This window comes from Elgaria multicarinata, chromosome 8 (genome assembly GCF_023053635.1).
Source record: "Elgaria multicarinata webbii isolate HBS135686 ecotype San Diego chromosome 8, rElgMul1.1.pri, whole genome shotgun sequence".
Lineage (NCBI taxonomy): Eukaryota > Metazoa > Chordata > Lepidosauria > Squamata > Anguidae > Elgaria > Elgaria multicarinata.
Window position 1 is genome coordinate 82,540,243 of NC_086178.1, and position 117,797 is coordinate 82,658,039.

The following is a 117,797-nucleotide window of genomic DNA, read 5'->3' on the forward strand; positions in this document are numbered from 1 at the left end:
AAAGGGATTGAGGGGAGAGATATAGCGAGGCTGGAGAGGGAGAGAACAAAGGTCTATGTGGGCTGAAGAAGATTGTTTTTCAATGGCTTATTATTATTATTTTTGAAAGGGGCAGGAAGTGGAGCGCTTTGCAGGCACAGCATTGGGGACGAATGATCTAGAGCAACCTTCCCTTAAATCGCATTGCTGGAAAGGCCATTGGCCACGCAAGACAGGAATGATAATAGTTGCAGTCCAACACAGCTAGAGGGCGCCAGACTGGAGATGATGGCAAGAGCGACTCCATCCAGACCGAGAACAAACTGTACGGAAGGCCTGGAATCAAATGACATCCCAATTCACTGTTTCTTCCTCAAACCCTTTCCTTGCTACAGCCTTTCATGTAGGATATTTGCTACAATTTGGATAAATAAAAACTATTTCTGTCCTTTCTTGCTATTTCTGAGTATTCGGCAGATGTAGGAATGATCAACACTTTTATAAGAAACTCTGCTTGACAGTTCTACATAGGAGCCTCTTTCCCCCTCTGGAACTTGCCCGAAGTGGATCAGTCGCATGGGTTGGATCTCCATCTCTCTATGTGTGTGTCAGAGCATTTCGAAATCTGTATAAACTACTTTGCTACCAGGTCATGGTTCCATATGTTGTCCTTAATAACAAGGAAACTGTTTATCATCCTACCTATGTCTGCCGAGCCCTGACCTCAGAGCAGAACCTATTGGGAGTAATTGCCTGAGTAACTCCTCTACTTATGGCACTCACAGCCGAAGAGGAAATATTTCCTTGCTAATGATAGGAGTCTCTAAGGGAGCATTCCCCAACCTGGTGGCCTCCAAATGTGTCAGACTACAACTCCCATTACCTCACGATGGCTGGGGGATGATGGGAGTTGTAGTCCAACACTTTTTTTGCACACACTGGGTTGGAGAAGGCTATCTGAAGATATTGAGCCTTTCAGATTGTAGCAATGGCAAGTTGGATTTATAGACCAACCAGAAGTTCTGCTAAGGATATAAGAACAGATCGGTGTAGAAATTCTATTTGAGGCCTCATTGTATGTGTGTGTTTTAAAAAAGAAATTAGCCATACTGTGTTTGCAATATTACTCAATTCATTGTAACTTAATTGGGTAAGGCTTAAATTTAACCTGAGATATATATTTATATTCTATTTGTATCTTGTGATCTTTCCTTGAATGGGAACTTTCCTCCAAGGAACCTAAGGTGGTTTACGAAATTCTCCTCATTTTATCCTCACAACAACCCCCTTGAGGGAGGTTAGGTTAAGCTTCATGGTTGTGTCAGGATTAGAATCCAGATCTCCAGTCCAAAACACTAACCACTACACCACATTGGCTACACTGGTTATTTCTCCCAATAACCAATGTAGCAACCTTGCTCACGCTAAACAGGTCTGGTCCTAGTCAGCACGTCTATGGAAAACGGCCTGGGAACTCTACACATACCCTTGAGTTTCATTGTGAAGAAGTCAAGATTTGAATCTTAATGGAGACTTTACTGAGCTAGGAGAGAATTGGCTTTTATGCAATCAGATTTTGTGAAATTATGGGCAATCCAAAGTTTTTTGTTTTCCAGTATTTTCAAATAAGATGTTTTAAAACCAGGTGAGATGTTATCTAGTAAACAGGACACTTACGCTTTTTGAAAAGCCTAAGATTGAATTTTAAAACAAACAAGAGGTATTTTATCTAAATTGCATAATATATTAATTCAGGTTGAAGTGAAAGGAGAACTAAAGATAAAAAGGTCAAAGAAAATGAAATGAATATTACAGAGAAATCTGTTTAGACATGTTAGCGCAATATTTATCAATGATATTGAACACACTATTGCCACTAATTGAGGGGAAAACATTAAGGTTTTGTATAATTGGTATTTTATAGTTTAATCTCTTAATCTTGAACACACGTTTAGGATTGAGGTTTACTTGAATGGGAATAAATCTAGCTGCACTCGGGTGGAATGGCTCCCCAAGTAAAGTTGTGATTTAACTGTTACCAGGAAATAAATCCCACTGATTTCAGTCTTATTTTGCTTCTTCAACCAGTAGTTTTGTGTCTACTGATCAACTTGATTATCAGGTGATAAGGGAAGCAGAACCTCAAATCAGCCACTGAAGGCAGAGGGAAAGGAAAGGCTCAACATCTAAGGTCCTCTTCCGAGTGCCTACTCAGAGGGAAGCTCGGAGGATAGCAACAAAGGAGAGGGTCTTTTCAGTGGTGGCTCCCTGACTGTGGAATGATCTCCCTGATGAGGCTCGCCTGGCGCCAACCCTGTTATCGTTCAGGCGCCAGGTCAAGACTTTTCTCTTCTCCCAGGCATTTAACAGCATTTATCAATGCTAAGATTGTTTTTTAACGGACCCCAGAACTTTTGTTTTTAGATGGATACTGTTGTTTTTGGACTGTTTTTATGCTTTTGATAGTTTTTAATTTTGTATACTTTTTTAATGTTTACTTTTTTTAACTTTTGTGAACTGCCCAGAGAGCTTCGGCTGGGGGCGGTATATAAACGTAATAAATAAATTCAAAAGGATAATGGACAAGGGGCATAGGGTTTCCCTCTAGCTTCCACATAAGTTGGAGCTCATACCAGTAGGGTTGAGTTTAAGTTGGGGTGGTGGTGGCGGTGATTGCTGCCAAAAGGTTGTAAAAGGTTTGGTACCTAAAGGTTTATAAAAACAAAAATATGATTTAAAGATTTAAAGAAAACAGAGACATCCTTGGTATAAATTAGGACTGGAGCAGCAAATCGAAGCAGACCATTTCTAAGTGAAACAAAAGTACTGCATCTTAAGCAATGTTTCAAGGATAAAGCTTTAAAAAATACCTAAAATAAGGCAGCTGTTAACTCCTTCCCGAGGTTATTTAGAAAACCAAGAAGTTAAGTTTGTTAACTTCATCATTAAAAACTATCATTTATATTCCTAAAGGGATAGCCTGAGCCCAGCTACACCAGCTGCTGGCTGACAAGTGCATTATTATCAGTAAATGACAAGTTAAATACAAAACAATTTAAGAGACAGACATTTTTGTCTGTCTCTTCCGCCAAGACGCTTGTTCATGCACTGGTTATTTCACGGTTGGACTACTGCAACCTTCTTCTCTCTGGCCTTCCTTCTTCTCACATCAGTCCGTTGGTTTCTGTTCACCACTCTGCCGCAAAGATCATCTTCTTGGCTCGCCGCTCTGACCATGTTACCCCGCTTCTGAAATCTCTTCACTGGCTTCCAATTCACTTCAGAATCCAATATAAACTTCTGTTAACCTTCAAAGCTTTTCAAGGTCTAGCTCCTTCCTATCTCTCCTCTCTCATCTCACACTATTGCCCCGCTCGTGCTCTTCGCTCCTCTGATGCCATGTTTCTCGCCTGCCCAAGGGCCTCTACTTCCCTTGTTCGGCTCCGTCTATTTTCTTTTGCTGCCCCTTACGCCTGGAATGCTCTTCCAGAACATTTGAGAACTACAAGTTCAATCGCAGCTTTTAAAGCTCAACTAAAAACTTTTCTTTTTCCTAAAGCTTTTAAAACTTGATGTTGTGCAGACTCTATACTGTTAGTTTTACCCTACCCTGTGCCTGCTTACCCTACCCTGTGCCTGTTTGCATTCTCTTCCCCTCCTTATTGTTTTACTATGATTTTATTAGATTGTAAGCCTATGCGGCAGAGTCTTGCTATTTACTGTTTTACTCTGTACAGCACCATGTACATTGATGGTGCTATATAAATAAATAAATAATAATAATAAGAAGTCCAGAGGTTATATTCAGATTGTTTATTGTCAAGAGTATGACAAGCACTCCGCCATACTGTGTCAACATGCACCCAATTCCACATCAACTGCTCAAAATAGCACTTGCAAAAATTACAGTAATCTAGTTATAATTTATGGTTTGTTACATAAATTTTTGTTAACGAACGCTAAAACTGAATTACAGTGTAGTCTAGGTAGTCTGTTATTGCTTGTCGACACTGCAGCTTTGGATCTACTGGAGAGAATCCACTGATACGCCTGAGTTGTCAAACTGCATTGTTCTACAAACTCAAACTATAAAATGCTGGAGAACACTTTAAAAAAATCACAGTACAGTCCTATGCATACTTACTCAGTAGTAAGTCACACTGAGTTCAATAGTACTTACCAGGTAAGAAGGCAAAGGACTTCAGCCTTAATATTGGAAGTGGACACATTGTGTTCATATCATGTGGACATGCTAATTTCATGATATTTTAAATAAGGCTTATTGCACTATTGATGTTTCAATGATATATTTGCTAACTGCATTATCCGTTCCTAAAAGTGTAGAATATAAACCCAATAAATAAATTTAGGCCAGGATCCAAGGGGTCACAGGTCTACTGCATGCACAAAGGGGCTTTTCAGCATCCCCAGTGCAGGACAGCTCCTCAGCTCCTTCCCCCAAAGGCCTCTCTTGATGGTTGATGGGGACCTTTGGGTGTGGCCTTAAATTAGGCACAAAGGGCTGCTGCTGGAAGGGGAGATAAGCAGACCACCCCTAAGTCCTTTGCATGTGTCAATGGGCCTCTCTGGAGCCCAGCCAAAGGTTCCAGGTTCACCAGTCCAGACCCTGACCAATTCTGAAGACTTGGTGCATGCTATGCCAAGGTCATGTCACAAAAAAGGATGTTTGTACATATCCTAAACCCAGCACCATTTTAAAGTGTTAGGGTGGCAAACATTCAACTCAGCAATCAAGAAATCACTTAGGAATGCCAATAACTGACTTGCATAAAACCAGTTACCTGCGAAGTGGTTTCATGTTTGCAATATAAATATGTGCTCTACTGTAAAAGGAGCAATTTCTGTAAGTTATAATAGACGTTTAATATTTTTTAAATATTTTGATACATTAGGAATTATCCTCTATTTCATAAATTGATTTCCTATGCCAAGAGCCATCAATAGTTCTTGACCACTATCTATGTTAAAATACCAAGTCTCAAAATAGATAATTTTGTATTGTGCATTCCAATTCTCTTTTTAAAAAATATTATACAAATAATTTTAATCAGAGGGAGTGGAAAGGCAAAACATACGGAAATGGAGTTTGGGTGAACTAAAATCTAAAAGCTGTTAAAACATTTGTGGGGAAATGTAGTAAAGATAACCATGAGAAGACTTCATAGATGAATGAAGAAATGCAAGTAATATATATTTTTTTTTTTTGCTGATAGCTGGGAACAGACTGTAAAGTAGAACAATTTTCGGCATGTTTTCTCTGCTCTTCCAACATTTCAGGCAAAGTGTTTCCCTACTACTGAGGAAAAAGCAGGAGAAGAAGGATTAAGACAACTGCATAATTCTGTCATTCTTGGGACACAGCTGATGTTATTCATGCCCAAAATTCTATCACAGGAAATCAAGCATAGGAATCCCAAACAATTTTCTCCCAGCAAAAAAACATCAGCAGCACAGAGATTTGACACAAAATGGGAATCACTATAGATATGCTAACACTTAAAGACAGCCTTGCCTGACCAGGCACACTCCAGATGAGTTGGCTTACAACTCCCATCATACTCCAGCCAGCATCCACACATCTGGAGAGTGTTAGGTTGGGGAATGCTGCCTTAAGGTGTGACTCGCACAAACCACCAACCCAGGGATCTTGTGCAGGTCTGTACCAGTGTTTCCCCTAAAACAAGAGTGGAGGGCAACTTGTGGCCCTCCAGATGTTTTGGCTTACAACTCCTGACATCTCTCATTACGGCTATGCCAGAAGTGTTGGTCAAAACATCTGGAGGTCCACAAATTGCCCAGCTCTGCCCTAAAGAGAGACATATTTGTATGGTTTAATGTGTAATTTTAATGTGTAATCTTATAAGCTTTGCTCCTGTGCAGCCCTTCAACATAGTTTATCCTCAACACCAACCCTTTGATTCCACTCATGAACAATACCTGCGTGATTAACAGATGTCCCTGTTTTAACTTGCATCCTGTAAACAACACTACATGTATATTTAAGTATCAAGGCATATCGATAAGACAATGTACAAGTTCAAAATACATATCCACTGAGTGTGTGGCAAGTTCAACACAGAATGCCACCTATTACATGGTGAAGAGGTCATCCAATTGCTCATCATGCTGTCAAATCTGTTTTCAGAGTGTTATGAGGTAAGAGGAAGAACTGCAATCCTTAATACATGTCGAAAAAGATACCTTTTTGTGTGAGATAACAATCAGGTAACCTCTTTACCATGTAACCAGCTATACCGGATGCATGAAGGGCGGGACCTCTGGTAACACGAACACACCCTGAGAGGTTCACTGCTCTTGCCAAAGGAAGTGGGAGGGGTTTTCAACATTGCATACTTATAAAGTAAGACAAACTAATTCTATGACCTATGATTAAATTTTATCTTCAACTGCGACGTAAACAACAGCTCTGCTATTTACTATGTCTGCAGGAAGATGCAACATACGATTTTATTCTGCCAATCAGCAAGGCAATCAGTGCCCTTTGGGATTAGTCAAAATAAAAAATAACACCACTGTGGGAGGGATGCCTGAGATACCCAGATTCCTGACCCTGCAATGCCTTTAAGCAATGCTCTTAATATGATGAGTTCTGCGCAGGTCAGATTTGTGAAGTAAGAAGCACATTTTCTATTGGAAAACTAGCTAAGACTAGAAATCCATTGGGATCGTTGTGAAACTTCCTAACAAATTGTGTGCAGTGTCAGGTGCTCGCATTGTAGAAGTTTAGTCATTTGACTTCATATAATGAACTTAAAAACACCATGGGTTGAATTCAGATTTAGGTGTCTGAAACTAGATTGGTGGAAGCCAACTTCCTTGAACCCTTCTCGCCATAGCATCCCCTCCAGCCTTCCTGTAAATGTTGTACAGAGTCGGGGGACCCTGATGAATGGTGTGAACTGTGGTGCAGGGTGGATTCCCGAAAATTGGGTGGAAGTGCCTTCTGTGAACAGAGCCCTTCCTTTCATGATAGGCAGATCCTGGATCCAACTACTTAGATAACTACAATTGACTTTTTACTTCAAAGTTGGGATTAAACAAGTTTTCAGCACCTGATGTGTTTGTCCGTCTCTCTTTGTGCTTTTAGTGGCATAACCCCAACTAAAAATTAGTAGGCTGAAGACCAAATATTAAATCTATTTAATTATCATTCCCATGTTTATATGCATTCCCATGACTACAAATATCTCTGATTTGTGCTGTATTCCTAAATATCAGTTGGTATAAGGTTGTTGTATTGTATCCTTAACCATGTATCATATTGTGCTATTACTGCATTTCAGATGCCTGAAATGCCTAATAAAAGTGACACATGATCACCATTTAGGCTGTAATTAAAAGTATTTGATGTACACTTTTAAGACAGCCTTCACCAACCTGGTGCTCTCCATATGTTTTGGACTTCAACTCCCATCAGATCCAGCCAGCATAGCCAGAGGTGAAGGAGGATACGAGTTTTTTAAAACATCTGAAGGCATCAGGTTGGGGAAGACTATTTTGAGCTCATGGAATTCTGCCTTGGTTAAGTTCAATTTGGCATTGCATCAAACTGAACCTGCATTAGCTGCTTGCATGGATTAAGTAAATGCTAGCCTAATATTGTAAGTGTATAATGTTCTTTCTATTTCAAACATCTATTCCAGGGAGAGATTTCTGTGTAGGCTGAAAGCTTGCATTAAACATTTTAAAAACAGGAGTCGGTGTAGATTAAGGTATTGTTGTGTCACATGCTTTGTGGAACCACCATAGCAACTGAGATTCTGATGAGCTCCATCACCCAATCCTAGATGTTTACAGTGCATTTGTGGGATCCAGACACATGTTGAGCTGTGTGTTTGCAACACTGACTAAGACCTCAATCGTACTTACATGGGGGTATGTCCCATGCCCACAGTTTAAAAACCTATTAAAAGTCAATGAAATCCTTTTGACAAGACATACACTAAACAAAACAAGGCAAGCCTGACGGGATATCTAAAACAGTACATGAACAACTGGAAGAAAAAAAATGTCAAAATAGTTTTATTTATGCAAAAGAAAGAAAACATTGTCAGAGTAACCCTGAGAAAATGCTAGGGTTATAAACAGAAGGTAACACGCTTGGTAAGAAAAAGATAGCTACCCAAGTGTTTCCAGCATTTTACTAGTCTGAATATAAAATGTCCTCAAACGTGTATAAAGATTAAAACTATCTCAAGATACCTAGCAACTCTTCTTCTGTCGAAGACATTTGTTAACATTTCTTGTTCTTATTTCCACTGATTTTATATAGAACCTAAATAGTTGGTTGAATACGACGACCAGGTTTTTTACTGGTATCATTCCATCCTCTCTCTTTAAAAATATTAGTATGAGCCTTTTAATCATATTTTCCTCCATATCCAATAAATTAAGCTCCCAAAATGTTTAAGCTTAAGGACCTTCCATAAGAAGAACAAGGGCCTTTAAAGTAACACCAGTTAGTTTTGAAAGCTTCTTCATATGCAAACAAAACCTTTAAAGGGCCACACTATTGTAAAATATATCATACCAACACAGACCTTTGAATATACCACTTGATTTTGGTTTCCAAGAGTGGCTCCACAATAAACATGACACATGACTACAGCCTATTTGCCTAATTTGCTGTATCCCTATCACACCATTAATGCTGAATGAACCTAGAAGGAATCAGGGACCCTCATAATGGACAGGATTGCTTGTCCTAACAATGTTTAAGATGTTTGTTCATTATGAAAACCCACTGAAGTCACGCAAGACTGATCCACTTCCAGTTCTTCACCCAGCAAGTCTCTTCACAGTTTTGCAGCCATGAAATTGATATGAGGTTTCACCAGAGGAAAGAGTGGTAGACTGCGCTTGAATTCCGTCATATTTTGAATCACATCTGGCTGCAAGTAAACATTTTAGAAAGAGAGATTGTGAGAACTGAGCACATGGCAAATTCATTTTTAATTATGTCAACAGAAGGATGACAGAATCCTAAATGTGTGTTACAAAATGGATACCAAAAATAGGACTCTGATCCAAACCTTGTTACGCAAGACTTTCTTTTAAAGGTTAATGTTGAGATTTCTAACATAGATGAAGACAGACCTTAAGGTGATTTCTTGCACTTAATCTAAAAATCCAACAGATTATGACAACAATCCATCTTAGAAAAGCAATGTATTATCCCAGGGGAAAAGAAAGAACACCTGTTAATCCAAATCAGGTGGACATTGCACTAAATCATTCCCAAATGATTTAGTACATTGGGAGGTACTACTAAGTCCTGGGACCTAGCTTTATTTAAGCCAGGATTCATCCCTAGAACTTGTTTTTCATGCCACAAATTAGACCTGGAACATGTGAAATAAGGATGCTTTTAAATATATGCAGATTTCCCTCACAAGTAGATAACTGCTGCCAAGGCCTCACATATCTAGAAGGGAGCAGAACTTCCAAGGCAGGATGTCAGCCCAGCATTTTCCAGAGAGAAACCAGCCACTAGTATGTGGGTGGGTCAACAGACAAGCAGTAATCGATTGGGAATAACATGGATGATATTGTTGAAGGATTTGGAAAAATATATACTACCATCTATCAGTATCTAAAGACTGGTTCAGATATTGGTAAAAAGTGGCTCAAGTATAGCAGCTGGAGAGGTCCCAGGAACAAGGTGTCTCCTGGTGATGACTTGCATGACCCTGCTGGCTGAAACATGTGCCACTGAGGTCATGTAAGTTACCATTAGGAGCAGCACCCAGGTACAGATATGGGGCTAGTCTATACTTCCTCCATGTGGAAATGGTCACCCAGGAGTACCACTCTGTACAAGCAATTTACTGACACCTGAAACAGCCCTTTTCCTTTCAAGGGTTTGAATATAAAGTAAAAAGGCCAACTAAGGAATGTTGATGAATTATCAATCATGCAGTTCCGTCTTCAATTTCAATCTTGCTTTTCAGAGGAAGCTATGACCCCTAGGTTGCAATCCTTTACACATGTCCTTGGCAGTAAGTTCCATTTGAACACAGTGAAGGTTATGTCTGAGCAGACAAGCCTTATTGTGTCAAAACCATGTTTTACGCTATCTTGGGCACAGTTAATTCCTTAAAAAATGGTTATGGAAAGGGCTTCTTTTTACCTGTGGCAGTGCTGGTGCTGGTGCCAGATTTACATCATTTTGGCTTGGAAATTCTCCCACAACAGGGCCTATTGGAAATAATAATAATAATAATAATAATAATAATAATAATAATAATAATAATATACCACCACAAATGAGTAGAGAGAGATAATAATAATTTTAAAAGATATCTGATTCTCCTCTAAAACATCTCATTATATCCACACATTCTAAACAGACTATTCAAGGCAAAGAACAGAGCTCCTCTTTGCATTGCCTGGAAATCTGTAAATGCCAGAACTTCTCTCACATGAGCTATTCGCTAGGAATCATAAAGCTGAACATACTCCCACCCATCCACTAGAGGTCATAAAATCCTTCCAAGAACTTAGTTTTGCAGGACAGCTGCCTTACTGTCCTGACTTGAAAGAAAGTTATTTGAAAGAAAATAAATGCACTCAGTACTTACAGGAATCCATTTCCCTTGCTAGTACATGGACTGATACTTTGTGCCTTCTTTGGGCATCTACTGCCAATATCTCCTATGGAAAAAAGATCACATCAGTCCGACAGAGACAAATGCATTTTGAACTGCAATATCACAGCACAAAAATATTGGCCAACGCTGAAGAAAGGTGCCTTATCCAAGCAGTTCATACCACCCACCGAACAATATTGAGTTAAGGCGCAATCCTATGTATGTTTAGACAGGAAAGAAGTCCTACATCTCCCAACATTCCCCAGCTAGCATAGCATAGCACAGCACAGCACAGCACGGCATAGCTGGGGAATGCTGGGAGTTGAAGGGCTTTTTCTCTCTAAACATGCACAGGATTGCGCCCTTAAATTACTCTTTTGCAAAATGAATTGCTTCTCTGATATATATATATATAAACTCCTGTTCCATGACCTGCTTAGACCCCTCCCTGTTCCTTAGTAGTGGTGGCTTGTCAATGCTGCTCTTACTGTATTGCAGCTGCTACATAACACTTGTGGCCTAGCAGAAAAAACTGTGGGTTGTACCAAAGCCCCTTCTAAAGACTTGAAAATAAATGAAATCACCATTCAGAAGATTAAAAGTATGCAATATGATGAAACTAGTATATTTACTAGAGAGGACCCCCCCCCTTTTTTTTTTTTTTTACAAATGGTTAATATAAGAACACCAGCAATGCTTAAGTTCAATATTAAAATGTATGGCAAGAAAAAGTAATTTAAAGTCAATCTAGTTAGTTGCTTGCATTTCATTAGAAGCTTCATTAACTGAATTAGCTAGAATGGAGTAAATTAGAGTCGTCTGCAACTGTAATCAAATAATTTAAGTTCAACACATTTATATCAATAATTATCACTTTCTTAATCTGTTGTAACAACATGTCTACTGAAATCCATGATGTAATGGATTCTATTAGTCAAGTTCTATTAGTACTGCCTTGAATGTAATGAGAATTCATAATTTAAAGAAATTAAAACAGTTCCTGCAAAAGTGCCTCCATTCCAAAGGGAAAAGAAAAGTTAATTGCAAGCTCCTGTTAGTTATTTTGAGAGGTATTTTTTCTATTTACTTGTTGAGATGGCAGAAAGGCAATCCACCCTTCTAATAATCCACATTTAAACAATTGGTCAACTAACACAATTGGCTAAAGGTTACCTAAAAAAGGAAGACAATAAATGCTTGATTCTCAATAAAACATAAAACAAAAGTGAATTGTATTATGAAAACACACTTGTGTGACTACAGTCCTATTTTCCACAGTTTAGGTGCTGTGGAAACATTTGCAAACTCCAGGAAGAAACAAACATGCACAGCGAAATAATCTCCTGGTCACCTACTGATCCCCTGCTACAACACAAAATTATCTTGTCAGGTTCTTCTTTAAAAAATGCACGTTCTGCATATACAGGATGAATTGGTGCATCACTGAGTGGTGATCTTTTTGTTGAATAGCTAAACACCAATCAGCTCCTAACGATTTATTGAAGAAGCCTGCTTTAAGAGTTTCCTCTTTGCCCAGGCATATGGCAGCACATCTTAATCACCCACATGTTTATTTTTAACGGTTTTTAATGCTTTATGTATGTATGTTCTGCGTTTTAGAATTTTAAATTTTGTATATTCGTTTTTATCTCAATTTTAGAATTTCTGTAAATCGCCCAGAGAGCTCTAGCTGTGGGGGCAGTATATAAGTGTAATAAATAAATAAATAATAAATAAACCAGTTCCTTTGGATCCTGTCTTCTAGTTAGAGAACATGGTACCTTCCACAGATTACGATCTTAATTTTGCAAGCAACTCAGGTTGGGAAAGAATGTCTGTTTCCACCTCCAAACAAGACAGGCCAGCTAGCTGACTGGGACATGGCAACATTGATATTTGTCAATGTTCACAGTTATGTGCAATGTAAAAGCAATACTTTATTCAGTTCAGGAAGTTCAGTGTTGCCATCTGCCCTGGCATGTCTCAGCAGAAAATACTGACAGAACTTGAAAACACCTCTGGCAGACTCTAGGGTTAGGTCCAATGTTAGTATAGAAACTGAACTGCAATTTTCTGATTTCAAACATTCAAGTTCAGCTCAGTGGACTGGAAGACTAGTTTTGAAAGCAAGGTTTATTTCAGTCCTAACAATCACATTATGATAAGTTCTTCTCCCCCCACCCCACTTCTGAAAAGTACTTCTGTGGGCAACTTATGGCCTTACAGATGTTTTGGGCTACAACTCCTATCATCACTCACCATTTGCTGTGTGATTTGCCTAGGGCTGATGTGTGCTGTAGGCCAAAACATCTGGAGACACAAATTGCCTACCCTTGATTTGGAAGATAGTGCCACTATTCTAACACATACTGGATATATTATATGATAACTTCCATAAAAAGCCTTTGCTTATTTGAGCAAAAAACAAAGTACTTCTTTTTACTGTGTTTGAATTATGTTTGAACCAAATGAAGTTAACTAGTATTTTGGCTTAAGTAAACCACTCTGACGAGCCACCTGGAAAATATAATTGTGTTGAGTGACTTGTGAAATAACTGGGAAGCAATATTTTTATCCCAGCCAAAAGGATCTGGATTAAAAGGCAGATCACAAGAATGTATTCACAGACTCGATTAACATACTGACAGCTAGGACAGCATGAAGCTGACACTTTTATATTTGGTCTATCTGAACTCAAATAATCGCAAGCGTTATAGTATTGGTATAAATATACTGCCCTAAATTTCACAGAAAAAGCTCCAAATATCAGTAAGTTAATAGAAATATTATTATCAACTTACCTTATAAAAGTGCATAATATCATCCTTAGTGAGAGTTTTGAGATATGCCACTTCTATATTATCTGGATGAAAATGTTTATAAATTAATACAATTATGCAGTTCATACTTTTAAAAATTATAATATCTCAGCACATCTTTGCCACTGAAAATATTGCTATTCTGAAGTATCGGGGGTATTTCTCTGAGTGTGTGCACATGCAACATTCTCAGTGCTGGACCACAGTTAATGGATCAGGAGTATTAGGTCTGCATCAAGTCTGAGGGAAAGTAAGGGATCAGGCAGCACGGGGATTTCTGGAACACACAACCTTCTCTTTCACAAATATAAACTACTATGTAACAGCACCAATAATCAAATAATGGGTTATAAATCTCTCAGAAATAGCTACATGCAACATTCCAGACTTATGACTTTGACACTAATTAATCTTGTAAGACCATCATAAAATGGAATATTACTATTTCAGATGGTCTGAACTGTTACTTTTCTAAGGCTTTCATCCAGAAATTTTACCTTTCAAGTTGGGGAGGGTGGTTCAACTTTTCTTACCTCTGTCAAAGTTATACTGCTGGGAAATTATTTCTCCCCAGTATTTTGCGCACTCAGCAGACAGCTTCTTTGGTTTGTCAAGGCGACGGATTGCTAAAGCCTGGATATGCTTCTGGAAGGCTTCTTCTGACATCTCCTCTATACACTTCTCCATGGTTTTTAAAAAAGCTTCGACCCTGCTCTCCAAGTAGTGTGGAGGCTTTTCTGATTGGATGATAAATCGCAGTCCTTGGATACCATTAGCCCGTCGTGGACCACTGAACACAATGTAACCTTGGGGGGAGAAACCAGCCTATTAACAACTGTAATAATAGAAAGGAAGATTTGCATTTCCTTCCTTGAATTCTGACCTTGAATCTGAAGTTCTATCATCCATCCCTTAATGATCTCACATCAAGTCAATAGACATCATGACAAACATAAGTAACGTCATGTTTTATAGCGCAATCCTATCTTCAGGATGTTTACCTGGTAGAAGGGGTTAGGGTATGGTAAAGAGTTCTGCTGGCGGAAAGTGGGCTCTGACACTGCAGAGGCCTCCCTTCACCTGCTGAGAGCTGTGGGCAGAAAGCTACTACTGGTTGTGTTCCTGCTGGTAGTATCTAGCATAAAGCCACGAAAAAGGGCATTTCAGCGGGTGAGGCTTAGGGGCGAGCTAATCACACACACACACACACACACACACACACACACACACACTGCACTTCATTGGTCACTTTCTTTTAACAATAACATCGGTTCAGCTATGAGTGGGATTCTTGGTGACAAACAGAAACGAGAAGTCATCTTGTCATAATAATGTCTGGTTATGTACTGGTCTACACACACATACACACACAGAGAGAGAGAGAGAAGCAAAAGCTCACCTAACTGTTCCTTAGTGCGTAGGGTATTGAAGCAAGGCTCTGAGATAATTTGACAAAAGAGCTCCAAAAACATATTCTCTGAGGTACTTTGCATATCTGTTTGATAATATATTTCTATGCCACAATTGTTATGAACTTCATTCCTCTGTTGATAGACAAACCAGCCTCCTAAAAAAAAAAAAAAAAACACAAAAGGTGCACAAAAGGACATTTTGAAAGACAGCTAAAGCAGGGAGCCTTTCCTGACAGACAGAATTTGAGCTGAAGAAGGTACATATTCTCTGCTCAAGGCAGTGTAGAGCACTAAATAGACCTCCTTTAGAGTACATGCACAATCCCATTGACTAGGACTAAAGTCTTATTTCTAGCCATGGTTGCTTTATTCCATGACTGAAGGCCTTCAGCTTCTAGCAATCTTAGTTTATTAGGTGCATAAATACCTCAAACAATGCCAACAAAGGCCTTGATATACAGCAGTTCCAGTCTGGACATTAGCAACTACTCCAACCTGCATCTCTGCTAAAATGCTATCAATTTTACTGTCCTGTACTGCATAACACTGTGCACTGTGAATAAATTCTGGATACATATTTCAAATATTGAAAGTTAAATATTTTCATTTGCATAGTTATTCCATGTTGTATTCAACGAGGCAGGGTCTTCTCCTCCAGTGCTTCCACTCAAAGAGATTCACATCACAGACCTAGATTATTTTTGAAAGCAAATCACTTTGGCATTGATTCTTAAAGATTTGCATTACAACACTGAAAACATGTCAGTTTTTAAAAAACTAAATGGAGAAGATTGAAAGGATATTTTTCCTGAGTTATTTCAAGTTTCATGCACCATGAATCTCAGCTTTCAATGGGTTGTTTTATAACTTACATCCAGAAGGACAACTTACTGTCAGGCAGCTGAACTTCTCTGTATCTTACTAGCTGACTAGGAAGCAGAGGCTTTGTGTGAGCATGCTCAATGAGGGTGTCTTCAACCATCTGCATAATTCCAAGTGCAGCCTGAAAGAGAATAAATTCATTGCCTATTTTATTCATCCTCTGAGAATTCCCCATTTGATATAGACGGTTAACAGTGATTCAGGAAATGGCAATATTAGGAATGAAAATAAGGTAATTAATTGTAACAGATCAATTGCAAATATTAAGACTAGGAAGATGAGATAACACATGTGTCTGTAGCACTCAAAACTGTTAGGCAGAATCCCCATGTATTTCTGCATTATATTTAAAGTAACCTAGAGGATCTAAAAACAAAACACATTGCATACTTGATCTCTGCCATCTGCTTCTTAGTACTTGAGACCAAATACTCTTCTGGTTTCTCCCCCTTTTCCTCTACTAGAACTATGCACAGTCACTCCCAAGTCAATCTCCTCTGCCTGGACTGACTTTATGATAGGGCAGAGACCCTGACATTTTTCACTTCTCCCAGTGCCCTGCACACAGGTCTGAGGAAACTTAGCAGAACCAAACATTTCTGCTAATGTGCTTTGTTTTCGTGGTCTTCTGATCCTGTTACTGTGAATGTGCCTATTGTAGGCCCTAGTTGCCTATAGTGCCTTTTGGGAACTCTGTGGTTTAAGGGCACTTAGAAGGATAATAATTCATTATGCAGATAATTATGTTCATTTGAATAGGAATGCTTTTGCTAATATATGGAACAGGAACTGGTTCTTGCAGCAGTGCTAACAAACCCTAGATATTTTATTTCAGTGGGAGAGGAAGTTTTGCTTGCCACTTGCTTGGCATTATCTAATCAAGGAACGGAAAGGAACCTCTCGTGCAAGCACTGAGTCATTGCTGACTCTTGGAGGGACACCAGCTTTTCGCTTACATTTTCTTGGCAGGCCTTATAGCGGGGTGGTTTGCTGTTGCCTTCCCTGGCCGTTATTCCCTTTCCCCCAGCTAACTGGGTACTCATTTTACTGACCTCGGGAGGATGGAAGGCTGAGTCGACCCGAGCCGGCTGTCTGAGAACCAGCTTCCGCTGGGATCGAACTCAGGCCGTGGGGAGAGTTTCAGCTGCAGAAACTGCTGCTTTACCGCTCTGCGCCACACGAGGCTCATTTACCTAATCAAACCTCACCTTATTTTAGAGTTCAGAAATATTGGGTTGGATCCAGACTTACTCATGCTTAGAGTAGGCCCACTGAAATCATTGGGACAAGTTATTCCTGACCAATTGAAGTCCCAATGATTTCAGTGGGTATACTCCCTTTCTGACATTTCTACATAGGACTACTTCTTGTGAAGTTATAAGTGTACAAATGGGAAGGCTCTGGCTCTCTATATTTGCATTTTTAAACAGATTTTAAATGAGATTTTCCTGAATGCAGATTGGTTGATCCATCCTAGTAATCACCATTTGAAGTTGCACAAAAACCTTGAGAGTTTTATATGCCTGTAATCTATGCTAGCTTTTTTTTTGATTGAAGTATTTAATTTTAAATGTAATGGGATGGTCTTTTCTGTTTTTAAAAGATTCTCGCTATGGTTACTTGAGGCGTCTTGTAGATGTTACTTATTATTGTAAGGTTTGATTTGAAGTTGGTTTAATTCAAAGTGACTTTGAGATTGAGTCCACAAAATAAAACTCCTATCAAAGGGTTTTACAAAAACCCTTTACAAAAAAGATATTTTCCCATTTGTGCAGCAGTATTAGCTTATCCCATTCACAATCCTGGCTCTTTAGGTGAGGACTCTCACCTCACTAAGCCAGGTGACTAAAGCTGTGTGTTCCAACACTTATGAAGGTATTGACTTATGGTACTGCATGTAATGGGATGCCTTCTCCCTTTCCTTTTCCCCATAATTCTGCTTTAGGTCTGTATTATCTTGCTCATTCCTCTTTGTTGTAGCGCCTATTCAGGTGGTCACAAATTGGGGTGGCTTTTCAATCTATGCAATATCTTTTGCCCTGCTTGAAACAAAAATGTGCCTGACGAATTCAGGCACCAGGTGAGCTAATTACACATCTCTAACCTGATCCCTGCCAATTGATTCAGATCCCTGCCAACTGATTCATGATTACTTTGTCTATATTGACTCGGGGGAAGTTAAAGCAGTTTTTAACTTGTCCTTAATAACTTACTTGGGCAAATTTTGAGAATCTGCCTTTTACCTTTGTCCTCAGTCAAGTTAATTTACACTTACTATGGCATTCATTTTACAGGGGAGTTATAAGCATATTAGGTTGTTTCAGAATGCTCAGAAGAAACCAGCTGAACACATTTGTTCGTGTTTGTTTCCTAACACAAAGGTGTATCATTTCTGCAGAAATGTAGCTCAAACGTTTTCTATAGATTCAGTACCTGCAGGTTTTTCTACATGCATTGCTGTTGGTTTCTTCCTTTTTTATCTGGCTTCTTCCCTCCAACAGAAATATTCAGTACAGACCTGTTATACTTTGAGCAAATATATAGGGCTAACCTCACTTCATAAGTTCATATGGAAGCAAACTAGCTCTATAATACTATCAAGATTACCATTATCTTGCTGTAGTAAAATGTCCTTGCCAAGTTAATATTCAAATCTCTTACAAAACTGTAGCATACGTATTACCAGCAAATCTTCTTATACAAGAAAAAGTAAATCACAAACTCTATTATTTCCAGACCATATACTGTCATCTAACTTTTGACATTGACTTCACTCTAAAAGTTTTGAATTCCTGCTCTCTGTTCAAATTATATACCATTAATTTGAGAACAAGTGTGTGAATCTAGCATTTTTACAGTCTTACTAAGAACGGATGATAGCCCAAGCAGTTCAAACTGACTCACAGTTCAATCCAATGCATAGAATTTCATGTTAGTCATAAGTCTCACTATATTCAATGCGTCTTACTTTCAAATAAGTTGGGGTTGCATGATGAATTATCCAAAGCAAAAGGGAACTACGACATAGCCAAATAATTCTAGAGCACAAAAGCAAGCATAAGATTCAACACAGAAGTACCTATATTTCCCCGATAAGCACATGCAACAGGAAACAGATACCCATGGCCACTTCTTGACATACCTATTTTGTGCTGATTTTACTTGAGTTACATAATTTTCCTATTTATGCTATAAATGCTTCCCATATTATGTTTTACACATTTTTGCAGATACAGATATTAATAGAGCAAATGAACAAAGAAACATGTAAAAGGGCCTTCAGAAAAACTCATTAACAGTAAACTTAGAAAGATTTACAAAGCAACCCCCTCTGATATAGTCCAATAGATAGGGAAACTTAAATAAACCCTTGATTTTAAGTACAGTTATCAATACAAATCTGCTTCTGCTGAAAAATATCAAAACCAACCTGTTTTGTTATATTGCCATGGAGAAGTGCTTCAATGTGTAACCGTGACAACAGCTGAGATATAAAGGCCTTGAGGCGGGGAAGAGTGACATCTACAACAGATATTTAGACATTTAAAATCAATCACATTTCCATTTAGGGGGGAAAAATCCTACATCATTCTAAAATATAATGCATTTCTTCAAGAAAAATAAAATAGAACTTATAATCATCACCAAAAGGCAGTGGGTGTTTTCTTCACAAATATTCATGTTTGGGAAAGTTTCCAAGTCTAAATTGCTGGGCTCACTGCACAGTTTGCCTTGCTTAGAATTCATATGCCGTTTGACCCAGATTCCAATAGGGGGGGAGAAAGGAAAGGAAAAAAAGTCTACTCTGCACTGCAATCAAGCTAAACACACAACCACCCTCAAAAATAGTAACAGTCATTCAGGTGGTGGCTAAAGATAAAGCTTAAGCTGTTAATTACTTAAAGAACATAAAGGTTTATCATTCTTTTGTAAGACACTTCAATCATCTTGACTGCAATTATTTCTGAAGGGCTGTTTTAAAGGTTGATGGTCAGTTTGAAATTAAACTCTTAAAATATAGGTGCATTAGGATTACCACCTTTGGCTCCAAATGTGCACTGAAATCTACATCCAAGAGTATCCGCACTACTTTGCTTTGAATGGATGTGCATTCTAATGCATACCTAGTACAGTGGTACAACCAGTCACACATAAGTACAGATTTGAGTACAACTTGAGGGAACTGCGGTGATCAACCTAAAACAAAAAAACTGATGCATAATCCAGAGAGAATGGTGTGACACCCAAGGCTGAACATATGGCCAGGGATGGGGTGGGTGGGAAGTGGAGAAAATGGTGGAAAAGAATGAAGAAAAGGTCTTCCTGTCTGCCTGCCATCAGGCATATGGATCAGTAGCAGACAAAAGCCATGTGAGTGGGAGCTGTCATCAGTGACAGCAAGTAGAGTGGAGATAGAGAGGAAGAGGGCATTTTCTGTGGTGGAAATACTTTTTCCATCCAGCATTCATCCTCTAAGACACCTTTTCATTCACAGCTCCTTGTCCTCTACACATGTGGACTCTGTGCCTTTGCCATTTACATGAGGAGGCAAGCTCTGGATCATGCTGCCAGTTTTTTATATCCTCTAATATTTTAAATAAAAAAATAATCAGGGGCCAAGTTACACAGTTTCGCATACTTATTCTGTATTTTTAAAATCTGAATTTAAAATATGTATTTATTTGATGAAGTACATGAATTAACTGTGGTTTCCTGCTGGTGTAGTCATGGAAGTCAGCACAAGACATATCACAACTCCTCATTTTTCTAAAAGTAACTTGAAAATAACTTTCATTATTTTCCGTCAGGGACCAAAGGAAGGCTTATGTGAGACAACGAAGAGGCAACTGATGCTGTTAAGGCAGGGGTGGGCAACTTGTGGCCTTCTAAATATTTTGGTCTACAACTCCCATGATTCCTTGCCATACTAGCTTGGGCTGATGGGAGTTGTAGGCTAAAATATCTGGAGTCGTTCGTCCTTGCTGTTAGATCAAAGTTTCAGATTCAAATTCTGAAGTGGAGACATTCTAACAATGTAGATCACCCTGAGGAAGAGAGATACTGTTGCTGTCTTTAGGGTGAGAGGTTTGTGGGTGGGTGGGTGAGTGTAGGGTGGGTGGGAATGATGATCTCTTGGCCAGGAAAAGATTAGATGCCTTTAGAAAAGGATTAGACAAATCCATGGAGAACAAGTTTATAAGTAGCTATTATCTAAGGGATCCACCAAAGCCCGAAACAATATACTTCTGAATACCAGAGGCGGTATGGCCCCCCTGCAAACAGAGTGCTGCATCAGGCAGACCTTTGGTCTGATCCATCAAGGCTGTTGGCCCACATCTGGACCTGACTGACAGACATAGATGGGGATTGGAAGCAGATTTCCCCTCAGCTTCATCCTCCACTGCTGTCACTTGACTTACTCAGAGCTTGTATTGGCATGGTTCATCTTTCTGATCTCAGTGGAGCTACAAGAGTATGAACCCTGGGTGAGCCAAATGAACAGCAGGAAAGGGTAGCGGAGAAAAAAAAACTGTTCCTTTCTTCCCTAGTTCTTTTTCCTCCCTGATGTTCTCGAACTGAGCTAAACAAGATGAGCATGCCCCAGCTGCGGTGAGGGGGGAATGGAGGTGAGTCAAGTGACAAAAGAGTAGGTAGGTGGAGAGGGGCGAGACATTGTCCTAAGCTCTCTGCTCTCTTCCCAAACCTGGATTTTGCACATGTGAATCTGGGAGAATAGTTACAAACTACTTCTACAAATAGCATTTTACATTTTAACTGGGAATCTTATTGTCATTAAGCTTCCTCAATGACGTATTTCAGATGCTTAAAGCTTTGCTATTTTAATCTTTCTCCTACAACAAATGGCCTTGATCATCATTAAGGATTACCTAAATTCTAAATCTGGAGGCTAAAATCAGAGGAGAAAGGAGCATAAAATCTCTGGTAGGATTTCCAACCATCTCCAAGTAAATCACAATTACTGAAAAACTCAAAACCTTTCATAGAACAGAAACACTAAGAGATTCGATTCAAGATGGAGATGAAATGAAATGCTGCTCTTTAGGTTCAATTTGGACAAAAAGCATTTGACTAATGAAACACAATTCTAATTACAAATTGAGAACAAGTTAGAAAATGCAACATATTTGGCAAAAACCTTTACCGTCTAAAGCTTCTTTCAATTCATCTTTGGTCCAGGCAACTTCGGTCATTAATAGCCGAAGGTAATACATCGCATGCTGGTGTGGCTGTTCAGCTCGGAAGTTGTTAAGTGATCGCATGTACTATCAAGGTTAAAACAAGAATCACACAATAGTTAAAAAATTAAACTTTGCAATGAACAGCATTACTTCAACTTCTATCTATCTATATACAGTACATTCACAGAAAGATCCTCAAGTTGGGAATCCGGGCTCATTCTTAACCAAGATTTGAAACCAGGATTTGGAGCTGGTTAGCAATTCTGATCAAAAGGGCACTATGGTTAGTATTCACCATTCAACACTGGTGAATAAATTAAAATAACACACAGCTGTTATATTAACCAGCTGGTTAATGCTGGCAAAGATAAAGCAATGGGAATCTGACTGTGATCCAGGAAAGATGTCAGCAAAAGGAGGATTGAATGTGTGGTATTACATCTATTCTGAATCTCTGAACCATGGTTAAGTGATAGGGAAACAGTGACCAGGTTCACATGTAACTAGAAGCCATCATGGGTGAATGTCCCCTTGGGGCTTCTCATTGGAGTGGCCATCTTAAATATTAGAGCAATGGTGGGGCGTACTGTAGCTTCCATTACATGTGAACGCGGAGAGGGGGGGTTGTTGACAACCTGCCCAGAACCCTAAAACAGCCCATGGGTTCTGGGTGGCTTATCAACCTCCCCAATGACTCACCCTGACTGGGTTTACACTTAACAGCAAACTATAGAGACACTCCTCACTGCCAGCTCAAATATTTAAAATGGTGGCTGCTGCCACGACAAGAAGCGCCAAAGGAAAATTCACTCACGGTGGTGTCTTGTTATGTGCAAACCGGGACAGTACATTTGCACTCGCCAAATGGAATTTCAGAATATCAGAATCATAGCTGAAAAAGGCCTCATGAACTCTATGTTTATATATAGGGTTGAATCCTAACTTAGCTTTTTTCAAATGGAAGGACTCTTTCCAACTACAGAAAGCTTGGGATCTAGTTGAGAGTCCTATAAAAGGGGGGAATTTCCCCTAATTCCACCCTACAGCCCCCCTCTGGAGTGTCTCCAACCCCATTCCCTCCTCGCCCCTGAGCACATTTTCAGAGGGTTCAAGGAGCTGCAGGGGAAGGGGGAAATGACAAAACCCTTCTCTCCCTTCTACTGGTGGGGGCAAAGTCTGGATTCAAACTAATATTTTTAAACAAGTATGGAAAAGTAAACCAATCTTCTAAGAATGGTTCTCATATAGACAATTTTATTCTTAGCCATTTCTAACACATCAGTGACCACAATCTACTTTGAATTACAAATATGTTTGAAAAATGGCAAGCGTTCAAAACTTAATCCACCTATCCTGTTCATGTTTAAACAGAAAACATCCTACAACTCCCAGCATTCTCCAGCCAGCGTGGTTGTTTGGGGAATGCTAAGAGTTGTAAGAACTTTATGTCTAGATATGCATATGATTGCATTCTTACATTTCAGTCCTGTACATGTCTACTAAGACAAAAGCCTCACTGTTTTAATGGAGCTTGTTATTAGGTGAGTATAGGATTGCAGCCTAAATTTGGTCCTATTCATTACTACTTACAGTCTTGACCATCCTATAGGTATATATTTTTCACACCTTTTTCATAAGGGATTTGAAAGTTTGAGTTCACAACTTTCCAATAGAATCCTGAATGTATCTTTTCTATCTCAACAGGGTAGAATACTTGCCATTCTGATTTATAAAGATCAAAGTAAAGACCCAGATGGCTTACCGCCTCCTTGATAATTTCAAATCGCTTTTCATCTATCTCAAAGGTAGCCATTTTCTCAACAATCTTCTTCAACAGGATATGCTGCTTGTCACTGTAACCTTTTACAGAAAGCTATATAGAGAAAATATGTAAGGTGTTTATGTGTTTAAAGAATTCCATTTTAAAAATATAATTCTAGATCTAGAACAGCTACTTCCTAACACTGGGAAACATTCTCCCACATTTCAACAAAATCCCTGTTTTTCTTCTGCTGTGTGGAAGTCTATGCATGATATTTCTAATGCTTTACTTTTCTTCAGAATGTAAATGTTTACTAAGGCAAGTATTATGGATGCGAAATTACAGTAGAAAACAAGTTCTATGCTGCAAAGCAAAGAAAGAAATGCTCTCCAAATATTAGGTAACAGAGAGGAAGATGACCAAATCTCATAGCTGTTCTCTGGATTTAAAATAGGAAAAGCAGCATGATAACTGGGAATAGAGGTAGAGACAGAAAAGAAGCAAATGAACATACTTCTTCCAGATGAGGAATAGAAGTACATTAAGACATAAAGATCTAGAGCAAATATATCAGGAAGATTTCTATTCCATAGTTTCGAAAGCAGAAGGGTTTATATTATTATTCTTTAGAAAAGTAGAATATTACAAATGTTTAAGACATCAAGATGACAGGCTCAGCGTATTGCATAACTGGGTCAATCCTCATACACATTATGCACTCACACCAAACAACTTTTTATAGATAGGCACACCATTTTAATATTACATTAACCCTGCTTTACGCTATTCTAACTCACTGTACTCGGAGAGAGAATGCTTACATAACATTTAACAGAACATAATCAGAATCTATAATGAATTGGATAGATTTCTAAAATAAAGATTTAACTGTTGACAGAAACAAAACGAAAGTCATCCTGCTACATAACTGAAGAAATTAGAATTGACTTTTACTCATGTTGACTAGATGCTCAGTTGTAGTCTGAAGACAACTGTTTAATTTATTTCTTACATATCTATACTTCCCAATAGCAACTACAGCAATCTTGTCAGGCTAAATAGGTCTGGGTTGGTGATTGGAAGGGAGGCTGCCTGACAACACTATTTACATCACCTTGAATACTATGATGGAAGAATGACAGAATATAAATAATAAACAAAAAAACCTAGCATGCTATTTCATTGAAAATTGTGTTTTCAGTCAATTTGAGCACAAAAAACCTCCAGGTCACCCTACATTAAGTTTTTTAAGAATCATCATATTTTATCTAATGATTAATATATTTCCTATTAAAAGGCTTAGGGAATAGTCCTGTGGCCCCTAGACAGAATCTAGGGCCATAAGATATTTTGGATTCCCTGATCTGAGGTCAGAAACAGTGCTCCGACTTCAGAGGGGAGAATCATAGCCCCAACCTCCTTCCCATCCCCATCAGCACAAGAACTCGACCTCAGAGAATGGGACATTCTGGTGGGCAGGGAGGGGAGGAGACTGGAGAGGCCAGGATATGAGTTATCCTGAGGCCTCTCCAGCCTCCTTTCCTCCTCCTGCAAAGCGCCCCAGCTAAACAGATAAAACAGCCTATCCTGCAAAAAATGCAGGACAGGAGGATGGGAAGGCGAACATCCACTTCTCCTCCTGCTCCATATTGGATGATCCTAAGCTTCAAAGATCTCATAGGACCACGCCCTAAAACACAACTGTGATATTTCATATTTAACATGTCTAGAGAAGGTCGCCATATAATTAGAAATCAGCATTCAATATTTTCTTTAACAAAGAAAGAGTAGACTCAATTTCATAACAATCATCTTGGTTCTGACATGCAACTGTCTCATCGCAACAATGCAATTAGTAATATTTATTAGTGTATGTCGAACAAAGTAGGCTCTACCCTACAAAAGCTCATGCCCCCAAAATGTATTAGTCTCTAATGCCACTAGTCACTCTGGTGGTTGTAAGGTAGTTTTTGTTTTTTAGTATACATCACAATCTAAGTGGTTGACAGCTATTTTAAAATAAACACGGAGTTTTGTAGGCTATTTGTTTCAAAATTACTTTACAAATGAGTAAGAAATGCAAATTAGAAATGTAGTATAAGCACACTATGCAGTCACAAACGCTTTCCAATCATAGCCAAACCATTCAATAAATGGTTATAAAGCTGCATGAGGATTTTTGTCTAGTTATGATAGAGATGCAAGGGAACATGAACCAGTAGCTACTTTGCTTAGATATGAAGAAGCCAAAGGGTTTTTTTCAAGCGGCATTTAACACTCAAGCCATCTCATTTCTTCCTGTTTTTCGCCATCTTACTTACAAGTATTGCATTCATTCCTGATGCAATGGCATAGACCAAACCTGAGAGGCGTGCTGCATATGTATACTCTTTTAAATCATCCTTCAATAACCTGATTAACAGGTATGTCATGTTGCAATGGAGAGGGTCAGCATAAAGGTAGCGACTAACAAAAAGAAAAAAAAGGATGCTTTGATACTTCAAGCAGCGACATGGTAACGGATGAAGAAACATGACTGAAGAGTATGTATATGCAGCCTCATAACCAATATTCTTGAGAATGAAACATTGAAGGTACAGTAAAGAATTTGTTTCTTCGTTGGAAAGTCGTGCAGCAGTAAATCAATTCCAATTAGGTCTGTATTCTTTTTTTAAATAAAAAATCTTGCAACTGATGAATGATTTAAAATGCAGTGAAACATTTCTGGATATGAATAGAAATGTTGAAGACTTAGGAAAAAATGGAACTTAAAATTCAAATTATGAGAACGTATAGATAGAAATCAAGGTTGAAAAAGGAACTAAAAAGATTAGATCCTCAACTGGAAAAGCCATTTAAAAAATGCTTCCAGAAAATCAAGTTTTGTTGTTGCTCTTTGATCAGTGGAAGTAAATTGAAGGCTTTTAAGATTCTCCTTGATCTGGGTACTTACATACATCCCATAGATGGTATTTTGGAGATCATAGTTCAAGCCAGCTAGTTCTGCTGCATATGCATACTCGTTGAGGGAGTCTTTGAGTAGCTCAAGGTACAAATAGGCCATGTTACAATGTAAGGGATCCACGTAAGCAAATGGGCTGGAAGAAAACGTTGAGAGTAAAATACCTGATGTAATTATGTTTCAAATCTGTTCAATCCTCCATACTGGATCTCAAAGATACAATTAAAAATAATTTTGATGCTTCCTATTATGAGTTTATCATGTCAGTATACAAACACACAGGTAAAGGGAAAGCATAGATTAAATAACTCCAGACAGAGATAGACATATATACCTATATTAACTGTGCTGTTTATGTCATTACCTAAGAAAAGGGGTTTAGCCCGTTTTGAGTTTGGTATAGGAAATAATGCTTAAGGACAAGTATGAAACATAGAACAACTAATTCTTAAAAGGTGCGAATTTTGAGTTTATAAAAGCTAGTCCAAAGTAAGTCAGTGCCACATTTAGCTTGTCTTCCATTAGGATGAAGCCTCACTGAACACAACTGATGGGTTTCACAGAGCTTTGTTACCAAACCATTGCCATTTTTTGCATTAGGCAAAAAAAAAATCAAACCAAGTTTCATGTTTATCTGTAGCATGTAAACAAAACCTTGATATATTTTTGCAATCTCCCCAGGAGGCACAGTAGCTTGCACAGATTTATAAAGATAAAGACAACTCAAAGACTCAAGTCATGTTTCAACAATACTGCTTAATAACAGCATATCAAGGGTGACAAAGCAGATTACGTTTAGAATCAATTTATATACAGCATGATGTAATACCTACAGATGTAGGTATATAGAAGTTACAGAAATATAAAATTGTCAGTATTAATTGTTCACAAGAAAGTTCTTACTGAAGTATTCCTCTGTAATTCACACAATATTCGGCATAATCAAGAGGGGGGAAATTCTGAGACATGGTAATGCTTCAAAGAGCAATATGTTATAACACTATATCTCTAGTCTGTTACATAAAATATCTATGCCTCCCTCTCTCATTTTCAAGAAAAATCAGATTATTATTTTTTAAATCAGGTGGAACAACTGGTCCCTCACACAATTATTTCTGATGCGCAAAGGAATCCTATGCATGCACTCAGGGGTAAGTCTCACTATGCTCAATGGGCCTTACTTTCAGGAAAGTGTACATAGGATTAGAACATCAGTGTATGATTTTACTGGACAATTCTGCAGTTCTATTTCATTCAGTTGTTATCGTAGTGTTATCGTATACCTACACCAGAAATGGGATATAGCATTTTCAACCACACATTTTTGGAGTCATCTTCTGGACACAGTCCATCCCCATTCCAAGTATCATGGCAACATATTCATTAGATTAGGGAATAAGCCCCACTGAACACTGTGAGACGTGCTTCTGAGCAAACATATACAGGATTACACTGAAATTCATGTGGGCTCCTAGATAAATCAAAACTAACATTATACAGACCAATAGGCAAAATTATCTATCCGCCACAGCTTTTCTCCTTACCAATGCAGCCCTCTGCTGCTACTATGTGGCGCTTCACCCATTCACTCTATAATCCATGGGAAAAGAGCCTAAAGGCCTTGTGCAATCTAGTCCAATCCTATACAAATTCACCAAGTTATACTATGTCTACTTATATAAAATTTCTTATTTGTTCATATTCAATATCGGTTAGTTTTGCACTGATGTGACTGATGAAGTTGAAAGATGTCACATGCCAGTTTTTCTGACAGCGGGCATGATCCTACCCTGTACATGGAGAAGATAAGGGAAAGAGGTTCCACATGTACAAAAGGATTCTGCCACCATGACAATACATGTGTGGAGTTCACCTATGCCATGATCATGCTATGTGTATATCTATGTAGCAGGCCATTTCCTAACCATAGCAGCCCATCGCTGCCGTGTCAGACCATGTCAAAGGTCCAGCTAAGGCCATTCTGCAGAAGGGGATGATTGCCAGAAGGGCAAACCAAGGTGGAGGTGATACAGTCCTTACAAAGGTTGGGGGTGGGGTTGCCACAACAGGTTGCATCACAGAGGTGGGAACTGGAAGGGGCTTAATAGGCTAAGCATACAATGGCCTCTTGGATCCCGAAGCCATGTGATGATTGCTGGATCCAGATAGCCACTACGTACCAGGCTATGTGACTCCTTTCTTAGATCCAAGTTAAAATGGTGATACCCCTAATCCTCTCCTAGCATATCTTTGCCCCTGCTCAGTTCTAGGTTGCAATGCATGCAGAAATGTGCTCCCTGGGCCCACGAGGAAGACTAGATTTGCCTAAGAAGTTAGTTCTGTTGGGTGGGTGGAAGCATTTTGTTACAGTAAGAACTAGAAGTGTTTTCCCAACTGGGAGTTCATGGATAGGATGGTGTGATTCGGCCGCCTTGAGGCCCAGTACTGGGCAAAAGGTGGGATACAAATAATAATAATAATAATAATAATAATAATAATAATAATAATTTAAAAAATCAACAGTAGAAAACACACTTGCCCACAACATTCACAAGATCCTGTCCCTCACTCCAGAACCATTTCTCTTTAGTCCATACCCATTCTAGTCCATACCCAATCCAACTGGTGTATTTCCTGTAATCCCTGCAGTTTTCCCCTACTTCTTCTCTATTTGTAGCAAACGGACCCAACACAAGCTGAAAACAAAGATGACTCAGCAAAGGATGAGATCTCAATTTATGGAACCTTTTCAACTTAAATACGTAAAGTTCTGAAAAGAATGTATTTCCCTTAACACAGAAAGGATCATTTTACAATATTTTATAATCCAACTGCCCACCCCATATTTCTTTAAAAAACAAACACATTAAAACAAGTAATAAAACTAACTTGCTTACAGACTAAACAGTATCTTGTTCCCATTTTGATTTTATGGAAAGCATGTGAACTAACACGAAATTAGTTTATTAATGAACATTGATATTAAATGCAAACACTGAAGTTACTTATTTTATGCTGAATTCATGTTGAAAGTTGTAAATTGCTATGTATGCTTCTGCATTAACAGGAAATTTGTTTATACTATAGCAACTATAGATTTGCTGAACTTTGTGTTTATCTGATTGATAATACAAATACCTTGAGCTGATAACGCTTATGAGTTAAGAAGTTCTCAAGCTCAGAATGTTAATCAGGCTTCTGGCCATGTACTGCTCAATCTTTGGGATTTGATTTCCAGGGCATCTGACATCTCAGCTGAACACCAAGCTTTGGAAAAACTACATATCCTAGCATTCCTCGTGCCTGTGACATTTCTGTTTCAGCACTCAAAGCACCAGGGAGAATGGAAGCTTTCCAGAGAGGCGTCCTAGCTGTTGTTGACTCTAACACAGAAGGTTCTGGGGCTCATAGATGGTGTGTGTGTGTGTGTGTGTGTGTGTGTGTGTGTGTGTGTGTGTGTGAGAGAGAGAGAGAGAGAGAGAGAGAGAGAGAGAGAGAGAGAGAGAGAGAGAGAGATGTTTGGGCCCGATTGAGTGCCTGACATCAAATGGAGAGCACAATAAGTTTCCAAATTGGGCATGGGGGGAAAGTATTTCCTCATTATTATTATTTTTAAAAGAAAATAGCTTGTACTAGGTAAGCACAATTCTGAATTGAATGTCCCATCACTAGACAAAACAGGAAGATCTTTCTGAAGGTGGATAATTCCACTGCCTCTCTGCATTGGGAATAGCTGTAATGGTCCAATAACAAGCAATGCGGACACACAACAGAATTACATGCCTCAGCAGAGATAAGGAGGCAACACCAGAAAATGCAAACACACAACAGGAATTTGGGGTTGACAGAGACTTCCAAATATTTCATTAATTTAAATCTCATGGCACATTATACAGTTCTTTTGCAGCACATAATTTGTGCCGTTGTAGAAATATTTTCACTCATTCTTTCATGTGCTGTTTTTTTTTTAAAAAAAAACAAGAAATTTAGACACACTTCCAAAGCTGCTACGAACATTGCAGGGAGAGGAGAGTGAAGCACTATCCAGTCTTTCCCCTTCATGCAATTGTAATTGTGTGTATGGGAAGAGTGGGGCCTTCCCATTCGCACAATACCCCTGACTTCCAATGCGTGGACAGCAAGGGCACAAAAGCAGCAGCTGGGGCAGAGGACACTTACAATCAGCTGAAGGAGAATATTCAAATAGGGCTTGAGTTATTTGTCACAGATACTTGAGCTTCTGTATCAGTATTGATACAGGGATTAGTTTTGAATTTTTCAGGATTTGCTGCAAAACCCCCAAAAGAGAGATGCAGCCACCACATAAAATAACTTTAGCAGTTCAAGAAGAAATATAGCAGGAAACTGTCTAAGGACTGCATGGACCAGCTTTTATTGTATCACCAACATGGCATATTGACCTTAACCTAAAGGTACTAAATTTGCACAATAGTGAACTTATCGAACGTCAAAAAGGAAAGTTGGGGCCCAATGAATAAAACAAAACCCGCGGAATAAATCTTTGAGGGTGGAAAAATCCCGAGTGGTAACCAAAGAAAATGTGACTGTCAGAACTGCAGTATGGTAAGTGCTGTGCATGAATAAACCTAATACAAGTACTTCCATCCAGTTACAGCTGTATGGAAGTACTTGTATTAGCTGGATAATCCATGGGCAAAAAAGCTCTAGCCATGCAGTATCACCAATGATCTGTTCAGGGTGGGTGGGAGGAAGAGTAGGGAGGACTGAATCCATCCATCTGCTCCCCATGATCAGCTCTTGAATGATGTTTTTCAGCCAGGAGAAACCTGTACACAAAAAAGCCCATTGATGCACATATAGAATGCAGGGGGCTGACAATCTTGCTTATAAAAATGTAGCAACCTTATGCCTGTCTAAAATGAAGAAAATGTTAAATGAAAAAAAATCAGTTTAGTATGACACATTTTAAAGACAAAAATAATTGCATACCTGAAAAATTCAAAGTTGAGACAAGCTTTAGGTAGGAAAAATTTGTCATCTTGCTTGAACCACAGCTTGCTCATAGCGGTGTCCTGTATTTCAGAAAACATAAATTTTCTGTTATATTGTATTACAAAAGCGTATTTTGATCATCTTAGTCTGATTATACTCTTTAAACATACAGGGCTCACTCCAACAGAGTTTGGGTGCAGCACCCTTGTAAAACTAATCCCAAAGGGGTTATTTTCATTCATTTTTACCATCTATTCTTCAAATATTGTTCAAGTAGTCTTACAAAGAGCTTAGTTTTGGCTAAATAACCTTAATCTTTCAATAGCATTTTCCCATTGCCCCAACTCACATTCATCTTGGAGGTGCAGACCTTAGAGGTAGATGGAGACTTGGGAAGGATGTACAGAACTCCCATTCCTTATAATGTTCCTTCATGTTGCCTACACATATGCTCATGCCCTTACATTGGTGATTATGATGGGGGTGGAGAATTAGGCCTCTGGGCTCTGTGGGACTCTCTTTCACTAAACTCATGCTTAACTTGATTGCACCATTGGCAGGTAGGTTTGGGGACAGGGACAAAAGGAGGGCTAACTGGTAGCAATGCTGTTGATGGGGTGAAGCCCAATGTAAGCCAATGCCCACATTTGGAAGGGGCTGGGCTTGTGGCATATAAGAGTGAGTCATTCTAACAGGGGAAGTTCATATTTCAGCCCCCGCTTAGAACTTCGGCTCCAATGTTACTTAAGATTAAAAGAAAACCGTCAAAACTGCAAATTATTGACAAGAGCTAATTATCTCTTAAAACCACATTTAAATTCTTAGAATCTATTCTTAGAATATTGTTAAAATAGTGTTATAAGAGGTTTACTTTTTGACTAATTAACCTTAACCTTTCAAATCACCTAGGAAAATAATGGTACAAATTGTAGAAATTCCACCCACTGCTATTAAATATAGAAGACATGTACTTACCTTAATAAGAGTAGGGTACTGTGGTGCATCCTTCTCTAATGGTAGAATTTCAAAGTTAGAAGGAATAAATTCATTCTTCATTGGGAGCTTGAATTTCCCATTAAGGTCAGCATTTTTCCATTTCTATGTGAAAAGTGTAAGATTCAGTGGCCGGATTAAAAACCATGTTGCAATTGTGCCTTGCTAAGGATATCTTTCCCAAATACTTATAATCCCACTTCCTCAATATTATGACTTAAAATCATGGTTACTGCATTGATTCCTGCAATGAGCAGGTGGTTGAACTCCATGGCCTTATAGACCCCTTCCAACTCTACTGTTCTATGATACTAATGTACTGGATTGTTTGATACACGTGATATTTTGCAGTCTACATAACACATCTAGGTTTTCCTTTCAACCATGTTACAGAAAATATAGGACATGTGTCAACTAAGGACCAGTTTACATGCTACAGCTACCATGTCAAACTACTATGAAATGCTTCATGCAATATCCAACACCATGTGAGCGGCTGTTTCTCAGTGTTAGTTTTACTTGATGATACATTACACAAATTCTCCAATCCTTCTGGGGCATTGCAAACAGGCTTCTGCATGTGCAATGGTAGCTACATGGGGAATTGCATGCACAACTAGGTGGTGCACACATGGTTTCCTTTTCAGATCCAACAACTGGAGCTGCAAGCATAGAGTCCTCCTTTAAAAACTAAAATCTCAACAACTGGATGTATGGAAGATGAACTGGAGGGTTAAATCCATTCACGCCTGCTTCCCCACCCCCAAACAGCTGATCAGTTAGATATTTATTATTATTTTCTAACAAAGGCTCCGCATGTACAGTGCTGGATGTTCCACTACATCAGTGCTAAGCAAGACAGTGATATTCAAAATGTTCAAATAATCGATAGAATTGTGGTGCAATTTCTATTGTCAGTTTCTTGCACTGGGGTGTATCACATCCAGAGAGGCTTCCTTCCTGTGGCCATCTCATTTATCAGCAAAAAATATTCTTTGTGTTTGATAGAATAAAGTTATTTTAATAGACATTGTCAGATGGCCTAAACATTTAAAGAGTGGAAACGTTAATGAACAAATATTTAGTGTAGCTTTTCAAACATTTACTTAATATGGCCAACCCACTGTAATAAAGCTGTTTACAATCCCATCTATTTGAGTGGAATCTACAATATTTCTGATTACACATTTGGGGATAATTTCCTTTGATGCAATGTAGTTATGCAATCAATACTTAGCAATGGTTGCTGTTTTAAGATGAAAAAGCTTCCTTTGCAACAGTACAGAAATAGAAGGTGACATATTTGGGACTGGTTTCAAAAATGAGACACTACCAATTTTCTTAGCACACCTGAATGACTTCATCAGAAATTGCTTCTTGCTTGTATTGGGTTCCATACCATTGTTCTGTTCTATCAGTTTTTCCTTCAAAAGACTTAGAGACTATTGCAACCCTAAAAATAAAATCAAAACATTCATCATCATCATTTCTATGCTGCCCAATAGACAAAGCTCTCTAGGTGTTTTAATTATGTATGATATGTTTTTAATCAGTTTTTAATGTGTATTTTATTTCATGTTTTTATAATGTGTTTTATACTTTGAATGTTTTTAGTTTTTGTGAACCGCCCAAGGAGCTTTGGCTGTTGGGCGGTATAAAAATGCAATAAATAAATAAAAATAAATAAATAAATAGGCAGTTTACAACAATTAGTATGATAATAAAATGCAGCATAAGATATAAATATACAACATTTAAAACAATTTAGACAGCCAAAAACAGTTTCAATAGAATACTAGTCCTGTTCAGATAACTGGCATAAATGCCCCATCAAATGGCATAACATGCCTGGGAGTAGAGGACGGTCTTAACCTGGCGTCAAAACAATGACAGTGTTGGTGCCAGGCGGGCCTGAATGAGGTGAGGAGAGTTGGGGGGCACCACTGAAAAGGCCCTGTCTCTTGCTGCCACTCTCCGAGCCTCCCTCAGAGGTGGCACTCGGGGGTGGGCACTTAAGTTTATTGTAGTTTCCAGGTATGTTCAGTTTGGGAGAGGTGTTCCATCAGATTTTGTGTCCTGAGCTGTGTAAGGCATTATAGGTTAAAACCAACACTTTGAATTGGGCTCGCAAGAATACAGGCAGCCAAGGCAAGTGGGTCAGAATTGCTCTTATGTAGTTCTGGTCTAAGTTATTAATCTGGCTGCCAATTTTGTACTTCTAGTCCAAGTTATTGATCTGACTGCCACATTTTGTAGAAGCTGCAGCTTCTGAACAGTCTTCAAGGGCAGCCCCATGTAAAATATATTGCAGTAATCTAACTTGGAAGTTACTAGAGCATAGATTACTGATACCAGGTTATCCCATCCAGATAGGGACCACCGGCCAAAGCTGGTAGAAGGCACTCCGAGCCACCGAGGCCACCCGAGCCACAAGTAAAAGAGATGGATTCAAAAGAACCCCCAAGCTACAAACTTGTTCCTTCAAGGGGAATGCAATACCATTCAGAAATATGACTTCATCAATTTTTGTAGGTCTTATTCTGTATTTGCACACTCCTTTTGAACACCTGTTTGTGAAAGAGCAAGTCACCCAATACGTAACTATGTTAAAAGAGTTATGCTAATAGAACCCTTGTTATTCTGATATTTTATTTTATTTTTGCAACATAAGAAAGAATGCTTTGAACTTGCAGTAATATCAAGAAACCATTTTACACTATTTAATACAGGCAGAGAGAATTGATTTCTATCAAACGCCATTAACGCAGAAAAACATTCAAACTACAAATAGTCATTAATTAATTTTTATCCTCTTAAATATATTATAAATGGCATAAATAAAAATAAAAATGCCTAGGAAGACAGCATTGCCAAACTTAGATGCTGCCCTTCCCTTGACATTCTGGCTTCTCAGAATGGGATCTACGGACTTCTGAGTGTGCATGCTTGTTCTCTTTCCCTCCAGGAGAGAAACCACATGTACGTAGCAATCAAAGCACTTTTCTGTGCTTCCTTCACTCTGGGAAAACGCTGGGAAGTGCTATGGCTTCTGCATACACATGCTTCTAGCAAAAAGAGAGCAGCAACGGGTAGCAGGAACAGGTGGAAGGGAAAGTGGAGTAGAGGACCAAACAGGGAACTGTCGACCACACTCACTTTAAAAAGTTGCTGTAATAATTTGCTTTATGATCTAGTTTGTTAAAGAGAAAAAGCCAAAGAGTGTAAGTACTAGTATATACTAAACACTGAAAAAGACCACTGAAGACTGAGTATGGTTTGACAACTCATTTTAAATATTTTGACCATTCCAAAATTTCCTGTTTCCAGAAGTTAGAAGCTTATAATACACTCACACTGCTCCTAGATTCATTTTCTAGCATTTATGAATCAATATTAGATATTTGAAGGAAGGAAAAGATCAGGCCTTACAAAATGTCATCCATGACCGAATAGGACAACACAATTTGCTTTGCTGGTCATGCTCTCTGCAATATTCCAATCCAAACTTTCTAACTGCTTTTAACAGATTTCAAAGTTTCATACTGACTAAAATGTTAAAGAACATTTCCTTAGTAAGGAGCTGCTGTTGATTTCTCCAGTTGATAAAGAGGAAAAATAAATGTAAAATAGCAAGTGTAATTAGCATCTCTATGGCCAATTATACCTGAAGGGAAACATTTACTATCAACACTGTTCTCCATCTCAAAGCCAACTAGTAGTTAATTAGAAGAATACAGGACAGTTAGATCCATGGAACACTTATCAATTTGAACATTTAGCGTAAACAAAACCTTAAAACAATGGCTAAAGCTGAACCAGAGACAGAAAGAACTAGCATTTTTCATTTTAATCTTGTTCTTGGATGCCAAATAATATCTCAACATGGAAGATTCTGTGCTATAAATGAAGCTTCCTACACAGCCTTCTTTCATGTTATGTATGAATACAAGGCACAAAACAATAGTACGAAGGAAGCTTTATTTCTCATTGAAATTAGTTTCTATGGTAACAATTCTGTCACTGGCATTGAGAGAACACTGCTTATCTAAGTGTTTCTAGTATGCACTCCCACAGAATCATGGCTTCAGCAAAAAAAAGTCAATTATTTAGACAAAGGCTGGAAGTCTAGCATTATAACATGAATTGTGGAACTAAAATGACTATGGTATTTACCATAATATCAAGATCAATATAAACTTCATTCCATATATAAATTCACTAATCACTAATTTAAAAAAACAACTTTTCTATTGCCAGTGAACAATTGTGCTTTTCTCTCTGCAACAAGTAGGCATGACATCGTAGTCAAATACAAATCAAGACACTACGTAAGTATGGCTGAGAACAGAGGCGAAAGTGAGGCTCAAGTCTCGTGACATTTTCATCTAAATTTGGGGCAGACTGCGGAGAACCTACAAATGAAACACGAGGAATTGCTTCCTCTAGACTGACTATCAAGAAGAGCAAAACAGTGAAGAATGAGTTCACACATACCCATATTTACCCCGGTAGAAGTGTTGGTCTCAATTCAGATGATCCTCAAAACTACAACACAGATCCTCTTTTCAACTCAAGCACACCTCCCCTCTCATTTTCTTATTCAGCATTAACTATCATTTCCCCAGATTCCCAAATCAGTTAATTATGCCCTCCAAACCAAAATCAGGAACTTACTTCAAATCATGTTTTCTGAGTCTGAATTGGAGGGCAAGCACTAACCATAGTTTGCTGATTCAGAGATCATAACAAACTATCGTTAGCAGGACACAGAGCAAGAAGTCTCATGTGAGAGGGGAGGAGGGTGTGTTTGTTAAGTTTTCTTATTTTGGATTTAATGCAGTTTTGATTCATTAACAGTGTTAAGCAGCACAATGTTTCAATCTCAATTAATATAATACACCATGATACAGCAAAATAGGTCAGCTTACCTGACATTTTCAGGCCTCAATTTATCCAATACCATTTCTATTAAATCAGGTCTAAATTCTTCAAGTAAATATTCAGCTGCAAGAACTTCTTCTATAGGATAGTACTAAAATAAATGAAATGTTATATTTTTAATAAAAATCAAAGGGGATCAAACAGCAAAAGCTTTCTGCATAATATTAAATAGCTAAAAATACTCAGATTGCATAGAAGGAATAACTGTCAAAAATACATTCACCAAGACCGCATAAAAGGAAAACTGTCATTTAGATATGCTATTAACAGTTCAGAGCATAAGCCTTCCATTCTAAGAATACCCACATCCTTAATATAAAGGATAAAAAGCAGCAAATGCTGACCCCTGGAGGATATTTTTGCAGAGAATAGAAGTAAGCGCTCAGTAAACATGCGAATTCTGTAATATGCCAAGAAACCTAGTTTCAGGAACTCTAAGAGCATTCTAAAGTATATTAACTATCTTCTCAAAAGAAAGAAAAGAGTTCAGTATTTATGCATTCTGGAAAGGGAAAAGGGATGTAGAAGCAAGCACATGTCCTCAAGGCTGCTTTGAAATTGGGAGTTTCCTTCATGTCTACATGAGACCTTATTAATCAAGGCCACTATACAGTTCTCCCTAGATGTTTAGATCTTAAACTCTCACTACTGAAGACATTAAAGGATAACGTAAAACCTGATAGGATTATGGTTGGATAAGACAACATATTCTTTAGGATCGGGCCCCAGGTAAGTATGGTAAGTAAAGGAAGCTCGTTAAATAATAAGCATTTCAATTCATTGTAAAAGACATACTAATTAAGCAAGTAAAGATGTAATCACGTCAGCTAGGCTTGGAAAAAAGGAATTGTGTAAATTGTTCCGCCATACCCAGCATAACTCTGGGTTCCAATCCAGACGTTGCAAGTAGCTCCACCAACGTTACTTAACTATTTACAGTATGAGAGCATTATTCAGGAAGCACCATATCATCACCACTCTTTACAGAGGAAATTGTGTGACATATCAATACATTACTAGACATCTTCTGGATTTCATTGACTATCATGGATGGAGTACATAGCTTCATTTGACCACTTCAGGTTCAAAATGAGGGCTTTTCTCCATAAGTGTTATTAATGTTGAAACGTTTCATAAATCTTACGAAATATTCTAACTTTAAATGAAGTCTAACACCATACACTACATTTAGTAATATAAACAGCCAAAAATAAAAACCCATTAACTTACATGCAGCATCCCTGCAAGTTTTGATGTATAACCTCGGGGTCTTTCTTTATCTTTAAACCTGAAGGCTACAGCATTTAGATCCTAAAGAGAAAGAAAAAAAGTTACAGTGCTATACTGCTTATTGTAAATAAAGTATTAAATAATAGGAAATGGAGCTTGGACATAAGATTTAATTTGATCAAATCTGAAAAAATAATTGGAAAACGGCTTAAGTTATTAGAAAATATTTAATGGGCACAGTAAGCAAACATGCGATTCAGAATTATAAAGAAATTCAGAGAACAGATTTAGGACACAATGCTATGCACGTTTAGACAGGAAAAAGTCCTACAATTCCCACCATTCTCCAGCTAGACATACTGGCTGGAGGTGCTGGAAGTTGCAGGACTTTTTTCTGTCTAAACATACATAGGATTGCACCCTTAACTAATTACACTGATAGATAAACAAAGGCCAGGAGCTGCAACTCACAGAATAGAGGGCTGCTATCCTCTGAACAAATTATCATGAAGTCCTTTACAATTAAAATAGAATTATTAGCAGTCTGATGAGCTGTACTTAATGACCCACAACACGTTTTTTCTTGAAGAGATGCGAAGAATATTTTTCCATGTATTAGTGCATTAAGATACAACAATGGGTCAATCCATATTACATTCTTAGTGAGTGACCACATGTAAGACACTGGCTTAGTTCAGACAACACATTAATCAATGGTGGTTTTAGAATGCCATGGTGGAGTTTTACACCACAGTTGAGAAGCACGTTGTCTGGTGGGAAAACTCCACGCAACAGTGGTGTTTTTTTTAAAAAACAACAACACTCCACACAGAATATCCATGCTGTGCAGAGGAGAGTTCCTGCGTGTAGTGCGGCAGGCTCTGTGGAGTTTTCCATTGAGTTGACTTTTCCCACTGGGTACAGAGTTCCCTGGCAAGAGCAGTGAAAGGAGCGAGTGCCGCTCTAGGAGAGCTGGTGGGATTGGGTTTTTTTGCAGCAATGGCTGATGGGATACCATTGGGAGGACCAGGGGAAGAGAGAGGGCAGAGGAACGGTCAATCAAATGTCATCATGGATTTTACTCAACTCCACGGTAGCCCAGAGTCACACAATGGTGTAGTTAGAACATGTTGTGTGGGGAGTAACCCCTAGAAACTCAACCGTCAAGTGGAGTTTTCACATTGCGTTGACTAACGTGTTGTTCAAACTGAGCCACTCTATGGGTTATTTAACCCATAGTTAGCTGTTACATGTGAACTGTTGTTTTTGCTGCAACAGACTAACGTGGCTACCCTCCTAGAAATAATTATGTAAAGATTTCATACCTTACATTCTTGAAAAACCCACTCTTGTGGTCCTTCTGTACGCAGTTTTTGTATATACTGAAACATGTGTAAAATAATATCGTCCACATGTACTTTAAAAAAGAAAGAAAGATGGCACGTGTAAGCAATTTCTTAGAGAAACACAAACATAGTATTTTTAGTTTTCTTAGGGCCAAAATAGAAGTGATGCAGGAGATTTGGGCTTAGGCTCTCCTGTGTACGTGGTGTTATTTTGTTTGTTTTTTAATGACAATAACTCTACACAGCGGCTTTGAATGTTAAGTGGGAGAGGGCGTTTAACCTTCTCTTCCCATGCCCTTTCATAATCTAAATAACCCCTTCTGCAACTGTTATTGCCTCATATGCAATATGTAAAACAAGGTTATAAAGTAGCAGGTAAACAATGCACATTATAAAATCTTGATATACAAAGACTCTCAGAGATTTTGACCTGGTTCATAAGTAATGGCAATTCATTTATTCAATTTAATGACAATTTAAAACATGAATTGTTGGGAGCCATGCGAGTCTGGATTACAATGTTTCCATGATTTGCAAAATCCGGAACTCTGGATTGTTCAAGAATTTTAATCCATGGTTTCTCCTTGAAAAAACAAAGTTCTGGCTTCGAATGTCATGAAAATAATGTTCCTGGGTTGTTTTGTAATCCAGATACGAAGTGGAAATGGCAAGTGGGCAGGAGACAGTGTGTTTGCTTGCTCCTGCACAGCCTCAACAGTTCATGGGTTGAACAACCCATGAATTATTGTTATGTGTGAACTGTGTCTTAGAATCACTGGTATGACCTTCAGAATAAAACACTGCTACTGATCAGGAAGGAAAGTAAATCCTGCAACTAGCTATCTGATATTTTCAGAAAAATTAAATGTGCCAGGAACTGTTATAGATGGGTGAATGCTAGCAGTATTTAGAAGCAGGAGAGTAATTTTTAAATGTATAGAATTGGGAAAGATCACATGAGTCATTTGTCTACAATCTCAAAAAAATAAGAACAATCCCACTGCCAAGCCAACTGAAATTCTGAGATTGTATGCAATGAGGAAATTAGTCTGCAGCCAGCTCATTTAACCCTGATATAGCTACCTTAGTACGGGTTTTCTACAGATTATTCCTGGAGATATATGCAGCTGTGTGCTTTAAACTCCAACACATCAAAATGAAAGAATGAATTCACTTACAAAGTCCTTCTTCAGTAAGGTCAACATTAATGATGAAAAACATGAAGCCTCTAGCGCCTTCTTTTTGTCCTCCAACCAGTGTATTCACCCAGCCTGTGAAATAAAGTATACTTAACATTCACAAGGAATAGTTAATTTTTGTTTTTACAAAGTTAACACAAATGTATGTGTACTTGGTTAATATCGATCACATAATAATATAAAAAAAGAAACAGATGGAATCGATAGAATGAGACTGCTTACGCACACAAATTAAGTGTATTAGGGTGCAATCTTATGGGATGCACCCTGGGTACTCGTAAGTAGGGCAGCAGGTGCCTTTTAGCTAGGCTGGCGCTTTTGCCAGTCCAGCAGAAGCTTCAGGGAAGTGGAGCCCTGTCTATGAGCTTGGACCCAAGAAAATGAACAACCTAGGGGACATAGGATTGCTCCCTTAAGGTGACAACGGGATCTTCAGAAGAGGAAGGGCTTTATTTGCGTAACATCCCTCAACTTGATTTTTGGGGATTCCCCCTTCCCATTAAACCACAGCTCACCCCATTGAGCAGGGTCTCCTACTTCTCTGTACAGCATCTTTTGGGGGGCTATAGAGGCTGCTCCCCTGAAGAAGGGGAAGGAGGGTGGGGAAATCCACTTCTGTTATCGCAGTTGCTCCAGCATAAATGCGGTTTTTACCCTACGTTAAATAATAGGTTACTATCCAAGTAAAATTCTAGAGATTTACAGCTTCCATTCAGATGATCCTCCTCTCACCTTCCATTTCCTCTTGATGCTAAATGTGGTTTGAATTGGGTTTCTGATTCTGAGGGGCAAGCATAATTTCCTGATCATCACAACATATTGTGATAGTGCTCAATAAGAAATGGAGAGGAGGGAAGGGAGGAATTTACGAGTCTACAATTCATTTGAGATCCATGGTTTGGAGGACTGTGTTAATCGAACTGCTCTGCTCCAATGCTGTTAGCACACTTCCAAGGAGCTCCTTAATCAAGATATCTGAGCATCTTTGTCTCTCTTAGACACAATCCTGGTAATACAAACAACGGTGGATAACCACAGATTCATATCTTTTAATAACTATTTGATGAACGTATTTTTCAGGGTAGGGAACCTGAATCACCAGGTAGTTTTTATAATTGTAAGGGAGTAACAGGAAGGAAGCAAAACCTTAACAATATCATTTCATGCAAAAACTTATTCCAATCCTTCGGAGAGTATATTTCTCTTTTTAAAGTTAAATTAGTACCATTACCTTGGAACACTAAGGGCTAAGGCGCTATAAATTTGTACAAAACTTACAGTTCAATATCTCCCCCTCTCATCAAGCATGTTCTACTTTTGCTCATTAAAAATTGACACTTTTTATATGGAAGTGTCAAAATAAGATGATAAATTTCTACAATTCTCCCAGGCTTCCTCTCCTCTATGATACGCCATCACAGGAAAGGCTTTGATAATTTCATTGGAAGAATTCCCCATTGTTTCTCTGTGCCTTCAGAAGGGGAACTTATTTACGAGAAAAGATAACCATGAAGAGTTAGGAAAATGTTCACGAAGTGCTGACATTTTTCTGTAAAAGCCTACCAGATCAAATTACCACTTCCACTTCCACAGTAATCCCCAGCAGCATGTAAAGCTGCAATCCTAGGCACACCTACTTGGGAGTGGAGCCTACATCTGTGTAAACATCCATAGGATTGCAGTACATGACTCAGAAAAGTGACAAGACAAATTAAGCTATAATTCTCATTACAATTCTGCAGTATAAAAATACTGGAAAGAAAAAGAGAGTATAGCCGCAGCTCCTCTAAGCATATGTAAATACTTGGATTTATGTTCACATTAGAGATGAGTGAGTCACCTGTGGCTTACATTAGATTTGCTCTGGAATAAAGCAAGCCATTTCCCTCCAAAATTCAGAAATCCCTTGGCTCATATCACAGCTAGTCCAACTTCGAGCGCATCACCCACCACCACATTTGACAGTTAGGGATCACTTGCAAGCATCCAAAATTTCCGGCTGTTAAATGAGAGCTTTGTGCAGCCAGTAGAGACCTCTCCAAGCTGTGCAAAGTACTGAGCTCACAGGTTGCAGCTGCAAAACCACTAATGTGTGGAGAGAAGCCCAAGCCCTGTAGAAAAACTTCTTGCCCTAAGAGTTTACAATTTTCCATGGTATCTGGTTGCCTTTGACACATCTATACCACCAGGGGGGGATCTACACTACTGCTTTAAAGTGCTTTAAAGCGCTTTATAACAGTTTTGAGAACTGTTTGGGCCCAGGACACACTGCATATACAGTTTTCAAAACGTTTTCAAAGTGCTTTAAAGCGCTTTAAAAGCAGTAGTGTAGATCCCCCCCTGGAGAGGTCCAAAGAGGAATTTAGGGCTTTGAGGCAAGCATTACAAGTGCCCAGAGCTTGTACCCGGGTCCAAGCTGGGAAGCTTTGTCTGCATCTCCCATTCTCAGAAGAGAATTGACGTAGTGCTTGATGCCCAAGACTGAAATTGGAAATCATGCCAGATCTTGGTCCGGAAATCAAGAGTGTCCCCACAAATTTCCTCCCTGGTTTTCTTTAAGCATAGCTTGGCATGATCACTGAATTGGTAAACTCTGGTTAATTAGCATCTTACTGTCAAACCAAAATGCACTTCTACCACAAACTCTCCTTTTCTCTTTTAACTCCTTAGTCCACTGGCCCTGACTCTCAGACTTCCCCTTGATTTTAACCCTTCAGACTAGGCTTGCTAGTCTATCACGGCTCTTCCCGCTATGAGCTCTCTTCCAGTGCCATCTTCCATTCCACATGCTTCTTCCATATTTCTCCAGCCTCTATAGAAGATCTTAAGGTTAGGGAAGGCTGGTATGGGAGTCATTCTTTCTATTTTTCAGGGACTGAGTTGTACAGGCATTTGCCCCAAAGCTTCATAATATGTTTGAACGCTTAAATGTCAAATCACTGCAAATCTTACCTTTAGATTTCAGTTCTGATAAAAGACTTCCTGGACCTTCATGTCCAATAAGATGGCCAAGATAATGGCCAGGGTTTGATTTATAGTACTTCTGAAGGTCTGGTATTGGAAAAGTGACATAAAGATTTCTAATGTCTTTAATAGGTACCACTTGGTAAAGTTGCTGTGAAATTAAAAAAGAAAAAGAAAGGAAGATCAGATTATTTTGCTTTTATAGGGGAGTGTTTTAGCTCCCACACACCCAAGACACAGTTCATTGCACAGATAGCATAACATAATGTTAATATTGCTCAAGAGTTTTCCCCATCAAAACAATTACTAAAATTTCAGAATGAAACTGGGTATGCCAGCACATAATAACCTCCACCCATATAATTTACCACACACACATTACATTGTTCGGTTACACAATGAAGGTGCTATCGCAAGGTTTGAAACATACCCGGAGATGTTCTTCTTGGAAAGGATGTTCAGGAAATTCTGGTAATGGAACATTTTTGTTTTCTACTTCAGAGAATAGCTTCATTACTAAACTGGTTAGCTCATCTAGAGATTCTGTATAAAAAGAAGAGGAGAGTTACTCTTGGTCAAGAGGGTCTCTCAGTTTTTTACTTAATTGCTCCTTTAAAAGAAAACTCTATTCAACAGGAATTTAAGAAAAATCACATACCTTAAAAACCAAATGTACTTTTACATATACTTCAAAATACAAATTCTGCGCCTAGAATCAGCTAGGGAACTGGGGACTACTAAAGCCCCATCTAGCCATGCTTCAATTTCTGGAGTATTTAGTTATTTGTTAGTAATATTTATATAACATAATTTGAAATAAATCCCACATCACACATATGTACCTGGTATATTTTCCAATATCAATATGCACATGCATTGCATAGAAGCATTTATTTTATATAAAAACTGGCATTTTCAGTGAGCCAAATTCTGCATCACACTCCAAAGCCTTCACTTCTGGGCCAAAATGCATGTCCCTCACTTTAAAGAACATTCAAACCACCTTGTGAATGCCAACAGAAACGTAAGCCCTCCAGCTCACATTCGAATTCCTCCCCCACTCCTATTTCCTGGTTTGGTGAACTGGAGTTCTGAGTGCCTTAACTAGGATTTGTCGTAGTCAAACCTTAACAATGAACCATGGTAAAAAGAGATGAGAGAATCCAAATGCAAAAGGGGAAGAAGCATACAATTCTGTAGCCTATTCCTGCTCCATAAAGCATAGTTCAGGGGTGGGAGGGGGCACATGACCCATGCCAGCCCTCCATGGGTCAAATGATGTCAAGGGGCATCACCAGACCTCCTGATGTCATTTGGTTCCTGGGCAACACACCATGCGGCCAGCACATTGCACAGGATGTTGCTTTTCTGTGCGTCGGCTTCCCCCATTGGGGGAGGCTGGCATCTAGCAAAGTTGCCGCAACTGAGACAGTAGCTAAAGGAACACTCAAGCCACTGGTTCAGCTGGTGATGCTTTGCCCACACTCCCTGCCGTTATCTCCAATCTGTGATTGGAGAAAACAGTGGGGATTCTTCCAGGGGCAGGGCTTGGAATCCAAGAATCCTCCACAGGCAGGATAAGGAACCTCAATGGAGTGGATTAGGCCCATGGGCCAGAGGTTCCACACGCCTGACATAGATTCACACTATGTTCAGAATGATCCTTGCTGTTTAGAATCCTGAAACCAGTTTAGCACACATCTCAGTGAAATGAGAAAATAAGCACACACAAATGCATGAAGGATTGCTACCACTTCTCAAAGCTAGGGATATTTTTTACCCCAACAATTGTGCTAATCAAGATCTTAACTACACCTTAAAAATAATGTGCAACAACTAAAACTACATTTGTGAAGTTGATTTTTTAAAAAATATAGTAAGAATACATTGTTCATGCACCAAAAATTAAGTTTCAATACAAAAACTATGCTAAATAAGAATCATAACCAAACTACAAAACAACACATACTGCAATATTGAAGGTAATAAACCCCAATAAAATGATCAGATGTTCAGACATCATAAGCTATAAATATATTATATGAGATCCAGAGAACATCATGCACATGTGGAGAAAAAAACACCAACTTTTTTTTGTTCAAGGGCAACTTCTCATTCCTCATAGGCATGTGCAGAATACTACTCGCATTGCTTTGAATGCTTGCCTTAATATTTTAATGTTATCATATAAAGGCACTATTATCATGTGTAAGGTGTTTGTTCTATTTGTGGCTCAAACTTCATGTTTTAATACTTGAAAAAGTAGCTTGCCTTCACTTAATTCCCTACAGAATAAAATCTAGTGCTTTCCATAAAAATGTCAACAAAAAACCTACTTAAAGGCGCTTCCATAATGTCTGACATTCTTACCTCGTCCAAGAACACAGACAGCCATTAAGTTTGACGAATAATAAGTGGAGTGAAACTTCAATAGCTCTTGTCTTACATCTATGCCTTCTTGGTTTGGTCTAGTTTCCAAAGTAAATTTGTTTCCTATAATGCAAGAATAAAAAAAAAGCCGTGTCACAAAATAGTAATGATAGGAAGAGCAGTAAGGTTAGCTCTACCATTAGTTGAGGAAAAACAGGGAAAAAGCACCACGAAAAGGCTATAAGAAAAAGAAGCTATTAGCTCTGGTGCTAAGAAATGTCAAAAGAAATTTCTTTATTTTTATCCGAAATATAAAATTTTAAAAATGTTCAAAACAACTTTCAAACAAACTTGTACAATGCTCAACGTTTCAGATCCAGAGATCCTTCGTCAGGAGCTATAAGTCATTCAAGTAATACTATATATATATATATATATATATATATATATATATATATATAAAGTCATATTACATTGTAAACAAGTTCATCCAACTTCAAATTAAATAAAAGGAACAACACTCATAGTCTAATACAATATATGGACCTTTACACTAAGTTTTTACTGGACTAACCTACTCGTGATATAATCAACTTAACCGTTTGTATTAGAGGAAACGCTCATAGCTTACTGAGTTTGTACTTTTTATTATTACAGCAAGTGTAGTTATTTATATTAACTCGGCACTCTCCTCCACTCCCTAAATCTATTCCCGGCTATATAGTCATACATAACTTTTTATTTATTTTTTAACACTCTACCTCTCATCTTCATTATAGTCTGTTATGTTTTACGACCACATTTCTTATCTAAATCGTTTTTTTGTCTCTACCCCCACATAAGAAAGAACTAACCTGTACAACGAAATAAATTGCTTGTTGAATTATAAATTTAAAAACTGCTGGATATTTTTTACAAAACCGCAGTCATGTTCATTCTGTCTCCATCAGCAATCAAACTGTTCTGTGTTAAGACCTTTGTAACAGGTGTTATTTATCTACCATTAGGCAGAGAAAGGTGGCTATAACAGGTGGCAGTTACTGAGGGTCAAGGGGTGAACAGAGCTGTGTGGCCTGCCCTGTACCTCCTAAGCAATCCTGTTGCCCTGAGGTGCAGTTCAGGAAACTGTACCATCACCAGTGTTGAAATAAGATGCAACTGCCAGTCTGGTCAGCTTTTGTAGAGGGAATGAGGTACGTGCCATATTGTCCTTCACCTCAGGCAGCCAAAACACTTGCACTGGCCCTGGCACTCAGTCTCTTAATAGTAATAATCCCTGTAATTACAATGAAGGCTACGAAACATATTCCTCAGCCAGATCAAAACACAGGAACTGGAAATACTGCTATAAGCAATGTGGTACAATTCCTATTTATGTTCCTTTCAGATGATGGTGCTACTATAGGGTGCAAGGTGTTTATTTCCCACTTTCATGAGTTCAACAAGACCGTTTGCGACTCAACCCAAATAGCTTGGAGATAGGAGAATTAAAGTCTGGAACTGAATAGAACAGTGGTTCACAAAAGTTTGTTTTCATTATTATTATTATTATTATTATTATTATTTATTTATTTATTTATATAGCGCCATCAATGTACATGGTGCTGTACAGAGTAAAACAATAAAATAGCAAGACCCTGCCGCATAGGCTTACATTCTAATAAAATCATAATAAAACAATAAGAAGGAGAAGAGAATGCACCAAACAGGCACAGGGTAGAGTAAAACTAACAGTATAAAAGTCAGAACAAAATCAAGTTTTAAAAGCTTTAGGAAAAAGAAAAGTTTTTAGCTGAGCTTTAAAAGCTGTGATTGAACTTGTAGTTCTCAAATGTTCTGGAAGAGCGTTCCAGGCATAAGGGGCAGCAGAAGAAAATGGACGAAGCCGAGCAAGGGAAGTAGAGACCCTTGGGCAGGCGAGAAACATGGCATCAGAGGAGCGAAGAGCACGAGCGGGGCAATAGTGTGAGATGAGAGAGGAGAGATAGGAAGGAGCTAGACAGTGAAAAGCTTTGTAGGTCAACAGGAGAAGTTTATATTGGATTCTGAAGTGAATTGGGAGCCAATGAAGAGATTTCAGAAGTGGAGTAACATGGTCAGAGCGGCGAGCCAAGATGATGATCTTCGCAGCAGAGTGGTGAACAGAAACCAATGAACTGATGTGAGAAGAAGGAAGGCCAGTGAGAAGAAGGTTGCAGTAGTCCAACCGAGAAATAACCAATGCGTGAACAAGAGTCTTGGCAGAAGAGACAGACAAAAATGATCGAATCCTGGCAATATTATACAGGAAAAAACAACAGGATTTAGCTACTGTCTCAATATGAGGAATAAAGGAGAGCGAGGAATCAAATATAAAGCCAAGACTACGAGCTTCCTTGACTGGAGTAAGCGTAACATCATTGACAGTAAGAGAGAATGAGAGATGAGGAGAAGGTTTAGGAGGAAAAACAAGCAATTCAGTCTTTGCCATATTAAGTTTCAAATGACGATGAAGCAAGCAAGCTGAGATATCTGAGAGACATGCCGAGATACGATCGTGAACATCAGGAGAAAGATCCGGAGATGAAAGATATAATTGTGTATCATCGGCATACAGATGATATTGGAGGCCATGAGATTGAATAAGATTACCCAAGGGTAACATGTATAAAGAAAACAACAACGGGCCAAGCACCGAGCCTTGCGGAACCCCTACTAAAAGGGGAAAAGAAGAAGACGAGCTGCCATTAGCCAACACGCTGAAAGAGTGACCCGCTAGATAGGAGGCAAACCAGTTATAGACGGAGCCACAAAATCCGAGGTCATGAAGGGAATCCAAAAGAAGATCGTGATCAACCATGTCAAAGGCTGCAGTTAGATCAAGGAGAATAAGAACAGAATAAAGGCCTTTAGACTTGGCAATAAGAAGATCATTGGTAATCTTAGTAAGGGCTGTTTCAGTGGAGTGCAAAGGACGGAATCCAGATTGAAAAGGATCCAGAGCAGAGTTACTAGAAAGAAAATCTAGACAAAGAGAGTAGACCACACGCTCCAGGATCTTTGAAACAAAAGGCAACAAAGAGACAGGTCGGTAGTTAGACAGAGAAAGCACATCAAGAGTAGATTTCTTGAGAATAGGAGAGACTGTAGCGTGTTTAAAAGCAGAAGGAAATGAACCAGAGGACAAAGAAAAATCAATAATATGAAGCAAGGAAGGGAGGATAGCAGGGATAAGATTAATAAAGACCAGAGAAGGAATCGGATCACAAGAACAAGTGGAAGGCTTCGAAGAGCGCAGTATTGTAGACAGTTCATCAGCTGAGACCGAAGGAAATGCAGAGAAATTTGCAGGAGGAACTGACAGATGAGGAACAGGAACTGGAAAAGGAGCAGAGCTGGCAAGATCAGAGCGAATAGTTTGGATTTTAGCATTGAAAAAAGAGGCAAAGTTATTAGCAGACAGAGAGGCGGGGAGAGATGGTGGATTAGGCTTCAGAAGAGAATTGAAGGACGCAAAGAGCCGCTGAGGATGCCTAGCATTTGACTGGATCAACATTGAGTAATACTGCTGTTTGGCCAATGAAATAGCAGAAGAGAAAGAGGAGAGAACAAATTTGTAATGGACAAAGTCCGCCCAGTCAAAGGCGTTCAGGTGCCCGGGAACAAGAACGAAGGCAGCGGATGAAAGAGGTGAGCCACGGTTGGGGTTGAGAAGGACAAACTATTGAGTTGTAGATGGAGCAAGATTATCAAGAGTTGAAGATAAGGAGGAATTAAAGAAGGAGACAGCTGAGTCCAAGGAGACAGCAGAAAAGACAGAAGGAAGAGAGGAGGCTAGAGACTGAGAAAAAGCCTCATAATTGATAGATTGCAAATCACGACAAGAGCGAGAAACAGGATGAGAAGGAGGAGGATTATGAGTAATCATGAAAGAAACTAGATGATGATCTGACAAAGGAAAGTCAGCAGTAGAAAAGTCCAAAACAGAGCAATTCCAAGTGAGAACAAGATCCAAACAGTGTCCAAGGGAATGTGTGGGTGCATCAGACCAAAGCTTAAGATCATAAGAGGAAGATAATGAGTGAAATCGTAGAGCTGCAGCATCTTGAGGGTCATCCACATGAATATTGAAATCACCCAAGATAAGAGTAGGACAGTTATCAGAGAGGAAAAAGGACAGCCATGAATCAAAATCAGAGATAAATTTTTGAGGACGAGCCTGGGGGGCGGTACAGAACTGCAATCCGCAGTCGCAATGGAGCGAAAAGCCTCACCACATGTACCTGAAAGGAGGAAAAACAATGTGATGGTGGAATGGAAAGAGGCTGGAACTGGCACAAACTAGATAATAGAAGACCCACACCACCACCACGACCCTCTGGGCGACTAGTGTGAGAGAAAGAGAGTCCTCCAAGAGAGAGGGCAGCAGAGATGGCGGTATCATGAGCAGGAAGCCAGGTTTCAGTAAGAGCAAGGAGGTGAAGAGACCTAGAGATAAACAAGTCCTGAATGACAGGGGCCTTAGAAGCAACAGATCGACAGTTCCATAAGGAACACGAAAAAGGCAGCTGAGAAGAGGGGAGACACCAAATAGGAACTAAGTTAGGAGAAACAAAATTGGAACGAGCCATAAGGAACAGATATGAGGAGAAAAGAATTGAGAGAAGAATGAGGAGAGAGAACTAGCAAGAAGCCAGAGACCCTATTCTGGTCTTCATAATATGAGGTTACGTAGAACAGAAATACAGATACGTCAATTATATAAATCGGATTATGCCCATCAACTAATGAAGTGACCGCCCCCACCTCCCATAGATTACATCTTCATAGTCATGGGCATGTTCAGGAGAGATACGGTCTAGAAAGTAGACTTGAGAATGGATTTTGCAGGTATTGGAGTGGGAAGGGTAGGATAGATTACTACAGTCGTCTCTACAATAACTGTCAATTGATTCGAATCTGTGAGACTAAGGGAGAAGAAAACAAGGACAAATCATTGGCCAGGTTCAGCCACAGCATTCCTGGTTCAACAGAACTGTGGTTTGTTGAAGTGGAAATTAGCAATTAGTGTGAGCGCTTCCTTCCCCCTCCCCCAGCTTCAGATAAGACTTCCTGGTTTTTAGGCCACAGTTCCCTCATGGTGTTTGAACTGAGAAACCAGGATCAAGCTATAGTTTCTGACCCTATTTTGCTGGGAGCACTTAAACTACAGTTTCCCAGTTCTGGCACCATGGGAAAACTCTAGTTTGATAAACCAAGAAATATTCTCTAAAGCCAAGTATGTAAGAAGAGGAAGGAGAGTTCAAACTCATTATACATTCCCGCTGCAGCGAACTACAGTTTGTTCGACTGGGAACATTTTGTCTAAGGCCATAGTTTCAAATAACATCTACTGTTGAGCTCTGAAGTTTTAAACCTATTATATTAATGCAGTGAGGACAATTTCTATGGTATTTTATTTTTCAAATGTTTGAAACAGATCTAATTGGAGTCTGAGTCTTGTCACAATTATAGTTGACAATCCTTTGCTATTTTCTGGCAGTGAAAAAGAAGAATCAAAGCTAGAATGGCTATTTCCAACATGCTGAATGTAGTAATAAAGGTAAGCTTGAGGCAAGAAACCATAAAATAAGTGAGGTGGAGACAATGTACCAAAAAGAATGAGAATGGGAATGTGTAGAATGATCAACTTAATTTACAAACAGTAGCAATAAGCAGACAAGCATGGATAAGAAAAGTAATTAAGGATAAATGAGCAACAGTCTTATTCAATTGTTGATGGATGCACAACTCTCCAATTCTACCAACACTTTTATTGTGAATTACCACTTTTAATGCCCTACTATATAAAATACAGATATCTGATGCCTTTTACAATGCAAGTTTTGGTTTTTATTTTTGAAAACAAAACTTACATTTGAAAATAAAAATAGCTTTCCAAATAATACACATGACAGGGAGCAACTATTCTCTAGTAAATCCTTAATGCTCTCGTTAGTGGTTTAAAAACACACTTGAATAGTTTTTGCCTGCATTCTTACTCCAGTAACTTGGTTGCCATCATTTAAAACATAATTAGTTCAGCAGGGGGTGCACTGCTGCTGTGAAAACAGGTGGAGAGAAAGCACCTTAAGTGGAAGCACACAACTTCTAGTGGACTTTCTGGATTGTAGTGATTATTGTTAAGCTTGTTCCCAGACAGCTAGTAATTTTTTCTCTTTTTTTAATTGTGACTATTAATTGTGAAGACAGGATACCCTGGAGAAGAGGCTGATGCTAGGGAAAGTGGAAGGCAAAAGGAAGAGGGGCCGACCAAGGGCAAGATGGATGGATGATATTCTGGAGGTGACAGACTTGACCTTGGGGAAGCTGGGGGTGGCGACAGCCGACAGAAAGCTCTGGCGTGGGCTGGTCCATGAAGTCATGAAGAGTCGGAAACGACTGAACGAATAAACAACAAAATTAACAAAAGAGAACCAAAAAAACATGAAAAAGAAAAAACCCTCTACGTATATAGGAATATCATCATTTTTTCCATCAGATATACGGTTGATTTAAAAAAAAGTGGGGGGAGAGAGTTATGCATAGGTTTCAAGAAAAGCAGCCCATATAGCCATGTATTTATCCATTCGCAAGTCGCACCTATATAACACCTGTTCAAATGTTCATATCATTATGTCCTCAATCCATTGCATTGTGGGAGGTGAGCATCTGTCCTTCCAGCGTGATAATGTCTTTTAGCTGTCATAAGGGCTCTGAAAATCTATTTGCGCTGACCATGTGTTAACTTCCAAGAAGCTAGTAGGTAGTTTAGGAAGACAGGCACATCATTCCATATTATCCTTATTATAACCTCCTCCCAAAAAGGGGCAACTACTGGGCATTGCCAAAACACATGAATTAAAGAAGCATTAGGTGTATTACATCTCCAACAGTATGTCATTGCCTTAAGAGTCTGTATCTGAAGCTTCTATGGATCTTAGGCTATGGGTTATTCAGCAAAAAAATCTTGTTTCGGGTTTACTGGACTCCACAACACCTTTTCAATAAGGGTCTGTCTAACTTACATAATGACAATAGGTTTAAGTTGGATTCAAAGCACACTTCAAGTGGCCACGTGGATGACCTATGCTGCAAGGAAGATGGGGAAGTAGGATCCCATTGTTTCTCCTGGACCTTTCAGTGGCTTTTGGTACTATCAAGCATATATAAATCATCATCATCATCATCATCATCATCATCATCATCTTGGATCAACTCTCCAGGACTGGAGTTAGCACTTTGCTTCCTGGCTTTAGAAGGTAGTGCCAGGAGACTACCGTTCCTCCCATGGAAGTTATCATGTGGAATTTCTCTATGTACATAAGTTCCATATAGAAAAATGGAATTGGTGCTAGCGGGGGACTTAATAGACTGGATGGGTGGTGGTGGTGGAAACTACTTTAGATGGGATTACACTCTTTCTGAAAGATAAGGTTCACAACTTGTAGATGCTTCTGGATCCAGCTTTGCTTCTGTATACATAGTTGATCATAGTGACCTATACTTGCTTTGGCTATTACACCAGTTGCATTGTCCACTGGAAGACAAGACTTCTGTCATTCACGTCTTAGTGAACTCTTCTACATTAGATAATTGCAATGTGTTCTGTGTTAGGTTGCCACTTAAGAAAGTCTTGAAACTGCTATAGTATGTCACTGTCAACTTGCACCCAATACCAGTCAGACACAGTCATTTAAACATCAGTGTTGAAATTACATTGATTTTTAGAGTATTTTTATCTGAAATTAAGGGTCTATAAAGCCCAAACAGTCTGGGCACTGGGTTCCTCGCGGGAGTGTTTGCTCCCTTATGAACTTCCCTGAAGATTACGAGGGTTGGTCTCTACAAGAGGTATGATCTTCTCAGTTGCTGCTATAGATTCACTCTCTTCTGACATTCCACAGATAGCCAACAAAATGTTGCCACCTTTAGCTTGCTTTTCAGAATTAACCTTCATAAGGACTATCTGCTGTTAATAATCGTTTGGTATGTTTTTTTAAAAAAAAAAGTTTATTGAGCTTGCTTTTCATTTGTTATATTGCATTATGCAATGCTTTGAAAGTATTTGCTTTCATGGCATAGAAAAATTGTAAAATAAAATAAAAATCAGCTGGACATAAGGTTGTTGTCTTAGTTCTCTTTAATATCTGCTTTAAATTGTCAGGCTCTCCCTCAGTATTGCTACATGCTTTTCATACTCATCAGCTTAACAAAACAACAAATCAGATAGAGAAGTGGAAGGCAACTTCTATTGGATGAAATAACCCAACCTTTAAAAAAAGAAGAAGCTTAAGTCTGCAATCTTCACACACATTTATTTGGGAGTAAATCCCATTGAACTCAATTGGGCTTATTTCTAGTACACATTTATAGGATTGTACTGGAAATTGGAAGAGGATTCAAACCATTGCTAGTTATCAGACACACTGTCAAAAACTTGCTTCTAGTTATCACTAGCTATCTACACTCTTGCTCCACTCTATTTAGGAGAATAAATTTGGTCCTGATCATTCCCTTTAATCATGCCTATTAATGAGGTACCTTGATTTAGTTAAATAGTTTAATTTGTCCTAATAAAATCATTATTAAATGAATGTCTCTACTTAAGACACACTGTATGGCTCTCACACAATTCTTTACACGTATGTATCGCATGCTCAGTTGCTTTTAAAAATTAATAAAAAACTGTAATGATCATAACTGTAAAAGTTGCATCATCAAATAAATTGCATACCTTATACATGTGGCGCTTTTGTTTTAGCAAGTTCTTTTTTTGATATAGAACAATGAGACTAAGCGTTACACTGTGACAGAACATGCCTCGTTTGATAGAAAATTACATTCTTACACACCTGTTCCAAATTTGCTGAAGGGATGATTGGGATTTCCAGTAGCCTTTTCAAGCTGAAATAGTCTCCAAGCATCATTCATTAAATTCTTTTCATGCTCAGAATCAACAGCATTCACTTCTCTGTCTTTGCAGCTTTCATCAAACAGAGGACACAAGAAAAACTGGGAAAACCTACAGTGAGAGGGAGGTTTGGTATTGCCCAAATCAATTACTAACACATAATTACACATTTTTAAAGCTTAAAATATTAAATTCATTTTAAATGTTAACAGCGTGGAGGAACACTTCTCACTTTGTCACCAGTTCAGGATGGGCTTTGCCTACCAGGTCTTAGCCTTTGATCTTCAATGCTCTGGAAAAGATGCCCATGTTTGTATTAAATTTGTTCACCTGAATCCTCACTGTTGGAAAGTACAACCTCATCCCTGAGCAGCTGTTGCACTACAGTTGGTTGTACTCGGCACAGACTATCACCCCGCTGCCTCATGCAATTTTGGGCTAGGCAAATTACTATTAGATCTTTGTTTACTGCTTCAGATCTGCTTCTTTTTGCTGAAATCTGTTGTGAATTAGCCACTGCAAGTCTCTTGACAGGGGCCTTCTGTGTCTCATGACCTATGAAATAACAGCTATTGGGACTCATCCTACAGTTATAAACTTGGGTCCCTCCCAGAATCAGAAAATCTAATGTTAATCCTTTAATAATCTGATAGTAAACCTCTCCTTGGATTTGGTCGTGATCCAAAAAGGCCTTGCAGAGGAAAGTCCTGTCTCTTTTAATGCCTCCCCCACCCCTGTTCAGCAATTTCATTTTAACTTCCCTCTCATCTTCTCCATTGCTCACCTGACACTTTGGCACATAGAAAATATTCCCCTTGTGCCAGGAAAACCTTTTTAATTGATATGTCTATCAGAGAGAGATATGGACACCATCCTAAGCCTCATCTGTACTTTTCCCTTTCTTGATCATAGGGAGGTGGTTCATCTCTGATGCATCATCGACATATATCCAAAACACATCAAACTTCCAAGTATCCAAACTGCCTCCAAAAGAAAGCCCCTTGCCGACTCACTTATAGGAACATCCCCTTCCAGTTCCTTATTCCTGACTGGTGGGTCACATTCACCCACTCTCCAAGTCTGTTTCCCCATGGAAAATACCAGCTTTCTTGAACATTCAAGGCCATCCCTTACAGCTAGGAAGCAAGTATGGATCACTGAATTTAGAAGATTAAATGCTTAGGTTAGTTGGAAACTTTTAAAGAGGTGTTTGTGATGTTGGTGGTATGATCTCTGTTAATTATCTCCCCTCCACCTTCCAGTTTTAAACCCTTTTTCTGATGCTAAATAAATCTTACTTAATTTGGATTTGGTTGCTTCACCATGCAAGTTAATATGCCTAAGGAAATCCTCCCTCATGTGGCAAACTGCTTGCTCATACGATGACAAAAGCAAGTGGGCAGAAATTGGAGACAGACCATGAAGGCAAGAGGCTTCCTACCTTCAGATAGATCCTGACAAAGTGGTGGTAGTAGCAAATCTACCAAGGAAAGTGACTAGGAGCCAGTTGTAGGTCAAGAGTGATCCTGATTCTTGAGAACCCTGTTCAGAGCCTTGATCTCAAAAGGTCTTTTTCCTGAGCCTCCCATAAATTCACTCCATTAACTCTAAAATTATCTAGGGTTTTATCTAGTCTTAAATCAGCCTTATAAATAGAGATCTAAGCAATTAACCAAAGCATCAAGGGATTGCTAGGAACACACTAAATATGGTTAATAGTAGTAAAAGCAAGTGAATTCATCAACACCTGCTTCATAGTAAATATGCAGTCTTAGCCTGAATATGTCTCATTTTCACCAAATAAAAAATAACATACTGAAATTACCCTTTTGAGAGACAGTTGATAAATATGCAACTTATGCTGGGAGTGAAAACACAATATGTTTGTGGAGCCAGAATATAACTTCAGTACCTATGTAACATTTTCATGAATATGTAAGATAATTGTGAAATGTTAAACAAAGCATATGAAAACTTTATAAACATACATTATACTCCTGATGAGTCTCTTCTCAATTTAAATCTATTTATTTATTGCATTTTATACCGCCCAATAGCCGAAGCTCCCTGGGTGGTTCACAAAAATTAAAACCATTCAAAGTATAAAACAAACAGTATAAAAACATGATATAAAATACAATATAAAAGCACAACCAGGATAAAATCAGCAGCGGTGCAGAAATACAAATTTAAAATACAATATAGTACTGGAAGAAGTCATTCCACAAAGTCTTTCAACTTTACTGATATTATACCCAACATGTTAAGAGTCTTATTTTAGTCATTTAATGTTTACTATTGTGTTCATTTCATTATTATGAAAAAGAAAAAGTAATGAACACTGTGGCCCGGTTTGCATGCAACAAGAAGCCACCATGGTTGAATTTCCCCATGGGCATCTTGTTGGGCTGCCAGTCACCATTTAGATTTGGGGTGTAGTGGGTGACATGCCAATGCTTCTTATTACGTGAGAAGACCACAAGATTGGGTTGTTGGTGTGGTTAACAAGCCACCCACAATCCAAAACAGCCCATGGGTTCTGGGTGGTTTGTTAACCAAGCCAACAACCCACCCTTGCCGTATTCACACAATACAACATGCCACAGTCACGGCAGAATATTCAAAATGTTCACCCACACCTGCCTGGTTTACACAACCACATATACATGCCAGCCAGATTTGCATAATTATTCTCAGTGGCACAACTTTTCATGTTTTTCGAACCCAGCAAGGGTGGCTTGTTGGAGTGGGTAACAAATCATCACACAACCTTTCAACAGCTCATGTTGGTTTCGTCCTATCTTGTCCAGTGCATCATCTTATTCTGTTTTGTGGGATCAATTCCAGTTTTTGGAGCCTGAGGATGTGGACAAGACACTTGCATCTGTTCGACCCACCACATGCTGTCTGGACCCTTGCCTGTCATGGCTTATTCGAGCTAGCTGCGGGGGGCTAAACGACTGGATCAGGGGGGTAGTAAACTCATAATTGTGTGATGGAGTGGTCCCTACCACCTTGAAGGAGGCAGTGGTGTGACCACTCTTGAAAAAAACCAACCTTGATCCAGAGAACTATGCTAACTATCATCCAGTTGCAAACACCCCGTTTTTGAGTAAGGTGCGTGAGAGCCCTCCACTGCAATTGCTCTTGGAAGAAACTGATTATCTGGATCCTTCCCAGTCTGGATTTAGGCCATTTTGCGAGGGAATGGCCTTGGTCGCCCTGATGGATGACTTTCTTCAAGAGAGAGACAGGTGGAGTGTGACCCTGTTACTTCTTCTCGATATCTCAGCAGCTTTCAATACCATTTACCATGGTATCCTCCTTCATGCATTGTAGCCACTGTTTTACAGTGATTCGACTCCTACTTGCGGGGTAGATTCCAGAGAACAGCATTGGGTGACTGCACTTCAGCTTCATGACAGCTGAACTGTGGAGTACCATAGGTCACCATCCTAACCCCAATGTTATTTAATATCTATATGAAGCTGTTGGGATGACACCCAACTCTATTTCTCTGTGACATCTGAATTGGGAGACGCCGTGCACATTCTGAACCGGTGTCTGGATGCAGTTATGGCTTGGATGAGGGTCAATAAATTGAAACTGAATCCCAATAAAACAGAGACTTTGTGGGTTGGTGGTTCCCAAGTCCAGGAATTGCCTGTTGCACACCCTCTGAAGGACCAGGTCTGTAGTTTGGGGGAGATCCTGAATCCATCTTTGTCACAGGAGGCCCAGGTGACCTCATTGGCCCAGAGCACCCATTATCAACTTTGGTTGGTATGCCAACTACGCTCGTTCCTGGATAGGGATAGCCTAGCCATGGTCATTCATGCACTGGTAACCTCATGACTAGACTACTGTAATGCCCTCTATGTGGGGCTACTGATGTGTGTGGTTTGGAAGCTGCAGCTAGTGCAGAACACAGCAGCTAGGGTGTTCATGGGGACACCTAGATCTGCTCATATAAAACCTGTGTTAAAAGAACTGCACTGGCTGCCAGTTAGCGATCGAGCCATATACAAGGTTATGTTGTTATCCTATAAAGCCCTAAACAACGTGGGACCGGCATACCTAGCAGATTGCCTCCCCTTATATATACCCAGACGACAGTTATGATCTTCAGAGGAGGTCCTGCTGGCCATTCCGAAACGAATGAAAGGTCGCCACGAAGAACCTCCGCAGCTGGGCTGCTCTGTAGCAGCACCCATGCTCTGGAAAAACCTCCTTCGTGTAGTTTGGGAGGCGGAAAGTGTTACAGCTTTTAAATGCCTCCTAAAAATGTACCTCTACACACAGGCTTTTCCTGGACTGTAATTTATCTGATTTTATATTGCACGTTTACCTTTTAACATTTAATTTATTGTATACTTATTGCATTTTTCTTGTTTTAACTGTGCACTGACCAGAGAGCCTCGGCTATCAGGCAGTATAAAAATGTAATAAATAAGTAACTCCCCTGCGATCATACAAACTGGCCCACTTTGGCTTGGTTCAAACAACACGCTAAACCATGTTGTTTAACCACAAAATGGTTAAGGGAATGCATTAAGATTAGTGTGTTGTCTGAACCAGGCCGATGTAGGAATGTTACTACTAGGTAGGGCTCCCATGTTAACTGTACTTGGTGAAATCAACAGATATATCGAATAATTAACAGATAAGTTTACCTGTCCAGGGCACCTTCCAGGTGTTCATGTGACACATCAAAATAATAGTTGGTATGCTCTCCACTGGTAAAAGCATTTGAACTGCCTGCATGCTCACTGAGAAATTGGCTGTACTCATTTTCTTTTGGGTATTTTTCAGTTCCTAAGAACAGCATATGTTCACAAAAATGGCTTAACCCAGCGATATTAGGGGGATCAGATAATGACCCTTAAAGAGAGAAAAAATGGAACAAGTCACTCTACAATATACAGGTATAAATTTGTTATTAATAGGATTCTATTTCTGCACAGTGGATACAACTAGTTTAAATGCAATGAATGCAAGAGTGAATACCCAAATTTAGTTTAAAAGGTAGAGATGCAAAGCAATCAACTCAAGCTGGTATATGCAAAATCTGTTATTTGTTGTTCTACCTCAGAGCCAAAATCATCATAGTTAAGATTCACATGATTAATAACTTTGAACAAAGATTCAGGGAAGATCTAGGCAGGAATAATAAGAATAGACTTCCAATTCTACATATGCTACATCATACAAATACATAATCTTAGGCCTATTTGAGAACTACAAATATTTTATAGAAGTTAGCTACCCCTAATTTTTCATTTGACATTCTAATTTTTAGTAATTTAATATTTCCCCCTTTACTAATATTACACTAATTTCTTTCATATATTCTCCAGTGAATATATAGGGAGCATAAACCTAGAAGAGCAGGAAACAAATAAAATAATTTAAGCACCATTCATCCTTAAAAGGTTGAAGGCTGCTTAGGAACAAACACTTCATATAGCCACCTTTATGGCAAATTTAAGTACTGAGGCTAACCCGACTAAAGCTGCAATCCTACACACACTTTCCTGGGAGTAAGTATGTTCAATGGGGCTTTCCTCTGAGTAGACATGCATAATATTGCTCTATAAACATACATCTAGAGAAATCAGTTTGTTGTAATACTTTCAAGCAATATTCATCTACACACATATAAATGAGAGATGGATATAATTGTGATGTTGCAGTCCCGCATTCAGTTATGCACATTCTAGCCCATTGGTTTTAATGTCCCCATCTTCAGGCCTGTCCCCAGTAATACATATACATCTGGTTAGTTCAATTCTAAACTAAATATCATGACCCATTTGCAGAACTGACATTAGTGAAGCTTTCAAGTAAACAAACTTAGGGCTACCTTTTAAGTTTAGAAGTAGAAAATTGTGTAACCTTTTGGAAGTTATTGCTTTTGAGTTAATTTACAATGCAAAACCAAGTTAAACAGATACAAAATGGTTGATTTAATACCTATATGTACGTCAAGTGCAGCTGAAGACTTGTCTGTGGTTGGGTCACTGATAAGCATTGCCTTGATACCATTTCCCAGTTCTAGCCCACGATACTCTCGTTTATCCTCAGGTGATTTGATAATACTATTTGCTACTCTTTTTATAGCAGGATCATTCATTTTCTGCATTTCGTGCTGAAGCCTAAAGAAAAGAGTAAATGTTAAACTCACATCCAATCAAATAGTTTAAGAGAAAAATCGGGGGATTTGTACATTGCTAACAACTATAAAACTTTCTATAGTCCAGATCTAAAACACACCATCCATAACTCAACACAGTATGGTGTGCTGATGTCCGCTGAAATCAATAGACTTCAGCAAGCTTAAAGCTATATTGCCTTTCAGTCAGTAAAGTTAAAAGATATATTTCTTTCACATGTAGAATAGCTCTAGATATAATGCTTCCAATAGTGATCAGGCCAATAAAGGTCACCATGGATTCAGTTTATTAATAACCATTTTTATAATATTTAAACATCTTTACATAACTTCTTTTAGCTATAACACTATAATTGATCGCTAATTCCAGTTCTGCTAACTCCACCTTTATTAATAATATTGGCAGGATAATGAAAATGTTTTTCAAAGGCTATACTCTTAAGACAAAGAAAAATGCAATACAATAAAATCAATATATGTTTAATTCTCTAAGTAAAAGACACAGTAAAGCCGAGTTTATAGCACTGTTTTGGCATGGCAAGAATGGACTACTATGGCTCTTTGAATCCATAATAAACTGCTTTACACTTCAGAATAAAGAATATACAGAAGAGCCACAGTGAGTTGAGCAAGTAGGTTCAAAGGTTCATAATGTCAACATCATGTTCCAGAAAAAAGCCAGAAAACAGCTTACGTCTGTGCTTGTGTGAATTAATTCAAGCACGTATAAAGTCATTCACACAGGGCTACACCCTTGCTTGACTACACCCTCCTTCGGAACTCAAAACATATTATAGTTGAGTTTTCATTAATTCTGTTTGCTACACCCTGTTCCTGACAGATCTAAATAGAAGATAGAAGCAAACATACACAAAGTTGCCTTGCATTGGACAAAATTCAGAAACATTAACCTGGTTCACACAATCAAAACAACTGCGGTGCGTATTGGACAGAATCTGCATATTCAACACCTGACCACAGCTTATCGTGACATGCAAACCCAGGTGGTGGAAGCTGTGCGAGGGTTAAACAACCTTCGCATAACCCATGCTCTGTTGTTTAAACCTCACACAACCCCTGCCACCTGGGTTCGCACAATATGACAAACTGCATCTGGGCACTGAATATTCAAAATGGCTGCTCACCCACACCACTGTCCGCATGAGGCTGCTAGATCATGCAAATCGGCCCACTTAGAGCCTCTTGTTCAGCCATGTCCTGAATACAGATTCTTATTTCATGTACAACACAATTTTTTAAAGTGTCATTTCTGAGGGCAACAACATGCCTTCTTCAGCCTGCCAATTAAAAATACTTTTAAACTACAACACACTTTCCTTCTGTTTTGATAGACCATTCTAGCCTCTTTCACCCAAGTGTCTTGTACTTTAATTTGCAAAGTGCTGGATTATTGTTCCCAGTGCCTATCCACTTCTTGGCAGTGATAACACCCAGCTGAAACACTGAGACAAATGCAAAGTGTATTAGCTATTTGGAGCAGAACAGCATCACATTATGACTGTTCTAAATAATTCAATTAAAAAATAACACTGCTCTATTGTCACTGTTACTGTCATGAAATTAAATAAACATCTAAAGGACTAACGAAAGAAGTATCAAGACAAATAACAGCATAGAATTCTGGGAACAGTACTGTTTACTCAAAAATAATAGGTAATGGAAGGTCAAGCAACAATTATGCTGAAACAGCAGAAGCAAATACTAGAAAATGTCGTATTTCATGTACGTGTTTGGACTGTTACATTTCTAGGCCAAAAACAGATGCATATGCATATCAAATTAAACTACATATTTAGCACCAGTGTGGCTCCACAATTCCACACCCAAAATTGTTAACAATTGTTCAAGTGCACTGTGAGAAATACCTGTTGACTTGTATATACTATAGTGCCCAAGGTCTAAACAAAAATCTTTGGATTCCACACAGTCATTTCCCATTCACCTGTGGCAGAGGAGATCCACCAATATAGAACTGGATCACATTTTTAATTGTTAAAATTCTATGTATAAAAAAGCATTAAACTAACTTGTGTAAACATTTTTACGTTCTCCTATCAAATCTCATATTGGCCATACATTGAAACTCATCTCACTACTGTATCCGCTGGCCAATAGGTTTTCTGGCTGAGCTCATGTAGGTATCTCAGACCTGGCGTTGGAGATTTGTAGTACTGGATAATTTTAACATTCATGCTGGGTTCACCATGGCAGACATATCTTAGCACTCCTGGATTTGTTCCAGGTTATTCTGGGTCTAACACACTTAAAAGGTCATACCTGCACCGGACAGGGTGTGCTGGTGTAAGATAATTGGAGATACTGAAATAAGGCATTTGTCATAGTCAGATTGAGGTACATGTGGATATGGCTGACAAGATTGTAGGGCCAATTAGAACAGTCTAACCCTAGAAACGTAGGAAGTCTGTAGGATTCCTAAATGTACTTTACAAAGGTATGTGAGGTGTCATGGCAAATTCCTGGAATGGACTACTGAATGCATAATTACTTTACGTGGTGTGTAGATGAATGTAATAGCCAGGAAATGTATTTTTTATTAATAGTCTATGGATTTTGTTGTTGTTGAATTCTTATTAATTATTACACCCTTGTAATAATTATTACACCCTGTAAGAGTTTAAATGTTGTTGTTTTCTGTTTAATATAAACTACATTTGAGCTTAGCAAGAGTAATGATTTAAATTAAAGATGGCACAGAAATCGGGCTGAAAGCAAGAGACAAAGTACAGAAGGTTCCAAAGAGAAGGCAAACCTTTCATACAGACAGCAACCAGAAGGATGTCTGTTTAATTCTGGGATGGGCAACTTGTTGTCATGCCAGTTTTAGCACTGCAGTGGGCCTTGTAAGTTACAGCTAGGATTTTATCAGAAGTAGTCCAGAAGAGTCCAGGCCTATTCAGCCTGTGGAATATCAGTATCTGTGTGTCTATCTCTGTCAGCTTTCTCAGAGTCACCCTACTCCCTATGCACCTGCTAGTTCAGCTTTGGCAAGGAGGGAGGCTAGAATGCGAACCTGACAGAAGTGGGTAGGGTTTGCAGAAGGGTCACTCAAGTTGAAGCGTCAGTGCTGGAGAGTCGAAAAGAAACACCCTGTTTCGAGAAAAGCTGTTGTTTGTCAACTAGTCCAGAGGAAATGTCTTACGGTCATGCTTTCCCCTTTTAAGCCAATGCAAAGGCGAAGAATCTTTGCTAAGAACATTCTTGACCTCATCGCCTAAAATATTCTGTGTTTAGATCTACCATCACCTGAGCCCCTACAGGCACTTTGCACACAGATTCCCTTTCTAATTAGAACTTTATATTGCTAAAGACTTGCCATGAAAAGCACCGCGATGCTTTTCAGAGTTTGAACTTTCATTTACTGTAGCTCATGTGTCTTCCTTCTCATCAGCCAAGAGTGCACCATAGAGTTGCCAAGGCGAAAGTTATAGTCGCGAACTCCGTTTGTGTGGGTTTACTTGATTGATTTAATAGGCTTCCACCATGTAGCCCAGAGTTTTCAACAAAAGACTCAGTTAGACAAATTCTGTCTGTGTGGTTATGTTTAAGTCTTGTCTAAAATCCATCCTTTTGAATGCCTGAGAGGGATCACACCAGAGTTTAGAACCCCTGGATTGCCTAAGAAAGTTTACATCAAGAATCTCAAGTCCCTTTCCCTGAAGCCCTTTCTTAAATTGCTTGGGAAGGTTTACACCAGGAATCCCAAATCCCTTCCCCTGTATTCAGAGCCATGGAGATTACAACAAGGAAACCAATCTCGGTCAAAGTTGTAGTTATTAACTTCGGACTGTTCTAGAATTACATAGTGCCTATAACTACTGACCATCAGCTATATGATTTCTGAAGAGTGAAATCATTAAGCTTTTGCCATGGGATTTGCTACAATAAGGAAATCTCATTGTTTTAGGTATCCTATGTCAAAATGCCGGGGTGGGGGTGGGGAGAGGGACCAGGCCCTTGATGTTTGTAACCCTCTAAATGTTTTGGAGTACAAGTACCCACTCCTGCTTTAGTTGCTTGGGAAAATCTAGAGAAAAAAAAACAAAATTAAAGAATTAAGTAGTGGACCTTGTCCAAATTATACTGGAGCTAAGAGGCAGTGTATCAAGTATTCGTTTGGCTGAATTGTTTCTGAATGCCAACATTAAGAAGTTTAGCCACAGCACTGAAACTCTTGATGCCACTTACCCTTCAATTTACAATTAAACCCCATTCCTAAATTAAAATAAAGTAGTAACATCTGTAATAAGCAGCATGTGGCAAACTCTCCCAGAGGGAGAGGCGGGTAACAAATAAATAAATATATTATTATTATTATTATTATTATTATTATTATTATTATTATTGTACAGTGTAGAACAGAAGGGGACAAATTGCTACAGCGTCAGAAATTTCTGCACTAGACAGAATCAGATGTGATACCCACAGAAGCCAACGTTTCCAGTAAAAAACCAGGATGGTGTAATTTCTCACCGCATCTATAACGAAGACAAAGTTCAGAGCTTTGAAGGATTTCATGAAGCACACTACTGTCTGACACAAGTATGAAATTAAACCTGAGTCCATTTAACATAGCTTTGAGTCTAATCCTCCTTCTGCACATTCCCTGTTGATCTTGAAAAAGACTGTTAACAGAGAGTGAAGAGGAAGGTTGAGATTGTGACATATTTCCTAAAGTAATAGTGACATTCAAGACATAACAGCCAATAACAACCAGTTTCTTTTTCAGTACTGTGAGTAGTCTGAGTCATTAACATGCAGACCTGTTAAAACTATAAAACTGTATTGTATTTAATGTCACACTTTTTATATTATTCGTAGTGATTCAACACCAAGTTTAATTGTACTTAGAAAACATTAAGCATCCCCCAGAGTTACAGATTCAAACCTCATCTGAGGCTTCAAAGTAATTCATGTCTTCTGTCATTTAAAAATTTCTGTAATTTGAAATTTGGGGATTTACATTAAATTCAGTGCCTGGAAGTCACTGACTTTTATCTAGTAATTAATGGCCTAGTTTGTACACAACGGTAACCCAGGGGTGTTTTAAACCGTGGATTATTGTAAACAAGTCAGCATGCTAATGTACAGAACTCAATCTCTCCTGTTTGACTCCTTCTGACCAGCAGGAGTGGCTAAACAAGCCAGAGATGCTCCATCTCTGGCTTGGTTAGCGTTATTCCAAACCCAGGACTTTGGCTTGTCTCTCCCCCAGTAAGCCACAGTTGTAACCCAGGTTTTTGTTCTTTGGCTTGTTCAACCTCTTGTTTAGCTACTCCCACTAACAGAAGGAGCCAAGCAGAAGCGATCAAACTGCACGTACCAGCACGCTGGCTCACACATAGTAATCCAGGATTTAAAAAAACTGGGTGAAACAGGCCAATATCACCTAGGAAGCAGAAATTACTTACTTTAAGAATTAAAACTGCTTGAAAGCTTTAGTATTAGAAAGACACAAAATCCATTGTTTATAGCCAAGCCCTATGATACAACCACAACTGTTCAGACTCTGAAAGACTGATAACTTAAGGATTTCACTCAGGCATTTCTCATATTACAATACCCACCCCTAATGAAATAAAAGAAAGATCAAGAGAACCAGATTGCTACCCCAAAATAACCTGCAACAGGGCAGACCCAGAAGAGAAAAGAACTGAATGCCAATTGTCACCTACAGTTCCTAATTAAGCCACTCAAATGTGTCGTTGCCCATCCTGGACAAAAACAGTTCCTGCTCACAGGCCTTGGAAGATAGGCCTGTATTCTGGGAACAAATATTGTAACTAGCATGTGACAGTCTGAGTAGTCTTATATCTAAAGTAAACTCTCACCTGGGAGGATCCAGTTAATAAGATCAATTAATTCCCACTGGACCTTCCTAGGCAAATTAAAACTTAGAACTGTAATGACCTTCTTTCCATTTCTATCTCTCTGCCTCCTGCATCTTTTAACAGAGAAGAGAGTTGCATACATGCCAGATACTAATAGCACTTCTCAGAAAACTGGCTTCCGTCAACTAGTCCCTAAACTTGTTTGGGTGGACCCAGAGCCCATAAACAAGAAATACTCTTCTGAGCAGCAAAAGAAGTATCTTCATACTTCCTGAGGCTTCTCAATAAATAGTACTGTTAGCCAATTATGAATTATCTAGCAATGCTACAGAGAAAATGTTTATAATGAGGCACACTCTGGGAGTTGAAGTTTCAATATTTCTAAGACCTAAGTGGCGACTGCAACTCACTTAGATCTAAATAACAATCACGTGAGAGTGAGTTATAAACATGACTATTTCCCTCAACGGAATACATGCTGCCAAGGTATTCCTAAAGCCTTCTAAATTGATATGCAAGAACACTCCTATCATAAGCATTCCAGTAATTAGAAATTATATGTATAGTTATTAGAAGTAAGAGCACCCATACAATATAATAAATCATAATAAAAATATACACTTAATGGCAGGGATTGAAAGAAAAGCATCAAAAGTGCTATACGGAGTTCTCTCTCACTGGCTTTCTAAATGTATCATTACAGGTGTCCACAACACATGAAGTGATTCTCATGAAACACGTCTGAAAGATTAAACAGGAGAAATGCTAATTATATCAAAGACTATCAGATGGCAAAAGCAAGACTTGGCATGGTTGGAGGAAGCATAGATGTTGCACTGGGGTGTAGATAGGAGACTGTGTAGAGACACAAGGAAAATAACCATAATTTGGAAAATACATTCTTTTCTACCATCCATAATCCAGCAATGCATAGGCAAAGGTCAAAGTTTTCAGACAACCACTTCATGGAGAAATGTAAAACAGTGCACAGATGTTTGCTAAAGCTGGACTGAAAGATTAATTTACTGCAACACACAGGGTGTTATTTACATCATTAAGATGCAACAATTGCTATTTCTTATCAACAGGAACTTGAAAAAGTTTCAGCTACATCCCTTACCGGTTTATGTCATTAAGTCAAGATCACTGTGTTTCTATGTAGAATTGAATTATACCAACAGGTATAATTATACCATAATAGTTCACCTGATCCTAATAAAATGGAGGCATCAGAAGCTCCTGATCTTGCCAGAGCTTGTTGACTGTTTTCAAATCACTTCAACCTTGGATTTCCCCCATATGTGTAACAAAGCAGAAGCTACAGCAAGTTTATGGGTTGCTATCCAAAGATACCCGATCATGCAAACAGGAACTCCCTCCCCTTTGCTCTGATCTAGCTACACTAACAGCTTTTCTTTTTTGTCATTGTAATACTTGTGCTCCTTTCCTCCCATTTTTAGGATTGTTCCCTTCCTACTCCCCAGAACAGAAAATCATGGAACCAGCTTTTGTGCACATTTATCATGTTTCTTCTTTCCTAATAATTTCCCCTGGGTTCAATCCAGGATCTACCTTCTCAGAAGGGAAGGGATCTGTTTGCAGAAGATCCCTCCACCTGATTTTTGGAGATTTCTCCCTCCCCCATCACTGTCCACACCATTTCCAGGGGGCTAGAGAGGCTACTGTAGGAGGGAAAGGGCAGTGATGTCCACTTCTATCAGTACAGTTGATCCAGTTTAAATCTGGAAACAACCTCTTGTACTTTGAGTTTAATTTTTTTTAGATCTGCCAACCCTGATTATTCTCTCACTGTCTCTTTCATTCTCACAAGGGACCACCTAATTTAACATTTCACTGATAGAGAATGGAAACAAATGGCCACTAAGGATGGGGACACCACTTAGAAATGCCCTGTGACAGCATTAACTGCATGATCAGCTGGACATTGGCAGGGCTCCAGCCACTTACTTCAATAGGGAGCAGGCAATAAGTTGGTCTCTGTTCCCATCCTAAAGACATATTAACTTGCTGTATTTCTTCGATTGTAAGACGCCATCGATTGTAAGACGCACAGTAATTTCAGTACCACCAACAAAAAAAAAGCTCTGAGTCTAAGAAATAATAAACGCACCCGCGATTCTAAGATGCACCCCGTTTTTAGAGATGTTTATATGGGGGGGGGGAAATGCGTCTTAGAATCGAAGAAATACGGTATTAAGAGTCAAGCCAACCAACAGACCACACAAAAAATAGATTGAACTAGTTAGACTTTCCACTCTTTTTTCAGTTGGTTTAACTAGGGGAAAGGTGTTGGTATTCTTTCCCAATTACTACATTTGTTCCCTGTTTGCTAGATGTTATCAACTCCAGATAGCAGGTATCTTATAAATATATTCCTGTATTCTTCTTGTTTATACAAATTTTCCATCAAGACCAAAATCTTATATGAAATCAACAATATAGGCAGTGACTCAACACAGAACACATTTCAGTCTAATTACAAATTATATAATGGCACTATGGGAGGGACATACATATGCAATCCAAACAGACCATGCACTTGTCTATATACTCCATATATTGTGCCATGGCTGTGCAGTTGTGCCCTATTGTTTATATGATGCAGCCGCCAACTCGCAGTACATTGTGCTATTACCCATCAAGCTGCGCTTTCTCGATGTGTCATTTTACTGTGACTTTTTACATTGCTCCGATGTTACCATGGTTGTTTACTTCAGATTAAGAGAGTGGGCATAGTTAGGAGGTAGATCCCAGTGCAGGGTAGGCGCGAAAATACAGGGAAGGGGGGCGGGCGCAACAAGGCCCAGAGTGTTTAGTAATGGCTGCTGTCATGATGATATTAAAGTCTAGGGAACAAAAGTAAGGGCAGTTACGATGTATAACACATAAATTCAGTGAACTCTATCAATGCTACAGGGTTTGGGGGGAATCAATAGGCAAAGCGGTATCATATAGACACCCTCCGTGACATACATCTCTAAAGCAGCAACTCCATACTAGAAAGGGATGAGAACACTGTGATGCATCTGTGCTCTTTACAGATTTCAGTAGCACATCAGCACCTGGGGAGGGAGTGGGCATACGTGCCAACCCAGCAGTCATTTCTGGATCAGCTGCACCCAATACCTAAGGTAATTTAATGGGTTACCACAGATTGAGATCACCTTGTAGAACTCTATTAACTAATTTCTCAAAATCAATACATAGCTGGTGTGTTTCTGATATAGTACCAATGTTCCCACAAAGGTGCCAATTTCTTCTCCAGAATCTCTACTTTAAGAACATTTACAAAATTATCTCTATCTACTATGACTGCAAATTTGAAAGCAGAGTTATGAATCTGCTGAGAGACTAAAGCAGCAACTCTGAAAGATTTGAACTGTTCCATTCCTCATATAAATGTTAACTTCCAAATCCACAGAGGACCATTTTAACTATTAATGAATATTAGCTTTTCATTTATTCTTAAAATAAAGCATCTTCTTACATTTTTATGGCAGATGTTTCATCAGGTTGTATAACAATTGGGTAACAGTGAAAAAAATCTCCATTCATTTGGTAATCCTGCACAAGGGATCAAGCCAGGTGCAGGAGCGGTGAGCTATACTAAGGAGCATCTTAAGTGACTGTGTACTTATGCAGAAAGAGTTTTAAGTAAATATTCAGAAAAAAGCTCTTAATATTTGAATATTTACTACATGGCAATATGGGGTGAAGAGAAAGAAGGAGTAAGTGATGTATTATTTCATTTTCTGTGCAACCACAATGAAGATGTAAGCTCATCCTCTGGTAAACCACAGCCCAAAAAATTGTGGAGGGAAGGAGTTAAGAAACTTCTCCAACTAGAGAGAAGTCTTTCTTGTGAACATCAAAACAAACAAAGAGATCAAACACATACCATTGCAGGGTGAGAAGTTAGATGGATGACCTCTTACTTTTCATTGTATTAGTATTGGCTACGTGTGGACATTCACAGGGTGGTTGGAAAATCTGCCCACTAGCTGTTTCTTGCTGGAACAATAGATATCTTTTTATTAAGGGTTCAATAGCTAGTCAATCAGTTAGATTAATTAATTAAAACATGCTGATCAACTAAAAACGTGTCCCAAAATAATTAGAGAGCAGTTTTGGAGCTTAAAAACCCTGCAAATGGCCAATATCTTAGAGGGAGTATTTCCTCCAGTGTGATGGGGAAGGGGGAATGCTCTGTCACATCATCTAAAAATAAAGTATGTTTTTTGCTTCAAAAATCCCTCATGTGCAAATTTATGCAGATCAATCCACTAAACTTCAAAATGTTTTTAATCAGGAGATAGCCCTCTCCTGTTTAGATGTAACAGAAGCATCAAGTGGCAATTTGTGGGATAATTAGCTCACAAATTAAGGGGATGCATGCCATATCCGAGCCGTTTCCTGTTTCCAATTCCTGTGACATCCTAACAGAGGAACTTGGGTTGTTTGTAGGTTAAACAGCCCTATGTTAACTCATGGCTGAGGCACAGGGTGCAACCCCACAAATTAGGCTAATTAGCCCACAAATTGCCACCGGATGCCACTGTTATGTCCAAGGAGGGTCAATGTGTACGTATGTGTTTACATATAAAGTCACCTACCCACACACAGGAAAGAATAATGAAGGCTGGAAATAATCTAAAGTATTACCAACTCATTTTAAATATTCCTTCATACTTTTTTAACGGACAAAACTTTCAAAAACACAGCCACACTCCAAATAGCTCCATAAGTCTTGTGACAAAATTTACAGATGTATTGCCACCATTTCTGCTCTCTATTTGACCTTGCTCCAAGCTTAAGAGGAATTTCAGGTCTACTCTCCAACTGGAAAGGTTTAAGTAGTGCCATTGCTTTCATCTCCCAAAGTTATACTGCCAAAGTTTTTCAGATTGAGCTGAGTAGATGCTTATTTATTTCATTTTTATACCGCCCAATAGCTGAAGCTCTCTGGGCGGTTCACAAAATGCTTGTCATTATCAAGGAAGCCCACAGTATTCCGACAAGCTGCAATAAAAGCTTCTGATCAAGAATCAAGATTCTGGTCTAGCTGATAAAGAATAGCAATTAAAGACATGCAGGTTCCTTTAAATATGTCAAAAAAGTGCTGTTTTACAGTTAGATCCTATGCAGGATTAGGTGCAACCATACACAACAGAATCAGGGGGTGCATTAACTCTGTAAAGGAATAGGCTGATAATTTACCTTTGGTGAATCTTTGTTGGTCATACATTCTGAAAATTTCACACTACTGTATCTGATTCAACACCAGGAAATGTTTGCTACACATTTATTTATTTATTTATTACACTTATATACCGCTCCCACAGCCAGGGCTCTCTGGGCGGTTTACAGAAATTACAGGTAATATATCTAAAAATCAAACTGTGCTACTTTATTATACACTCAATAGAAACTTGTGCAACCTGATTTTATGTATATTTCCTTATAAGTAACTCCCACTGAGTTCAATGGGGCTTATTTCTTAGTGTACATAGTAGTGTAGCCTTACATTCCCTCATACCCTTTGATTCAATTTTAAAACCATGCATACTTTTGCTTGGCCCTATTTCTGTTCCATCTACTATTTCTCATTCTTTTTATGGAATGGGGCGGGCAACTTATAGCCCCCCTCAGATTTTTTGGCCTACAACTCCTATCAGCCCTAGCCAGCAGAGTCAATGTGAGGGATGATGGGAGCTGTAAGCCAAAACATCTAGAAGGACACAAGTAGTCCAACCCTGCTACAGAACAATGTGTTAGCAAACGAATTTCCTGCATCCCCAGATTTTTCTATTTTTCTTAAACTATTTACACCAATTATTGTCTCATTGGTATCCAAGTATGAATTCCAAGTAGAGGACAAATCCTACTGTGTTTGACAAATCCATGACCCATACTCTCATGCTAAGCTTACTCTGTGGGGTTACCTACACATTAGAATTAGTAACAAACCCATAACTTGGCTGAGCTGAGCCCAAGGGGAAATACTCCAATTTTATGAGCTTATCATGTTCCATTTTCATTTTAAACCCTTCCGGACACTCGAAGAAGAATGTGTGCTCCCACCTGCAGCTGAAGCATTATTTAACAACTTGGTTTGGCCCAGTAGCACTATGGGCATCTGAAACTCCAGGATTATTGACTGAGCTGGAATCCTTGGGGGACAAACCAAACCCCAAGTCTGCTGACCTGAAAGAGAGCACTCTTCCAAATTTAGATATAATCAAATTAAAGTGCAACTGAAAGCGAAAAGTGAATACTACACCAGCTCAGTGGGACCTCTGCACTAGCCACAATAAAGTTTCTGGCAATGGAGTTGAGGTTGTGTCTCATAGAGCAAAAATGATAGCTTAGAGAATGTTGGACACCTGCTTGCTTTCAGGCTCTAGGGCAAGGGTGGAAAAAATGCCCCCCCTCCAATGGCTATTTTTGCGATCTGCTTGCTCCTGAATTTGTTGCCACAGTGATGGTAACACACAAAAAAGCAGCAATTCTACTTGCAAAAAATAATGTGTTCCCCATTTTGCAGCTTCCAGGAATACTGCTTCTTTTTGCCACTGTGTAATCAAATTTGGTGGAGGTAGGATGTAGCCCCTGCTGAATTTGAGGGGACAAAACATGCCCCAGATCCCTGGAACTTGCCCATCCCTGCTCTAGGCATACCCACTCACTGGAGGTCTTCCTCGGGGACACATCTCTCACCTGATTTGGACCTGTCTAACAGTGCCCCCTTTTGAGCTCAAAACTAAATGCCACTTAGACCACACCATAGAGCAATATCAATTGTGCAAATTTTACATATAACTCAGGAGCGTTCTGTATGATGTATGCTTTTGATAATATACATTTTAATGTTAATAACAAAAAAGGACTAAACTATGACACATCCAAGATCTCTATTAGCAGCACAATCCTATACATATGTACTCTGAAGTAAGCTTTGTTGAGTTCAATGGGGCTCACTTCCACATAAGTGGGAATAGGACTGCGGTCCCACTGAACTCAGTAAAACCTACTTTTGCTAAGACCTTTATAGGATTGTTGCAAGTAACTAGATATCTATGGACGGAAACAGCTGCTGAAATGTCAAACCTACGATTGTGTAGAGGAGCTAGTTACTCCCCTAGAGTAACTTGGAAGAGTTTCCCACACATTTCTCATATATATAGTATTGGACTACCAATTCCCTTCCCCCCCCACCCTCTTTCTTAATAAAGTTGTCTTTCTGCACTTAAGCCTACATGATAGACATATAAGCATTAGAGCCTAATCTTCTACAAAGACAGCCAGTATCGGATAAGCTTGTTATGTAGTGCAAGGAACTGCTCAACCCTGTGGGTAAGCAAATAACATTGCCAACTCATATAAAATCATCACACTTACTCCGAGGGAAATTCAAGCTAACCAAACTAAAAATAGGTGCATAATATAGCAAAATTCTTGTCTGGAAAACTGCACAGAATCCCAGAATATATTTTGTACACTTGTGTCTGACACCAAAACAACAACCAGAAAGACATTCATGCATTGATAGCAATATTTAAAAATGTTTCTAGAAAGGAAAGCAACATTTCTCTGTCCGTTCTGCAAAACAACAACAACACACACAACCTCACAATAATTTCAGCACTAAGTCTGATCCTGCCAAGTTCTTCTGAGTAAACCTGTTTAGGATCGGCGTGACCTTAGCTTCCTCCCACAAAACATGACTCCCAGCAAAATACACGTCAGGAAGAGGGTGGGTAGGCCTGGCAATCTAAGCTAACACACTGACGCTTATTACTAGCTTGTTTCTCCTTACATCGCTATAACTTATTCCATCACGGTACAACAATATATAGGAGCTGCTCACAGGCGCATATAAACCCTTCCTCAGTAATATCCCACCCGCTCCATCTGTCTGCAGAGGCTCATTTCAAGGAATATTAAGGCGGCGGAGCAGAGGCCACTGCCACCCCACAGCACCAACCTCAGTGGCAGGGCTCGCCTGCCCTTCCCTCATAGCAGCAAAACGCACATTAACGCTGATTCACCAGTTCCCAGATAGGGCTCCAAGTCACACACTCATTTACCGCCTGTTACACATCCAGGGGAGAAAGAGGGGTGGGGAGGAGAGACCCTAACGAGCCCGTTTCGTTACATTCTTTACACAAAAAACAGGAGGGGGAGCGCACTTAAACACACGCCAACCTCCATACCCGGGGAAGACGACACTGCCCACCACCCCCAGCCCTTCCCCGCGTTTTGGACAACCAGGCACCGCCGCGTGGCGAGGGGACACCACAACTATACCCGGGAAGGAAGAGACGTCGTCGCAGCAAAATGAGACCAGGCGGAGGAGGAAGAGGCCGGAAGAAGCCACAGGAGAGCGGCACGGTCCTGCTGAGGAATGGAACAAGCCGGGAAAGTCTCTGCCGCATATCCCGGCCCTGCCTGTTGCCGCCGGTGCCAGAGCCCGGCCTACCTCTGGCCGCCCCTCCCTCAGCAGTAGAAGCCGCCTCTCAGCCCTCTGACCGGCGGAGGCGCCATTTTCCCTGCCCTCGCCACCCAATGGAGGAGTACTCCCCCCGCCTTCTCCCCTCAGCTGGGGCCTGGCAGTGTCGCGCTCCTACCTGGTGCTGAGAAGAGCCACGTTGCTCCGCCGCGGCGACTGCTGCGGGGACCTAGTCGAGGGAACCGGGATGAGATGGAGGGTGGCGGTTGCAGAAGCAACGCGGCCAGAGGCGCCTGGGTGCAGCAAAAAGCTGTCCTGGCGAGAGCCCGGGAAGCGCCTGCTGTCGCTGCGGTACAGGCCTCTGGGCTGCCTGCCGCGGCAGCTCCCTTCCGTGAGAGAGATTCCCGTTATCGAGAATAATGATCAGTCTGGTACTAAGACAACAGGCCTTTATACGCTTATTTGGAAGTAAGTCTCGTTTCACTTACTTCCGAGTAGACACGGAGGTGTGCGAGGAACTGGCACATTGTGCGCGGAACACAAATGCGCGCGCTCACGGGCACAAGCGGTGGGTTGCAATCGCTGCGATCCCTAAGCAAGCACACTCACCTAGAAGCGAGTCGCATTAACATATATTGGATTTACTTCCGATTAAAGTGTGCTAGGCGGAAATCGGGACCCCACTCGAGCCCTGGCTTCATTCATTTCCAGAAGAATAACCCGATCTGAAGGGCTGTGTCAGATGGCACGAGTGTTGGCAGGCAAGGCAACAGCCTACTAGAACTATTTAGACCAGCCTTCCCCAACTTCTTGCCCTCCGCATGTTTTGGACTTTACCTCCCATCAGCCCGATCCAGCATAGCCAATGGTCAGGAACCGAGGGAGTTGCAATCCAAAACATCTGAGCCCTAGATTGTTGTCTGCAATATTGGCTGCCAAACTAATAAACCAATCTAGATTAGGGTGACCATATGAAAAGGAGGACAGGGCTCCTGTATCTTTAACAGTTGCATAGAAAAGGGAATTTCAGCAGGCCATCATTTGTATATATGGGGAACCTGGTGAAATTCCCTCTTCATCACAACAGTTAAAGCTGCAGGAGCTATGCTGCAGCTATACTGCGACCAGATTCAAAAGAGGGCAGGGCACCTGCAGCTTTAACTGTTGTGATGAAGAGGAAATGTCACCAGGTTCTCCATATATACAAATGACACCTGCTGAAATTCCCTTTTCAATACAACTATTAAAGATACAGGAGCCCTGTCCTCCTTTTCATATGGTCACCCTAATCTAGATGCTTCAGTAGTTGCCTCTTGCACTGCATCCTTTAATGGCGGGAGCTATACAGAGTTAGGTGTGCCTAGCAAAGCCTGATGATTTCAGTGAACTTAGGCATGCGTAACTGCATAGGATCAGTAGGTAAATGACCTCAAGACAGTAACCATAAGTTAGTAGTCAATACAGGGGGCCTTCAGCAGATCGAGAATTTCAGCTTTTCTTTTTTAAAAAAATGAAGCAAATTTCTAGCCATTAAGTCTAGGCTGGAAGACGTGAGATTGCAGAAGGATTCTTTCCCCCTTCCCTCTCTATATGATTAACAGGAGAACAAATTATGCAAATATGTGCAAATGGCATAATTTCAATGTATATATTCTCATGCACAAAGTAAGTCTATTAGACCAGAGGTCCATATAGTTCAACAATGGCTAGTTTGAAGTTTCTTGAAAACTTCCAAGGAGAGCATGAAAACAAGAGCCTTCCCCTGTTCCTTGTGTCCAGCATATGGTGATAGAATTCAGGTTTTTGGGACAGAACTTGAATCACTTTGGTATAGAATTGTGGTGTATGCGTTTTTTAAAGCACAAACTATACACAACACAATGAAGCAAACCTTCATGAAGAGCTAAGGATGTCTTTGCAAGGCAGGAATCTGAAAGATTGAAGAGTCCTATAAAATCAATAGAAATGCTTCCATTAATTTTAATTTTCATCTCTTTATATATAATGGCAGCTAGGGAAAGATATTGAAATACAGGGCTGTTAATGTTTTTGTCTTTATATCTTCTGTTGTAGTATGTTCTTAGTCATACTAAACTAATTACAACAGAAGTTATTAAACTTCTACTGGTGATGCAGAATAAATTAGTAATTTAAGGCTTAAAGTAATTCAAGATTTAAAATAAAGATACAATTAGTATTACATGAGAATAGTACTTGCTGTGCTGTGTGGATGCAGTTTCCAACAGTAAGAATAAAGCAGATATGATAATCTGATTATGTAATGCTTAGCCCTAATGTAAAGAAAAGAAAAGAAGAATACACACAATTGAACAAAAATTGAAGGATTTTGTTATGACAGCCAATTTAAGGGTGTAATTCTGTGCACGCTTAGACAGAAAAAAGTCTTACAACTCCCAAAATTCCTCAGCCAGCCACACTGGCTGGAGAATTCTAGGAGTTGTAGGACTTCTTTATGTGTAAACATAGATAGGATTGCACCCAAAGACACATAGGCCTCACTGACTGATGGATATAGAAATTCATATGGTATTTCTAAAGTAGGAAGATGAAACCTGGTAACACATTGTATAAGACACTCTTTTAAAAAAAAATCATATAAAACTCTTTAAATTATGTCTATCACTTCTAATAGCAGCTAGTGTTCTATTAAAAGCAAGGCAACCCACATATGTGTTGAAAGATGCCACTCAGAAATATTTGTGACCTAATCTGACTCACAAAACGTGCTCGTCCATCTCTCACCAACAGATGATCAGGTGAGAGAAGGAAAAGAGATGCAGCAGGGGGTTCCAAAGATCCCTTGAGCAGGCTCTGACAGGGTAAAAGATGGCAAGATGCACAGGATTTTACCCAGACACAGCTGCCTCTTGCAGAAGGTATCAGCACAAAAATATAGTTTATACATTTCTTTATACAATGACAAAATCTAATAGAATTCTCAGACATTTTTGTGAACCGCCCAGAGAGCTTCGGCTATTGGGCGGTATAAAAATGTAATAAATAAATAAAAATAAATAAATATCAGTGAGATATGATTACAGTGGAAAAATAGGGAACAAAGTTGTAGACATTATACTGAAAATCATGGCTTGTAAGTTCTCTTTGGATCTAGCAGTAATATTATTAGGATCACTAAAAATGAAAAGAAAGTGTGTAGCTCATCTACTGTTCTAAGCTAAATTATGAAAAACAGGGAATCTGGAGAAAATGGATTTCAAGGTGTGATCCAAGTGTGGAGACAAGTCTGCAAGTTGCTCCTCTATTAATGCAGTTCTTCTGTACACTCTGTACACATTTACTCATATGTTTTGGGTTCTATAAACATCAGCAATACTGACTTCCATCGTCCTTGGGATTTCAGTGTCCCTGATTATGATGCTGTTTGTTTTTCCTTTTTGCTGCCCGGAAGTTTCTCTTTCCCATAGGAACTAAGGAACTCTGGGAATCGTAGTTCTTGAGAGAGCATGTCACAGAGGGAACCACGAATCTCTCCATCAAACTACAAATCCTACAATTTCCTCCTTGTAAATGCACACATTCAGTTCTAGAGGAGGACCTGACACCTCATATAGCTACAGTTTGTGTAAACATCCTCAAGCATGAATTACAATTTAGCCTCATTTTTTTCCTCATTGCTTTCATCCCAGAGCAGCCCCCGCCTCCAGATCCTTAGTAAAGTGTACATATTTCCCCTCCTATACTTGGGTCCCAGCTCACAGGTTCCAGTCTTCATTGTATCCCTCTTGGTTCCTGCATTGCTTCTTGACTCTGAAAAACTTCCCCTGGTTCCTCTTGGCCTCACTAGTCTATTATCTGATTATGTTCTATTATCTGATATTTCTCCATAGTAACCTGGAATGTTTTGGGGAAACTATCCTTGCCTGTCTGACCTATAATTTTGCTTCACCTCTTGTTCAAAAGCCTTGGTCTTACCACCTTGTTGGGAAAAGAAGATCTAACAACATACATTTTCTTGTTTTTAAGTACTAGTTTCATGCTGGTGTGCATAGAGCATATGTGTAATAGAGTATTTTTGCCTTGTTTTTCAAATCTTTTTAGATGTCAAAGATGATTCAGTCCCTCACATGATATAATCTAGATGAAAAATATTTTATGCACACACCTGCCTTAATGAAATTCACAACCTGGTCCACAAACTGTTTATGCTGAAGTTAATTATCACTGTTTTGGGTTTGGTCTAAATGACTTTTCAGGGAACTTTGCAGCCCAGTGACTACCAAGCTTATGACTATGAAGACATTCAGGATTTTCAACTATGGCCTTAGCTAGATCTAAGGATTATCCCAGGCAAATGGAGGGGTCGTCCCTGCCTGCTCCCGGGATCCCCTGTGTGTCATTTGGATGCACAGGGATGATCCCAGGACGATCCCAGGATATAGGCCTGGTCTAGCCATGGCCCGTAAGTGAAGATTTCTGTAAGTAGAGCAGGGGTGGACAATCTTTTCAACCATGAGGGCAACTTGTGATGACTGATAAGTCAAAGGCTATACCTGCATGTATACATGTATGCGAACACCCACATGTACACGTGTAAACAGGTGCCCATGCTGACACACACTTATGCACACATTCACCAAACGACATGCACACACTCTTAAGCAGGATTGCTGATGGGGAGAAGCAAAGTTAAAGCCTCTTCCCAGCAATCCTCATTAAGTTTGCTGATTTCTCACTGCTATTTAGTGAGGAAACAATGGTCTTGATGAGGATTTCTAGGAACATGGAGGGAAGTTTTAATCCTGCCCTTCCCTTCCACCCCTGATCCTCATCAAGTTCATTCACCCTGCCCCCTCCCCCTCCCCCCCCCCCCCCCGGTGATCCTCAACAAGATCACTATTCCCTTGCTGCTAATAGCTGGATATTCTGCTGCCCGCATGAATGTGGCTGAGGGCTGCACATAGGTTGCCCACATCTGAAGTTTACCTTGAGGCACCCAATGTGGGTGCCTCAAGGCAATATCTCTTGAGACCTGACAAAGGATGGTTGATAGCCAGCTATATTCTTATATTTCAGTGGGAGCTAGGATGGCCCAAGAAGGCACAAGTGATGGGCGGAGATTCTTCCTCAACAAGGGAAGAGGGTGAGGGAGATCTATGGGCGTAGCAAAAAGTCTGTGCTGGAACTGGGTCTGAAAGAAGGCAAAAAGCCCACTTCTCTCTGCAGGAAATCCTATGGCACCATGGGTTCTCCTATAAAGCTGAGGTGGAACAGCTTTTGGAGTGTTAATGTTGTGAACCCTTATCTTATGTTCAGCCTATATGTGTGTGTGTATAAATAAACATATCACAAAAAGGCCATAAGTTTCCAGTGACCTCCTTCTAAGGAAACTGAATCCTAAGTAAGTGTTGGAGCCCCTGTAACGTCTCATTGCTTAAAGTGCACGCTAAGGAAGGTGCACACACTGAACAACACCAATAGGTGAAATCCTTTCAAACTGCTTCTATGCTTTGTGGACAATTCATATCCAAATGTCATTATTACAATATATTTAGGATATTATTTGTCATTAATCTTGAGTAGCAACTCAAATACTGATTCAGAAAAGAATTATGAAGCCCATGATTTTCACCATGCAAAGAGGAACAGATCCTGAACCTCCATAATTTATCATTATTATTATAAAGAAGATCCTAATCTCCATATGCAGACTCTCTGACTGGGTAGCTTCAGTTTTCTGGGGTACCCATTCACTAAGTGCCCAAGACCTTGTTCTTCACTGTAAATCCTTGTAAGGACCTAACTATATGTGGTGCTAACAATGACAATAACGCTGATTCCCACTGACACTAATAGACCTGGCTGTAAGCTTGCTACAGAGTAGAATGCAATGCTCCAGGCTGGAATATGCCCCCCTTTAAGTAGGGTGACCATATGAAAAGGAGGACAGGGCTCCTGTATCTTTAACAGTTGCATAGAAAAGGGAATTTCAGCAGGCCATCATTTGTATATATGGGGAACCTGGTGAAATTCCCTCTTCATCACAACAGTTAAAGCTGCAAGAGGGCAGGGCACCTACAGCTTTAACTGTTGTGATGAAGAGGAAATGTCACCAGGTTCTCCATATATACAAACGACACCTGCTGAAATTCCCTTTTCAATACAACTATTAAAGATACAGGAGCCCTGTCCTCCTTTTCATATGGTCACCCTACTTTAAGCCATGTTTACCTTCCTCTGGGTGGTACATCTTGGGGGTTTAGGATTACTATCAAGACTTGCATGTAAAACACATTCTCAAGACACTTAACAGTTGTTTTTCCAGAGAGTTGGTGGTTTTAAAGATGGATCTACGCTCATAGTGTGAACACTTCCCTCTCATCTCCCTTTACCAAACAGGTCTTCCAGATACAAAACCTGCCTGGCTAGCAACAGTGAGACAAAAGAGGTATGTGTAAACATCATGGCAATCACCGCCTCTTGCCAAATAATTTTAAATTCTCTTTAAAACTATTGTCAGTCTCCATTTAAACAAATCCAACTGTCTGTGGCCTGGCAGTTCCTGGATCCAATTTCAAAACCTATTTCCTGGTGATTACTGTTTTCAGCACCTGATGCTTGTCATCCACCCATGTTTGTCCAATGAAACCTCAGAGGTGTTTGCCTAGTACTGTCAGGTTGAATAAGACCTAGCCTGGTTGGAAAGCCAGGGGGAAACTCCCCCAGTTAATTTTAATTTCATAAACCATAAAATTCTGGAATGCCCCCTCTACTGGAGAAGAGAAGATTGAGGAGAGACATGATAACACTCTTCAAATACTGTCACACAGAGGAGGGCCAGGATCTCTTCTCGATCCTCCCAGAGTGCAGGACACGGAATAACGGGCTCAAGTTAAAGGAAGCCAGATTCTAGCTGGACATCAGGAAAAACTTCCTGGCTGTTAGAGCAGTATGACAATGGAATCAGTTACCTAGGGAGGTTGTGGACTCTCCCACACTAAAGGCCTTCAAGAGGCAGCTGGACAACCATCTGTCAGGGATGCTTTAGGGTGGATTCCTGCATTGAGCAGGGGGTTGGACTCGATGGCCATGTAGGCCCCTTCCAACTCTGCTATTCTATGATACTGTGCTCAACTCCACATTTTGCAGAAGTCAAGCAGTTCACAAGAAGACTAGTAAGTGCTGATAAGAGAGTCTATATGATATGAGATGGGTGGAGCCGTAGTGGTTGGTGGCACTCACAGCTAGCATAATGTATTTGTTCCAACTTCTTGGGGATGCAGCTAGTATTTTATTTCACTTGGACTACCTGATCCATTACATCCATGCGCACAGACCTCAATGTAAAAAAAAGCCACACAAATATAGTGTCTCCTGCTCTGCTTACGCACAAAATTTAGTTACAGATCATCATGACTCTAACATTCGGATCTCACAGTCCCCCTCCCCCCAATATAATCACAACGCAAATCTCTGTCACATAAATCCATAAAATTGTTTGTTTTCACAGGGGAGCTGTAACTCAGTTTTTCCCTCTACATGGAAAAATTAAAAGATACGTTTAGATCTGCAGTCTTTTCAGGCAACAACAGCATGCCCAGTTCCCCCTTCCCTCGTTCCCCTTATTTAGTTTTAACATCCAGCCTGATGAAAAGTTCTGGAGAACTCGAAAGCTTATTCTGTTTGTTCCTATTACCAATTTGTGGGGCGTGGATCAGGGACGCTAGAGAAGTGTCTTTCATTTGCCCCCTGGGCTTGTCCTTTCAAACTTCACCCAATAAACAAAGAGTTGCTTCCGGTAAATAAAACGACGCCCAATTCTCCCTCTACAACAATTTTCCTTTGGCTCACAGCAAGGAAGAGCGGATAGGGGCTGTTCACCTTCTGACGGGATGCGTCATCCGGTGACGTCGCCACGGAATCAGCTCCTCCGTAGGAGTTCCTGCGTTGCACAGCAGCAATATCACGGACGTCGTGGGTGGCATCCCTGCAGGACCAATCGAATTGTCTCTTATCTCTCTATCTGATTGGCCAATTGCGATGCTTAAGGAAATAGGCAAGCGAGAACTACAACTTCCAGCATGCCTATGTCCTGTCATAACCAATCCGACGGTGCTTGTTATAAAAACAGTCTGCAAGCAAGCGATAAATGAGCAGATTTCCAAACATAGATATAAAAGCTTGGACTTGGATTTTCCATTTTATTCTGCAATAGCGCGTCTGCATAGCATTACAAAATTCAGAGGGTCCAAAGACCCGGAGGACCACCACTCTCCATAGGTGCTTATCCACATATGCCCTCTGCCCAGATAGTTCGTTTGCCATCTGAAGTGCTTTGAGTGAGAGATGCTATGGGCCTTCTAAGCGGTAGCTCCCAAACATTGGAATGCTCTCCCCAAGGATGGCACTGCAACGCCATGCAAAGACTGTTCTGATTTCCCAAGTTTGTTAAAATTTAAGTTGTTCTAAACCAGCTGCTGTATTAAGGTGATATTTTTAGAATTGTTGTTCCTAGTTTGTTGCTCTTATATTGTTATATCTTATATGTCAGTATGCCATCCTAGGAACAGGTACAAGCCGTGTGATAACTACATCTATATTAGGGGAACCAAAATGTCACAAAATGGTGTGCAAACTTTTGAGCTGCCCAGAACACTTAATCAACCTAATCAGGGATCCCCACATTTGGAATTTTGAAAAACTGTCATGGGTCCAGCTGTAAAATGGCTGCCACATGGGACGTGGCTATTCACAAAATACCCATTCCACAGAAGAAAATTGGTGGTGCTGAAAGACAAATCACTTGCCAAGAATATGAGTCCAAGGTAAGAGGTGGGCTCTGAGCTCCAACACACAAAATCACTCCTTTCAACCAGCAGTTTTCTACTCCAACAGAAAACAGTTTCACAAAAGGCAAACCTCTCTCTATCCCTTTCTCTCTTTTTCTTTCTGCTAGCCAACTCCTCCCTTGTCCAACTCTCTCCTGTTCCTCCCTCCTTTTCAGTGCTCTTCATTACCAGGCATTGGCTTTTAAAAAACAAAACAAACAAAACTAGGGTGCTTGGGCGTGATGCAAAGAGAAGGGTCTGCCATTGGTCCATCTGGCCCAGAATTGTTGAGGCTGACTGGAAGTGGCTAGGCATTTCCCAGCCCTACTTGGAGATGCTGTTCTTTGAACCTGGAATCTTCTGCATGCAAATCATCAGCTCTACCACTGATTTACAGGCCTTCTTCTCCTTAGAAATTGTCTTATGGGCATTTTGAGGAAACAAAAATAATGGGTGCCTGGAGTCTTGTGCCTCTCCTCCAACACACCCGGCCAGCTTGGGTAATTAAAAAATAAAAATTAATGAATTGGGGCAAGGGGCCTTGCAGTCACCAAGAAAAATGTCCTTGGGCAGAGTGGTAAATAGCCTAAATAATAGTGTACTACTATACTGTAGGGCTGTTAGTCACTCTCATCTAGACACACCTCAGCCTGCAATATGGGTATAACAATGACAAGCTGTATTTTCACTTGCCTACACAGCACAATTTTTTAATCAGGGTGGCAATGTGTCCTGCTTTACAGAGGATAGTCCTGGACAGTTTTCTGTTTGAAGGGCTGTCCAGCCCAGTTTAAAGATGATGATAATAATTTCTTACCATCCTCTCACTTTTGATTGAGATGGGGAACAACATTAGTACAACAATACAATATAAATCAAATACATAAAATTAATTAAAAGAGCATATGAAACCAACACAATATTAAAATAACAATTAGGACTTCTTAAAATTCTTACATTTAAAATTCACCTGGGTAGGCCTGTTGGAAGAGACTAGTCTTTATAGCTGTCTCAGAGAGAGTGTTAAGTTGATGAATCTCCTCCTGCAGGCCATTCCACAGTCTGGTGGGGACAGAAGATCAGGTCCTCTGCATAACATCAGCCTAGTTTTGGCTGACTGGAGTAAGTTCTTCTTCTTCTTCTTCTTATTTATTTATATAGCACCACCAATGTACATGGTTCCCAGAGTGTGCCAGGCGTATTGTATGGGAGAAGGCAATCCCGCAGGTAACCTGGACCCAAACCATGTAGGGCTTTAACGGTAATGACCAACACTTTGTACTTCACTCGGAAACTAATTAGCAGCCAGCGGAGTGATTTTAAAGTTGGTGTAATGTACCACTAGATGTACCAGTGACCAACCTGGCTGCCATATTGTGAACTAATTTAAGTTTCCTAACAAGGTACAATGGTAGCCCCATGTACAGTGCGTGTGCACTACCATCTTTAGGTCTTCCAACTCTAGGAAAGAGTACAATTGGCGTAACAATCGAAGTTGATACTAGGCACTCCTGGCTGTTACATCTATCTGTGCTGTCATTTGGAGCGATGGATCCAGGAGCACCCCCAAGCTGCGAACACAGTCTTTCAGGGGGAGTACAATCCCATCCAGAACTGGTTGACACACCTCCAAACCAAGGTTAGGGCCCTTGACAGTAAGATGAACCAGAGAAAGAGAGAGCTGGGCTTTGAAGTTGCCCATCCACAGTTACCACCTGGACAGCAGACAGATCACCTGATCGCTGCCTTCTGCACTATGGTGAAATATACAGTATTTCTGTTGAAACTGTAATTATTACTTCTAAATGTATGTCCATACATATTAGCATGGCTAAAGTGTTGGACTGGGAGTTGGCAGATCCGGGTTCTAGTCCCCACTCAGCCATGGAAACCCACTGGGTGACTTTGGGTCAGTCACAAGACTCTCATCCCAACCTACCTCACAGGGTTGTTGTTGTGGGGATAAAATGGAGAGGAAGAGGAGGATTATGTATGCCGCCTTGGGTTCTTTGGAGGAAAAAAGGCAGGATATAAATGCAAAAATAAATAATAATTTAAAAAATGTTATCGGTGCTGCATTTCCTCTTTTTTTAGCTATGCAATAAGGGCCCATCCTATTTCAAACTCTTGAAAACTTTTTTTTTAAAACTAGGGTGACCATATGAAAAGGAGGACAGGGTTCCTGTATTCTTAACAGTTGTATTGAAAAGGGAATTTCATCAGGTGTCATTTGTATATATGGAGAACCTGGTGAAATTTTCTCTTCATCGCAACAGTTTAAGTGCAGGTGCCCTGCCCTCTTTTAAATCTGGTCACAGTATAGCTGCAGTATAGCTCCTGCAGCTGTAAATGTTGTGATGAAGAGGAAATTTCACCAGGTGTGACATGCATACAAATGACACCTGCTGAAATTTCCTTTTCTATGCAACTGTTAAAGATACAGGAGCCCTGTCCTCCTTTTCATATGGTCACCCTATTTAAACGCACACATTCTTCTCGGAGCAGCTACACTAAGTTCTTAAAAGCTTGTCTCAGGATAAATAGGCTCATCTTTAAGAGACATATATCTGCGAATTTGTTGTTGTTTTCCTGCCATGACTAACACGGCCGCCCTCTGTAGCCTATAGATTGTCACTTTTTTTTAAGCCTCAGACGAGGATAAAAAATGGCGTCTGAAGCAAGCTGGAATGACTATTTTCAGATATTGGAACTATCGCTCTATTCTTTTTCAGTCTATCTTCCGGTCATTGCGTCGCCAGGTTCTGATGTAACACTGGATCTATGATTCGAGAAGTAAAAATAAAAAAGTCCCATGCTGCCTTGCGTGTCTCCTCGCGTCGTTATAATTGGCTGAGAGAGCGGAGCGAGCCGTTCAAAATTGTGGAGAGGAGACGGCGGCAGCTGCATTTGGGCGCGCATCCTGATCGGGGTTAAGCGGCTGGGTGGCAATAGTTTAAGCCATTCCAGTCGGGGAAGGGCGCTTCGAGTCGGCGAGACTGAGCTTCGGTCTACCTTCGGGGGCAATTGGGTTTCGTCCGCGGTCGCGGCCACCGGGGCGTCCGTTAAAAAGAAAGCGGGAGGCGAACGGGCGCCTTTCTCCCGCCCTCCTCAGTCTTCCCTTTCTAGCTTCTCTGTGGCGGCTTGACGATGAGTTCGCAGGGCGGCGCCAAGAAGGAGGAGAAGGGCAAGAACATCCAAGTGGTCGTGAGGTGCAGGTAAGCCCTCGCCGGCATGGTGGATTTGCTCCAAAAGTGACGGTGGGGAATGGCAGCCGCGGCGCTGGGGACGAGGAAGGGGCCCTGCCCATCTTGTCCATGCATGCTAGAAAGGAAGCCCCGCCGAGGTGTTTGTTCCGAAGCTTAATCCCGGTTAAATGTGCATTAATTGGTTGCAGCCTTGGTCTCTGAGGCTGTCCTTTCTAGATTTGGGCTTGGATCTAGACTTGGGTGCACTGCAATCAATGTGACTTAAATTAGTTAGATACTTTTATTGGGTCTACTCTGAATATGACTAAGTTTGAACCCAACCCAGTATTAGTAATCGCGGGAATCAAGACGATGGCTGTTGAAAAGAAAGGCTTCCATCCTGTGCAGACTTGCTAAGGAGTAAGCGCACTGAACACAGCGGAACTTGCAGCACAAGCCTGTGGTTAGTGTGTTGGACTTGGATTTAGGAGACCTGGGTTCATGTGCCCACTCGGCCATGAAGTTCATTGGGTAACTTTGGGCTAATCACGGACTTGCAACCTAAATTACCTCACCGTGTTGTTGTGAAGAAGAGGAGGACCATATAAGTCACCTTGGGGTTCTTGGAGGAAAAGGCAGGGTATAATTGTAAGTAAATAAATTCTATGCATTTCTAGGGATGAGCAAAAGATTACATTAGATTTATTTAATCTAGACCCCTGGCAATCAGCAAGTAATATCTGATTAAGGTTAATGCATTCCGTTAACCATTTTGTGATTAAGCAGCATGGTTAAACTTTAGCGTGTTGTCTGAACCGGGCCAATGTATTTAAAAGGCAGGATAATTAGATTGTTGTCTACTAGCTGATCACTGGCCAATTTCCTGTGGACTGCTTAGTACCTGATGGTTGCTGGGATTTTTGCAGAGAATGTTGGAGCTCAGTCTGAACTAGCAATATGCAACTTACATCCCTAAACAAGGAGTGTGTCTTCATGCTCACTTAACACCTGCTGTGCCTTAACAAGAGATACTACTGTAAACCCCCTGGAAAAATAAAGATTCCAGATCTTGCAGATAGAACCTACACACTTCCAGTTCATATGCACATAGCCCTTACAGAAGTTACGCTAAATGTGTAAAGTTGATCCTGCTTTCTCCTTTGCACATGTTGATCACAACATCTGGATCTCTTTGAGTATACATTCTTCCTCTTTAACTTCCACATGTTTGTAGTATAGACCAACCTTCCCTGATCTGGTGCTCTCCAGATGTTTTGGACTTCAACTCCCATCAGCCGCAGTCAGCATAGGCAATTGTCAGAAATCCAGTGAGTTGTAGTCCAAAACATCTGGAGGGCACCAAGTTGGGGATGGCTGGTATAGGCCATAGTGATTCTGTTTTTTAAAAAAGTTAATAAGCTCATCCCTCCTTTGTGGTACCTTCTTTGTCATTCTCTCCCTTTTCAAATGCTCCTTTAAGTGATGTAATCGTGAGCTGTGCATATCAACAGAAAAGCTATCTGCTCTTAAGTACAAGGTGAAGGGCATGAGCTGAGTTTTATTCTTTTCCAGCTCTTTATAGATGTTTTTTTAGGCACAGTCTGAGGCAATTTATACCAGCAGTTCCATGTACTGAATCTCCCGGTAAAATAAGTTCTTGCACTGCCCTCTGCATGTTGGCTGTGTATACTTCTTTCTTCACGGATGATTTCCATGTTGGAAACACACGGAATGCAAAGTGGTCCTAAGGTTTTACAAATGAGTAGCCCTCCCAACTGCTCCGAACACATTCACATTTTTTTCAGTTATAGTAAAGAGAGGGTGGGTATTTGAAAGAATATATTTAACATAGGTTTAATGGCAATCTTAATGTTCTTAATCATGAACTGTTGTTGTGAATATGACAGTTGTGGAATCTATTGAATATTCCCATGTGAAAATATGGCAACTGCATGCTGATAAAAAGTGAAGTCTAAATCTGTATAGAAATCAATATGTCTGGTTGTGGATGCTTGGTGTTATTGCAATGTTTAGTCTCCTAAGGCGATCAAATTTGCTATGCGTACAAATATGCTAGGTCTTCAGCAGGATCAATGTACTTTAGTTCGAAGTTGCAGTGACCAGATAAACAGCTCTTGTGTAGATATGTATTATTTATTTATTTAAAATATTTATATCCCGCCCTATATCACTAAGATCTCAGGGCGGTGTACAGATAAAAACATACAGTATAAAACAATAAATATACACAGTTAAAAACAAATTAAACCATTATTCAAGTTAAAAAAATATAATTTAAAAGCAATAGATGCAGTTAAAACAATGTGGCCAGTGAGTTTAACCATCAAAGGCTTTGTTAAAAAGCCATGTCTGCTGACAGGATTAGCTATCCTTCTTAGACAGTCAAAAAATATTTCCTGCAGGTGAAACTGTCACAATTGATAGGGTATATGGCAAAACTGTATGTGAAGCTGGAGCATCTAGTAACATTAGCAACATCTAAGAATGTTGAAATTGACTTACATGGAATCAATATGAATCACATTTTTGCCTTTCCATTCACAAGGAGCCCTCAATACAATAACAAAAATGTATGAAACTCAGGACAATAAATAATATAAAAGATGAGAAGCCTAGCTATCAAAAAGTGAACTAATTAATATTATTCTCTGAAGTCCTGTTGAAACAGAATGACCTTAATCTGTTTTTGAAAGATCAGCAGTAAAGGAATTTTTAGGGGAGAGTATTCCATAACTGAAATGGCTACTTTAATTGTGTTATTGCTGAAGCATTTTAATGGCAGCTGTTTCTTTCATGTTGTATTCAGTGTTTTGTTTTTGCATTACTGCTACTTTATTTGTGTGTGTGTGTGTGTGTGTGTGTGTATAAAAACTGTAAATAGCCTTGAGGGAGCTTTTTGCCCGGAAAGGCCATAAATACATTAAATAAGGTTTCCTACTGAAAAAGGTCTCCTTCCAGTAGATGCCAGCCTCACTGCAGACAGGGAAGGCACCTTTCCAAGTAACAAAACAGGATAAATACAGCCTTTGCTTCAACCAGCAGCTGAAGTTACAATATTGTTCATCCAGAACGTTCAGTGCAAACACCAATTAAGGGAAATAAAACACTTTAAATCTTCCTGAAGAGTGTCCTGTCTTACACAAAATTATATTCTCTTGCAATCTTTCTTGCATCCTCGCAACTTGTTATAATTTAATCACTTGTTATAATTTAATCACTTGTTAATAAGCCAGGGTTCCTGGCTCATTGGTTGATCGTACCTGTCAAGGTATGACAAGCCCTTCTGTGACCTGCTACCACTGGATTTAGCACAGACCCAAAGCAAGACAAAGGAAGCTCACCATGTGAGATAGAAGCCTTTATCAAGACTAAGGGTAGGGGTGTTACATGGGAAGAATAACTACAAATATAATAAAAGCATGCATAGCATAAAACCCAGTAACGACAAAAAAAACCACGTAGCTGTAACTACATACTCACACAGGACCTTGCCCCCTCTCCCCACTGTAGTTCTTTCCACCTTTTTGCAAAGACAAGACCAGGCGTTTGCGGGGTGGGCCCCCAACTATATACCTTTCTTCCTCCCATTTCGCCTCCAGGTGGTCAAGCAAGGCCCTTTGTCATTCAGACTTGGTATGTAATAATATCAAGCTAAAACTACCCTTTCCCAACTATATCACCCATACCTGCTTGGTTTCTCTTGCCATTAGGATTGACTAAAATAACTGCAGTCCCTCCATCTGTGTTTTGTTGTAGTGTTAGAACCAGGGATTCTGGCTTCTCTCCCTGAGGAAGCCAGAGTCATAAGCCATGGTTTGTTATTATTATTATTATTATTATTTATTTATATAGCACCATCAGTGTACATGGTGCTGTACAGAGTAAAACAGTAAATAGCAAGACCCTGCCGCATAGGCTTGGATAAGCAGCAAAGTGGCTTGTTTAGCTTCTCCCACTTGTTGTGAACCGCCCAGAGAGCTTCGGCTGTGGGGCGGTATATAAATGTAATTAAATAAATAAATAAATAAATAAAATAAATAAATAAGAAGAGCCAAGCAAGAGTGGTTGAGCAGCATAAACAAGCATACTGATCAATCCCAATAGGTCAGGAATCCTGGCTTGTTGTGATGTGTCAATCGACCTAAGGAACCTGTTTAGATGTAATGGCAACCTCTCAAGGCAAATCCTGTGTTAATTAACCCCAAGTTAGCCCAAGAACAGCCATGGGTTAACTTGGAGTTGTAACTAATGAACAACCCCTAATGATGCCCCTGTGGACATCACATTTGCCAGGTGGCATTTGAGGATTATTAACGGAAACAAGAAGTGGTTTGTGCACAGGTTACATCCCCCAATTTTTGGGTCAGTTAACCCACAATTTTCCACTGGCAAATGTGTGTTCTTAATAGACATTATTCCACATGTTTAATTTTCACAAGTGATCAATTGGCACTTTTGGCATGTTATACCTCCCCCTGCATTTTATCCATTAATCTCTCTCTTCTGAGACACACTCTGAAGTTTTGTTTATAAAATGAACATGGCATACTTTCTAGATTTCCACCCTGAATATATAAACATGCTGGATTGGATCGATTTAGAGCAACAAAAAACTTTCAACATTTTTTTTCCTGATTAAAATTTTCCAATTCTCTCCCCCTCCCCCCAAATTCCACAGGTAGTGTGATCTTGCCATTTTTATATTACAGATTTGGAGTAGTCTTAAACAGTCATATCTAGCTCAACTAAACCAAATTTCAATATGCTTATAGGGATCTTAAGTTATTGAGTTCCTCATTTCTGTATTGTGGATGGATAATAGTGCTGTGGTGAATGCCAAATAAGTCTGAAGCTCACAAAAGCAAAGGGCACATCTAGGTTCTACAGGTTTATCGCTCTTGTGCTTACTTGAAACTAGACTGATAAATATTACAGCTGAAATTTAACATAAACCTTCATTGTTTTTAAAGGCCTTTCAATGTGTCTGAGCGCAAAGCTAATTCCTATGGAGTAGTGGAGTGCGAACATTCCAGGAAAGAAGTGACAGTTCGCACTGGAGGGGTGTCTGATAAAACATCAAGGAAGACATACACATTTGATATGGTAAGTATCACAAATATATTGACTAGCTGTTGATGTATCGGTTTTGGTAGGGTTCCATCTTTAAAGGCAGCCTAGTAATTGTAGATAGATAGTTGAGGAGAGGGAGAACAGTTCAGTGACACAGAGAAAATGCTTTGCATGCAAATGATTCCAGGTTCACTTTCTGATATCTTCACTTAAAAGACTTAGACGTAGGTTCTAGAAAAGACATCTGCCTGAGACTTTGCTCCCTGTCTGAGTAGATAATATTATTTTCAGATGTAACACTAGAAGTAGGGTCTGATGTTATGCATATGAACCTCAGGCTTTGAGCTCCTGTTATGGATGGGAGAGAGTGGGCGTGATACCGACAGATCCCGTTCTTTACAAGGGCCCCCCACAAATGATAGGCTGTTACCAATCAAGTTAAACCTCAGGACACATTCTATTCTGTTCAGCTGGTTGAAGCATTTCTAAGCCCTGCTGCCAAGGACCCTTCTCTTCAGCCCAACTCTAGGAAAATATAGAATTAAAAAGTAAGGTGCTTTGGATTTATTTGCCCAAAGTTGGAGGATACAGCTAGATAGCTTCTTCCATGCAGTGAAGTCCCAGGTGCCACCCCAATTGCAAGCCGCTTTGGTGAGTTATTCCTAAGATTTAGGATCCTGATAAGTAAAGTCTTTGCTACTTGATTCAATATTTCACTTTATTTTAAAAAGCAATTTCCCATTTCTGAAACAGTCTGTTTGGTTGGCTAAGGATTAGTAACATGGATGGTGGCAGCTCTACATCCGAAAATAAAGCAAAAGGTTGTTCGGCAAATCCCTGTTTGTCCCACACCCACAGACTGGGAGGCGAGAATCTGTAGCTAGATCAAAATGATCCAATGATCCAGAGGCAGTTGTGTGCAAGTGGGAGAGTTCCCATTTCACAACTGCTCTAAAGTGTAGTAATGATGTCTTGTATCTAATGCAACAGGTTTTTGGAGCTCAAGCTAAACAAATCGATGTGTACCGGAGTGTTGTGTGTCCCATTTTGGATGAAGTACTTATGGGCTATAATTGCACTGTGTTTGCGTAAGTATCCTATTTATTTTTCTTCGAATTCCAAAATACATTCTTGAAGCTAACTTTTCAAATTCTTGTGCACAGCTATGGTCAAACTGGTACAGGAAAGACATTTACTATGGAAGGGGAGAGATCACCTAATGAAGAATATACATGGGAAGAGGTAACATTTGTTTTATGAATTCTAAAGTGAAAAATGAGGACTTGGGACATGCCAGTTGCCTAACCTGGGGCCCTCCAGTTATGTTTCACTACAACTCCCATCATCCCCAAACAGGTCCAATGACCATACTGCCTGGCGAGGATAGGAATTATTGTCTAACACATCTGGAGGGCACCTGGCTGGGGCAGGCTAGAATAAAGCTAACAGCAAAATTCCCTTTGAATGTTTCCTTTGAAGGAAATACAGGGGACTTCTTCCCTGGAAAATATGCATAGGAATGTAACCTAAATTTAAGTGCCTCTTGCATTAAAACACATATTTTAAAGTTGCATACTTTGCTTGATAGCATTCTAAAGTCCAAAGATTATACACTGATCCATTTAATGCTAGTATGTTTTGCTTATACACTATTATTGTAGGATCCATTAGCTGGTGTAATTCCCCGTACACTGCATCAAATATTTGAAAAGCTTGCAGAAAATGGTACAGAATTTTCTGTGAAAGTATCTTTGTTGGAAATCTACAATGAGGAGCTCTTTGATCTTTTGAATCCATCTGCAGATGTTGGGGAAAGGCTGCAAATGTTTGATGATCCACGCAACAAGGTAAGAAATCTGACTTGTTTTCTTGAGGACTGTGGGATTCTGAATTAAAGAAGTAACCTCACATCTTGTTTTACAGAGGGGTGTCATAATCAAGGGTTTGGAAGAAATAACTGTTCATAACAAGGATGAAGTCTATCAGATCTTAGAAAGAGGAGCAGCAAAAAGAACCACTGCAGCTACTTTCCTGAACCAATATTCCAGGTACGAAATATTTTTCTTTTGATGAGATGCATCTTGCTCTTTCATGTTATTGGTAATTATAAAAACAAGAAAAACATTAAAAAGTTGTAAGCCTTGAGGAGGACAAAAAAGTGGGATATGCTATAGATTTTTGAAGTCTACACCATACAGCAAGAGTGTGAAGTTTCTCTAACAGCACAATTCTGTGCACATCTACTCAGACGTTAATCCTATTATGTTCAGTGTGGCTTATTGTCAGGCAAGATTATCAGATTTCAGCCTAAATTACTCTGGAGATATATCTTGATTTTTGTTGGTGCGAGATACATTTCATTATGCACCATCTTTGAAACTGATTCAACTGTAGGTGAATACCTTTAAAATATAGTTATGACAAACATGAAATATGCCAGATGGTAAGGACCAACTTCTCATATGAACCTCCTGGTCTGCTTCTGACATAATCTAAGGTCCTGTTCCAGGTACCCCCACCTTCTGAGCTTAAGCAGGACCATCTCAGTGAAAGACTTCCTTTCACAAAACAAATACAGACTTTTGGAGGCAATTGAAATACCTGCTATTTATAACATAGTTAACATATAATATTGTCAGCATATAACATTGTCACATTTGGCATATTTATGAAATTTACAGAGCAATCCTGTGCATGTTTACTCAGAATTCCCAGCTAGATGTAGACCCACGTTGCTCTGTGGGTCTTGTTTAGAATTATTTAGAGTTCAGTTCTCATCCAAACATACAGACTTTTCCTTTGAGGCTGAAGTTTATTCTCCCCCACAAAAAGATGGCCCCTCCCCCATACAGCCCATTATAGCAATCCAAGCAGGATGTAACTAAAGGATATGTCACCATGTCCATATCAGTCCATATCGATTCCTGCATTGAGCAGGGGGTTGGACTCGATGGCCTTATAGGCCCCTTCCAACTCTACTATTCTATGATTCTCTGTGATCTACATCAAGACATCCCCAGGAATGTGCTCAGTTGGCACGCTAGGTTCAGCTTTGCAAATGCACTCCTAGCCACTGCCAAAACCTGGGAACTCAGGTTCAGGATGGAATCCAGGTATACACCCAAACTGTGAACTTGAATCCTGAAGGGGAGTGTAATATTCTTGAAGACTCAGGTTGAATCCCTATTCTCTGATCTGCCTTTCGCAGAAGGCACACTTCTGTCTTATCTGGATTAAGATTCAATTTGTTTGTCCTCATCCAGTCCATTACTGATATCAGACACTGATTTAGAATTGAAACAGCATCCTTGCATTTGGGTGAAAAGGAGAGATAGAGTCGGATGTCATCAGCATTCTGATGGCAGCAAATGCCTAAATGCTGAAAAACCTCTTCCAGGGATTTCATGTATATGTTAAATAGTGAAATGGAATCCTGAGGGACACCACAGGCCAACAGCCAGGGCATCAATCAAGTCCTTCAGCATCATTTTCTGAAATGCTGTTCCAAGAAGTACTGGAGCCTCCATAGAACAGTGCCTCAGACTGTTTGCATCCAAAGGATGTGCCACTGAATTATAATGCTTAAAGGTAGTTTGGTTGTTCTGCTGCTGTTTACGCTTGTCACTTACTGTTCTGAAGTTTATTTTAGTTCTAGCATATATTGTAGATTAACATTTGTTGGAATTCAAAACTGATTTGTGGACAGGCTTGATATTTATTTTTAATAAATGTAACTGCCACTTAAATTATTTTGGACACCATGCAGGCCTTGCTACAGCAAGTGCAATTATGTAGAACGTATCATCTATAATCTACATAATATATTACGTAGAATCAGTGCTGGTGGCCAATGTGACTGGCTGGTGGCCAATGTGACTGGTCGAGCAATTGAGGTGGAGTAAAAGGCCGTGTGGCACACCAGCTTCCCAAAAAAATAAATTGTAACTCATCAAGGATTAGAAATATTTGCAAATTTCTCTTTCACCACCAAGCCTTTTTAAAAAGTATTTGCAACTCTCTGTCTCTCTCCCCACTAAGTCTTTTTTTCTCTTACCACCAAGTGTTTTTTTAAAAGTATTTGTCACTCTCTCTCACCTTGGTTTACTAGATTTTTGGTGGTTGGAAGAACTCTCTTGGAACTTTCATTAGGTCAGTTCCTAATAGCATTTCCTATACTTCGGAGCGTTGGAAACAGCTTTGTGTTCGTGTTTCCCCTTGCTTTCTCAGACTTCCTTATGGTTTCCTTAGAACAGCAAGTATCTGGTTTGCAATCCTGATTTGGAGGGCAAACGCAAGCAGTTGGTTGCTGGTTTGGATGTAACAGCAAGCAGGCTTGTTTACGATCCCCCAAATGAGTGTCTGAAGGTTCAGGAACATGTGCTGTCAAATTGGCCTGTTTTTCATACTAAATTGTTCAACTAATTCTGAATTCATAGAAGAATATATTTTATTGCAAACTTTAATAAATAGTAGTTCCTACTGAAGCTTTCCTTGCCCAGTTGACTTTTCTGTATGTGTGATAGGGAATTTTTAAAAAAGGTTTCTGCACTAAACTGAAGGGAAATCTTTCTGTATAGCTGGGCAATTTAACCCGCACTGTGAGTTGGTTTGATGTTACGGGAACGCTGCTCAAGTTTTTTGTTTTTTAATAGTCACTGGAATATTTATTTGAAACTCTTAACTTAATTTGCAGTCGATCCCATTCGGTGTTCTCTGTCACGTTACACATGAAAGAAACAACAACAGATGGAGAAGAGCTTGTTAAAATTGGGAAGCTAAACTTGGTAAGTGTCAGTGCATAAGATTGCACAGGTAGAGTTTATACGCAGGAATAACAGAAGGGGCTGGAGAAGTATTACTTCAACCACAATAAAAGATGATTAGGTGAGGTGCTATTTCCAAATGGCCAGCCTCTGACAAGAACCAAGTGTCTGGAGGGAGGTTGCATTAGAGCAGCTAAAGCGGGCTGCTGGAATAACCTGGGACAGATTATTGGGAGAGGAAGTCTACGTTCCCTAGTTTTGAATGGCATCTGGAAGGGTTTCTTCTTCCCTTCTCCCTCCCTCCCTGGCAATACTGCACATCTGGTTGGTGGGCTGAGGAGGGAACCTTGGCAGCAGCATTTTCTGTCTCAATTTTTTCAAGTGCTCAGTATTGAGTGTAGTCTTTCTTCCTCTGCTCAATCCTTTTACAAAGCTGGTTTCCTCACAGTCCCTTTACTTTTGATCTCCCGCCCTAGCAATAGCCTTTTCCTGAAGCTCAGCAACATTTGTTAAAGAGCTTTTGCAGCCCCAGTCTCCACCCCTCACCCTGAGAATCTATTTCAAATACCTCCCTGTCAACCAGCTCCAGTCCTTCATTATAATTGCAGGTAGGTTTATTTATTTATTTTTGAGACCATCTTTTATCAGTTGGCTGAGTAGAAAAGCAGGCCTGGGTTTTTGTGGGCAATGGAAGAAATGTGTGTTTAGGTCTGGCATTGAAAACAAATTCCTAGGCTGAGCATGTCATCGCAGACATATTGTTCCGCAATTCTAATTCTGTGTCTTGCTTGTGACAAAAAAAAGGCTATGTGTGAAAAAAAAATAGTTGTAAATTTAGTTTAAAAAGTAGAGTCCAGTGCCTAGTTTCTAAAGGTAACTTTTTGGAGGGGTTATCCCTGTAGGAGATATGAAATCATTTTGTTAGCCCTGTTCCTTATTTTTAAGTGTGGTTGGAAGATACAGGCTATAACTGTTTATTAGTATTTGGAAAGAATGGCACTCTGAACATTTTCAAAGGCAAGTTTCTGTTACCTAACAAAAGTTACGCTGCTGCAGATGCTTAGCCTCTATCCCTCATCTAAGATCTTGTGCCACCTTAAAGACTAACACATTTATTCTGGCACAAGCATTCATGGATTATAGCCCCCTTCATCAGATGCATGGAATATTAACAAAAGTGGTTTTTTTAATAGCGATAGTCTAACAGAGCTACCTTCTAAAACATTATCCCTAATCTGTTCCTTGCTTTTCCTGGGCGGTAGAGGGAGTTAACCCATTGTGGGATACCTTCATTTCACCAACCCAGAATGAAACTTTTTGGTAAATAAATGATCACCTGTTCTCATCTGAAATGTAGGGGGTCTGCAGTCCCTGATGCCATCTCCAGTCCCTCTCAGTCTCATTTCCTCTAAACCTCCCCCAATACTACCAGTTGGTGGGGAACATGGATGGGAGGGTGCTGTTGCACCATGTCCTGCTTTGTGGGTCCCTGGTCGACAGCTGGCTGGCCACTGTGAACAGAGTGCTAGACTAGATGGACCCTTGGTCTGAACTAGCATGGCTCTTCTTACGTTCTTATGCTTATTTCCCTTCAAATGGACTAGTTTGACTAATCTTTTGTGAACCGCCCAGAGAGCTTCGGCTATTGGGCGGTATAAAAATGTAATAGATAGATAGATAAATAAATAAATAAATATCTTCATTTCTGGCAAAAGGGCAGAGAAATAAAGTTAGTACCCAATCTGTCAAAATGCTTGTTGTTGTTTTTAAACTTCTCCAAGTCTTAATAATGTGTGGTTCTGGTAGCGACATTTAGTCTTTTGCAGCATGCCTCACAGTAACTGTGCTGATTTTGTTTAACATATAAGGCCGCAATCGTATGCACAGTTAGTGGAGTAGCTGAGTAAAAAGTGCATAGGATCAAACTGTTAGTCTGATTTTTCTCACTGAAGTGGCAGGGCTGAGAATGTGCTCAATTACTTGCCCAGGAAAGCTGTATATCTCTTGAGGCTCAATATTCCCTAGCTCTAAAGTGAGACTTCCTGATTAAGAATGCCGGCACAACTTGCTTTTCCTTCAAAAACTATGTGCCGTGCCCAGTTGTTGGTATTGGGCTTATCTCTCAGCTTCTGTAATTTATGAGCATTGCTTGCTTGCCTTTGATCAGCTTTTCATTTTGCTGGCCATGTAAGAGGGGGTTGAAGTTAGGTTCTTTCATTTACTTGTCACTCAACAGTTGTACCTGTATATGGACCAATCTGTGGTTCGTGAAATGCAGTAGGTAATTGGTTCCACTCCTGTTTTGGGTCTTGCTCTGGTTGTTAGATCTCCAGGTTCTAATAAAATAAAGCAGATCATGCAAGCCTAATGTCTCCCTGTCCCTGATGTATGGAATATTTGCAAGGGAGGTGGAGGCCACACTTACCTTCTAAAGAGAGATGTGTAGTGAATTGGGCAAGGGCTTGTAAACCCTTCACCTTAATGAGAGCAGGATGTTGCACTTGCACAGTGGAAATGGGGCAGCACTCTGCATGTGCTCAGGGACACTTCCAGCTGGCTAGTGGAAATAATATTAGCTACCAAGCTTGGCCCCAACCTGTGACTATAGTGGCTTGTTGATATAGGCAAGTTCTTGTTTATAGGTTGATCTGGCAGGAAGTGAAAACATTGGTCGTTCTGGCGCTGTTGACAAAAGAGCTCGTGAAGCTGGAAATATCAACCAGTCCCTGTTGACTCTGGGAAGAGTCATTACTGCACTTGTTGAAAGAACCCCACATATCCCATATAGAGAATCTAAGCTCACTAGAATCCTGCAAGACTCTCTTGGGGGACGCACAAAAACGTGTATAATTGCAACAGTTTCTCCTGCATCCATCAATGTTGAGGTAAGGTGCTTTCCTTCAAATTACTTTATTGGCTGAAAGGGAATTTGGCCTCCAAGGTAAACTGTTGCAGCCATTGGGAAGGCTTAGCAGAGGTTCGTTGCTGGACTCCTGACCTGTTGCAGGCAGACTCTGTGTATATTGCAGGGGATAGATGGGGGCATGTTTGAGATTTCAAATCTCCCTGCAGTACCATAAGACTGGCTGAAAGCTTATATATTGCAGTGGAGGAAGAGCAGACTTCTGGTGCTGGTAGGGCTGCCATGTTTCGTTGATGAAGGAGTGAGATTGACTCAGTGAAACATTTTACTCAGTGAAAAGTTCTGTCTCAATTGAGACAGACTCATTAAAATAAATGTTTTTTTTAAGAAGCTACAGAACCTAGGCATCTTATTAGAAGAGCCATTTTGCCTTCTCTGACACGGGGGGACTGCTACTTTTGAGACAGTTCTTCCTATGACATGTGTCATCTAAAAATATACCAATTTTCATTGATGAAGGAGTGAGACTTAAACAACTTAAAACTCATGAGTAATTAATTAAGGTTTCTTTAATCAGGTTGCATCCCTAGATGCTGGTGAGGGGTGGGGTTGAGTAAAGTTGACAGAATGCACCACAGTTAAATGCAGCTTTTCCTTCCTGAAGTGAATATTGGGAGTGTGTTTAAGGGGCACTCTTGTATTTCTGTATAGAAGTGCTGAAATAGAAAACTCTTGCTTTGCAGTAACTTTTTGTCTCTTGTGCAATAGGAAACCCTGAGTACTCTTGAATATGCTCATAGAGCAAAGAATATCTTGAATAAACCTGAAGTGAACCAGAAGCTCACAAAACGGGCACTCATTAAGGTTCAGTATGCCTTCATTAAGTATAAATGTTATACTTCGTTCTTTTAAATTGCTGAACTGCCTTGATACTAATAATAAATAAATTCCCGGTCATATCTTTCCATTGCAACAAGTTGGAATATGGGACTTGTTAAGAGTTATTAGATAGTGAAGTTTACAGATTGTGGTCACCTCAGCAGCTACATTGCAGCTAATGTTTTAACAGGAGTATACAGAAGAGATTGAACGCTTAAAACGAGATCTTACAGCTGCACGGGAGAAAAGTGGCGTCTACATTTCTCTGGAAAACTATGAGTGAGTATTTGGCTGTCTGTGAAGACTGGTAGCTTGGGGTTAACATGGCGTCACCCTTGTCCCTTGGGGTGTACAATTGTTTTGGTTGACTTTGCTGCCCAAGCCAAAAACCTTTGTCTCCAGCTATGCCCCAGCCTCCCAAAACAGGGCAAGGCCCCACACCACAGCCTTTCCTGACAAAAGGAGTGGAACAGAGGAGTACTGAGCTCAACACCTTTCTCAACCAGCTTTTTCACTTCGGGAAAGGCCACTGAGAGAGTGGGTGGCTGGAGCTGCTCCCGGACCTCCAAGCTGCCTTCCCTGCCTGGCTTTTACTGCTCTGCAGCAGGAAAGGATGGTAGGAGTGAGGGGATCCCAGTTTGGTCCTGGGTAGCTGCCTCCTTGCTGGGAAGAAGCAGCCCACACACTGTGGCTGGCGAGTGGATTTGTTAAAGCCTTCTCCTTCACTCTAATAGTGAACTCAGGTGGTGAGTGCCAACAGGATTGGCACCCAAATAAAGATACTGAGAAATAAGTGGAAGATTTCTGGAACTCTTGATGTTATTTATTTATCAATTATCAATCACTGTATTAAAAGAAATTTCTAAGCAGTATACAAACAATGCAGTATAATAAAATACTGTATAAAATTTATAAGAAATAACAGCATGATAGCAAGGAATCCCGGAAAATAGGATGAAAAATATACTATAACTTAATTGCAGGTCCCATTTGTTCCCTCTACAACAAACTGGGTGGTGGTGGGGTTGAGGACTGTCAGGGTTATTGCTGAAACAGGGCCACTGAGAAATAGAAAGGTGGAATCTGAAGTATATAGATGTACAAAACTTTTTTAAAAATGGGTTAAAACCATTCCAGTGATTGAGCATAAAAAGCTGCAATGCTGAGTGTGAGATGGAAAGGAAAGTGGGGGTGGCCGAGGGAATTGGCCTGCTTAAACCCCTTACAACTTGTAGTATCTGGGAGGATGGCGTGGCTGATATATTGCAGTGTTTTGTTGCAGATCCCACTTGTCTTTGTCTAATGTGCTGTCAAGGCAATATTCCAATATGGGATACCTGGCATAGGTTTAGACTACGTACACTTCCGTAATCTTTGTTAACTGCCCAGAGATCTTTGGTTATTGGGCGGTATAGAAATGTAATAAATAAATAAACCTGTGAAAACATGGTGGAAAATGGTCAAATATAAGTACATATGTGTCTCTAGCTTTGTTCTCACAAACTTTTGAGTTGCTTTGCATATTCAACTTGCTCAGTGTGCACCATATGTGATTTTGGCTTTAGTGCTCTTCATGGGAAGTTGACAGTTCAGGAAGAACAAATTGCAGAGTATATTGAAAAAATTGCAGCGATGGAGGAAGAACTGAAAAGAGTAAGTAAACTTCGTTAGTAAGTAAACTTCGTTAGTCTTAGAGATGCTTTGGGAAGGTGCAATCTTTTTGTCATTTCAAAGAAGCTTCAGACTTCCTAGCTTAAAGTGAGGGATTTTAAGAGTGGCCTATTCCCACCTAGCCTACACTGTTCAGCATGTACCAAACTGGACAGTGTTGGCTAGGAAAGAGAAATAAATGTACATACTAAATTCATTGGTTGTAGTTAAAGCATTGTTAACCTTCCCATACCAGTTTTCTCATGAGATGCAAATAGCATCAGTTGAATAGCTATCAGTTTCTAATTAAAAATAAGCATTCCGACATGTCCAGTCAGATGTTCTGAGGATGATGAGCACCAAGCCTCAGGCTTGCATACTCCTCCTTCCCCTTCCTTTCTTCCTTTATATGTGTTAGGACTTTGGGAGCTATTGTAGCGAACTATAGCTTGCCGCTTTGTCTAAATGAGGCAAATCCTAGTTTGCTTTCAACCAGAATCCCAAGGAAAGATCAAATCATGCTTTAGGTCCTTGTTTAAGGACAAGCCCTGGTTTACTGCATTTGGGCAAAACTGCAAACTAGAAGCTGAATCTTAAAACCGCCTACCCTGATGCACAAAAGAAGGGAAGGAGGGAGATGGGAATCCAAGATTCACTGTTACTCATTCTTGTAATGACAAACTATGGTTTATCATTTTACATCTGAATTGAATGAGTGGCCTGGTTTAGATGTTATATCGTCAATTGCCACTTTTTGCATTAAGTTTAGTTCTGCAAACCCATCACGAAGGGAGATCAATCCTTCCCTTACATGCTTCTCAGTTCACAGAAAACTCAGAGAGGTAGCAAGGGCGTCTGGGAAACCCTGTATATGAGATGTTCAGGAAGGTGTGCCTTCCTTGCTTCTCTCAAATTCTCCAAGGAATACACTCTTTCTCCACAAGGAGCATCAGTTAGGAGAAGAGTGTGTCTGTACTCCAGTTCTCCACTTACTTTAACTACCTTTCCAGTGAGTTATTGCATGTTTAAGAGTAGATTTACAAAATATATATTTTAATTAAAGTAGTTAATTGCATGAACGTTGCCTTAGTTGGCTTCCTGTCTTCAAATTATTCCACCAGCATAGGCTTATAAACTCTGTTTAAGTAGGCTTATAAACTCTGTTTACTGCTGTTGCTTGACTCACTGACCTGAAACCTACAAAACATTTTTGAGAATTAAATGGTTTATTAAATGCCAGTGTAGCGTAGTGGCTAGAGTGTCAAACTGGGATCTGGGAGATCCGGGTTCTAGTCCCCACTTGGCCATGGAAACCCATGGACTGACTTTGGGCCAGTCACAGACTCTCAGCCCAACCCACCTCTCAGGGTTGTTGTTGTGAGGATAAAGTGGAGAGGAGGAGGATTATGTACGCCGCCTTGAGTTCCTTGCAGAAAAGAGGGTGGGAGATAAATGCAATAATAAATAAGTTTATTATGAGAAAAGCTTATGCATGATAATTGAGTTCTTTAGCTTAAAAACAAAACCATCTTCGAGATTTACGCTTTAAGTTATCAGTCACTTCTAGCAACTTGGCTTATCCTACCATTCGAAAAGCTTTATTTCATAGTCAAGATAGTGCTCTTGGTATTACTAACTGATCATAATATTGTTTCTTACAAGTGTATCTTGGTTGTGTATTTTGATTCCTCTTAATACAGATCTCAGAGTTATTCACAGTTCAAAGAAGTGAAATGGAAAAGTGCCAAACAGACCTACAGTTCAGGGAAAAAGAACTGGAAGACACTCAGAAGCACTTGGAAACAACCAAGGTTCTTCTTGTCGAAGAAGAGTATGTGGCATCAGCTTTGGAGAACACAGAAGAAAAACTTCATGGCACTGCTACCAAGGTTACACAGTTCACTGTCCTAGACTTTTCCTGGCCTTTGTGTGGTTAATATGCTTACAAGACCTTGATTATAACCTACACTGTTAGAATTGGATGCGTTCCAAGTAGCTCTTTAAATTTTGAAGCTTGCATCAGTCCATACATATGATCCGTTTCTGGTGAAGTGGGAGTGAATTGTCTACTTCACACTAAAAAAGGAGAGGGCATCCTATAAGAGGTTACTTGTACCATCTACTTTGTGGAAGCAAGGCTGGTAGAGTCTTTTAGCTTATGCCAGTTGGGGATGCCCTCTCAGCTTCTTATTGCTTTTACCAAGCTAGCAGGATTGCCCATGGCATGAGCCTTGCGCACCGAATCTATCCATAGTCAATAGTCCACATCAGCACATAATGCAAAACTATGATTTAGCATTTTATGGCTCTAGTTAATTGCTGAACAAGCCCATTTTATTTATTTATTTATTTATTTATTACATTTTTATACCGCCCAATAGCCGAAGCTCTCTGGGCGGTTCACAAAAATTAAAACCATAATAGAACAACCAACAGGTTAAAAATATAAGTTTAAGCAAAAAGGAACCCTAGACTTAAGTGTTCGCAATGTTATAAACGTTATAAAGGTCAAACCAAGAGGTACCATTGTCGCTCCTTGCAAAAATGGTCTTAAGAATCGAAATCGAACCTTCTATGTCACAGAAACTGGAGATCCACCATTTTAAAACATGGAATGTTTGGCTGGTTTGTTTATCAAACTAGAATTCATTTTAAACCACAATTTCTAGTTTATCCATAATGACAAGCCAGGAATAGCAGAAACAGAATATATACCAGTTGCTAGGGAACATGTGTGTGGGGGTGCTGCTGTTGCACCGTGTCCTGCTTGTGGGTCCCTGGTTGACAGCTGGTGGGAATGGAGCGCTGGGCTAGATGGGCCCTTGATCTGATCCAGCATGGCTCTTCTTCTGTTCTTGTTAAGTCCCCTTTCTGTCTGCACAGGAAGCAGAGAGGGTCAGGCGGAGCATGAGTCTGAGACTTTGCTTGGAGCTGGAGAGGATTGTCTATGTGGTGCTAAATCATGGTTTAGCTTTACATGTGAGCTAGCCCACTGTGACTGAGGCTTTTTCCCCTTCTCTCTTTCTTTCTCTGGTTTAGTTTATTTGGAGGAACTTTTGCTTTTGCTGTTTATCTGGGGAGCTTGCAAATTCTAGCTCACTCCAGAGAGCTTGATTTCAAAAACTGACCGTCTTCTGCAATTTAGAATAATTCATAATCAGTTTGATTGTGGCTTCACTTGACTCGCAGATATGTTGATGTGTTTGTTTTTGTAATCAAGTTGGTAATATTTGAAGACTGACAATGTCTTTTTGTCGTAGTTGCTTAGTACAGTTAAGGAAACCACCAAAGATGTATCTGGTCTGTATGCAAAACTACATCGTAAGCATGCGGTTGAGCAGCATAATGCAAAAGCCCAAAAGACGTTTACAGATCGTATGAATACATTCTTTGGTGAAATGCAAAACTCTATTAAGGAGAACTATTGGAAACAGCAGCAGATGCTGGACTCTTATACCTTTTCGATTGGTAAGTGCTTCTGTTCAATTTTGTGTGGCAATAACTAAAAAAAAAACTTCTTCCCCCTCAAAAAAACTGAATCTAGAATCAGACTTGTTCCTGAAATCATTAATAATACACTCTTGTCTCCTGCCAAGAAGTGTTTCGGTCAACCTCTTATACCTCTCTTTCTTTGCAGGTGATCTTCTGTCTGCTAGCTCTTCCGCCTTTGGAGTTACTGCAACAGCTATAGATGCAGCATTCAGCTCTTTAAAGGAGATCATTTCCACTGAAGTTTCTATAGCTTCTGAAAATATACTGAAGCAGGAGGCACTGACACTGGAAAATAAAAATGACCTGCAGAAAGTCATAGTAAGTTGAAGTGTTGCGGCTAGGGAAATGACTGAGCAATTATGAAATTGTTTTGGTGATGAAGCCTACTGATTCTTGAAATGCAAACATAAATGAAACGTAGCTGCCAGCAGCACTCTTTATCAAGGGCTGTATCTGGCTAAGTGACTCTCTCTCTCTTCACGTTTTCCCAGTTATTTGACATAATAGCATGAGGGAGGAGTTATAGCAGAAAACAAAGAAGGGCAATCACTTCGATGACTTTGCTCTTCAGCTCTGCAGAAGGAATGGAAATGCAAGGTGCTTGGGTCAACGGCTGTACTGCTGTTCCTCTTTAAGCAAGGCCTTTGTCAGCTACTGGCTCCCAACTATACACTTCTCCCTGGATGTCATTGGTTGGCCGTACTACTGGATTGCAATACAGGAGGCATGGTGCTAAATCTCTACATCAGCCTTCCCCAGCCTGGTGGCCTCCAGATGTATTGGGTGGAACTCCCAGAATCCTTCAGCAGCATGGCTGGCTGGAGGATCCTGGGAATTGTAGTCCAACATATTTAGAGGGCACTAGGTTGAGTAATGTTGCTCTACGGGTTTGAGTACAGCTTATTGACTCCTAATCAACGAGATGTAATTGTTTCTTTGCGCTTGCTGCAAGTCTCAAATTTTCTGACTGAATTTGAATTTTTTTTCTTTAAAAGTGGAAATTACTGTTTGATACCTTATTATTTTTTTGCTTCGAGGAAGAGCACTCCTCTGGATTGGACAGAGCATTAAGTAGTCTGTCACCTGTGGTGCTACATGTGCTGAATATGAACGCTCAACTACAGAACAACTTAAAGAAATATTCATTTATGGCTGAAAAGGTACGATTTGGGGTTTTTCACAACTTCTCTCATATGCCATAACTATTGTACTTTTGTGGGAACAAACAAGTTTCACTTCTTTTCATAATATCAAACTTGTGCGAAAGGTAATGAAATATCCCATGTACTGACTTCCTGACCTGATGGTGCATTTAGCTTATATACATGCCAGGCTAGGATAGTTTCAAAAAAGTCAACGTTGGTTTCTTTCTGAATCATGATGTGATATCTTTTTCTGATTTAAAGATGATTGTCCTTAAAGAGGAAATGGCACTTTTCTTCCAAGAACATGCTCTTGCTTTGCGTAAACTACAAGCAGACAGTTCCCAAATGTTTGCTCAACTTCAGCTTGATTGTGACAGCCTGCAAGAAGAGGTGGAGTTGACAAAACTGGCACAAAAAAAGGTATCAGCTCTTTTTGTAGCACAATAAGGAATGGATCAATGATGTCTGCAGCAAGTCCTCAATGCACTTCGGAGGTGGGCAGAATGATGACCTGCATCCCACAGAGGTGGAAAAGATGAAGTTACAGCCCTAATTTTTTTGATTCTGTTAGAATGCCATAATATGCAGGAGAGGAACAATATGCAGAACATTCTGTATCTTGGTATTGGGTGGCCCACACAAGCTACCTCTGGTTGACTGTCAACTAGAAGTGTAGCTATAATTTCCTTGGAAGCTCTGGGATACTGTGAAAGGATTTGTTTTCTTTGGGAATCTCTTTCTCTCGTGTATGAATGCTGGGCAGTTGGAAAACATGTTCCTTGGGGGGGGGAAGACAATAGTAATACAGAGCAGTGTACTTCTGGTTATTATCTATTATCTGCAATAACTTGTGAGGTTGATTTGTGGTTGTATATGCAGGTTACCCCAGTACATGGTTCCTGGGGTACAGCAGATAACTGTGTCTGGCCCCAGTTCCTGTGCTGCCGTTTTGTGACTCGTTTGGGTTGATGGAACTCGGTTCTCTTCTGGGGTGTGGGTGGGGTGGAGGCAGGGTGAGTAGATTGCACAGGCCTGAGTTCTACCCACTCCTGTAGCAGAATATTTAATGCCAAGTGCTTTTCTCATGTCCACTGAAAGGATGGGTATTTCTCAGCTGTCTCTAAAGACCAGTAGCCAGCACTTGAACGTTGCTACTGAATGTCATGGGTAACAAAAGCTGTGCCATGCAAAATGCACTTGGGAGTAAATTTGAACTAATTTCCACTGTCCCAGCATGCTTTATAATAACAGATTTTAACACTTTGCTAATATTTCCCAGATGAGTGATCTGTCTTTAATTCTCTACATTTGTGCTAGGGTACAGCACAGCTTATTGCTTCTCTGCAAAACCAGCTGAGCCTGCTAGAGCAAGAAACTCAGCAGAACCTAAGTGGAGTCCTAGAAAAAGGTGGAAGACTCAAGAAGAATACTACTGTTGTACAAGAAAACGTAGCTATGTAAGGAAGCTCTTTAATTTGCTTATCTCTCAAATGCCTTTGAAAGGCTATTAAAGCATTCTGTAGACTTATTCTGTGCAGCTGTCTACATACTGCCTAGACTAGTATTCAGAATTGGGAGTGTACTAAGTTTTCAAGTCTAGTTCTGAAAATCTCAAACTCCAAGTGTGCTTGAATGCAATATCTAGTCATATCCCATTTATTCTACATTTGCTCGTTTTTAGTCTTGCATCATTGGGTGTGATCCCTACAGATCTTGAATCATGAAATAGTTCCCATAATAGCAAACCCGACCCTGCTACATAGTTAAATGATCAACATTTAGAGCAACATTTCTAATAATGTATTGATCCATTCTTACAGGCAAAGTACTGGCCTTGTCAACTCTACAACTTCCCAGCATAGCATATTGACTCAGCCTCTGGATGACTTTTCTCAAGAGATCAGGCACTCCAACAATGAAAATACTAAGGTACTCTTGGAATCAGCTAGTTGCTGTGAGGACCTGGGCAGCAGCCTGAGAAGTCTGAGCCAGGAAACAAGTAACTGGGCTGAAATTGCAGCTACAAAGATGACCTGCATAGTTAATCAACAGAGAGCCTTTCTCAGCAGCAGGAAAGAACACGTACAACGCATTTACAAGGTAACTTTGAATCTTCTAACCTGATGACAAGTGGACTAGAGCTATGCTCTGGCAAGATCTGACAACCAGAACTCTGCTGAATTTTTGCTCTAGAAATTAAGCTTTTGCTTTGCTGGATGGTGGGGCAGGAAATCTCTGCCTTCCACATTTTCATCACCATTTCCCCAATAAGGTCCTGGTTAGCATCATTCTAAAAACTTTAATGAAGCTTCTATCAGGAATCATATAGTGAATCTGATGTCACTGAGCCAATAGTCTACCTTCTTTATTTCACTGCAAGTATATGCTTGCCCTACAGAACCTGGAAAAATAGTTTCCAATTGTGATAGCTAACTAATTTTATTTATTACACTTCTTAAGAGTTCCATTTTGCTTTCAGAATCTAGATGCCACTTGCAACACGTCAGTTGCTAAAATTGCAGACCATCTTGACCGTCAAAAGGATGCTGAACAGGTGGTCCTCAGGGAGATCTTCGACAAGTCACAGAACGATAAGAATGTGCTTATGAAGCAGGAAGAGACACTCCTTGAAGAGACGGCGGATGGTTTAAATCAAGTTAATGATTTTGTGACAGAGGAACTGAAAGTAGATATTCCAACAGGTATTTGGAGGAGAGGAATGCACCATGCAGTCATTGGAAAAGAGGGTTTCTACTCCAAAAGGTATGAAGGCTTAGATGCCGCTTAAACTGTTTTTTACTTCCAAAGGAAACACCCCACAAAGAAAAGACTACCATTACCCGGTGACAGTTGTGAAAACAGAACCCCGTGATGTCTTGCTTGACAAGTTAAGGCAAAAGCAAGGAGAGCTCACAGCTACACTGAAGGCTGCTTCAACAACCATGGCTTCCAAGGCCCTAGATCAGGTATTTGTGGAAATTAGAGGGAGAAGAGGCCTGCCTCAAATTGCTTCGCAAAGGTGGGATGCTTAATGGCAGATACATCATTGGGTGTTACAAAGTGTATAAATCCAAGTGAATTTGTTAAAACTGGTATATAGCTGTAGAACAAATCCTGTACTGGAGAGTGCTCCTGCAATACTCTGGTAGATGTGCTTTTAATTTGTAGATCTGTCTTCTCTGCATTCACTGATACAGCAGGCTAACTGTTGTGTTCCAGGATTCTTTGGAGGATGAAGAGGAGATAAGAGACACCAATGAGAGCCTGTTCAATGAAAAATCCTATTTGGAGCCAAGTGTGTGTATTCAGACAAATGGTGGTATACCATTCTTCCAGGTAACTGTTTATTTTCTGTCTCTTTGAAAATGCAAGGCTAATAATCAGCGCTTCTGGCAGGGCTAACTATAATTAGGAGATTACATGTAGTTTGCTATACAGGCAACTGGAAATGTAAAAGATTGGGGTTATGATCATGTAGCATACACACTTACCTTAGAGTAACACCATTGAACTCTGGATTTTATTAGAAATAGACATGTTGAATCCAAATGTTGAAAGGTAGTTTGGAAACAATTGTGAATGGAGTCTTGGGGTGTATCTAATTGGCATTCCTCACCTGCAGTCTCAAGTAGTACTATCCATTCCGTCACCTCATTCTGCTGCGTGCCTAAGCCAGGCCTAGCAATTTGGTGTTCCTCTACTGATGGAAGGCTCTTAGATACAGTAAAGACTTCCGTCAGCAGAATGGGGAGGGAGGTGACTTTCAGCAATTCCCGTTCCCCCTGCAGACCCCCATACCATCCCCCACACTGATTTAAATGGTCCCCCAATACTCTAGAGCAGATTTAGGGAGATGCATGGATGAGGGCAATTGCAAAACAACAAAACACTTCCTTCCCCATTCTAACGATGGAGACCTCTGCTGGATCGAAGAGCCTTCAACCATTTTTCAATGCTCCCTTACGTTTAAAAATTCCTTACTATCCTTCACCTGCAGTTTTAAGAGGGGCAATCTTTTCTACCAACTCATTCTGCTCTATGTGAAGACCCTGTTTTAAATCATGTTATTTTAAGTTGGTAGGTTATCTCATATCATGTGTAAAATTGTGAGAGATCTGTATTTCTTTAAACCAATCTATAGACTTTGCAGAATTATGACATGTCCAGAAAATGTAATAAGTGTAGACTTCTTTCAACACTGTGCCTAATGGAGAATAAGTGATAATTTTATGCTCTTTAAATTTGCAGCATAAAAGAAGTGTCAAACATGATAAAGAGAACAAATCAGCAGCCTTCCTGGAAAAATCCAAGGAGGAGGACGACTCAGCAGACACACCTATTTTAAAGTCCAAATTTCCATTAAGAACACAAAACTAAGGATCTACAACATCCCTGCTTCTTTCTCTCCAGTCTTGCAGTTTATCAGCTTGAGCTCTGCACTTGGTGCTGTAGTGTCACTGTTTTAGATTACCTGTAAAGAGATCTATTAAAGACCTCACTGCTTTTTATACGTAATTTTGTATTTTTTGCACATTTTTAAACTTTATACTTAAGTGCTCCTAAATAAAGACTTTAAATCTCTAGCATCATTAATAATGTTCTCTGTAAGAGAAATTGACATCCATAGCTGAGGTATTAGCAAAGGTATTCTGAACATGCCTAACCCATGTGGTTAATTTCTAGTACTGTATTTCTTCGATTCTAAGACACACTTTTTTCCCCATATAAACATCTCTAAAAACGGGGTGCATCTTAGAATCACGGGTGCGTTTATTATTTCTTAGAATCAAAGCTTTTTTCCTGTTGGTGGTACTGAAATTAGAGTGCATCTTACAATCAATGGTGTCCTAGAATCGAAGAAATATGGTAAGTGGAAAAAAATAACACTTGCCTTACGTAGGACTAGTTGCACCTTTTAAATATATAAAAACAGTCATCTGGTGTTGTTGGGCAGTATAAAAATGTAATAAATAAATTGAGGTCACAGTAATTGGTTGTCTTCAAATATTTGTGGGCCAGTCCACTACGTTGGATGGATGATGTATTATCCTCAGCTGAGAGCTAAAAGTATATATTTAGTCAGAGTAGACCTGTTGAACTCAGTGGATTTAAGTTAGTTGTGACCAGCTTAATTCCAATTGATTTCAGTGGGTCTTTAAGTATGACTAAGTCCGGATCCAACCCATAGTGCATCTGGGTGTAATGTTCCTGGCTCAATAAATGATGATTTAATAAGCTAGAAATGAGCATTGAGCCCACACTCTTCCCCTTCCCATGCAACAGCTTCACTACTACTCTTAAAATGGTGAACTGTTTTTTAATGTTGGTTTAATAACTAGGATCTGAAACTACAATTTGATCCTGGTTAGTAAACAGATTGTTGTTGTTTATTCGTTCAGTCGTTTCCGACTCTTCGTGACTTCATGGCTTTATTTCCTGGAGTATGGACTGGTTTGATCTTCTTGCAGTCCAAGGCACTCTCAGAATTTTCCTCCAACACCACAGTTCAAAAGCATCTATCTTCCTATGAAACTGAAATCCCCTATTTTGGACATAAGGAATACTAGTTTTATGATGCTATTAATGAAGCACTGAAGTTGTTGCATGGTGGGGGGAAAGAATGCAGGTCCAACACACATTTCCATTTTAATTAAACCATGGATTAATTAACACGTCAACTACCAAAGGGAACAGAATATTTGTATGGAGAAGCTTGGCAGTGTCCTGAAGGTCATTAATTTTCTCTTGACCTAACAACCTGATAGTGTATCTGCACATTACCATCTTTATAGGTTGTTATGGCTTTCTCTGTTTTTCGTATGACATAAAGCAGTTCTAAAATCAACCCCTTCTCTTGGGCTGGCCTCTGTTCTGCAGGTGCTTCCGAAGCTCATGGATGCAATTGTCTTATAAATTTGTCTTCAATATCATGTGTTGTCAGTATCTGGATGTTGAATCAAATATCCATCTCATATTAAAGCCCTGGAGGATATTTAGCTAATGTTGCCATATCTCAAGAATCCTAGGTTCCTTGTCAGCAGCCAAAGGTGATCTCACACCAAGGAATTGCTTCAACTGGGACTTACACCCCCTTGTGCCGTGTTCAGGGTATGTTAACTAACTGAATCCATTTTCCACCTCCAGCAGAGCATTTATATGGATCTTAAGTTCTTGGCTTAACTCCATGACTACTTATATAGAGTCCCAAAGGTGATGTCCTCTCAGCACTCTCCATATGAGTTTGTTCTCAAACACAAGCACAAGATAAACCTCTCCCCATCATCTTAATCAGTCATTCAGTTAGTCCCTGCTGAAGGGAATTCTACAAATATGTCACAAGATACAGAACCATCAGTACCAGTCTCTGCTTGGAGATCACATTGTGTGGGGCTGATGAACTAGTGGTGTTGATCCTTAACCTTATCAACAGCATCAGGTGCTGGAAGTGATCAGCCTTGTACTTCTGATCTTTCAATCAATAATCCAGAGTTGTCATGCACTTGTGTTGCACAGACACCATCACTGTTGAAACACATGTGCCTTGTTAAGGGGAAACAAGTTATCCACAACTGCAGTGAGAAAGTAGGGTCCCTGTTGGCCCATGAGGATCTCTGCATGTTCAATCAAGACCAGATCCAGCTCTTCCGAAGGTCAACTTTCATAGTAACCAAATGCTAATCCTTTCCCCCCCACACACACTCAGCCTCAAGGAGCAACATCTGGATAGAAGGAGAGGCCTTGAGGTTTATTTGCAGAGGATTGAAGGGTTGTGTTCTCTTGGGTTCCATAATTGTGTCTTGAACAGGCTCCTTGGGATAGAAGATTTCTAAATGTATCCTGAGCAAGTGGGTCAAAGAATGTATGCTCCTAAGTCAGCTCAGAGAGTCTGCCCTCTGAGATAGTACAGGCCAGTTGTTCACAAAGGCCATTGTGTCACCAGTTTTATGCCAGTAAAACCTTTTTGTAGGGTTACTGTTCAAGTGCAACTTCGTCCACCACTATAGAATTAACCCCTTTTTTCTAATGGAAACTTCCTTTTGAGTACAATGCTTTGTAACAAATTATCTGAGGAACAAGGCAAGCATATCCCATCCAGGGTGATAGTACTTCTTTTGTAATTGTCTTAGGATGCTGTTGTCTGAGGAATGTGGAGGTTGAAACCTGCCACCAAGGGTTTGTCTCGGAACAAGGTGGCATTCTTTCACACCTGCTTTGGACCGGCACTTATTCTGGACAGTTACAGGGGTCCTTAAAAAGAACTTGAACTAAAGGATGACCGGCTCCTCTTCTTTTTAAAACTTTTTAGCGGTAAAGAATCTTGACTTTTTCACATGAAAATTTCACATGGCATCATCCATTTTTTTCCACTGAAAAACTGCCTCGCGTTATTGGTTGTAGGATGAGTCAAAACATACAATGCCTGCATTGGGTTTGGACAACACAGCAAACTCATGACATGAAAAATAAGGGAATTCTGGTCATGCAACTGGCATGTGTGGGGACAACAACCCACTGATAGCCTGAACACCCCCAATGAGTCAGAACGGTGTTGTCTCTCTCTCAGCTGCAGTCAGTCCAAGTCTTCCCACAACAGGTCCGTCAGCCCAAGTCTCTTCCCACAACTGATCCAATGAACAGGCAGTAGCCTCTGAGTGGAGTTGCTTTTTCTTAGCCACAGAAGTCATCTGTTAGTTTCTCTTTTCTGCAAAGGAAAAACCTACCAGGCAGGCAATTTTCTAGCTGTGAAGGCTGGATGATGGGAGCAGCTTGTCTGGTGATCTCCTGGTGAATTTATCACATGACGACAGACACAAGTGCACTTCCCCTCTGTCTGACTACTATTGCTTTGTGTTGGACTTATTTATTTATTGCATTTACATCCCACCTTTTTTCCTCCAAGGAACCCTCCTCTCCATTAGATCCTCACAACAACCCTGAGAGGTAGGTTGGGCTAAGAGTCTAACTGGCCCAAAGTCACCCCATGGGTTTCCATGGCTGAGTGGGGACCAGAACCCAGGACCTCCTGACTCCTAGTCCTACACTTTAGCCACGACACCACATAATTCTGATTATATGCAGAATAAAACATCAAGGTGATATCTTTAATAGTAGTTCTCGCTGTTGATGGGAGGGTGTCCTCTGATTGCAGCCTACATGAAGGTGGGACTGCTGATCTGGATGAATTACTGGTGTTTTGATTTTCAGCTGAGCACTGGATCCATCCTTATCTGAATCTGACAGTAGAACTTTTCTCCTGGTCCTCTACTAGATTGTCTTTTCCATGCCTGGGAATTCTAGGCTTTGGTCTTCTGATGCTTCCCTAAGTTTCCCCTGCTTTTCTAAACCTATCTCCTGTAGAACCTTCGTCCTCTCTTCGTGCTGGTTTATTTCTATTAAGATGAACTTCCACAGTAACCACCAAACCACCACCACCAAAAAACACATCTTTACGTGGTTTGTAAAATGTAGCCAGGACATTTGATTGTATCCCATGGTGGCTTTGCACTAGTGGAAAGCACTTGCACAAGGTAGTGAATGTAATTTTCACTTGCCTACTGTAGCCATGTGCCCCCCATTCCATAGGAAGGGCTGGCCCGAGATATTTTGCTGCCTGAAGCAGAGCAGCAAATGTCATCCCTGACTCACCTAAGACAAGGTGTCAAATATCCAATCTTGGTGCTATTTTGGCATGTGAAGCAGAAAATCCCTCAAACATTTCTCCACATCCTGACAGTCCTAGGGAATTAAGGCATTAAAACTGTACTATATCTTATTCTGCTACTCTTCTGGCTTCTGAGATTTCAACAAGTATTTCCCATGTACTTTCAATCATGTCCTCAAAAGGGCTAGCAGCTTTAAACAAATTAAAATAGTAATTCTCATGAAGTTAAATTCTCTGGGTTGAATCCAGAATCTGCCTTCAGAGAGAGGAGGGGACCTCTCATGACTGGCAGGGCTATACTCCCTGTAGGCCCCTCCATTCAGTTTTGGGGGTCCCCCCACCTCACAACTCATCCAATTCAGCAGGTTTCCCTGACTCTGCATAACATTTCCAGGGGGGTGGAGGGGCTGCCATGGCGAGGAGGGGGTTGGGAAATCCAATTCCATCGGGGCAGTATTAAAACTTAACCATTGTCAGGCAAAGAGAATCAGTCTTCCTTCATACATATATTTGAGTGGCTGTAATTCAGCATTCATCTTAACCTTTGCATAAGTGAAAAATAAGTCCAGATTCACTACTTAATTGCAATTAGCATACAATAACTTTCAAAACATTTTTCAACCATAGCACTATTTCCATTATCATAACAAATATTGAACTTTTGCTCATTTGTTTCTTATAGGGTATCGACTCAGACAAGGTAGTCCCCAAATAGATGGCCTGAGTGCAGGAGGGGAAATTTTATTATATCTATTGGTTAATACAGAAGCCAAACTTATTCTTCATAGACTTACAGAGGGCTATTTTATAAGGCATTATCCATAGGGTTTGTTGACAATTGATTTTCATTGCCAGATAATTACTAAAGTTATCTGCAATTTGATAAAGATAATTAAATTCACTTTATACAGGGTTGCTATCATAAACGTTGGTTGTGCTTGTGAAAAGCTTGCATAAAACTGCAGTCAGAGTGGAAGTGGAGAAAATGATTGCTGCTTTCATTACATTTAATGGTCCCTGAGCTTTTCTGCCTTGACCCTGATTTAGCAGGCTTTTATGAGGGCTTCTTAAAGTTTGTTTTTGAGATATGGCTCAGGCTGTTCTTCTTCTTGAAGGGTGATCGTTTAATTCAAATTAAATAAATCTTCCAGT

At 39.9% G+C, this 117,797-nt stretch overlaps 2 protein-coding genes across 4 annotated transcripts; one reads left to right on the top strand and one right to left on the bottom strand.

Moving 5' to 3' along the window:
* Positions 1–3,777: 3,777 nt before the first annotated feature.
* Positions 3,778–76,209, bottom strand: IDE (insulin degrading enzyme). Of its 3 annotated transcripts, XR_010025736.1 has the most exons (26): positions 75,967–76,208; positions 61,570–61,751; positions 60,270–60,477; positions 55,538–55,707; positions 46,665–46,787; positions 44,725–44,837; positions 44,283–44,445; positions 41,310–41,402; positions 40,111–40,202; positions 38,786–38,866; positions 37,543–37,646; positions 33,965–34,067; positions 32,597–32,719; positions 31,619–31,701; positions 26,639–26,783; positions 23,686–23,796; positions 21,887–22,007; positions 19,154–19,245; positions 15,733–15,844; positions 14,829–14,996; positions 13,963–14,235; positions 13,412–13,473; positions 10,602–10,674; positions 10,151–10,218; positions 8,751–8,912; positions 3,778–8,690 (listed from the first exon to the last, which is right to left on the bottom strand). XR_010025736.1 is itself a non-coding variant. In XM_063132864.1 (25 exons), the coding sequence occupies exons 1-25, from the start codon at positions 76,092–76,094 to the stop codon at positions 8,817–8,819; spliced, it is 3,087 nt and encodes a 1,028-aa protein (XP_062988934.1). In that variant the 5' UTR covers positions 76,095–76,209; the 3' UTR covers positions 3,778–8,816. The 3 variants fall into 3 exon arrangements, 2 of the variants coding, with proteins under 2 accessions (XP_062988934.1, XP_062988933.1); XM_063132864.1 differs by lacking the exon at positions 26,639–26,783 and adding an exon at positions 26,007–26,151 and having other exon boundaries at positions 3,778–8,912; positions 75,967–76,209; XM_063132863.1 differs by having other exon boundaries at positions 3,778–8,912.
* Positions 76,210–88,027: 11,818 nt separating this feature from the next.
* KIF11 (kinesin family member 11) lies at positions 88,028–112,566 on the top strand. The gene is made up of 22 exons (XM_063132867.1): positions 88,028–88,130; positions 93,092–93,224; positions 94,182–94,279; positions 94,355–94,433; positions 94,853–95,038; positions 95,115–95,239; positions 97,885–97,975; positions 100,597–100,839; positions 101,586–101,681; positions 101,887–101,975; positions 103,262–103,349; positions 105,047–105,235; positions 106,607–106,814; positions 106,984–107,156; positions 107,876–107,998; positions 108,245–108,403; positions 109,301–109,440; positions 109,804–110,083; positions 110,463–110,685; positions 110,792–110,949; positions 111,203–111,319; positions 112,232–112,566. The coding sequence occupies exons 1-22, from the start codon at positions 88,063–88,065 to the stop codon at positions 112,358–112,360; spliced, it is 3,195 nt and encodes a 1,064-aa protein (XP_062988937.1). The 5' UTR covers positions 88,028–88,062; the 3' UTR covers positions 112,361–112,566.
* Positions 112,567–117,797: the final 5,231 nt, after the last annotated feature.

Coding starts and splice junctions, on each gene's coding strand:
- IDE (XM_063132864.1), bottom strand. CDS start 76,094: ATGCGGCAGAGACTTTCCCGGCTTGTTCCATTCCTCAGCAGGACCGTG. Junction 38,867..40,110: donor GGGTTTTTCAAGAATGTAAG/GTATGAAATCTT, acceptor CTTTCTCTTTAG/GATCTAAATGCTGTAGCCTT. Junction 31,702..32,596: donor AGTACCCTACTCTTATTAAG/GTAAGTACATGT, acceptor TCTGAAATACAG/GACACCGCTATGAGCAAGCT.
- KIF11 (XM_063132867.1), top strand. CDS start 88,063: ATGAGTTCGCAGGGCGGCGCCAAGAAGGAGGAGAAGGGCAAGAACATC. Junction 88,131..93,091: donor CAAGTGGTCGTGAGGTGCAG/GTAAGCCCTCGC, acceptor TTGTTTTTAAAG/GCCTTTCAATGTGTCTGAGC. Junction 103,350..105,046: donor TGGAGGAAGAACTGAAAAGA/GTAAGTAAACTT, acceptor CTCTTAATACAG/ATCTCAGAGTTATTCACAGT.